General features: G+C 41.6%; 1 protein-coding gene across 1 annotated transcript; it reads right to left on the bottom strand.

Annotated features, from left to right (window-relative positions):
• Nucleotides 1-5,630: 5,630 nt before the first annotated feature.
• CCND2 (cyclin D2) lies at nt 5,631-84,136 on the bottom strand. Its single transcript, XM_082254129.1, has 5 exons — nt 83,616-84,136; nt 80,801-81,016; nt 69,684-69,843; nt 43,324-43,472; nt 5,631-6,820 (listed from the first exon to the last, which is right to left on the bottom strand). Exons 1-5 carry the CDS (start codon nt 83,808-83,810, stop codon nt 6,665-6,667), a joined length of 876 nt encoding a protein of 291 aa, XP_082110255.1. The 5' UTR covers nt 83,811-84,136; the 3' UTR covers nt 5,631-6,664.
• Between the last annotated feature and the right edge of the window lie 60,043 nt (nt 84,137-144,179).

Below are 144,179 nucleotides of genomic sequence, written 5' to 3' on the forward strand. Positions count from 1 at the left end.
CTACACAATCACTAGCCCTTATTATGTAACTTTCTAAGCTACGCTGCAGCCAGCTGTGCCTATCCAGCTGTTACTGCCAACTGGTGAATCTTGAAGCTCACTTAACAGCCAGCGGGTCCCTGTCTCTGCCTTTAATGCACTTAACGTTTCCTAACTCTTTACAGCCAAACCTACAAGGTTATCTTGCTGGTGACATTACACTAAACCAACCCCCTGCACGCTGCTCTGGCAGTCATCCTCAGCCTTCTTTATTCCTTTCCTAAATAAATACCTGTCATGCCCTTTTTTAAAATGCTTATACTCTGTCCATCTCTGGGTCTGGTACTTTCTAAACTACTAGGCTTGAATAGGTATGCAGCAAGTGAAGTCAGAACCTTTTACCCTATTTGTTCCAGAACAGGGGTTTAGAAAGCACTGAAGTTGATCAGTATGACATCCAACAGAATGAACTTTATCACAAGGAAGGGTCAGCAATGGCATTCCCCATAGTACTTTCATGACAGGTTTACTTTAAGAAGGAACTGTTCCTTGCTGCCTGCAGCTACCAAATGCTCTCATTCTATGGGAAAATAGATGGGAACATTTGATTGGTCACTATTGGCAACAAAAACAAGTATTTCCTTCAGACAACTGATGCCCTTTGTGAGCCAGGCTAGCCTTCAGTCTTGTTGATAGTCACCAGGAACTAGTATTACGGACTAACACCACTAGAACAACATCTTGGCTGCCAGAATGAACAGGTGTGGTCTAACAGAACAAACTAAAATTACCCACGTTACTTCTTTCACGTAAATAACCATAAATTCATAAAGCTTACACATTTTATGTCACTTTAATATAATACCCTTTAAGTCCCATATTATTATTATTATTATAATAATGAATGACTGGTAATTTTTAAAAAGTCTCTGTGTCCAGGGACTGAGTATAAGGGGGATGGGGGGCATACAAAATTGATTAGAACCAGTCTGTTCCAACTACAAGGCTTTTTCTGTGCCTTAAACCAACTTGCTAGCATATCTTTAGAGTTCACGTTTACATTGCAAGACTGGATTCTGGGTTGTTTAGCAGCTGTATGATGGCTACATACTATTAAACAAGTATATAACTAAACCTCTTGCAATCCAGAAATGCACAAATGTAAATTAATCATCATCTGTACGTTTTCAATCTTGATTATTAAAAAAAAAAAAATCAGATACTATGCTCACCAAAGCGCTTTGTGAAAATGCCATATATACCCATCATAGCGTGAGATTTTGAGTATCTTCACATGCTTTAAATACATGCTATGTCGTTCCCTTAACTCCTACATCTAAAATCTAGAAACTTTTTTTTTCTTTTCTAAAGGTGATAATGACCATTTTTACGGAAGGTCAAACTCTAAAAAATGGTAAGAGAATAAATGAACAATTCTGGAAAGCTTATGCTGCTCTCAGATCGTTAACTTCTATCTCAAATGTGGGATACACATCCGCCTTTTCCGCAAGTTTGTTAATGCAAAGCAGGCAAGTGAAATAGCCATCTTTTTGCCTGTCATGTTCCTTTACACTTCTACAGATCCAATGAGTATCCATTGTGTCCTGTGGTATATGTTAAGCATCTGTGAATTGTCAAAAGTTCTGTGTATGCAAACATTCCACAGATGACTGTTGATTGCTGTGGACAGGCTATGAACATTCAAATATTTACAAATTCTTTATAAGCAGCAAATGAGCTTTAAAACAAAAGCTGACTCTGTAGCTGTAGATGCTGTGGAGCAATTCATCTTCAAGGTTCAGAAGCAGCAAAGTTATTTAAGTGGGATCTTGGCACTCTGCTCACCTCTTCTTCCAGAGCACCTGCTCTCTATTTACATTAGAGATTAGAAGGCTGGCAGGGGTAACACAGGCTGCTGAGAGAAAGTCAAACTGAAATGCTTCTGAAGTCAACTTTGAGGATGATAGGCTTCATAATGCCTCCTGCTACAGAGGTCAATGAGGGTTTGTTTAAAAGTCTATTAGGGAAAAAGAAAATATTTGGGCATCTAAAGCCTGGCCACAGTTCTACCTTAAACAGGTAAGTGCCGGTTCACACTACCGCGGCATGACTTCGGGGGCGACCTGTGAAGTCGCGTGCACCGCAACTTCGGCGCGACTTGCACGGACTTCATATAATGAATGTCAATGCAAGTCGCTCCGATGTTGCCCCGAAGTAGTACAGGAACTATTTTCTAAGTCGGAGCAAACGGTTCCCATAGCACTGCATGGACCGCGACTTGTCAGGCTGACCAGTCGCCTGACAAGTCGCGGTAGTGTGAATGGGCACTTAGAGAGCAAAACAGACAATGCATAGTATTTGCAAAGGTTCTGGCTTTTCTGCACTGCCTTACATAATCCAATTTGCGGCCTTATTCTGTAATGATGATCTACATAACTAGATTCCTTTTCCACTGATGGAAAGTGGGTAGACTACTCAAACAGATCAGGTCAGCAAAGATACACTTAAAGTTTTTGTAAAGGTTTATTTTCCAAAATAATAAACATGTAGTACTTACCTGCTCTGTGCCATGGTTTTGCACAGAGCAGCCTGAGCCTCCTTTTCTAGGGTCCCCCGCTGGCGTTCCTGGCTCCTCCTGCCCTCCAAGTGCCCCCATAGCAAGTGGTTTGCTATGGGGTCACTCGTGCGGGCTTGATACCAAGTCGGGCTATGTACGTCTATTGACACACACAATGTGGCTCAGCCCCACCCCCTGCTCTCTGCTTACAGGATTTGATTGACAGCAGCAGGAGCCAATGGCTGCCGCTGCTGCGGAGCCTCCTGTGAGAAGAGGGGAGAGAAGAACAGCGCTGCTGCAGATGGGCAAGGCACTGTATAGAGATCAGGCTCATGTAGGTATTTAAAGGAGAGGCTGGGGGGAGCTGACATGGAAAGATATTTTACCATAATGCAGAGAATGCATTCATGTAAAAAATCTTTTACCTTTACAAGCACTTTAAAAATGAACATGCTACAATTTATTACATAATCATTGCACCTTGTCAAACAAAACAGTTTGTACAGTAAGGCAGACAACAATGCAAACTACCCTAACTACTAGTAGCCAGCTGAAATTAACCTTCTTATGGATCTAACTTTAGAAAAGGAAACTGGTTGCTTGGAGGTAATCCAATTTGCTAATTTTATTCTTGCAATGCATTGCTTACATTTTGGATTTCTTTTTTTTTTTTTTTATAGGCCTTTTTTTTGGTCCTATAAAATATACACGTTCCTCACACAACAGTAGGATAAAGTCATTTTGAAGGCACTACATCAGTATTCACAAAATTCACAATATCAAGTTAAAACTGATATAAGATGGCTACCTGTCATTTTCCATTGTTAAAGTGGACCTAGTCCTAGTAGAGTCTGCTATGTTTTGGCCAGAGCCATTATTCTTTTGATAGTTCTTTTGATGTTACTAGTTTCTAGTAACATTCCATAGATCTTTTTCTGAAAATATTGATTGTATTGGTGGAAGAATAACAGATACACTTTTTGGTTTCTCCAGAGTATTCTAGGCTTAAAATTGGCAGTCTATGCTTCCAAAGATGTGGAGGATATGCGTTAAATTGCCTTAGAATATCTAACTTCCTATAATTCCTGCCCCAAACATTTTTATTTTGTTTTTGGATGGAAGGATCAATGCTATTATTGTGGCATGTTCATTTTTTCACAACACAGGACAACTGCCTGAGCCTTAAGTAAAAACTGTACAAACTGAAAAGGGAATGAATAGCAAGATCTCCAGTACAAATGCAGTTTCCAGCTGCTTTGCACCATGGCACGAAGCTCCCAGAGGAAAACTGTAAAAGTGTGAGGTATTGAAGGTGTATGAACCATACTGAATCCAGTGAACCTGAGGTAACTCTACCAATTTTTTGGGGTGAGATCAGAAAAAAAAGTCATTAACGCTCTTAGAAGCAATTTTTAAAAAACTATACAAGGGCATTTCCAGTAATCAAAAATCCTTATATGTCCACTTAACCATCTACTAACTTCAGGATTGGAAAATTTTTAAGCAGTAAAATAATATATTATAAAAATGTTTATAAAATAGCAGCACACTCAGTGAAACAATACAGCTAAGTACTGTTAATGTGAATAAGAATGAAACAAATTTTAGCTCCATAGCAGCGCAAAACAAAACAAAACAAAAAAAATATATATTTTCTCCTCGTATCAGCCTTTATAGCCGATGCGTGGTGAACCCCATTTTCAATTGTGTTTCGATTTTTGACTTTTGTTTCAAATTGCAAACAACAGCTTAACAAATGTGTCAACTGTGTCAGAACATTGTGCAACAGCAATGAAAAAAGTTGCAACAGCATTAAAAAATACATATATAAAATTAAAATAAAATGATGCCAAATTGCTGTAGCAACCACAAGAAAAAAAATAAAATAAAAAAAACAAAAACGAATTCAAGTACACTGGCACAAATTTTTTTCATGCAACAAAATTTCTTGATGTTTACCGTTTTGTCACCAGCAATTTCATCACAATTATCTAAAATAAAATGAATTGAACCCTGCAGGGCATACGACACTAGCAATAAGGTCAACCAAAGGGGTTAACATCCTACAGGGTCATAATAGAACAAAAGAAAACAATACTTTAGTTTCTGATACATCCGGAATGTTCTTAAAGGAATGTCATCCGACTGCAGGTGTTGAAAAATCCAGCAACACCAAAATGCCTTCAGGCTGTCGTGGGGGTCACAGAGGCTGAATAAAATGTAGGGGGGTCAGCAAAAATTTTCATAAACCATCCCATTTATCCCTTAGGAACTATTTTCAAAGTGCTTTTTCGAATGAAATGGTTTACAATAATGACAACTGCGGACCGGCCATGGAATACAACAGTGGAATTGGGGAAAGAAAATTATATATTTAAAGGGGAATATCTCCACAAAATCAGCTATAAATAACATTTAGCAATTTAAAAAAATGCTGTCTGAAGGTCAGGGCTTATCAAAGAGAGGATTGGACCAACCAGCTCCTGTTACATCATGGTGCATTTTCACCATTTATTTTTTTAATAGCTAAATGTTTTTAAACTTGTGATATTCCCTTAGCAGTGTTGGAAAAGGCTCCCATAATGCAAAGGAACCGTGTTTTCTTTCAGAATGACAAGGAGTACCTTATATTTTTTGTTTCAGCTTGCTCGGACCATATATTGCTTGCCTTGCAAGGCATTTTACTTTACATTTCCAACCATTTTTACACTGTAAGGCAGGGCAATAAAAATCAACTTCATTGGATTTGGAGATAGATACTTTGAAGATCAATCGGACCTTAAGTTTAAATTCACTAAATACATTTCAGGCACATCGCAAAAAAAGGTGCACTAAGTTCTGGGCCTCATGCACACTGGATGTTTTTGATACTGCTCTTGCCTCTTAATGCCCCTATATGTTGGCCTAGTGTACATTCACACACAGGCATTTAGAGGCAATATGAAAAAAATCCACTGCCGGCGCATCCAGGAGCAGCAGCGCTTTGGCAGAAAAATCGCTTGATAAATGTTTAGTGTTTGAATGTTAACTCATTCCAATGGCCATTAATCTTTGGGCTTGCTGGTGAAATGGCTTCTACAAGTAGCATTTTGTACCAAAGACTTCTAAGTATGTGCTGTGGCCAGTGTTCCATCTGGTTATTTATCTATACCTTTGGGAAACCCCGGCCTAAACCAAGCACACTTCTCTTAGCTTCTTGCCAATATAAACATCTCATTCCATAGACACAGCTGTGCCTTTGGTTGTCTCTTTGCCAAAAATACAACCTGAATAGTTTTCACTGGACACAGCTGATACTCTAAAGGCCTAAAGACTAAAACAAGGTGAGTTCACTGCGCTGCCTTACAGTCTCAAAGGTGGAGTTGGACTTGACCAATTTTGTGATCCACAGTAGGCTGTAAACCCCCTCTCTATGTCTACATATTCTCTAAAGAAGGAAAATAAAAGTGAAAGGGGTAAAACAATAGTTTCAAAAAACAACTGCCTTAGGCTTGCAAAAAATAAAGCATCTTTTTTTTTCGGTAGCAGCTACCATAGATAGCAAAAGTAAACAAAAACTAAACAGGAGATTGAGAAAGCACCTCTCATTAGATAACAATGAAAACAGAACAGATCCCAATTTATCAACGCTCCAAAAATAGGAAAACTGTTTCAATCTCTTTAGGGATCGTTCTGATTTTCGGCCTCTAGAATCCATTAGTCTTTTGCTTTGCAATCTACACATGAAAAACACACCACAAATACCTGCTCACTCCCTCTGCGACGTCTAGCGAGAGAGGTGTAAGCAACTACAACATAAAAAAAAAAAAAAAAAAAGGAACATCTAAAGTTTTATCCCACAAATGCAGACTTACAATTTTCTAGCTAGGTTTTATGCTTACATAAGCACTTAATTTTAAACAATATAATAATAAAGAACAGCAATTATCAAATATATTGTGGGATTCCCTTCTAAATGGACACGACAGGCACCAAACACTTAATAATTCATTTTTTTTCTTTTTTTTTTGTATTTAAAATAGTTTTTAAATATTTTTTTTCCTAAGTGGGAGCAGATATAAACGGGTTGTTCTAAAAATACAGAACAAGGGAGAAAACAAGAAAGACTCTTTCGCTTGGCGGGAGTCCTCACAGGTTGATGTCTCGCACGTCTGTAGGGGTGCTGGCCTGATCCAGTTCGTCCATGGTCTTAGACGTGTTTCTTTGCTGTGCCTGCTGTCTGTTTTGTCTGAGACTGCTGACCAGCACAGATTCGATCTGTTCTTGACAAGCTTTAAGGCAATCCTGTTAATAAAAAAAAAACAAAAACATATATATATGTATTAAAATAAGTTCATTAAAAATGAACACCGGGCAAACAGCTAAATACACAGATGACATACACACACAACATTTTTTTATCAGCCAACAGATATGTTGATCCATTTCTGAAATTTACACAGCCCGACGCACACCACAGGTGGATGACATCCCAGGCCTACTGACTGGACAGTAAAAGAGCAGCACACTGCTGAAGTCATCCCTCTGTACACAGGCCTTTTAGGCATGTTTCTTGTCCACATACTTGTATGCAGAACACCTGATTGACTCCCAGTGCTGCTGCATAGGGGACTGCAAGAGACTGAAATCGGGTCAAATTCGGGTGCTTACACTGGCTTTATTAAAAAAAATACATGTAATGACTTCTGAAAACCTTTTAGCCTGTTTTTAGGGTGACAAAGCTAATGCTCAAGGACTCGCTGCCTTTCATGTCTCCAAAATTAAGCGATTTAGCCCTGCTTGAAACCAAGCAGCTCCCAGAGTTTTAGTAGCCTTTGAGCAACGAACAACTGGATAGTGGGTACTTAAGAGTGAAAGAGATTGTGGAGGGTATATTGGCACATGGTGAGTGAAAGAGATTGTGGAGGGTATATTGGTACATGGTGAGTGGAAAAGGTATCTACTTTCTTAATGAAAACAGAAAAAAAAAACCTTAAAGTGGATCTGAACTTAAAAAATTAAGATTTGCTTTTGCTATTATTATTATATAAGGAGCATATGTTAATTGTACCAAACCAGTACCTAAAAGATATATGTTGTTTTACCCAAATTTACCCCGAAACTAGCAGTGCACTTCGAGCGGCTAGACAGTTCTTTGAGCCTCCTAGGTGTACAGTATATCTGCAGTGTTAGATCATCTAATATACTGCTGCCTCTGACTGCTAATCTCACAATATTTGTTATGTTGCTACTGTGCTGCTTACTGTTCTCCTTGCTGGAGAGGAAGCTGTACCCAAAAAACAGCAGTGCAAAGATCTCCCTGCATCTGCTTTATTCATTCTGTGGATCTGAGCTTCCTCCACCTCTCCTGACTCCTGCTGCTCCTTAAATATTCCCCCACCGGTCCATCAGATCCCTAGTCATCAAAGTGCAGCTCTAACATGAGGAAGCAAAGCCTTCCCCTCTAATAAAATGGTCCCCATGACAGTGTGACACAAACAGTGCAGAACACATAAGCCAATACTGGAAAAACTATCAGAAAAGTGAGCTTAATGGCAGAACTGATAACTAGTCCTTTGTCTTCTGCTTGCCTATGTGGGCACAGCTTCATACTTCAGGTTCTCAGGTTACAGGTTAGGTTAAGGTTACAGGAACTCACGCATAAAAAGTCTCAAAACAGGTTTTAGATTTAACATTTCTATTTTGTTTTATTTTTAAAGAGGATGCACTGGCTGACTCCTGAGATTTGGTCAGACTGAATATAAAAGCGTACTTAAATACTTAATATTCTATCGAGATGCCACATAAGCAAGCCCCCTCCTGAGGAATATCTTTCCTACAGGACAATGTACATTTTACTGAGTCACAAACCTTTGATACCTTTAGTCCACTCTGCTAAGACCTTAACTTAACCTGTATTTCATTATCTGCTCTTTAGGTAACAGTTCTACCTGCCAATTGTCTGTTTCTTAGAAGTGTTTTTTTCAGGTGTCTTTGCTGTACATGTCAATCTGTTTAAGTTTCTAGTGGCTTTCAAATCTGCTTTCACCCATCTCTGGGGTTGCTTGTCCTCTTAACCCCTAAGGTGCTGGCAGCATCCCCAATGCATTGTGCTCCTGGGCCTAGAGGATTCTGGGTGCTCCAGGGGTTAAGCAGCTGACATGTTCTGCATCAACTTTCATGGTACAAGATAAATGGAATTCCACAGATTCTTCAGCATTATTTGAAACTAGAATGGATCTTGTGAACTAGCGTGGGAACAGTACTGTGTGCACTGCTCCCCAGACTGCTAGTTTAACAAAGATTAGGAACCAAGGGGACGGAAAGCTCTGAAACCCGGTGGTGTCTTGTGTTTCTTAAATATTTAAAGGGCAACTTCAGGCAACAGGTAGAAATCAATCACTGAGCATTTGATGCTAGACTGGAATTACTGCTAATTTTCTTCACAAGATATAAACCCTAACTGAATGACGTTTAGTTTGCTAAATTACTGTATCATAAACAATTGCCGTTTGCGCTTCTTTTCTTCTATTGTTGCAGCTGATCTTTTGAAACTTTTTTTGCAGCACTTTCCTGTCAACATGCACTCCAGTGATCACTGCATGCCATTTCTCAGGGTAGGATTTGACAATGCCCGTGTAATGTATGTTGAAATGCAGTCTCCACTAGAAGCTGGTGTGGTGACAATACAGGACCCAAGTCAGGAATCTGGAACACAGTATTGGTACCCTTTAAAAGGAAGCACTTAAACAGGGCTCCCTTATTGTAGAATGGCCAGGTATTATTTAAAAAAAAAAAAAAAACTGCAGACTTACGAATATGGAACAAAATTTTCGCAATGACATTAACATGTAAAGCTTATATGAGATTTTAGCAATTAGGTTTACATGTGCTTTAGGGCAGAAATTCCACCTGCTTTACCTCGGTATGAATTTTGTTCAAGCCCACACTGCAAATTCGTTAATGCTCATTTACACCATTTGTAACATAAATCAGTGCACCGCAAAAACCAGCCAATCAATAAAACCAGTCCATTAAAGCAATATATTGTGGAGACATCAGGATGACAGCCACTGTGGGAAAGGGTGTGTCCAATAAGGACATGAACATGTAGAGTGAGTACAGCCCATCCACCACAGACAATAGCAGCCTCTCACCTCCTTAATTCGACCTGAAAGGCCAACAAGCACTTTCCCACGTCAAGAGGATAAATCCTCCAGCAATCAGCCCACTAACTTCACATGGTAGGTATATGTGAATAGGAACAGAACAATCTAGTGCTCTTTGAATAAACACTATTTATTTATTTTTAAATTGATAAAAACTCACAAGTGAAGCACTTTAACCAAGTGCCTGTGTATAAGCGTTTCTGTATAACAGACAGTCAAACCATAGAGATGGCCGTGGATGAAGTCACATGTAGCTCCTCCCCTGTTAGGTCTGTAGGCGGGACTTCATCAGCGGGATCGGAGCCATTCTTATAGTTTGACTGTCTGTTATACAGAAACGCTTAAACACAGGCACTTGGTTTAGGTGCTTTACTTGTAGTTGAGTTTTTAAATCTTTTTAAAAATGAATAGTGTTTATTCAAAGAGCACTAGATTGCTCTGTTCTTATTTACATATACATACCATGCGGAGTTATTGATATCTGAATCGTGGTCTGATCGTTGGAGGATTTAACCCCCTGATGTGGGAAAGTGCTTGTTGACCATCCAGGTTGAATTAAGGAGGTGAGAGGCTGCTATTGTCTGTGGTTGATGGGCTGGACTCACTCTTTACATGTGCATGTCCTTATTGGACACACCCTTTCCCACAGTGGCTGATATCCTGATATCTCCACCATATATTGCTTTCATGGACTGGTTTTATTGATTGTCTGTTTTTTGCGCTGCACTGACTTATGTTACATATTCTAATCGGGGGATTTTATTTTGTCCTTGTAGTATTCATCTGGCAATTTTTTATATGCATGTTACATTACTTTGTGCATCTATGCTGAATATCTTTTTTCACTGGAACTTTATTCACACTATTGTACTGCATTAGCATGCCTCACATTAAGGCAGCCCATTTGAATAGGCTGCTAAAATACCAAAATGCACAGAAATGACACGTATACTGTTTCTGGCAGGGCACCTCTGTCAGCAAGGTGCACTGGAGTGCCATTCACAGTGAATATCATTCTGATGCTATAATTATGACAAAATCTTTAGTGTCTCAGAGAGACACCAACATTTTACAGTGACCCTGTTGTTGTAGTATAGAGCTCAAAGGAAGGCATACTAGTAAAATAAGTCATTAACTACCTACCTTTCTTGCTGACCACACTGCCAAATGCCCTTCTAATCCTCGGAAATCTAAAGATGCTGAAACCAACATTTAAATGGGGGTTGATTTCATATTTCATATTTAGGCCTCTCAAACTATAAAGCGGGGCAAAAAAAAAATGGTACATCTCTGCACCACATGCACATTTTCTCATGGTTTATCCCTTTGAATACATTGCAACTACAGAAAAAATACCTGTTGATAGGCCACAAATCAACTGTGCTCCTAACTTGGGCTGGACGCCAGAACTTCAGCTATCCCTTGACTCTTCTCTTTCTTCCACCACATGCTTAACATATTTGGATTTGTTCCCAGCAAAACAATACTGCTGCTTTCACTGACAAGCATCTGAGCACACATTGTCTGTAGTGAAAGGGCTCATGGGAGATGTAGTTCTGGTGTAGCCGCGCCTACTCCAATAGGATTTAAACTTTCAGCAGCTGCAAGAATTTTGACGATGCCACGAAGCATCATAAATGCTGTTTCTTACTACATTAACAAAATAAGGGAAAAGAAAGAAATGCTGGGGCATGATCTAGAGAAGGAGAGGGAGGTGTAGGGGTAAATTTGGGTAATGCCTAGACATACACTTTGAGAGATGTGGGTGATGGGCACCATTGGGATTTTTCTGGTTGGGTAGATAGGTACAAAATACAAATGAAGGTTATATGTGTGCAGACTGTATCCTATGACTCAGTGTACATGGAAAATGTTGATGTTTGATTCGAGCATATACTCAAAAAACAAGTTATACAAACCATTTCAGAAGACTCAAAACAAATAGTATTTTTTTTTCAAACACACTAAAAGCTACTATAAAATGTAAAAAAATATTAATGCAGCTACTTAAAGCGGAGTTCCACCCTAGTTATACATTTTTTTATAAAAATACCCCCAGGACAGTCAGGGCTAGCACATTCCACAATGGCTAGCCTCTGATCTGTCCCGGGTTGCACTTACCTTTCAGGAGAAATACTTACCTTGAAATTGTCTTCTCCAGCGCTGCCATCTCGGGTGTGGGCAGCTTGAAGCCAGCGCGATCCTCTTCCGCGTCCTCTTCGGTCCTCTTCCTCCTTCTTCGGTCCCACGATGCACTGCACCGGCCCCGACGTCACTTCCGGGTCGCGCGCGTCATCCCTCCACAGCTTCTGGGCATGCCCAGAAGCTGTTTAGAAGGGAATGACGCACGCGCCCCGAAACTGACGTCGGGGCCGGTGCAGGCGCAATGATTCCTGGGAGCGATGACGTTCAGCTCCCAGGAATCATTGCAAAAGCCAGGAAGTGACGAATCGCCGTGGCCGCCGAGGGGAGGAAGAAGGAAGTAAGGTGAGTATATTTTCTCTAAAAGGTAAGTGAAAAAAAAAAAATTGCGATTATCCATTTGTTTTTCAGGTGACCGGGAGCGAGAAGATGGAGGTAAGTATAAATTTCGGGTGGAACTCCGCTTTAAGTATATTGTAGTGCAATATGGTAGAGTGAAAGTGCAAACTGAAATTTATAGTTGAGGAAATGTGAAGTTCTTTCTTTAGACTCTTTGACAAATAAGGGCTTTGACAGAAGCACAATGAAGCTATTTGTGAGAATGGAGAACAACCTGCCAGCAGAGGAATCGCTAAAAAGTGCAGTGAAAATACCTGTTTCCACGGTTTTCTCTGAAGCTGGCTGGATGAGAAAGCCGTTGCTACCCCGTTGTTGAACATGCTGCAGAATGTAATTCACCAGCAAGAGAACAATGCCTCGCTCATCCAGCCAGCGTGGAAGTGACCTGTACAAATAGGTAAGTATTTATCTGCCTTGCCCTATATAGTGATCCAAACATTTCATATTTCTGATATGTGTCTGTTGTACCATATACTTATATGAAAAAGTATCATGTTCTCTTTGTGTGAAATACCCGTTGGTTCTGCCAGTCCCTTTGCTTTCCTATTTCAAACTGAGAATGCAAGACATGGAAGCAAATGCATCCCAGCATGGTCAGTTTTCTTCTTTGCATTCTACTTGGGAGTACAGCCTGCCTATAATCCAGTGGTTAGACTTATGCTAACATGTCCCCAAGGCTATAATCCAGTGGTTAGACTTATGCTAACATGTCCCCAAGCACAGCTCTTCAATGGAAAAATCAGTGTACTGCTGTTTCTCTGCCTCCTGCTGACACGCCCACTGCAGACCTGGGATCAGCCTCTGGCAGTCCCTGTGCAGTAAGGCTGGAGTATGAAAGTAAGAAGCAGTAAAATGACCCAATCAGTTTATGTGGTGACAAGAAGAATGCTGATAAGAAAAACAGGGTGACAGAGAGATGAGGTCATCACTGTGCTGCTTCTCCTTTCACTTCCACAATCAGAGGCTAGGAAGGAACCAGGAAGCTAGAGGAAGTGGACTAATTGATGCTTGCCATCAAACTGAGGACATCTAAGAGTGGGAAACGATACTGTGGGGTTAATCTTTGGATTGGGGATGAATACTGTAGCAAACAGTTGGTTTTGTTATTTTATTTTTTAATGGGCTTTCCATTTTCACTTGTTATTTTTGGCTAGAGTTAAGCTTTAAAGGCCTACAATCTAGCTGCCATGTTTCATGAAAGCACTGTTCATTCCCTAACTTTGCAAAAAGGTCCATACTTTCTTAATGTAAATTAATTTTTTTGAAAGATATATATATATATATATATATATATATATATATATATATAAATATATATAATTTTCACAACTTACAATGGCACTAAATCATTTGTTGTACAGAATGCTGATTTATTCTAACAGAAATGAAAAAATAAATAAAGTATGACAAATTCTTTCTGTGGTGAAAAAAAAAAACAATTCCTCAGTTCCATCAGGAATTTCCTCTAGGACAGGAAATGATCAGCATGAGCTGTATCTGAATTAAAAGTCTTCAATGCCTTTGCCAGCTTTTAATTGCTAAGCGCACACGGTTGTCATCAGAGTCGCTGAACTCTGGTTAAATGGTTGGGTCCTGAGTCTGCCCAGCACATTCTCTGTGTGCCAAAGGTTTATTTTAAACCACATGTGTTAATCAGAGTGATCAGCCGTGTCCACAAGCTGAATTGTAGCACATACACCGCCGGTGGCTCACACTGTAAACGCCTTTCCCCGCTGACTTTTTTCCTTGTCGGATGACGCGTCTTATGTGGTTTTAGTAGAATCTTCCAAAAACACCCATATGTTGTGTAGAGTTGTATAAGTTTCTAAGTTACGTTTGTAGCACCCATGATGAGGGAATTGTAGTGGAGAGGCCAATAATGCTTTATCATTAGATGTTCTTGAAATTTACAGTATGTAAAGCTCAAACTTTTTTTTTCCTTTTTTTTGGATAGAATGGGAAAGTGTTAAAACTTTTTTTTATTGTGTTTTGTGTCTCCTCTTTCTTTTTCTGCCCTATGACCACTCTCACCAAGACAAAAGGTGATGGAAAATTTAAAATGCTATGGTTGGCACCTGAACAAGAAAGGAGGGGTAGGGACACCTGTTTTGGTGACAACTGTCAAGGAGTTTCCCTCACTTTGGAGAGATCTCCTCTCACTTCCTGCTGTATGCCCAAGACAGAAAGCAAAAAAAATAAAATAACCAATCTTTCAATGCAAAAGTGAAAAACTATTTTTAGCTTTGGATATAATTCACTTATTTTCCTCAACACAGCTACTTAAAGGCTCATTCTATCAAAATATAGTTTTTAACTTGTATAGATATTAGAGGTTTTATACACATATGGGCTTCTTAACCATGTCAGGTATGCCTTTGGCAAGATTTCTGTACCTGATTTTTTCACATCATATTTTTAGAAGTTGAAAACTCCACCCACGTATTGTAGTCATGACAGGGAGTTCTGACTTCCATACACCTTTTATAGCCACTAGAAGGAATTCAGACTATCCATGCTATCTGTTCCTTAACTGTGAAGAATTCAGCAGTAAAAGGAGGGTAGAATAGAGATTTCAGCAGGAATATCTTACAAAATTGGACTTTCTGAAAGAATATAACAAGTTGATCATTCTGTGAACCAGGGCACCTCCTGCCTGCAGTGCCTGGGCAAAGATAACTTCATAATCATTCCAGCTAGATCCTAGAAAATACAGAGCAGCCAAAATCTTGCGAGAACATGCTCAAACAAGGGACTGTCTTTTCTGAGATATTTCATCTGCTTGTTTTTCTTTACAGGTACATTTTACACCAGCCATTCTCAACCAAGGTTCTGTGGAACCCTAGGGTTCTTCTAGGGGTGGCTAGGGGTTCCTTGAGCTCACTGACATTCTCTCTGATGGTTTCTGCATAGTTGCAGGTCCAATGCAATTTCACAGAGTCTGCAGAAAAACTGCAAGGGTGTCATTCTGGCCACCCCTGTAATGGGGTCGTTCTTCCCACTTACCACCACCAATTTAAAGATCTTTTTCCCAATGATCCCCTGATGAGGAGTGCTGCTGAACTTCAGTGAAAATAAGCTTCACACAAGTTAAACCAGACACCAATTTGTTTATAGTCCCGAAAAAAAAAGCGACCCATGCAACCCATGTTAACTTCACCCAATCATGTAAAAGTAAAAGCCTTTTTTTTTAATTCTCTTGTTGATGATTGGATATTCAGTGTGAACACAGCTTCACCTACTAAACTCAATGAACTCTTACAAAGCTAAGTGAACAGTTTTTACTACTTTAGTAATACAAGCAAAATATTAGCGGGCCAATTAAACCAGAACTTTAGGTTTCCTTTCACTTTTAAACAGTTAGTTTGGGCCAGCTTGACTCAAATAAATTCTTTCCAATGCAGAACGGGGTGGCTGGTAGGCATACTGTAACAGACTGTAGTAGCTTGTGCTACATTGAAATAATCACTGCTGTCTTCCTGCATAGTTACCAGCCCATGTCTGTTGCTGGAAAGAGAGAGTCGCTTGTAGGGCATGTCAGTCATTGCGGGATAGCCTTGTATTTTTCCCAATGATCCCCTGATGGGCTAATCTTACCAGGAGTTCCCTGAGACCTGACAATTATTTCAAGGGTTCCTCTGGGGTAAAAACTTTGAGAAAGACTGATTTGTACCTACATTAGCTTATTTGAAAGGGGTGGGGACCCAGGCAAGTTGAGCAGACCTTGCATTTTACTGCAAGGTCCACTTTAAATAAGTGCTTTAAGGAAATGTAAAGTGCACATATGTAGGGAGATAGATAAGAGAAATATTAACCAATTGGTAATATTATTTTCAGTCTGTGTTTTAATCATTTAACCATTTACTTGCATATCTTTATCATAAACTCCTTACATCATCTGAAGTCAGGCTGACAGTAGAAGTGTCTGCACTAACTGCGGAAATGTTAGTGGTGTTGGACTAGGTTGGTGTTAAAGTATATCAAAAGACGAAACTTTATGTTAGTTTTCAATTTTTTCAAAAGATTTAACTTTTTTTTTTTGTTGTGTCCCAATGGAGAGATTTGCCTTTACTTTGGAGACCCAGTAGGAAATGGGAAGAAGGCTCAACAAATCGAGGAGAAAATCCCCTCTTATTTGCCCCAATAGAAGATCTCCCATCACTTCTTGACAAAAAAAGAAGAGGTTAAATATCCCAAGTGGGGACACAGACAGCAATAAAAGACCTTAACATTATTGCGATGGTGAGGAGTGCTGCTGAACTTCAGTGAAAATAAGCTTCACACAAGTTAAACCAGACACCAATTTGTTTATAGTCCCGAAAAAAAAAGCGACCCATGCAACCCCTTAAAAGGCACTGGCTTTCTTGGTGACTTAAAATAAAATCTTATTCTGGACTTTAAAAAGTGGGACGCTACTTTTATTCTCTGCCTTGTCAGCAACTAAACCTGACACTTGGTCTTAGCCTTTCACATTCTGTTTCAAGACCAAAAAAAAAAAGCTTTGACTTGGATCAGTGGTCTTCAAACCCTTTGCTTACCTTTAGCCAGCCCTTGGGGTACCTTTCCTCCCACTGACACCAACAATGGGGCATAATTCCTGCTACTGACATCAACAATGGGGCACTACTCCCATTGACACCAAAGATGGGGCACTATTTTTCCCACTGACATCAACAATTGAGCACTATTCCTCCTCCTAGCACGTTTACATATACTGAGGGAGGAATTGTTTACTCCCACCTGCTCTCCAAATGTCTGAAGGACAGTAAACTGGCCCATGTTTAGAAAGTATGGAGACCTCTGCCTTAGATTACCTTTAAGGGCCTATGTCAATGGACTTATGCAGGCTATACATGGGTCGAATTCTGAACAAATTTTCTTTAAAGAAAATCAGAAATTTAGTGGGTTTTGTGATCCAATGGTGCCACCATTGATATAGAAATTCAACCACCAAGCCTTCAATTTCACCTCATGTTGCTACAGAAAAGAATTTTTGTGGTCGTGAATCTTTTTTTCTTTCCAAGTTACTCTTCATTTATTATATCTTTAAGAGGACTCCAGTGGCAATATGTGAAGCTCTGGTGAACTCCATGCATAAGAGGGTTAAGGCAGTGCTGGAAAATAATGATGGCCACACAAAATATTGACACTTTGGGCCCAATTTGGACATTTTCACTTAGGAGTTTACTCACTTTTGTTGCCAGTGGTTTAGACATTAATGGCTTTTTGTTAAGTTATTTTGAGGGGACAGAAAATTTACACTGTTATACAAGCTGTACACTCACTAATTTACATTGTCATTTCTTCAGTGTTGTCACATGAAAAGATAAAAAACAATATTTATAAAAATGTGAGGGGTGTACTCACTTTTGTGAGATACTGTATATATATATATTAAAAAAAAAAAACCTGCCTTACAATATGTCAGAAAAACATAATGATGCTGTATAGTGGGTGGAGCCCAGTGTTGCGGCTATTTAACCTGCCAAGCAAAGGCAGGAGTGCAGCTCTTGGCTTTCCCCAGGGACCACAAGAGGGTTAAACAAAGTGCATGGGAAATGCTATGAGACTTCAATATCCTTTTCCAAGATCACACGGAAAGCATGCGGCAGGGCCTGTGAAGTCGTGAATGTGATTTGCTTTCTCCTGACATTCTCAAATTACTGCTAAGTGCTTCATTATTTCACCGTATCACAGAGGCTCTGAAGTGCCGTGTTAACACAATTCACTTTTTTTTTTTCTTTAAAGTTTATTAAGGTCAGCGCCACTATACAGACTGAACAAATTCATTCATTCGCATCAGTCAAGCCTAGTCCTTTTGTGGGGACATTTAATTATTTTGTAGGGACATTTACTGCTTTATGTTACAGCAGAAGGCTCAGGCCCCATAAAATGCATAAAAAAGAACCTGTCTTCTGTCAGCGAAGAGGGCAGCCATTTTGTCTGCGGGAAAACTTGAACTTATGCTTAAGTAGATAAGTAGTTGAAGAAAAGCTGTGGGATAAACCATAGTAACCAATCAGAAGCTGGCTTGTGCTTAAAGTGGTTCTAAAGCAGAAGGTTTTTTTTAATCTTAATGCATTCTATGTATTAGGATAAAAAATCTTCTGTGTGCAGCAGCCCCCCTAATATTTACCTGAGCCCCATCTCAATCTGGCGATGTTGCACAAAAGGCTCAGCTGCCTGGGACTCTCCTTCCTCATTGGCTGAGAGCAATCAGAGTTTAGCGAGCCAATGAAGAGAGAGAGGGGGGGGCCGAGCCACAGCTCCATGGCTGAATGGACACACAGAGCAGTGGCTTGGCTCGGGTGCCCGCACAGCAAGCTGCTAGCTGTGATATAACCCCCAGGCATGTGCATCAGAATTTATTCATCCTGGCACTGTCATGCTGAGAATGTACACTGAGCTGCTCATGCACAGCTCAGTGCACATTCTAAAGAAGCTTGAGATTAGACAGGTAAGTTTGTTTTTTTTTTTGCAGGAGAGACATAGCCTGCCTGCTTACAATTTTTTACTTTACTTTGATTCTGCTTTAAACCTTACCATATTTTTTAAAACATGACTCTTAACCATGGGTTGCAGGAAATAAATTACCACGATTCACCCATCAACTCAGTCAGTGCTGACAGCAAGACATTGCCGGGGGGGTAAGCCATCCCCGCCGGGAGAAGACAGTGATTATTGCTATAGGCTACAGTAGCCGCTAGAGATAATCCGCAAGTAAATCTGCCAGGCTGCCCATAGATGATTCGAACCGTCAACGGCTGGCCTTAGGCTGTGTTGCTTGTTCCTTCCTTTAGGCTCAGTTCACACTGGGGTGGCTTCAAAATCGCCCGACTCTGAAGCCACCCCGTGCAGCACAACTTCAGCGTGGCTTGCAAACGACTTCTCTAATAGAAGTCAATGCAAGCCGCTCCAAAGTCGCCCCCAAGTAGTGCAGGAACCTTTTTCTAAGATTAGAATGGTTCAATTGCACTGAATGGTTGAGTGGCTAAGTCGCCTGACAAGTTGCCCCAGTATGAACGGGGACTTAGTCTATGTTGTTCTGTACAAGGACTGCAACAATCTGCTGCTAAGTCAAATTCAGCTACTTGCTCGGAATGCATAAATAATACATTTGATACTGTATTAATAATTTAAGAGCTTCATCAATTTGTGTCTTTTATTTCTGCCTAGAGTTCAGCTTTAATGTCCAGTGTTTCCCAGCTCAGATAAACAAAACAATACAAATATATCCAAACGACTTTCTTTAACATAACCCCCTTTTTTCACAATTATGTTTCTCAGGCTAAAATAACTCCCAGCTGGAGTCTGCTACGATATATTTTTATCTTCCCAAAAATGGCAAATGGGGGGACTTTTGTCATTGATATAGCATGGGAATATAAGGCAATATACTAGAAAAGAATAATTTAGAAAAACTCTAGCGCTAATGGCCAACAATAATAACAACTGTAAATGTTCATCAATGCCCTGGAGTAAAGACTGTTCACTTCACCCAATCATGTAAAAGTAAAAGCCTTTTTTTTAATTCTCTTGTTGATGATTGGATATTCAGTGTGAACACAGCTTCACCTACTAAACTCAATGAACTCTTACAAAGCTAAGTGAACAGTTTTTACTACTTTAGTAATACAAGCAAAATATTAGCGGGCCGATTAAACCAGAACTTTAGGTTTCCTTTCACTTTTAAACAGTTAGTTTGGGCCAGCTTGACTCAAATAAATTCTTTCCATTGCAGAACAGGGTGGCTGGTAGGCATACTGTAACAGACTGTAGTAGCTTGTGCTACATTGAAATAATCACTGCTGTCTTCCTGCATAGTTACCAGCCCATGTCTGTTGCTGGAAAGAGAGAGTCGCTTGTAGGGCATGTCAGTCATTGCGGGATAGCCTTGTATTTTTTTCAATGAATATAAGACATTCTCTGATTGGCCATGGTGGAGAGGGGAGCAGCAGCACATGATGTCACATAGGAATAATAGAGCTATCACAGGGAAGATGCTTTTCCCATATCTGGAGGTCCCATTTACACTTGCGTGTTTTGAAATCAATGGAAATCCATACATTTTAGATTGCATGTCAACTCTCCTTATGAAGCACATCAGAGTGCACTGACATGCATTTCCACTGATTTCAATGTAAATGCATCAGATAAAGACGCTTAAGTGTGAAAGGGCCAGATGCAAAATTGAGGAAAAAAAAAAAAAAAAACAAGGTCTGTTCTGTCTTATGCCTTATTCCCACTTTTGTGCATGCAGCAATAAACATCATTGCAAGGTATAAAAAGCCAGCTGCTTTTTTGCAAGCATACCAACTAGCAGGCTGTGAGGATCTGTCCCAGACTGGGCTGCGTGTTACATATATAATTTGCCTTTTGTGTGCTTTTTGATTATTATGAGTGAATGATGTGTGCCCTGTGTTTATATATAGACTTCTTAGCAATAGCCAGTTCCAAGGAGCCCTGTTTATATGTATATGGGCTTCAAATGTTTGTGTTTATGAAAAGCAAGGCTTTTTTGGACCTACAAGTCTGAATGCATTTTTTTTTTTTTTGAGTTGATAAATTCAACACTCCGCTTTCTTGAACTGAGCCATCTGGGGCCCTGTATTTAGCCTTTGCCAAAAAGCTAATTATGCTAAAAATAAACTAAATTTATCTTGATACAAATCTCTGTAGCCGGAAATAAATGCTCTTTGTCCGTTAAGAGAGAAGGCATCTGCTGTGCTTGTCATAGGGACAAGCATCAAACCCGATGATTGTAGCTCGCTAGTAGATCATGGGGCGGAAACAAAAGTATGTATACTGACGCTCATTAGATGGGGCCCTTTACTTCCTCTGCTAGTTGGCTCTCTCACAAGCACTGCACCCTTCTCTAGACTTATGAATGGGACAACGGAACTCTAGCATCAGCCTGCAGTGTATCTGCATCACCCCATTGTAACCACACACGCAAAACACTCACTGGGGAACAAAAAGCTGAATGAACTTGCAGCAGCTGCCAAAGCAGGCAAAAATAACTTAGGAAACTATCTCATTATCCCTTTCTCTCTCCGGGCTATTCTGTCTGCTGTTTCCTTGCATACAAAATACGACCTGACACCAGCGATGAAGAAGAGCGCACACAGAGCAAGTCTGGGCTTTAAAGGGCAACCCTGGCCAAATACACAGATGAAACATATATAGTCTTGGTTGATCTGCCAAAAGATGTTAGGGTATTTTGCATACTTTTGGGATCTGGCCCTCCTTGGTGTGCTTCATGTCCCCAGAGGATAAAGCTGGAGGAACAAATGTATACAGCCAGCAAACAATGTGCCATCACTCAGCCTCTTGCAGCTTTTTGGACTTCCAATAAATATTGCCAAATCAACAACCTTCTATCTTGAGCCCTGATCCACCATGTCTACCTAAGCACCACCCTCTGCTATTAGTTTATGAAGAAGGAACTTCTATCGCAGTCCTAATATCAACCCTTTACCTTCAGATTAGAGTAATTTTGCTGGTGGAACTGTTAATGATTTAGAACTTTTGTCTCAAGTTCTCCAAAAAAGGCAGTATGGTGATTGATGTGTTCATAACCATGGAAAAACTATCCAAATACTTATGTGTTCTTAAAAAGTTGTAAATGAGCTTTAAAACACGCCTGCACTATGCTCTGTAGCTGCAGGTACTGTGGATCAATTCACCAACAAAGTTTTAAAAGCTGTTTACATTTTCTCAGCAACTCAATTAATCCTGCTTCCCTTTCCCAGCAGTGATTCAGCAGCCTGGCAGCCTTTAATGCTTTAATCTAAATACAGGGTGTACATTCACACAACATCCATTGGACTGCATTGTTCAATGCACTCCTAATACATGGACAAGGTGTAAAACCATGTTTTCTATTGTTCAGCATTGGTGTGCACTGAAAAAAATTAGGCTGACAACATGTTATTGCACGCATTTCAGCTCATGTTAGGTAAAAGAAAAAAATATTTTAAAAAATGCAACATGCATGAAAAATGTTATGCAAGGTAGGAAAAAATGCACATCATCCATGCATCAATGGATATTTGCTGTGATGGAAATTGACCGAAAGCTGAAACACTGGGAAAGGAAAGCAGGGCGAGCTAAGCTTTTGAGAAAATGACTTGGATTACTTTAGTGCTTCTGCTGTGATCTTCGAAGATGGATTGCTCCACAGTTCTTGCAGCTACAGAGGTAAGTCAGGGGTGGTCCCAAAGCTAATTTATTGATTAAGAATATGCTATTATTTGAATGATCATAGTCTGGTCACAGTTTCACTTTATGTATGTATGTATGCCGACTTGTAAATAGAACGACACCAAGTGATAAAAAATAAATCAAAATTTTGCTGGAAACCTGCAGGGGCACTGCAAATGTCAGCATGTCCCTTTGAACATGTAGGCAGTGACCTTCAACATTCACAGCATTGCACTTTCAGAACACCCAAAGACCAAATACTGTAACTGCCAATAGGAGACGATGCTTATTAAGTCATTTCCTTTTTTCTGCTGACTACTGGGAGAGATTCCGCATCAGAGCCAGGCAATGACACAGTTAATCTGGCTGCTCTTTTCTTATTTTCTTGCAGAACGGAAAGGAGTCTCTTGAAAGATCTGCAGCTGACTTTATTTAAGAATCCTATGAGTCAGTAATACAGAATGCTGTTGTGTTCCAACAAAATAAAGCCTGCTGAGCAACATAAATACAGCTCTGCATGTGAAGCCTGATAGGCTCTGGCTTGGCAAGGAGAAATAGGTGAGGTAGGCCCAAAGCCCTGTCTTAACAGCTGATTCCTCGATCACATAACCTTCCCTTTGCCAGCAAGTCAGGAGTTAAGTGCTAGGCAGCTGATCACTCAGCTTAATGCTGACTGTAACCTTAACTTGTCCATTTTTTAATGAGTCACTGACAGGAAGACACGGCCCACACACTGATCGCTCTGTGGCTGTTCTTCTTGAAAAAAAAAAAAAAAACTGTTAACATAGCGGCCTGTTCGAAAGGCCAGAATTTCCAGGAGTTGGGGACCCCCCCAATGCGGTCATGCTTCCTTTTTGCAAATGACAGATGTTACTTAAAGGCATAGTCCACCTTTTGCAAAAGTTTATTTATTTATTTATTTTTTTGCATTGGAACCTGCAACAAAAATGTACAGGCGCCTGCAGACTCCACCCCCAGCTCCAGATCCATACAGAGGTACAGACCTACCATTATGGGGCAGGAAGTAAATACCTGCCTGCCAAAAAAAGGGGGGGGGGTAATGTGACCATGTTCTATTCTATTTCGAGTGTAATATGAAACACTGACTGAAAGGTGAACTTAAGCGTTTCATTCACAAAGAAATTTAACAGCCAAATGTTTGACATACACTATATTACAAAAAGTATTGGCATCCCAGTCTTAGTCTGTAAGGTTCAATATTGAGTTGGCCCACCCTTAACAGCTATAACAGCTTCAACTCTTCTGGGAAGGCTGTCCAAAAGGTTTAGGAGTGTATTTATTGGAATGTTTGACCATTCTTTCAGAAGCGCATTTGTGATGTCAGGCACTTATGTTGGACGAGAAGGCCTGGCTCGCAGTCTCCACTCTAATTCATCCCAAAGGTGTTCTATTGGGTTGAGGTGTAGGTCAGTAAAGTTCCTCCACCTTAAACTCCCTCATCCATGTCTTTATGGACCTTGATTTGTGCACTGGTGTGCAGTCATGTTGGAAAGGGAAGGGGCCATTCCCAAACTGTTCCCACAAAGTTGGGATAATGAAATTATCCAAAATGTCTTGGAATGCTGATGCCTTAAGAGTTCCCTTCACTGGAACTAAGCAGCCAAGCCCAACCCCTGAAAAATAACCCCACACCATAATCCCCCCTCCACCATATGATTTGGACCAATGCACCAAGCAAGGTCCATAAAGACATGGATGAGCGAATTTGGGGTGGAGGAACGTGACTGGCCTGCACAAAGTCCTGACCTCAACCCGATATAACACCTTTGGATGAAAGCGGAGACTGTGGGCCAGGCCTTGTCCTCTACATCTACATCAATGCCTGGCCTTACAAATGCGCTTCTGGAAGAATGGTCAAACATTCCTATAGACACACTCTTAAACCTTGTGGACAGCCTTCTCAGAAGATTTGAAGCGGTTAACACTGCAAAGGATGGGCCAACTCAATATTGAACCCTGCGGACTAAGACTGAGATGCCATTAAAGTTCATGTACGTGTAAAGGAACAGGCGTCCCAATACTTTTGGTAATATAGTGTATTTTTAAACTAAAATTTTCCAAAGGAAACAGGAAATTTTAAATTCAAAGCCGGGGAACCCAACAATGCATCATGCATATCAGGCATCAACTAATCGTCAGCTTAACAAAGATGGCAATGTGCAACAGATTTTTTGCTGGTTGTGAGACGAGATCTACTGGCTGATTGCTGAATTATTTTTACAGAGAAATTCTATAGTGCCATAGCTTATTTACATGTAGCTACACCTATTTTAATGACATCAAAAATAGGGATGAGCAAGTTTGCAGGCGTTCTGTTCTCGGGGGTGTGGTCATCGAATCCAGCATGAAATCTGTGAAACTAAAGATTTTCAAATCTCGATGGGAGGCAAATCCTGATACTACATTCTAGCCATTTTGAAAGCTAATAGGTAGGGTATTAGTTATAATAAAGAAAAGAGCATGGAGAGCTGGGCATTGCCATGGGAGACATGTACCAGGGCAATTCCATACAGCTTGGGAGAGGATGTTTTCATGTGGCTTCAAGGGCAACATTAAAAATACACAAATACTTTAAATAGCATGCTTGAGGGATGCCATAAACTGCACGTAGTGTTATAGAACAGTATGTTTTTTCAGGACAATTTTAGCGGCATCTTAAAATGGCAGCACACATTATGCCCCCCCCCCCCATCCCCAAATAACCACCACTTCAGTCCTAGGTCATCTGAGGTGGAGAAGAGATCTTGTCCCTTAACGTTGAGAAGCACTTTGCAAGGGGGGAAGCTCAGTTTTTGCTGCAAAACCATTCTGCCACTAGACCACAGATGACACAGCAGTGTAAAACTGGCCAGCATTAGGACACTTTTAATGAGCAAGGCTAGGCAAAAAATTACTAGAGAAAAAGCACAGGCCAGGGCTTTAATACACAAATTAGGATACTGCAGAGGATACAGCAGTGTTAAATTGGCCAGGGCGAGGTCAGGGATAATAGGCCTAACCAGTGTATGCCTAACTTTTATGTTAACTATAGGAATGGGGGTGAAGTGATTCTGATGCAGAATAATTTTGCTCAGTTTTTGTTTCTATAAAATACAGCAGTGTGCTGCTAACAAAACGCTACCAGAACAGATTGACAACAAAAATGATGCTAAGCTTTAAGCACCCCAAACTTAAAAAGGTCAGACCATCATAAAACAACAAACAAATCCCCCTAAAAGAAGTGAAGACCTACTACTACCTTGAAACAAAAGCCCACTTTTTTTTTTTTTTTTTTTTTAAGTGAAGCCTATCACTATCAACAAAAACAAAAGAAGCCAGGGGAGGAACAAATGGGAATACTATAGATTATCAGTTGAGGGACAATTTTGAGACTGGTGGGGTTGCTGACATCACATCCTAGAGGACCGTACCCAGCAGAAATCTCAGGCCATTTGGATGGCTACACAAGAGAAGCTTTAGACTAGGTTCACACTATTGCATATGATTTGCTCTGCACTGCTGTGCACGTCACATGTTTACAGTTTCTATGGCTGAATTCACATCGCATTTAGACCAAAAAAATCCTCCAGGATGGGGGAACTCTTAGATTGGGACAATCTCCAGTGTATTACTACAAGAAAAATACAAAAGGTTTTTCAGTATCACCACAGAACCCCTCTAATTTGTTCACCAGAGCACCTACCTATAATACTCCTTTATAAATGTTGGCATCTACAATATTTACCAACATCAATCGGCATTTGGAAACTGAAGGACTTTTCAAAAGTCAGCAGAACTGTGATAACACAAGCCAGGCTAGCGACAATCCTTCATTAGCTGCCAGTCTCGGTCATACCAATATAGACATTTTACCTCATATGAACTGCTCTGTCTTCACAGTCCTGTGACAGACGCAGTATTCAAAAAAGGAATACAGACATTTTGCCAATTAAAAATTCAGCCCGTTCCAAGAATGATCAGAATTTAACATCTTGCAGCCCTCGACTGCTGAGATAAAAGTTTAACGTGGATCTATTTGCTGTATTTTTTTCCTGAAACCTCTCCCTACGCCAGTCCCTGCTGCTGTAAAGACCTAATCTGTTTCCTGCTAATTTTTCTGAGCAGTAATGCCGAAACACATAACATTTTCATCTGAGATACTTTACTTGATTAGCTACACCTTCCTATAAGACAGACAGTTTTATACTAGTATTAAAAGTGGAACTTTAATTTAACAAAAAAAAAATGTTAACAGGCAGATTTTTATTTACTGCAGAAGGGAGATACTATTTAGAATACCATTTCAAATTCAATTTCAGCATCTGCTGAGATGAATGAACTCGTAGGTCTGGGAGTAACTCATCTTGGTCCAGCCAACCAAAATTCAAAGAACGGATCCTGGAAGAAGACTGGCTGAAGATGTCAGAGGCCAATGAGGCAGCTCTGGGACACCGCAATCCAAAAATTGAAAATGGCTCTCTTAAAGCGGAGGTTAAATCCCATGAAGCCGCACATCAATGCAGAGCCACTGGTATTGGAATAAATGGCACGCTCAGCCTTGGCTCCCGCCAGGCCACGTACTCCCTCTATTAAAGCGGAACTATACTCACCTCGGCTCCAGTGATGTGGCGTCCAGGAGCTCCCCGTCCAGCCACTAACCTTTTTGGGCAGCCAACTTCCAGCTCTCGATCACCGGCTGGGGATGATGTATGCGCAGGAGTTCAGTCAGATTTGGCATTGCTGAATTTGTACAGTGAGCTGTGCGTTCACGACTTAGTTTAAGTGTACAAGGGCAAAAAAATGTAAAATATCAAATTTCTTCATCAATTTAGGCCAATATGTATTCTGCAGCATATTTTTGGTAATTTTTGGCACGTAAAAACTTTGGGATATATTTATATACTTTATTATTTTTTTTTATTTTTTACTAGTAATGGCGGCGATCAGCGATTTTTAGAAGGACTGCCACATTGCGGCGGACAAATCTGACACTAAGTGACACTTTTTGGGGACCAGTGACACTAATACAGTGATCAGTGCTAAAAAAAAAAATGCAAAAAATCAAAGGGTTAAATGTGCTCCTAGGGAGTGATTTCTAACTATGTGGGGGAAGACAGAGAACACAAGATCTCTATCTTCTACTCTCACAGAATGGCGGTCCACCTTGATAACATAGGCAGACTACTGTTCTGCCACTCCTGAGAATGATCGGGGTGTTCCAGCAGACATTCTGTCTGCCGGACCCGCTGATTACCTCCTGCTGTGTCCAGGTACAAGTATGTGATTTCACGCAGGAGGGCTGCCCTGCCACATTATATGTGCGTGGGGCGGTCCATAAAAGGTTAAAGTAGTTGTAAAGGTAGGTTTTTATCTTAATGCAGTTTATGCATTAGGATAAAAAACCTTCTGTGTGCAGCAGCCCCCCTCAGCCTCCTAATACTTACCTGAGACCCATCTCGATCCAGCGATGTTGCACGAGAGACTCGACTACCCACTACCCTATCCCTCCTCATTGGCTGAGACAGCAGCAAAGCGCCATTGCTCCTGCTGCTGTCAATCAAAGTCAGTGAAACAATGAGTAGAGAGGGGGGCAGGGCCAGGCCAGGATACAGCTCCGTGTCTGAATGGACACAGGAAGCTGCTGTTTGGCTCGGGTGCCCCAATAGCAAACTGCTTGCTGTGGGGGCACTTAACAGGAGGGAGGGGCAAGGAGAGGCAAAGAGGGACATGAGAAGAGGAGGATCTGGGCCGCTCTGTGCAAAATCAACTGCACAGAGGAGGTAAATAGGACGTTTGCTAATTTTAACAAAAAAAAAAAAAAAAAATGAGGCTTTAGTATCACTTTAAGTAAAAACTGTGTTTATGCTAAGTCCGTTTTTCATGTTTTGTTCTCAGGATGCACACTAATCTACAGGGAATGTCCAGAAAATGAATCATCTTGTTCTCAATAGTTTGTTAGGCTTTTCTTTTTCTGAATCAGAAGCTTCTAAACAAATTTCTTCTCAATTTCCCCATTCATGACCTCATGGGTGTAGCTCTCTGCAGCAATCTGAGAATGAATGATAAGTATAGATCTTGAAACAGTGTAGGTGTACAAAAAAATTCCTCAGGTTTACAGTAAAACACTCTCACGATTGGTTAAAGCCCCCATGTGACATTCCTGACACGGTTTCTTTGTCACCAAAATTATTATTTATTTTTTTAAACAGGAAACACTTGTCTTGCAAGTTAATGGCCCATTTCCATTTATTTGAACTCTTCTGAAAGAACTGTTTGCCTATTCAGCGAGAAAGGGTCATCTAAAATTAGGAGCGACTGTAAACAAACTGCATTGTGGGAATCGGAGGTTACTGTTCAAGGGTCGTCAAGGAGTTAGCAGGCAAATGGTTGGGGGGAGGGGTAGTGGGGAGGTCATGTGAGCAGCAGACTTATTCCTATAGCACTGAAATGAAGCTTTTAAAGGTAAATCCCTTTAAGTGCCTAAGTAGTTAGCACTAGGGTTGCAGGTTCAAATCCCAACCATGGCACTCTACCTGCATGGAGTTTGCATGTTCTCCCTGTGTTCCTCCCATACTCCAAAGACATGCTGGTAGGTTAATCGGATCCTGTCTAAATTGGCCCTAGTATGTGTAAGAATGTGAGTTAGGGACCTTCGATTGTAAGCTCCTTGAGGGCAGGGACTGATGTGAATATACTATATATATATATATATACACACACACACACAGTATCTCACAAAAGTGAGTACACCCCTCACATTTTTGTAAATATTTTATTATATCTTTTCATGTGACAACACTGAAGAAATTACACTTTGCTACAATGTAAAGTAGTGAGTGCACAGCTTGTAAAACTTGCTGTCCCCTCAAAATAACTCAACACACAGCCATTATTGTCTACACCGCTGGCAACAAAAGTGAGTACACCACTAGGTCATGATGTCCAAACTGGGCCCAAAGTGTCACAATTGTGTGTGGCTACCATTATTTTTCAGCACTGCCTTAACCCTCTTGGGCATGGAGTTCACCAGAGCTTCACAGGTTGCCACTGGATTCCTCTTCCACTCCTCCATGACGACATCATGGAGCTGGTGGATGTTAGAGACCTTGCGCTCCTCCACCTTCCATTTGAGGATGCCCCACAGATGCTCAATAGGGTTTAGGTCTGGAGACATGCGTGACCAGTCCATCACCCTGACCCTCAGCTTCTTTAGCAAGGAAGTGGTCCTCTTGGAGGTGTGTTTTGGGTCCTTATCATGTTGGAATACTACCCTGCAGCCCTGTCCCTGAAAGGAAGGATCATGCTCTGCTTCAGTATGTCACAGTACATGTTGGCATTCATGGTTCCCTCAATGAACTGTAGCTTCCCAGTGCTGGAAGCACTCATACAGCCCCAGACCACTTCCACCGCCATGCTTAACTGTAGGCAAGACACACTTGTCTTTGTACTCCTCACCTGGTTGCCCCCACACACGCTTGACACATCTGAACCAAATAAGTTTATCTTGGTCTCATCAGACCACAGGACATGGTTCCAGTAATCTATGTCCTTAGTCTGCTTGTCTTCAGCAAACTGTTTGCGGGCTTTCTTGTGCATCATCTTAAGAAGAGGCTTCCTTCTGGGACGACAGCCATGTAGACCAATTTGATGCAGTGTGCGGTGTATGGTCTGAGCACTGACAGGCTGACCTCCACCCCCCACCCCTTCAACCTCTGCAGCAATGCTGGCTGCAGTCCTATGTCTAATTTCCAAAGACAACCTCTGGATATGACGCTGAGCACGTGCACTCAACTTCTTTGGTCGACCATGGCCAGGCCATGGAGTGGAACCTGTCCAGTTTAACTGCTGTATAGTCTTGACCACTGTGCTGCAGCTCAGTTTCAGGGTCTTGGTAATCTTCTTATAGTCTAGGCCATCTTTATTTACAGCAACAATTATTTTTTTCAGATCCTCAGAGAGGTCTTTGCCATGAGGTGCCATGTTGAACTTCCAGTGACCAGTATGAGAGAGTGAGAGCGATAACACCAAATTTAACACACCTGCTCCCCATTCACACCTGAGACCTTGTAACAATAATGGGTCACATAACACCAGGGAGGGAAAATGGCTAATTAGGTCCAATTTAGACATTTTAAATTAGGGGTGTACTCACTTTGTTGCCAGCGGTTTAGACATTAATGGCTGTGTGTTAAGTTATTTTGAGGGGACAGAAAATTTACACTGTTATACAAGCTGTACACTCACTACTTTACATTGTAGCCAAGAGTCATTTCTTCAGTGTTGTCACATGAAAAGATATAATAAAATATTTACAAAAATGTGAGGGTTGCACTCACTTTTGTGAGATACTGTGTGTGTGTATATATATATAGAACTACCTGTAATAAATAAAGACAAAGTGTCCCTCTGACCTAAATTAACTCACTCCACAGATGTGTACTTACCTCAATCCAATGTGTACAGCCTTTGGTGATTGTTTACATTCAGTGCTGCAAGTCTCCCTCTCCTGGCCGAGTCTGCATATTACAACCTCATAGACTCCTAGGGGTTGGGTCCTGGGGTCAGAGATGGTGGGTGACAGCCCCATAGGAAGTCTATTGGGCTGTAATGTGCAGGCAGGGCCAGGATGTAAACAATCAATGAAGGCCTTGACTATCAAATTGAAGCAAGTATGCATATTTGGAGAGGGAGGGTAGGTTGGCTTAGGTAAGGGCTAAGGGGCAGGGATGATCGAACGGTTCGGGTCGACCATCGGTTCGACCCGAACATTGACTGTTCGAAATTCGGCCGAATTCCGAACTTTTTGCGGAAAAAGTTCGGAATTCGGCAACCAGAACCGACCAAAATGCAATGGGACAGGAACTGGGCTTTAAAAGCCCGTGATTGTACCAGAAACATTAGTAAAAGCTAATTGAGGGGGCAGGAGGATGCTAGGAATGTGATTGGAGTGACTAGGGGGTCCAGAGGCCAATCAGTAGTGAATACACCCCCCAGTATATAACATAGCCCCGCCAAATCTCTAGCACTGTAATACAGGGGCTGTGGAAGAGAGTGGAAGCAGTTCTGTTACTCCTGCTTCAAAAGTGTCATTTAGCAATTATTAGTGTGAGGAAAGGGATATCTAGTGTAGTTAGGGTACTATATACCACTATAGTTAGATTCAATAATCTAGTTTCTGTAGGGAAAGTGTTAAGTGTCAGGGTGACCGTAGTGTAGTGTAGGGTGAACTGACTCTGACTGCTATGGCAGGGTGACCAAACTCTTCCATGTCAGGGTGACTGCCATAGAAAAAAGAATGTTTGTCTTAGAATTGCAGTAGAGCAGGGATAGGGCTCCGCTACTTTCACACTTGGCCGTTTTTGTTGCAGGCGTTTATTGGGCTTTTTTGTGGACGTCTTTGGAGGCAGGCATGACATCTGAACTTCTGTGTAGGGGTATATATACACACACACATATATGTATATATACACATACACTACACACATATAGGTGTGAAAGTAGCGGAACCCTATGCCTGCGCTAATGAAATTATTTGCAGGGATGTGGCTCCGCTCCTATCACACCTATATGTGTGTATGTGTATATATACATATATGTGTGTGTGTGTGTATATATACCCCTATACAGAAGTTCAGATGTTATGCCTGCCTCCAAAGACGCCCAAAAAATGCCCAATAAACGCCTGCAACAACACACCTGGGCGTTTTTGTTGCAGGCGTTTATTGTGCATTTTTTGGGCGTCTTTGGAGGCAGGCATGACATCTGAACTTCTGTGTAGGGGTATATATATATATATATATACACACACACATATGTGTATATATACACATACACACATATAGGTGTGAAAGTAGCGGAACACTATGCCTGCGCTAATGAAATTATTTGCAGGGATAGGGTTCCGCTCCTATCACACCTGTATGTGTGTATGTGTATATATACATATATGTGTGTGTGTGTGTGTATATATACACAGAAGTTCAGATGTCATGCCTGCCTCCAAAGACGCCCAAAAAATGCACAATAAACGCCTGCAACAAAAACGCTCAGGTGTGTATAAAATAAGATATAGAACGGCATTATTTTAATAAATCACATACACTGGGGCACCTAACATTATGAGACACAGAAGATTGAATGAAGACAGTACAGTGGCTTAACAACCACTTTAAAGCAGTTCTAAACCATTGCACATTTTTTTTTTCTTTCCTGCAAGGCAAAGGCATAATGTGCTAGTATGCATCATATACTAGCACATTATGTGAAACTTACCTAAAATGAAGCCTTCCACCGACAGCTTCCATCTTCCATCTGTCTTGCTTACAAGTTTCGATGACGTCACTCCTGCACATGCGCGCAAGAGCAGCCAGGCACGGCACAGGGCTCTGAAGGAACAGCATGGGCGGCCGTTCCTTCAGAGTTCATGCGCCAGTGATGTATACTGGCTGCATGTACAGTAAATATTTCCTAACGGTACATGTTTAGGAGATATTTACACTATCTATAGGTAAGCCTTATTATAAAAATTTTAAATTTAAAGATGGAAGTTTACTTCCTCTTTAACTCTTCACATACTATATGTACATGGTGTGACACGCACAGAGTTCCAGCACAGAAAACAAAGTATCACTTACAGTGCAAGCCCATCAATGGGACAAGCAGCTTTACTAACCAACAGTAAGGCTTATGAAATTGGAATCAAGCAGATAACACTGTACAGTATATTGAGCAAACATAGCACCTTGGATTTTAAGGGTACTGTGTTGCTATAAAGCAGATTCAAAGCAGTGTGCAGACACATGAAGGTGCCTGTCATGCTAATCTTCCCTGTTCAATCACCCTGACAGTCTACAGCCAATGAAATCACACTCCCAACTTGTTTCAGAACAGAATCACTACATTGTGAATTTGAAGAGTCAGCTTGACATTCAAGCAAACTACTTCAAAAAGGGGCTCTGAAATGGATTTTGAATGTTTCTGTATCCCTTGGTCAGATCTTCCTTCACTTCCTGCATGGTTGCCATGACAGGAAGTGCACACAATCTCTCCAAGGGAGGGTACAGATAATAGAAACACATTTCTGGAAACAAAGCACAAAAGGGTGGGCATTTTTGTCCTCATTGGAGAGATCTCTTTACTGCCTGTGTGTTAACCAGGGCAGGAAGTGAGAGAAAATCTCCCCGACAAAGAACACAAATGGCAAAAAAAAAAAAGCCAGAAGTTACTACTCTTCCCTGCTCTAACCAAAGGGATAAATAAATAAAAATACATTTTGTTTGATGTAATCACTGGGTATCTGTGCTTCTTTATGTAATGCAGGCAGATCATGGCTGGTGGGAGGGGCTAGCAGAGGGGGATTCCTCTGAGGAAGACACGTGACCCCGTGTCGACACTCGTAGGGGAGGGGGGGGGGGGGCAAGGACGGTAAAGGCAGATGGACTCGTATGAGGTTAAGGAGTCTGATAATCCTAACGGTTGTGCGGCTTTGGAGTTTTTTAACATTTGTTTGGCAAAGTCTGGTGCGCTGGAAGCACCATGAGCACATGAGTAATTGTTTGAACAGTGAAGGCAGATTTTTAAACGATATAAGCACTATTGCAGCCCTCTCATTTTTATGTATCATCACATCTGACTGGGAGATCGGTGCATGTGTGAGCAGAGCGGCCATGAGATCTACATCATATTGATTGAACCCAGGGAGGTTCGCAGTTGCATTCTGACCAAGCTTAATTGTGGGGTCACATCTCTTGAGGAGAGACTTAAATTAGGAGGGGGGAGCACAAGTGAGGTGGCAGATCACTTTATTACTGGAACACAATATTGATTGGATTACCAAATTGCATTAAAGACTTTGATCACGTTTACGTTGGAATTATCACCGCATACGGGAATATGTATACTCTGGATTACATCACATTTGAATTGCATGTTTAATATACACAATTTAAGTTACGTTATATTATTTTATGCACAATTTTATGTTGTATTATTGTTGTTTATGTTTGCATATCATTGGGAATGAAGCACTTATATGGATTCTGATTGAGCAAGCACATACAGTGGGTACGGAAAGTATTCAGACCCCCTTAAATTTTTCACTCTTTGTCATATTGCAGCCATTTGCTTAAATCATTTAAGTTCATTCTTCTTCCTCATGAATGTACACACAGCTCCCCATATTGACAGAAAAACACAGAATTGTTGACATTGTTGCAGATTTATTAAAAAAGAAAAACTGAAATATCACATGGTCCTAAGTATTCAGACCCTTTGCTGTGACACTCATATATTTAACTCAGGTGCTTTCCATTTCTTCTGATCATCCTTGAGATGGTTCTACACCTTCATTTGAGTCCAGCTGTATTTGATTATACTGATTGGACTTGATTAGGAAAGCCACACACCTGTCTATATAAGACCTTCCAGATCACAATGCATGTCAGAGCAAATGAGAATCATGAGGTCAAAGGAACTGCCTGAAGAGCTCAGAGACAGAATTGTGGCAAGGCACAGATCTGGCCAAGGTTACAAAAAGATTTCTGCTGCACTTAAGGTTCCTAAGAGCACAGTGGCCTCCATAATCCTCAAATGGAAGACGTTTGGGACGACCAGAACCCTTCCTAGAGCTGGCCGTCCGGCCAAACTGAGCTATCGGGGGAGAAGAGCCTTGGTGAGAGAGGTAAAGAAGAACCCAAAGATCACTGTGGATGAGCTCCAGAGATGCAGTCAGGAGATGGGAGAAAGTTGTAGAAAGTCAACCATCACTGCAGCCCTCCACCAGTCGGGGCTTTATGGCAGAGTGGCCCGACGGAAGCCTCTCCTCAGTGTAAGACACATGAAAGCCCGCATGGAGTTTGCTAAAAAACACCTGAAGGACTCCAAGATGGTGAGAAATAAGATTCTCTGGTCTGATAAGACCAAAATAGAACTTTTTGGCCTTAATTCTAAGCGGTATGTGTGGAGAAAACCAGGCACTGCTCATCACCTGTCCAATACAGTCCCAACAGTGAAGCATAGTGGTGGCAGCATCATGCTGTGGGGGTGTTTTTCAGCTGCAGGGACAGGACGACTGGTTGCAATCGAGGGAAAGATGAATGCAGCCAAGTAGAGGGATATCCTGGACAAAAACCTTCTCCAGAGTGCTCTGGACCTCAGACTGGGCCGAAGGTTTACCTTCCAACAAGACAATGACCCTAAGCACACAGCTAAAATAACAACTCGGTGACTGTTCTTGAATGGCCCAGCCAGAGCCCTGACTTAAACCCAATTGAGCATCTCTGGAGAGACCTAAAAATGGCTGTCCACCAACGTTTACCATCCAACCTGACAGAACTGGAGAGGATCTGCAAGGAGGAATGGCAGAGGATCCCCAAATCCAGGTGTGAAAGACTTGTTGCATCTTTCCCAAAAAGACTCCTGGCTGTATTAGATCAAAAGGGGGCTTCTACTAAATACTGAGCAAAGGGTCTGAATACTTCGGACCATGTGATATTTCAGTTTTTCTTTTTTAATAAATCTGCAACAATGTCAACAATTCTGTGTTTTTCTGTCAGTATGGGGTGCTATGTGTACATTCATGAGGAAGAAGAATGAACCTAAATGATTTTAGCAAATGGCTGCAATATAACAAAGAGTGAAAAATTTAAGAGGGTCTGAATACTTTCCGTACCCACTGTATAATGGGAGTGTGTCAGCAGCTGGTTTCGTAGCTTACTACCACTTTTACTATTAGTGGACTCACATGGTAGCTCGCGAGACTCTCTTTGTATAATTGCCAGCAGTGTCACACCACCTCATTGTTGCAGCTTCCGGCTTCAATCAAACTACTCACAAAGCTGTGGAAGGGTATGAACACATACTAATGCTGGCCATACACGTATAGATTTTTGGACGAGAATATTCTTTGAACATTCGTACGAACATTCTTTGAACATTCGTTGAATAGACGAATGTCGTTCGAAAATTGTCTTTTGCTTTTAACATTTAATTTTAAAATGAATGTAATTTCTGAACGATTACCACATACACTGCCCGAAAATTTGTTGATCGAGAAAAGTTTTCCCTTCTGCCCCTACGAATTTTCCGGTCGCTGCAGTCAAAAAGGGACATCGATTTAACCCCACTAACGATTAGAAAATCAAACTAATTTTCTTGAAACGAAAATTTCAGGATGAAAATCTATACGTGTATGGCCAGCATAAGGCTCTGAGTGTTCTCTTCCTCCTGTTTTAATCTGCCTAAACACCTCCCCTTCCGGTGCATGACAACAAGTAAAATTGATAGTCCTGTGCAGCGCTGGACTGCAAATGACAAAAAAGCTGCTGCGCATAATTATAAATGAATCTGCAGTCACAGTTTTCTGTAATTGCAAAGTCCTACAAATACCTGTTGGCCCAGCCAATGAAGTTCACCTAATTCAGCATCCTGGGATGGAAGCTCTACTGTTCCTGAATTCAGAGCAGAGTTGCCACTCTCATGTAGGCTGCATGCACTACAGTGGGATGAGAAGAGGATTCGCAAGCCTGTAGCTTGTCAATCAGGCCCTGGCCACACCTAGTCCTGCTCATTGCTTTCTGGATTGACAGCACCGCCTCTGCTACTGAAACTCTCCCAGTGTGAGCTGCAGTGTCTGGGAGGGAGAGCGTGTGTAACACTAATGAAGGAGAATTAGGTTCAGATGGGGAAGGTAAAGGTTTTTTTGTTTTATTATTTAAAACTTGTGCATCAAATTGTAACTGGATTTGGTACTTGTTTAGACTTGTTTTGTCATACAGGAGCCTTTAGTTGTACATTAAAGTGGTTCCAAAGGCAGAAGGTTTTTTATCATAATGCATTCTATGCCACACTTCACCCCTGTACCCCTGTCCACAGCTCACCTCACCTCTGCATCCTCGTCCACAGCTCACCTCTGCGTCCCTGTTTACAGCTCACCTCTGTTTTCCCATATACAGCTTATCTCTGCTTTCTCGTTCACAGCTCACCTCTGTTTTCCCATATACAGCTTATCTCTGCTTTCTCGTTCACAGCTCACCTCTGATTTCCCATCCACAGCTCACCTCTGATTTCCCGTCCACAGCTCACCTCTGATTTCCCGTCCACAGCTCACCTCTGCAACTCTGTCCACAGCTCACCTCTGCGACCCTGTCCACAGCTCACCTCTGCGACCCTGTCCACAGCTCACCTCTGCGTCCCTGTCCACAGCTCACCTCTGCGTCCCTGTCCACAGCTCACCTCTGCGTCCCTGTCCACAGCTCACCTCTGCGTCCCTGTCCACAGCTCACCTCTGCGTCCCTGTCCACAGCTCACCTCTGCGTCCCTGTCCACAGCTCACCTCTGCGTCCCTGTCCACAGCTCACCTCTGCGTCCCTGTCAACAGCTCACCTCTGCGTCCCTGTCCACAGCTCACCTCTGCGTCCCTGTCAACAGCTCACCTCTGTGTCCCTGTCAACAGCTCACCTCTGCTTTCCAATCCACAGCTCACCTTTGCGTCCCCGTCCAAAGCTCACCTCTGCATCCCCGTCCACAGCTCACCTCTGCATCCCCGTCCACAGCTCACCTCTGCTTTCCCGTCCACAGCTCGTCTCTGCTTTCCCGTCCACAGCTCACCTCTATGTCCCTGTTCACAGCTCACCTCTGCTTTCCTGTTCGCAGCTCACCTCTGCTTTCCTGTTCGCAGCTCACCTCTGCTTTCCTGTTCGCAGCTCACCTCTGCTTTCCTGTTCGCAGCTCACCTCTGCATCCCTGTCCGCAGCTCACCTCTGCATCCCTGTCCGCAGCTCACCTCTGCATCCCTGTCCGCAGCTCACCTCTGCATCCCTGTCCGCAGCTCACCTCTGCATCCTTGTCCGCAGCTCACCTCTGCATCCTTGTCCGCAGCTCACCTCTGCATCCCTGTCCGCAGCTCACCTCTGCCTCTCTGTCCGCAGCTCACCTCTGCATCCCTGTCCCCAGCTCACCTCTTCGTCCAAGTCCACAGTTCACCTCTTCGTCCATGTCCACAGCTTACCTCTGCTTTCCTATCCACAGCTTACCTCTGCTTTCCAATCCACAGCTCACCTCTGCTTTCCAATCCACAGCTCACCTCTGCTTTCCAATTCACAGCTCACCTCTGCTTTCCCATTCACAGCTCACCCCTGCTTTCCCATCCACAGCTCACCTCTGCATCCTTGTCTGCAGTTCACCTTTGCCTCCCTGTCTGCAGCTCACCTCTTCGTCCATGTCCACAGCTCACCTCTGCTTTCCTATCCACAGCTTACCTCTGCATCCCTGTTCACAGCTCACCTCTGCTTTCCAATCCACAGCTCACCTCTAGGTCCCTGTTCACAGCACACCATTGCTTTCCTGTTCACAGCTCACCTCTGCTTTCCTGTTCACAGCTCACCTCTGCTTTCCTGTTCACAGCTCACCTCTGCTTTCCTGTTCACAGCTCACCTCTGCTTTCCTGTTCACAGCTCACCTCTGTTTTCCCATCCACAGCTCACCTCTGTTTTCCCATCCACAGCTCACCTCTGTTTTCCCATCCACAGCTCATCTCTGCTTTCCCATCCACAGCTCATCTCTGCTTTCCCATCCACAGCTCATCTTTACATCCCCGTCCACAGCTCACCTCTGTGTCCCCGTCCACGGCTCACCTCTGCGTCCCCATACTCGGCTCACTTCTGCTTTCCGATATACAGCTAACCTCTGCTTTCCCATCCACAGCTCACCTCTGCTTTCCCATCCACAGCTCACCTCTGCTTTCCCATCCACAGCTCACCTCTGCATCCTTGTCCGCAGCTCACCTCTGCATCCTTGTCCGCAGCTCACCTCTGCATCCTTGTCCGCAGCTCACCTCTGCATCCTTGTCCGCAGCTCACCTCTGCATCCTTGTCCGCAGCTCACCTCTGCATCCCTGTCCGCAGCTCACCTCTGCATCCCTGTCCGCAGCTCACCTCTGCATCCCTGTCCGCAGCTCACCTCTGCATCCCTGTCCACAGCTCACCTCTGCATCCCTGTCCACAGCTCACCTCTGCATCCCTGTCCACAGCTCACCTCTGCATCCTTGTCCGCAGCTCACCTCTGCATCCTGGCCCGCAGCTCACCTCTGCATCCTTGCCCGCAGTTCCCCTCTGCATCCTTGCCCGCAGTTCCCCTCTGCATCCTTGCCCGCAGTTCACCTCTGCTTTCCTATCCACAGCTTACCTCTGCATCCCTGTTCACAACTCACCTCTGTTTTCCAATCCACAGCTCACCTCTACGTCCCTGTTCACAGCTCACCTCTGCTTTCCTGTTCACAGCTCACCTCTGAATCCCATCCACAGCTCACCTCTGAATCCCATCCACAGCTCATCTCTGAATCCCATCCACAGCTCATCTCTGAATCCCATCCACAGCTCACCTCTGCTTTCCCATCCACAGCTCATCTCTGCTTTCCCATCCACAGCTCACTTTTGCATCCCCGTCCACAGCTCACCTTTGCGTCCCTGTCCACAGCTCACCTTTGCGTCCCCGTCCACAGCTCACCTTTGCGTCCCCGTCCACAGCTCACCTCTGCGTCCCCGTCCACAGCTCATCTATGTGTCCCTGTCCACAGCTTACTTCTGTGTCCCCGTCCAGAGCTCACCTCTGCGTCCCCGTCCACAGCTCACCTCTGCGTCCCCGTCCACAGCTCATCTATGTGTCCCTGTCCACAGCTTACTTCTGTGTCCCCGTCCAGAGCTCACCTCTGCGTCCCCGTTCATAGCAAACCCCATAGTTTCCCCATCCACAGCTCACCTCTGCTTCCCTGTCCACAGATCACCTCTGCTTCCCCATTCATAGCACACCTCTGCTTCCCCATTCATAGCACACCTCTGCGTCCCAGTCCACAGATCACCTCTGCGTCTCCGTCCACAGATCACCTCTGCGTCCCCGTCCACAGATCACCTCTGCGTCCCCGTCCACAGATCACCTCTGCGTCCCCGTCCACAGATCACCTCTGCGTCCCCGTCCACAGATCACCTCTGCGTCCCCGTCCACAGATCACCTCTGCGTCCCCGTCCACAGATCACCTCTGCGTCCCCGTTCATAGCACACCTCTGCGTCCCCGTTCATAGCACACCTCTGCATCCCCGTCCACAGATCACCTCTGCATCCTCGTCCACAGGCCACCTCTGCGTCCCCCGTCCACAGGCCACCTCTGCGTCCCCCGTCCACAGGCCACCTCTGCGTCCCCCGTCCACCTCTGCGTCCCCCGTCCACCTCTGCGTCCCTCGTCCACAGATCACCTCTGCGTCCCTCGTTCACAGATCAACTCTGCGTCCCTCGTCCACAGATCACCTCTGCGTCCCTCGTCCACAGATCACCTCTGCGTCCCTCGTCCACAGATCACCTCTGCGTCCCTCGTCCACAGATCACCTCTGCGTCCCTCCTCCACAGATCACCTCTGCGTCCCAGTCCACAGATCACACTTTTGTACCTAGAACCTCTTCTTCCTTCACAGCTATTACCTCTACACCCAGTCCCCACCCATCCATAGCTGTCCCATCGGCACCTAGAATCATCCCTAATACACATGTATGACTTTTACACCCAGCCTTCAACCGTCTACAGTTCTCATCTCTGATCTCACCAGCTCTCACTTTTGGCGCTGCACAACAAATCCTCTTCCTTTTATTCTGAGAACCCTATGCTGGCTATACACTTCAAAACAATACATTTTTTAAATTCCTTATTTAATAAATCCTGTACAACAGACATTGCTGTACATTAATATGAAGGTACTATCATAAATACAAGAATAATTAGTTTGAACCTAATGGACAGTCAAGATACACACAAAGTAAATATATAAGAATACCAATAATAAAGTGTACTTGGCATACCATAGCAGGCATATCCTGGATAAATTGTCACATTCCTTAAAGTGTTACTAAACCCAGGACCCTGCATTCACTATATCTGGTCTTCCACAGTACACAGAACATAGAAATGCTTAAAAAGACCTTATGTTCACTACAATATATATATATATATATATATATATATATATATACAGTGGGTACGGAAAGTATTCAGACCCTCTTAAATTTTTCACTCTTTGTTATATTGCAGCCATTTGCTAAAATCATTTAGGTTCATTCTTCTTCCTCATGAATGTACACATAGCACCCCATACTGACAGAAAAACACAGAATTGTTGACATTGTTGCAGATTTATTAAAAAAGAAAAACTGAAATATCACATGGTCCGAAGTATTCAGACCCTTTGCTCAGTATTTAGTAGAAGCCCCCTTTTGATCTAATACAGCCAGGAGTCTTTTTGGGAAAGATGCAACAAGTCTTTCACACCTGGATTTGGGGATCCTCTGCCATTCCTCCTTGCAGATCCTCTCCAGTTCTGTCAGGTTGGATGGTAAACGTTGGTGGACAGCCATTTTTAGGTCTCTCCAGAGATGCTCAATTGGGTTTAAGTCAGGGCTCTGGCTGGGCCATTCAAGAACAGTCACCGAGTTGTTATTTTAGCTGTGTGCTTAGGGTCATTGTCTTGTTGGAAGGTAAACCTTCGGCCCAGTCTGAGGTCCAGAGCACTCTGGAGAAGGTTTTTGTCCAGGATATCCCTCTACTTGGCTGCATTCATCTTTCCCTCGATTGCAACCAGTCGTCCTGTCCCTGCAGCTGAAAAACACCCCCACAGCATGATGCTGCCACCACTATGCTTCACTGTTGGGACTGTATTGGACAGGTGATGAGCAGTGCCTGGTTTTCTCCACACATACCGCTTAGAATTAAGGCCAAAAAGTTCTATTTTGGTCTTATCAGACCAGAGAATCTTATTTCTCACCATCTTGGAGTCCTTCAGGTGTTTTTTAGCAAACTCCATGCGGGCTTTCATGTGTCTTACACTGAGGAGAGGCTTCCGTCGGGCCACTCTGCCATAAAGCCCCGACTGGTGGAGGGCTGCAGTGATGGTTGACTTTCTACAACTTTCTCCCATCTCCTGACTGCATCTCTGGAGCTCATCCACAGTGATCTTTGGGTTCTTCTTTACCTCTCTCACCAAGGCTCTTCTCCCCCGATAGCTCAGTTTGGCCGGACGGCCAGCTCTAGGAAGGGTTCTGGTCGTCCCAAACGTCTTCCATTTGAGGATTATGGAGGCCACTGTGCTCTTAGGAACCTTAAGTGCAGCAGAAATCTTTTTGTAACCTTGGCCAGATCTGTGCCTTGCCACAATTCTGTCTCTGAGCTCTTCAGGCAGTTCCTTTGACCTCATGATTCTCATTTGCTCTGACATGCATTGTGATCTGGAAGGTCTTATATAGACAGGTGTGTGGCTTTCCTAATCAAGTCCAATCAGTATAATCAAATACAGCTGGACTCAAATGAAGGTGTAGAACCATCTCAAGGATGATCAGAAGAAATGGAAAGCACCTGAGTTAAATATATGAGTGTCACAGCAAAGGGTCTGAATACTTAGGACCATGTGATATTTCAGTTTTTCTTTTTTAATAAATCTGCAACAATGTCAACAATTCTGTGTTTTTCTGTCAATATGGGGAGCTGTGTGTACATTCATGAGGAAGAAGAATGAACTTAAATGATTTAAGCAAATGGCTGCAATATGACAAAGAGTGAAAAATTTAAGGGGGTCTGAATACTTTCCGTACCCACTGTATATATACCATCTCTTGTGCATTCAATACTTCCCCTCACCCTACCCACTACAAGTGCAGTTATTTTATTTTTTGTAACTATCAAACAGTTTCAGTGATCTCGACAAAACCACATCTGCAAATATAATATGTAGATCCAAAACTTCGGGGGAATTCCAAAGCTTTTTTTTCACAGAGATGCTTGTGTTACCTTCTTTTTCCAAAGATGCTGTACACACTTAAAAATTATCAAGGGGGGGGGGGATATGGAGATGAACAAAATCCTCACCACATCTGTGTTAGTAATCTTGGCCAAGTGCTCCGTCAGACTATCGCCAGAGAGTTCGTTTTCCGTGTCGTCCAACTGCAGCCCACAGATTGCGGCTCCCACACTTCCAGTCGCTATCATAGATGGTGGGTATAGGGCAAAGTTAAAGTCTGCAAGAGAACAGGTCATACAGTCAGAAGCAGGCAGGACTGTGCCAAAGCATGCATTAATTGTGGTGACACTGAGATGACATTGTCTTATGGATACATATATGTACTTTTATTTCCCCCTGGCTTATATGGATGTGCTTGTTCTAGAAGTTTGTGCTGTTGTGTCATTTGCAAAAGTCAAGCATTTTGTGTGCTCTACGTACATTTATAGGATGAAGCCAATTCTCATCCCACATAAAGAGTCACAGAAACTATGCCAGCTCGCACTGCTGTAGATCCAGCTCTACGTGTGGCCACAGGAGACCACTGCAACGCCCAATAACCTCGTTAGCGGCCTTAATGTCATTCAAAATGCAAATGAGACAGCCAGCAAATGGCGGGAGGCCCAGAGTGACTAGGGGAATCAGCATCAAAAAAAAAAAAAAACCTCACTCTCTTCTCTCTTTCTGTAACCTCCAGAGCAAGCACCATAAACTTGGCCATCAAATGCCGCTCTGGCCTAGGCTTTTGTTGGGCGACAGGCTGCAATTTGTATTAGTGGCTCCTATTTTTAGCATGTTAATTAAAGGCAGCGATTGGTGCGGCAAGTGTCTCCTAAGGGGAGAGTGTGGCTCCTATTGTGCAGAGATCCCTTCTCATCTCCGGCTATTGAGAGTCATGTGAGCGACTTTCACGCTGAAAAAAAATTCGGCCTGATGTACCAAAAAAAAAAGACGGGGGGGGGGGGGGGTTAGTGGGCCTATTCTGTGCACATGAGTTAGCGGATCAGCAGAGATTCTATTTATGTGTAAAATGAGCGAAATGGAGGAAAGTGGGGGAAGAGTAACATTATAAAAGGCCACCTAGGAGTCTGAAAAGGAACAAAACCCATTACCATATATCCATATTCAGTGACTGCAATCGCTATTTTAAACAGATCCGTAGCCAATCAGCCATATATAGAGTTAAAATACATACATTTTAACTGTTTTACCTGACAATATACAATACATATATTTCTGTTCAGACAGTCATGTGATTCAAACACCTTTGCCAAACTGTATAGCCTGAAGAGTAACACCACAATTTCCAATGGAACTTTACTTTGTCATATGCCTGCTCATTGGACTATAAAAGAGCATTTACCCTGTCTTCTCCACCTCCTGAAATCCCTTAAACACCTCCCCTCAAGCTCCCAGTGCGATAAAACACATTAGACCAACATCACTGTGCAGTATATAAGCGTATGAAGGCAAAACCTCTGTGCTGTGGCCAAATAATCTCAGGAAAAGCAGTTAGCAGCATTTTTATATCCATTTTAAGCAGACCTGTCTTTACAAAAAATATATAGTAGTGCAGGCATTATAAAAAGTTAAAACCAGCAGTAGCAGTCTCCTACCACCATTCGCATCATTTTAACCTTCAGTTTTGGGTATAATGAACAATAATGCAAAGCCGAACCAATAGTCTGAACTTTATTATGCTTAATATTAATTGTGGACCAAAGAAGGTCCTTAAAGAGGAAGTAAAGCTTTTAATAAGGTTTACCTGTAGGTACTGTGAATATCTCCTAAAGTTGCACAATCATTGGCGCATGCGCTCTGAAGGTCTGGCTTACCTTCAGAGCCCATGCTGCAAACAGGCAGGTCCTGCGCATACGCTGGAGCGACACGGGAGTGACCCGGAAGAAACACCAGGGAAGATGTCATCCATCTTAGTGGTGTGTGGGTACCACTCAGACAGCTTTGTTCTAAGGTAAGTATTTCATAATGAGCTAGTATGTGATGCATACTAGCTCATTATGCACCCCCCCCCGGCTTTACAACCTTTTTAAGTACATAAATAAACACCTGGTGCTAGGAATACAGAAATACTAGGTACTACAGTTAATGAATCAGTTAAGGACATAAAGAAATGTCCTCTGCTGGTCACAATGTTAGTGTAGAGCTAGCTGGTAAAAACTGCAAGGGAGCTGATAGGACCAGGGGTTAATTAACTGATCTGCCAATCTGAGTGCTGATGTGTGACTGAGAGGCTCAGGGAGATAACTGGCAGAGCTGCAAGTACCGGAAGGAGAGAGCCTGACATTGGTACAGCTGGGATTTCTGCAGATCCTGACCTGGAGTGATGAACAGGTGCATGTCTCCTGAGGTTTGCAGCATGCAGGTTTGGTTCTGGCACTAACAGGAAGAACTTGGACATGTAGCAGAGTGGCGGGAGAGTGTCAGGACGTCTCCTTGGCAATGCAATTGCCTAGGAGACATACTGACACTACTGCCAAAATCTAGCCTCCCTGCTGTACCCGATCAACTTCTCAGGCTCTCTCCTTCCAGTGCTTGCAGCCCTGCTAGTTATCTCCCTGAGCCTGTCTGTCCAGGTTACGCAAGCACACAGGGCTGGTACAAGGGGTGGGCAAGAGGGTCCGCTGCCCTTGGCGCAATGGTTTACTGTAGGGATGGGGATGGGGGGCGCCTTCCTTCTGTTACAAGGCTAACAGAAGTAGTGACAGCAACATAACTACTCCTGTCAGCCTAGCACTGGGAGTGGCGAGGAGATAGCTGGGGAATGGTGTGGGCTGTGTTCTGGTTTTCCCCACCCAATACAGTCCTACTGCACCTGGTGTGAATCTACCCTCACAAATTGTTGTAAATAGCTAACTTTTTAAATTTAAATAGACAACACAAGCATGTGCCCAGTATTAAAAGTAAGCACTTCCAGGTCAATGCAAAACCTGAATAATCAGGAGCTGCACAGTGATTTTGACAAGCAAGTGACTGCTAGGCGTAGGATCCCCTAAGCTTGCGCATCATGAATGGGGTGGGGGTGCATTTTGGCATCCTTGCTCTGGGCACCAGATGAACTTGTCCTGGCACTGCTCTCCACGTTAACATCTGTCAGCATGCCTCTCTGAGCCTGTCAGCTTCCTCAGTGAGGAAGCTGACAGTGGAGGCTTTGCAGGCTGGACAGGGACAGCCAAAGGACCAGATGTGGCCTGGGGCAGTATAAGGCCCAGGCATACTCTACAGGTTAAACCTATTGGGCATGGCATGGGATGGGATATCTATACACTAAGCCATGCATAAACCCAACTTGGGCTTATTCACACAGGCGTCAAAAACACAGCATACAGTATATCGTTTTATATGCATATGTATGCAGCAGCAAAGGGGTCAGCAATGCCGCTTGGAACATGCTGTTGATATATCAGCCTAAAGCAGTAGTGGCGGCCAATAGATGCTGCATGTATATAAATGTTAGCACAAATGTTACATGCATACAGCATACGGACAAGTTCTTAGAAAGGATTTTGGTGTAGCACCCCCCTTTAAATTTATGGATGAATTTTATAGTTTTTTTTTTTCCTGAGCGTTTTTCAGCCCATAAAACGCTCATCTGTGAAAATCCAAAACGCCCAACAATCAAAATCACATTCATTTCAATGGCCCCTGTATACATCTGAGCGTTTTGTCCCCTGAAGCAAAACACCTGTAGCTCAAAAAAGTATAGGAGCTTCTTTTTGGGCTGATCAAGAGCTGTTCTGGTCCCATAGGAATGCATTAAAACGCCGTTATGGGTGTTTCACAGGCGTTTTTCAAACGCACAGGTGGTCTCCACCCCTTTTAACACACCCATTTTTTAAAAAACACCCAAAAAACGCTCATAAAAACGTCCTAAAAACACTCATAAAATGCCCAACAAACGCCAGAGAAACGCCCAAAAAAAATTACTGTGAAAAAGTAGCAGTGACATCATCACTGTGCTGTACATAGACTGTGCAGAAAGCAGAGATGTGGGAGGGGCCCAGAAGCTCCACCCACTACAGGCTGCCTGCAGAAAACTACAGGGGGCGGATTGAAGACCAGTACCCACACAAGAAGAGGGCAGCAGTGACCGCTCCTTTTTTTATGGGAAATTCCTTAACAGAGGCAATGCAGGTGTTGTTTCATGCTGCATTACTGCCCATATATGAAGAAGACACACAAAGGACACCAAGATTCAGCTAACAATACACATGCCTCTTTTGTATGTAGACAATATTAGTTTTGCTTGGTGTTCCGATTTAAATATATTTATACAATAAGTTATACACACAAGACAGTATGTTCTCCTTATGCCTAAGGCTTCCTTGCACAGGGTCAACTTTAAAAAAAGGCATATTTTTCCAAATTCTTTTTTAATATTATTACTTTAGGCTGATGCCCATGTTAAATACATGAATATTTCAGACTTTCTCAGATGACAAACACTGGCCGTCTATTGCTATTTATTTGTGGTTTGCAATGCTAAGTTCAAATTTCTGCTAAGCAAACGCTTCAAATTAAAGTTTCAAAACTGGTACATTTCAAGCAGGCCATCCAAGTAGCAAAATTGGAGACTGGTAAAATCTGTGACTACTTCTGGGTAAAAATTCCCACATCCATAAAAACATTACCGAAAGAACCAGTGTTTAACCCCTTCCCGTCGGCCATACGTATACTTGTGGCAGCACGGGGTGAGCCTTAATTTACGCTGCCACATATATGAACCATTGTTTTGTATTGGAAGCGCGCTGGATTGTGCGTGCCCAGCACTGTTATCATGCGGTCACCGACTGTTCCCTATCACAGAGTGATGATCGAGGGCCAGTGGGGTGGGTTCCCCCGTCACATGATCAGTGTGACAAATTGACCTCTCTGAAGGCAAAATGCACACTATTGCAGGTCCAACAATCAGTAGAAACAAGAAATAATGCCCACAAATGTACTAACCTTTTGCATGTCAGTAGTAGGGGAATTTATATTGGGTCTTTTCAGTGAAGGGTCAGTAATGGTAAGAAATATACAGGTAATGGTTAAAAAAAATATTTTCTATCTTATGGCTAGTTTGCCTGGGATAATAAAAAACAGAAAATATCCATTAAAGTGATCCAGTTTTTAAAAATAAAAAAAACAGGGTATACTTACCTGCTCTGTGTAATGGTTTTGCACAGAGAAGACTTCTTGGGTCCCCTGCCTGGCTCCTACTTTCTGCCAAGAGCCCCCATTGCTATGGGGGCACTTGTGCATGCTCACTCCTGAGCTCCACTGTGTGTCTGTTTAAACACAAAGCAGGGATCGGCCCTGCCCCTGCTCCCTCCCCATTGGCTGTGATTGCATCCGCTGCTGTGCCTGAGCCAATGAGGAGGGAGAGAGCTGCTGCTCTTGTGCATGGTGGAGGTTGTGTGTGGATGGAGATCGGGCTCACGTAAGTATAGGAGGGGGGGGGGGTTGCATGCACATGCTTTTTTTTTACTTTAATGCAGAGAATTTTGCATTAAAATGATTGTAAATTTAGACTTTTTTTTTTTATCTTAACCACTTGACGACCAGATGCCCCAGTTATACGGTCTGGCAAATCACCGTACCTGTGCGAGTCAGCGGGGAAGCCGATCCACGGGGCCGGCGGCCACGATTGCACCCGCGATCGCTCCCTGTGGAGAGAGAACGGCGGTCTGCTGGTGTAGGAACAGCAGACCGTTGTTCTCGCAGAAATCAATGCAGAGCTGCTGTGTTCCTTCTATTTAGGAACACAGGTCTCTGTATTGATTTCACAAGCCCATCCCCCCCACAGTAAGAAAACACCCCCTAGGCTCACACTTAACCCTTTGATCGCACCTGGGTTAACCCCTTCCATGCCAGTGTCTTTATTTCAGTAACCGTGCAAATTTTTAGCACTGATTACTGTAGTAATGTCACTGGTCCCCACAAAAGTGTCAAAAATGTCAGTTAGGGGTCCGATTTGTCCGCCGCAACCCCGCTAAAAATCCCTGATAGCCGCTATTACTAGTAAAAAATAAATAAAAATGACCTAAATCTTTTCCCTAGTTTGTAGATGCGATAACTTTTGTGCAAACCAAACAAAATACACTCATTGGGATTTTTTTAAACAAAAATATGTAGCAGAATACAAATTGGCCTAAAATGATGAAAACATTTCATTTTTTTGGGGGAATGTTATATAGCAGAAAGTTTTTTTTTCCAGAATTGTCACTCTTTTTTTGTTTGCAGTGCACAGGTGATCAAAAACCACCAAAAGAAAGCTCTGTTTGTGGGAAAAGAAGGACATCAATTTTCATTTGGGTACAGGGTCGCACGACCGCGCAATTGTCCGTTAAAGTAACGCAGTGCCGAAATCGCAAAAAATGACCTGGTCATCTTCCGGTCCAGAAGTTGTTAATGCATTCTGTGCATTAAGATAAAAAAAACCTGTGTGCAGCAGCCCCCCCTCGGCGCCAGTAATATTTACTTCAGCTGTCTGGGGCTCTCTCTCCTGAATTGCTGACACACAGCAGCAGCTCTTGCTGCTTTCAAAGTCAGTTAGCCAATGAGGAGAGAGATGGGGCGGGGCCGAACCACAGCTCTGTGTCTAAATGGACATACGGAGCTGCAGCTCAGCTCGGGTGTCTCCCCATAGCAAGCTGCTTGCTGTAGGGGCACTCGGCAGGAGGAAGGGACCAGGAGCAACGAATAGGGGCCGAGAAGAGGAGGATCTGGACTGCTCTGTGCAAAACCACTTCACAGAGCAGGTAAGTATGTTTGTTATTTTTAAATAAAAAAAATAATAGAATTTACAATCACTTTAAACAACCACTTTAATATTCAACACTTTAACATCTACCACTGCCTTTACAACCAGTTTACTATTTACCACCAATTTGTTCTGGAAAAAAAAAAGGTGTAATTCACATGGAAACACTAAGGGGTCTATTTATAAATCTGCATGGATATTCGTCCAGTGAATCTGCATGTACATTTGTTCTGTGCAAGTTTGGTAAAAAATGTTCTTTAGGCTATTTCCACTTGTAAACGAATATCATTTTATTATGGTCAGTAGTAAAATGTGGTCACTAGATGGAGCTGAGGTGCATAGGATATACATACAATACAACTTTTTTTTTTTTTTTTTAAAAAGATTTTTATTGAAGTCCAGCACAATCACACAGTTCAACACAATACATTACAGTATCAACAGCTCTCAGCATCCTCCAAGGGGCGAGTGACAAAAACAATCAGACAGTCCACAACAGACAGGATAAAAAGCACCACCCCTTAGATAATATACAGCCATATTGCACGAACCATGCGACCAGCAGGACCACATTTTTAAATTTTAATGAAAACAACAACCAAGAACACCCCCCTCCCCCCTGCAACAAACCAATAACCTGGCCTCCCCAGCAGCACCCCCATAGGAAGAGCAGGCGAGGTGGTCAGCCGGGCAAACCCAGCCCTTCCCCCCTTTCCCCACAGGTGACTACCCAGAGAAACCCCCCATGCAGTACCACCAGGACCGTGGTAGAGCGCGTCAATAGCTCAATAGGCCTATTCCAGGGGAATGATGTGAGACCCAATCCACCTCCCATGCAGCTCCAGACCCACCCAATCAGTCAGCTGGCGTATCCACTAAGGTAGCAGTGGAGTCCACCCATCTGTGCCATACCTTCCGAAATTTCTTAGGGGACCCCCTAGCCTCATAAGTCATCCTGTATAGTACAATGTCGGCATTCACCACCCTAATCCACATCTTGAGTGTCAGTACCTCAGTAAAGATCCACCTCCTGGCAATCAACTTCCGTACACAGAAGAAAAGAATGCGGAGGAACAGCTTAGTGGCCATATCCAGACCATCCACCTCCAAAACCCCCAGGAGACACACCAGAGGAGAACAGATATTCGGGAGCCCAAAATTATCCTCAATAAATTTCGTGACCTGAGACCACGAGGGCCGTACCTTAGGGCAGTCCCAAACCATATGCAAGAGTGAGCCCCGTCCCCCCGCACATTTGTGGCACAGATCAGAATCCCTCTTACGCATAGAGAACAGGCGGACCGGGGTATAGTAGGCCTGATGTAGATATCTCAACTGTATCATCTTATCGGTTGAAGAGATAACCGTGCCCAGATAAGTCTCCAAAACCTCCTCCCACTGCTCATCAGTCAAGTCCGGTATAAAGGTCAGCCACCTGGCCCTATCCACTGCCACAGGACCCCCAGGACACAGCGCCCCATAATACCTAGAGATCCGTTTTAGCGGCTCCGGATCCAGCAACAGAGTTTCGAGCGAGGGGTTAGTCAGAACCACTTCCCCCCCCCCCCAAACTGCACTCTCACCGCATGCTGGAGTTGCAAATACCGGAAGCGCCACGTCCCGGGGATCCCGAAGTTCTCCCTCAGCTGTGTGAAGGACACCAACCTACCCTGATAGACAATACAACTTTAAAGGAAGAGATTTTTCCTTCTTTTCTTGGCCCAGAGGCCAGCAGATAGTGAATGGAAAGCACTTCAACATGAGGGGACATTTTTTTTTTAGACAGTTGTTACTTTAAAGTGGTTGTATCCTCACCGAAAAAAAACCCCCAAAAAAACCCTGCAGGATAAAGGCATAATGAGCTAGTATGCATCGCATACTAGCTCAATATGAAATACTTACCTTAAAATGAAGCCCGACACAGTCGCCCAGACACTGCTGAGGGAGCTGTCATGTTCCCTCGGTGTCTCTTCCGGGTTCGGCGGCTCCGGCGCTGTGATTGGCCAGAGCCGCAATGACGTCACTTTCCGGCAAGAAGCCGGCAAAGAGCTCTGCCGCTGGTTTGACCCTGCACGCCGCTGCATTCAGGGTGAATATCTCCTAAACCTTGCAGGTTTAGGAGATATTAAATATACCTACAGGTAAGCCTTATTATAGGCTTACCTGTAGGTAAAAGGTAAAAAAGCGACGATACTTCCACTTTAACTGGTGTCTCAGAAGATTTTGACTTTTTGGAATTCTCATTTAAATGATTGTGTCATTTCTGAGCCATCATCTCAGTCCAGGAAGTAGATAGTGACACTGGATGATGCCTGAACAGAGATGGCTCTGTCCTTCTGGAGGGAACAGCAGATGAAGGCATTCTCAAGGGGAGTACTGTGAGCTCTGTGAGTGAGAGATAATAAATACCTGGAAGTGTGGCACATTGATTGGCATGCATATATTTGACATAAAAAATGATCTGATGCTAGATCTGCTTTAGGGCTTAAACAATCTATTTGAGCAGACATAGGCAGCATATGCACATCACACCTTCTATTACATGTTCAGGTTGCATAACTGGGCATTTCACAATCATCATATTTGGTAAATCTGATTGAGTGCACAGTAGCAGCACACAGGAATACACTTTTGGTTAACACTTTGATGCTGAATTTGAGATATTTCACAGTACTCCAGGAAAAGGACAAAGGCCTGACTAATGTAGGTCCTAGTTTGGCAGGCTGCGTGAAAAAGAAAAAAAAAAACTAAAAATCTGCAGAGCAAGTTGCAAGTTTTGGTTAACACCGTGCCACACCTTTCCTTCTAGAGGAAACGAATGAAACGGCACTGCAAAAAACATGACACCGGAGGATCTGATCAATGCAACCTTGCACTGATCACACAGAACTCCACTGAGTGACATTTTAATACAGTTCTATCCACCGCAGTGGCAATGCAGTGAGGTGGTTGGCATTGCAACCTGTTGCATTGAAAAAAGTAGTGCGTGGTGTGAAGTGACACAGACACATGGAAACAAGCCATGTGTCTTGCCTATGCATTGAACCCACGCTGGATATAGCTTACAGTGTAGCCCCAACGCACCTTGCGTGAGGAGCTCTAAAGACAAATAGATGACCCCCATATTACATCATCATGCTCAAAATTACTCCAACTAGCTTATCAAAGACCTACTGTGTTTAGCTAGGGAAGTCCAGGCTGATGAAGACACAAATGAATGCAGCCCTTTATCTATTAATAAATCATTAAATTTATTTTGTAAAATGCAAGCAGTGTAAGTACCTACATTTGACCAGGTATCACCATATTGCAATCCCTGTACAGCAGAGCTCAGACTGGGAGGAGAAGCAGCACAAGGAACCAATGAGTTGTTTATCAGTTATCATGTGCTAACAAGGAACATGCATGACAATGAGTTGAGTTCAGTCTTCTGCTTCTACCATCACTGTCCAATCACAGGCTGTCTGTTAAAGAGGTTGTAAACCCCTTTTTTTTTTCACCCTGAAAGACAAACACATAATGAGCTAGTATGCATCTCATACTAGCTCATTATGAAATACTTACCTTAGAACGAGCCCCCGCTGTGCCGCCACCCTTAGCTTAGCTACATGTCGCCCGTCTTCCGGGATCGCGGCATCCGGCCATCTGATTGGCCGAAGCCGCGGTGACGTCACTCTCACACACGCGCGCGGGAGCCGACAGTCACGGCACGGAGTTCTGAAGGCCGTTCCTTCAGAGCGCATGCGCCAGTGATGTCACTGGATGCATGTAAGGTAAACATCTCCTAAACGGTACATGTTTAGGAGATATTATAGGCTTACCTATAGGTACAAGTGTCAGAGGTGGGTTTACTTCCTCTTTAAGTCACAAGATGGAGGACAAATGGACACCTGCAATCCCTATGGGTGGCCTTGACATGCTTCTGCCTATATCCGCCCGCATCTGGTTAGGTCCGCAAAGCCATACCTGGGAGTTTATGCGTTTTCATCTGGCCACTCACAGGGATACATTGCAGTCCGCTTTTGGTCCATCTAATCACAAGTCAAAAACAAATTGTCCGAACACCTGTGTGAAAATGGCCTTAAAGTGGATGTAAACCCTCACATATACCCTGGTGATCCTGCCAGTAACACACTTCCTGTCCTAGGGTGACAAAGCTTACTATATTGTATTTATGGAGAAGTGTTGTTACCCCAAGGACAGGAAGTGTGTTTATCACTAGGGTCACCGGTTCTAATCCCAACCACGACACTACCTGCCTGGAGTTTGCATGTTCTCCCTGTGCCTGGGTGGGTTTCCTCTGGGTACTCAAGTTTCCTCCCACACCCTGAAGACATGCTAGTAGGTTAATTGGCTCCTGTCTATATTAGCTATAGTATGTGTATGTATGAATGTAAGTTAGGGTCCTTAGACCTTTGTAAGGTTATGGACCTTAGACCTTGATGGCACTATATAGGTACCTGTATTAAATAAATAAATAGGTATAACTGAAGGCAGAACGTTTTTCTTTATTTTTGATAGAGTAAGGGAAGTTTTTTTTTTTTTTTTCCTTGGCTACTGTGTCCCATTGGGGAGATTTCCCTTCACTTCTTGTCCCATAGCCACAACAGAAAGTCAGAAGAAATTCCTTCAAAGTGAGGGAAATTTCGAGTAGTCCCCAGGGTCACCAGAACACGTGTGCCCATGGGAAGATTTCTCCTCTGTGGGCTTTCCTTTACGTTCAGTGAAAAAGGTCACCAGGACAAATAGAGAGAGTGAAGCTCCCTAATGGGGACCAATTTTGCTGATTGAATTTTCTACCTAATGAAAACCTCAAGCTGTATGCATTAAATACATATTTGCTGCCCATGGCAACCACTACCGTGAAACACCAACTGGTTGCTTTGGGCAACAAGGACACTCTATAATAGATGTAAAAAGAGTTTCATTAAGACTTGGACATTGACTTTGGCATACCTGTATGCAGTTCTGAGTGTCATTTAAAGCCTCCCCCCATGGTGTTGTGGGTTGACCTTTTAAGAGTGCTATATGACATCCTTTTTATAATGCAGGCTTGTCTCATGCAAGAACTATTTATCATTTTACATTTAGCTATAGAAAAATCCCAGTGGTTAAAAAACATGAACTGATGAGTCATGATATCCAGATGAAACCATCTCTGTTCTTGGCTACGGGCACAGTAATTGTGTCTTTAGTGCAGTAATATTGTAGAGATCAATCTGAGCTGCAGAATATTTCACAATACCTGTGCAGCTGATTTTGAGGACCTGTTGTACCCTCCTCAAGCCCAAAATTAAAGTCCATCTAAACACAAAAACAGAAATAAGATTGCAGACTGCCAGTCCTTAGATGTGGTGGCTGCATCATCTTAGGCTTTTTTCTTCGCCTGGTGATCTGGCCAGTAACACACTTCCTGTCCTACGGTGACAACACTTATCCACAGTATCTATGGAGGACCAATGTAGCCACCCCTGCAACTGAACAGTGGGAATTAGACAAATTTTACACAGCAGGTCAGCTGCTTGGCAAGGGCACCATTCAGGGAATGATTTGCAGTGATTTCCAGCTTCCAAAGGGATTGTACAGGTATGGTATACTGGTCCAAGCTGGACCAATGTAACTATATAAAACAAATGTCATACTTGGAATCCTTCTTTAAATATGGAATTCTAGCTAAATCTTTTTTTTTTTGTTTATGTCCTGGATAGAGCAGGGAAGTGTTAGAACCCCTGACAGATTTTTTTTACTGTGTCCCTGTTGGGGAGAAGCCTCTCTTTACCTAAAAAACATCTCTTACAAATCCAGGCCCAAATATTGCCCACAGAGACACCGGCCAACCTAGAGGCCAACATTACTGCCACATAGTATTCACATGCATATAAGGTAGCCTTGTTTCTTATGAAGATGATGGAGAAAGCTATATGCCTGCATATAGGTAAAACCTTGAAGTGTATGTAAACACTAAAAATGAGCTTCTCTTATTTACTCATTTAAGTCTGTTTAACCACTTGACCTCCAGAAGATTTACCCTCCTTCATAACCTGGCAATTTTTTGCGATACGGCACTTTAACTGACAATTGCGCGGTCATGCAGCACTGTACCCAAATAAAATGTATGTATTTTTCCTCCACAAATAGAGCTTTATCTTGGTGGTATTTGATCACCTCTGGGCTTTATATTTTTTGCACTTATAACAAAAAAAATATTTTGAGAAAAAAAAAAAACAATATTTTTTACTTTCTATTTCTAATATAAAACATATCCAATAAAAAAAAGAAAAAATCCAATTTCTTCTTAAATTGAGGCCAATATGTAATCTGCTACATATTTTTGGTAAAAAAAAATCCCAATAGGTGTATATAGATTGGTTTGCGCAAAAGTTATAGTGTCTACAAACTATGTGATATATACTAGAATTATTATTTTTTATATATACTGTATACTAATAATGGCAGCGATCAGTGATTTACATAGGCAGAGCTCTGTTCTGTATCTCTCCTCTCCTTTCAGCGGGTACCAGCGCATATCCATTGGCCGGCACCCGCTGATTGGCTTGTGCTGTGTCTAATCACAGCATAGTTGCAGCGCCTTGTGCGCCTCCTCCCATAAGTGCTTGATCACATACTAGTTACATGATCCAGCACAGGAGAGCCGCCTTACCATTATACATCTAAGTGATACGGTCAGCAAGCGGTTAATGTACCATTTTGTTGTATCTGTTTGATAAGTGCAGAAAAAGAAAAACCCGTTGATCTGTCCGGTGTCCTCTCCACTACCTGTTTTTTCTGGCCCTCCTAGTTTTTTTTATCTTGGACTATAGAATAACTAGACTTCATGCTGTAGAGATCTGAGAATAGGAGTGGGAAAGTAATTTTGCAAAGGAGAACTGGGCAGGGCTGACAACACTCAGTCCACAAAAAGCTGTGTGTTGTCAGCCTGCAACAGGACTTAAGGCCCGTACATACAAGTGGAAATTCGTCCGACGACCGATCTGCCGATTTTCGGCTTGTTAGTATGATGCTTCCGACAACCGAATCCGACTTTTCGGCCGAAAAAATCCTGGTGTGCAGGCTATAAAATTTTTGTTCTCTGTCAAAACACGTCCGATTTTCGTGCAGTCAGTACAGATTTCGATGGGGTAAAATCTTATGAGCAAGACTGGGCATGCTCAGAGATGAAAGAACACATACAAAGCAATCCAACAAATGACATCACTTCTGAAGTAGAATTCTGTCATACGGGAAAATTCGTGTGCAGTCTAGAGCACATTCCAACCAACAGACACCACTCTGGACAAAAGACGGACGACCGGTCAGCGGAAATTCGTTGCGTGTGTACGTGGCTTTAGGGACTGTGTACATTTCTGGATTTTTCGATATACCACGTGTTTTATTTTCCACATACACTTTAAGGGCCTGTGTCAATGGGCTTTGGGAGTTTAGAATGCTTCTGACATATTTCAGAATTTATTCACAGGTACATTTGACCTGCAGTTGACCCATTGCTAACCTGTTTAAGACTTGTATGGGTATGCAAAAGCCATTTAAAAGTGAACACAACCTGTTGACACAGGTCCTAAAATGGACTTATCAGACCTTTCTGCTTACCAAAATAGAGGCAAACTTTTGTTTTTTTTAGGTAATGCAGTAATGAGAGTTATACAGTGGCCTCCACTGCTGACCCCAGCAATAACTGGGTATACTTGGAGCAAAGTTACATCTTACATTCTGTATAGTCTTTCTGGGTCAATGATGGAATGCCTAATCCCCCCCCCCCCCCCCGCGATAAATAATATTACACTTATTTTATATTCTGGGTTTTTTTTTTTTTTTTTTAGAATAAGAGTTGTTTTAAAGCAAAATGCCATTGCGCGTACAACAAATTAATGAAACAGCCAGCCTACAGCTATTACATGTAAAGCACATGGGTCAAACACATGGCCCTCCAGGACATTTCATGTGGCCCTCGCACCTTTCCTGTAGCTGGGGTATCCCCTTCATCTCCGTCTGCACCTTTTCACAACAGTCGTCAGCAGAGAGGAGGACAGAACTCCTGCGTTAGATCCTGCTCTTCTCAATGCAGAGGCTAGTCTCTGCAGCCCCCCTCCCTCCCATATCAGCAGTCAGCAGCACAGATGAGGACATAACTCCTCTGTTAGATCCTGCTCTTCTCAATGCAGAGGCTAGTCTCTGCAACCCCCCCTCCAGTATCAGCAGTCAGCAGCAGAGAGGAGGACAGAACTCTTCCTACAGATCCTGCACCTCTCTGTGCAACTGCAGCACCCCCTACTCTCCACCTCTCCTAGTCTCCAGCAGCTGACTCTATCCCTCCCCTGCTTCACCTCCAGACCTTGCACTTTCTGCTTCCCAGCTCCACCCCCAGCCTCTTCTCCCCCCAGCTCAAGGTAAAAGGGGTGCACTGTGATGTAAAGGAGGGTGGAGGACTCGTGACCTCTGATAATGGGGAGCTCTTAACAAATGATGTAATGGGGGGGGGGGGGTGCTCTGAACATCTGCTTATAATTAAGAGAATAATACAATTCCATGCCAGTTGAAAAGGAGGGTCACAAACTGCTGGTATCATCCAAAAGAAACTTTAATAATGACTGCTCAGGCAGAACACCATGGCAGAACCATGTTCTATCTAAGCAGTCTCCAATAACGCTTTTTGTGGATGATACCAGTGGTGTGCAACCCTCTTTTCATACTTGCATCATTTGCCACAAGAGTGTGAGTGTGCCCCCTGCCGCTCTGCACCTGCCTTTCACAGTTAAGTCTTAGGTTATTACTAAAACCAGTAATAATCGAGTGCAGAGACAATTATTTAATATTGCCAAAACCAATAATAATTGAGTGCAGAGGCAATTATTTAATATAGCTAAAACCAGTAATAATCGAGTTAAGAGGCAATTATTTAATATTGCTAAAACCAGTAATAATTGAGTGCAGAGGCAATTATTTAATATTGCTAAAACCAGTAATAATTGAGTGCAGAGGCAATTATTTAATATTGCTAAAACCAGTAATAATCGAGTACAGAGGCAATTATTTAATATGATAAAAAGTAGATACATTTTATGTAGTCATACAGATACAACCGGCCATTTGAGGGCAACCATAATGCTGATGCGGCCCGTGATGAAATTGAGTTTGACACCCCCGATCTAGAGAATGACGGTTTGCTAAAATATTACGTCTGCTCTCAATGCAACAACACATTATCTGCCTTATCCATTATCTACTGAGCCTGCCATAAAATGACAACAGAAAGAGATAAGGATGAAGCAGAGTATGCTACGCTTTTGTAGATGCTTCTCTGACGTCTATTTATGTCAGGCCCAGAGGACACAGAATGCATTTCTGCATAAAAAAAAACGCTGTCCTTCACTGTTCTGTCTCCATTTTTACCCAGTGTTTTTAACATTTGCTGATGAAGGAAGGACAGGGCTGCAATCTAGCTGAATTAAATGCATCTTTGCCTAGTCATTGCTGGCTTCTCTTCTAAAAACAGGACCCAACATGGGCAAAATACTTGCAAGTTTTTCTTAAATGAGAAGACCCTTTCAGCATCTACAGAGAATCCCTTCAAGTGTACAAGCAACACACTGATCGCATTCAATAAACATCAAGGGGCTCTCCAGACCATTGGCTCAAGTGACGTGACTGCATGTCACACAGGCACTGAAGCGGTTAACGCTCTTAGTGTCTATAATGTTACCTTAATAGCGGCCTTGTCAGGAGATATTCTCCTGGAAGGCTATACTCATTTCCAGTGGGCAAATTTCCTAGTAGAAGACAAACCTCCCAGTCCATATTTGTTTTTATGAAACCACGAAAGCCATACGTGGAAAAAAACACAGCTTGTTGACAGTAAATCAGCTGATGTGGGAATGTTAAGCACATTTATACAGTTTAACAATCACAAAGAATGCACAGGGATTGATGGTAACCCTTTAGAATGCCCATATACAGGATTGAGACATATCTTATATTTCACATTTTCTTGGACAGTTGAGTATCTGTTTCTGCCCTATTCAATAAACAGCAATCAAAATAGTTAATTTACACTGATATTATATGTAAAGCTAAAACCTTTTTATTTCCAGTTTTGGATAGAATATTGATTGGCTAAACCCCCCTACATTTTTTAGTTTTTTTATTGTGTGTGTACTGTTGAGGATATTGTTCTTCAATTCCAGTCTCAAAATAAAACAGGAAGTGAGAGGAGATCTTTCCAAAGTAAGGCCCCTTTCACACGGGCTGTCAGTTTTTCAGGCGTATCTGATGCTTCATGCACCCCTATGGAGCGGCGGATGTCAGTGGCGATATCTCCGCTGACACCCACAGCTATGCGAACCGATCCTGTCCGTGAAACCTGGACGGATGGAAACCCTATTTTCCATCTGTCTGGAGGATCGGATCAGATGAAAACAGACAGGCGGTCCGTTTTCATCCGATCTCCCATAGAGGAGAGCGGGGATCTGACAGGTCTGTCTCAGCACAGTGAGCAGAGATGGAGCTGTCAACCGCCTGATCAGCAAGGATCAGCGGATCGATCCCCGCTAAGCAAAACAGAGTCCGTCGGGTGCACCGCCCGTGTAAAAGGGGGCTAAGAGAAATTATCTCTTAGACCTTTGGCCACCAATTTAAGGTTTCACCTCTATCCCTGTTCCAGTGTCAATGCAGAAACACATTTAAGAGCCTCTGGAATTTCAAAGCTTGTGTAAACAGACTGTAAGCTCATTGGCTTTGCAAAGGCAGCTCTTAAAGAAACAGACCTCTTTCAATGAGTGCTTGGAAAGAAAAATTACAATACCAAACCAAAAGGCGAAAGAGTCTAAACATACTTTTATATATACCGTATTTTCCGGCATATAAGACGACTTTTTAACCCCTGGAAATCTTCTCAAAAGTCGGGGGTAGTCTTATACGCCGGGTATCGTCTTATAGGCCGAAACTGGAGAATATGCGGTGGAGGGGGGGGGGGGGCTCAAAAACATCCACGGAATGCCCGGGGTATGGAAAAAAGAGAGAGAGAGAGCGGCGATGTGACCAGATGTGTCGGGAAAACATGCCTCTTTCACCCGTCTGTCCCGCCCGCCCTTGTATTCTATTACTCTACCTTCTTCTCGGCATCCCTGGGGCCTGCTAGGTCTCCCTGTGAGAGTTGGTATCCCTGCCGCAAATGCGCCGGATTTCAGCAGAACAAGCCGAGCCGATACAGCCGCATATTAACCCTTAGATGACGGAGCTGCATGGATAGATGGCTACAGCGGGTGGAGAGGAGAGGAAGGTGAGCGGTGTGGAGTGTGGGGAGAGGGACACTGGATCAGCATGCAGGGTTAGCAGCTTTCAGATAGCAGCTTTCATGGGGATACAGAGCTTCATGGCTACAGCAGGGCAGAGAGGAAAGAAAGATGAGCTGTATCGGCTCGGCTTGTAGTCTTATACGGCGAGTATATCCCAAACTCTATATTTTAACTGGAAAAGTTGGGGGTCGTCTTATACGCCCAGTCGTCTTATACGCCGGAAAATACGGTACATATTTCAATCAAACAAAAACAGCCAACAAGTTTCAGGGGCAACAAACTCCCTCTTCTTCATGGTCTAAAATGGCATAAGGACTTGAATAGACACTTGAAGACACTATAATCAAATGGATCTATGTATAATTCAGTATAAACTCTACTTTAGGTTCGGAATTCGAATTATGTACTTAGCTACATCTTTGGATACTTTCACTTTTGGTTTGACACCCGCTATTTTAATACCTAGTGTCAACAGGCATTATTATACCTGTAGTTAATTTTCTTCAGAAAGCAGCCAGAGCCTTTGTAGAAAAACCTGGCCCCTGCCAGAGATAGACCACTGCTTTTTGTGTGGAAGCATTGGTTTTTGCTGAGATCGGACTCAGCAGGGTGAGTAGGAGCTAAAATTCTCCAATCAGCAAGGAACATGTGCTTCTCTGATTGCAGAGCTATTAGTCTAAGCCCTACGTACTATGAGAGAATTAAGCAAACAATCTGTTTGGTTTTCTTCAATGTTTTACAGAAAGTCGGAACCGAGGATAGAAATAATGTATGAAAATTCGCGTACAACAAAGGCTTTTTTTTTTTTTTTTTTTCTGATCATGCACAGTGCTTTGTATCTGATATTTCTCGTATGAACATCGTACGAAAAATGGTACACATTAAAAAAAAATAATTTCTTCTGTTCCCGTACGAGAAAAATTTTGGAGTTTGTCCCTTTGGAAATTTTCATTTCGAAGGTCAGAATTGGCTGTTGAAAGTTGTGTACACATTTTTCAGAAAATCGTATGATCATTCCTTGGATGAAAATGTTTGCCCAATTTTCCTATAGTGTGTACTAGCCTAACTCAGCAGAGGGGGGTGGTATCTGAGACCACTGATTCCACACAGTGACCAGGGGTGAAGAATGCTTCAGGGGACAGGCTTTTCTACTCAGACTGTGGTTGTTTTCCAAAGAAAACAAATTGTAAGGTATTGCTCTTCTATTGTTTTGATGCACCTGGAATGTTTAGCTAAAACTGAAAATACAGTATAGGCCCCTTTCACATGGGAGCTCGCTGATCCACGCTGAGCAGGCGGATGGCATGTCCATGTCCTGCAGAATGGACACAGACTTCTATGGGCAATCAGATGTAAAAGGACCGCCTGTCCGTTTACGCCCAACGGCCATTCGATCCGCTCTGCTAGACCCCCATCCGTCTGATTTTAGCGAACAGGAGCAGATCGGATGTCAACACCATGGAGGTCAATGGATTGTCCAATCAGGTCCCTCTAAAAAGCTGACAGGCAGGCCCGATCAGTCTGCCCGTGTAAAATGGGGCTTAATGCAAGTGAGCTTAAACATTGCAATGCGTTGGAAAAGTGTGGGTCCTAAAGGTAATTAATCACTGTTGATTAAAACATTTTCCTCACTACTTTTCAGATTGGAATCAATCTTTACAGATTAGTATAAATTGTCAAAGGTAAATTGAAAAAAGGCACAAAATATAAATAAAAAATGCAAAGCATCTCACAAATTCATATGAATGCACAAAGCTAAGTAAGTGCATACATTTTGCAAACACACCCACCTAATGTAAATAAACTGAAGATTTATACTGCTTTTACTACTATGAATAGACAGCAGCAATAAAAATAACTGTTTTGAAAAATACGGTTCAAATTCCAGTTAGATTGGATGAGCTTTCTTAGAAAGTTAGGCTCACCTGGAAATAAAGTACCTAAAATAGAGCATTTTCTTACTCTGCTGAACTAGAAGTATAACATTTTGAGGGACTGTGTGGTACAACATACTCAGTATGGCCTGCAGACCTGCAAATGTGGTCTGTGTTTCTCTGAACTTAGATAGCAAGCGTTCATATTTAGACTTTGACTTTAACCAAAGTGTAACATTCATCCTGCACTTTACACATACATCAATGCGTCTTTACAGTCTCGTGGCAATTGCAGCACCTTTTCATGAGCTCTACTGGCTTACCATAAAAAGGCAAACCACTATCTACATAAAACTATAGAATGAAGGGGAGAGAACAGACTTTCTGCTGTTTTGTAAGTGCACCTTGCAATATTATAATTAAAAAAAGCTCTAAATTGCAGTTAAAAAAATAGTTCTTGAGGGATAATGATATCATCAGTCTGCTGCAGGCAGCAAGAAGCAGCTCCTCCATATCAAACAGGCAAAGTAGCTCAGCCATGCTAATATAATCACTAGTGAATAAAGTGTCTCCAAACCCACAAAAAAAAAATGTAATATATTGCAGCTCACTAGTCTTTAGATGTAGTGGCTCTATTCATTTCCGTTTTCTAATTTGTTTTCCTTTTTATTTTCACCTGCTGATTCTGCCATTAACACACATTCTATCCTAGAGTTAAAATGCTGAGTCACTGTGCACTGTATCTATAGAGAAGCAGTTTTTTTACCCGAGGCTGCCCTCTTGATTTAGACCAGTGGTCTTCAAACTGCAGCCCGGGGGCCAGATGCAGTTCACTGCTTGCTTTTATTTTTATCTGGCCCCTGGGGCACTATTTTCATCCACTGATATCAACAATGAGGCTTAATTCCCCCCTCCCCCCATAAAGGGGCAGAATTCCTCCCAATTCCACCAACTTTGGTGCACAATTCCTCCCAATGACAGCAAAGATGGGTACAATTCCTCCCAATGACACCAATAATGGGGAACAATTGCTTCCAATGATACCAAAGATGGGGCACCCTCCCAATGACACCAATGATAGGGCACAATGTCTCCCAATGACACCAGTAATGGGGAATAATTGCTTCCAATGATACCAAAGATGGGGCACAATTCCTCCCAATGACACAGATGATGGGGCACCATTCCTCCCAATGACAACAATGATGGGGCACAATTCCTTCCAATGACACCAAAGATGGGGCACAATTCCTGCCAAATACACCAAAGATGGGGCACAATTCCTCCCAATGAAAACAAAGATGGGGCACAATTCCTCCCAATGACACTAATGATAGGGCACAATTCCTCCCAATGACACTAATGTTAGGGCACAATGTCTCCCAATGACACCAATAATGGGGAACAATTGCTTCCAATGATACCAAAGATGGGGCACAATTCCTCCCAATGACACAGATGATGGGGCACCATTCCTCCCAATGACCACAATGATGGGGCACAATTCCTGCCAAATACACCAAAGATGGGGCACAATTCCTCCCAATGAAAACAAAGATGGGGCACAATTCCTCTCAATGACACCAATGATGGGGCACATTTCCTCCTACTGACAGAAACAATGGGGCGCTATTCCTCCTACTGACACCAAGGATGAGGCGTTGTTTAATCTCATTGATATCTGTACCTTTCTTAGTCCCACTGGCCACAGTCCGGCCCTCCTCAGTCTGGAGGACAGTAAACTGGCCCTTTGTGCAAGATATCAATTTAGTGCATAGAAAGATACAAGTACACTGGAATACTGGCAAGATCGACAGGTATTTTCTGTAGTTGCAGAAATTATACTTATCCCAAAAAAAGAAAAACAAATGTAGCCACAAAATCTTTGGACTGGTTAGCTGCAATATAATATGTTTTAAAGTATAGATTTAAATACACTTTATTGGCTAATGTGGTGATTGATTGCTAAACAAATGGAACAAATGGCTTCTTTCAATGTAAATTACATAAGTAGCATGTAGTAGCGATGAGTCTTGTGTGATCGAAAAATGTTTAAATTTTATGTGAGTGATCACTACCACTTGCAACTCATGTAACCACACTTTAGTACAGCATTGTATTAACAAATGTGCCTTGATCTTTTTAGCAATCCTTAAGAGGGCATTCATCCCACTGACCCACGAATATAAGGCACATTCTTTTCCCAGACCACCAATGTCAGTGGCATTCTTCCCAACTATGAATGTTAGGAGCTTTCTTCCTACTGACCACAAATGTAAGGAGCATTCTTCTCAGTGACCACCAATGTAAGGGGCGTTCGTTTCACTGACAAGCAATGTGAGAAGCATTCTTCCCAACCACTAAGATGCATTTTTCCCACTGACCACAAATGTGAAGAGCATTCTCCCAACTGACCCCTTTCATAAAATACATTCTTCCCACTGACCACCAATGAACAGGCCATCCTTCCCACTGACCATACACATGGGGAGCATTCTTCCAGCTGAGCCCTTATGCAAGGGACATTATCCCTACTGACCACAGTTGTATAGGGCAGGGGTCTCCAAACTTTCTAATGAAAGGGCCAGTTTACTGTCCTTCAGACTTTAGGGGGGCCAGACTGTGCCCAGTGGGAGTAGGGAGTAAACAATACCTGATCTTTGGTATGGGGGGGGGGAGTTAGTGTCAGTGGGAAGAATCGTGCCCCATTTTTGTTGTCAGTGGAAGGCATTATGCCCTATCGGTGGTGTTAGTGGAAGGGATAGTGTCCCACTGTCGGTGTCAGTGGCAGGAATAATGCCTCAAGGGCCAGATAAAGGCAAGCAAAGGGCTGCATCCAGCCCCAGGGCCAGGGCCACAGTTTGGAAACCACTAGTAAAGGGCATTCTTCAAACTGACCACCAATTTGGGGGGGCATTCTTCCCAGTGATCACCATTTTGATTATTGCCGAAAACAAATTTGCAGAGCAAAGCAAACTTACAGAGCAGACTGGGTGTCAATAAATGCTTATCAAGTTTGACATATTTCTTATTCTTTTAGTTAGGCTTGTAGCTCAACATACCTTTCACACTAATGTACAGTAAGCTGTAGATACGGTAATTATCAGCAGGGTTACCCCAAGACCTAAAAGTTGTTTTGAGGGTTCCTCAGAGTTAAAAATGTTAAGGAAGGATTCCTAAAGTTAGCCATAAACTAATAGTTTTTGTTTAGCTTGCTATACGGCATGGATTAACAAATCTCTCTCTGCAGCTATTGTATTCTGACAGCCGGCCCCACCAGCTGTCAAAATGCCCAAACAGCAGCTGCATCGGATTGGATGCAGCTGCTGTTTGTTTGCAAATTTTCCAGCAGGCTGTTTCGACAAAAGTCGATCGGTCATTTGACTTTTGGCAAACTAAGCATAGCCGGCAAGGCCACTCAGTGAGTGAAAGATGGCTAGTTCCTAAACTAGCCAAACAGTGTATGGCCAGCTTTAGAAGGTACTAATTACACATCTGTTTATTGTTTGCACTAGCTTTGTATCCATTGTTCCCAATAGAGATTTGCTAACAAAACAGAGCCCACTAGGTAATGATTCTTAATTCTGGAGTTCTAGCTAGTTACCCCACTCCTTCGAAGGCAATATAGTTTCCTCTGTTTAAGAACAGAAGAGTTAAAGTGTGTGGAGCAATCCGGAGCTTCTATGTGGATTAAAACTCTAGGTGTGGTACAGAAAAATGCACAGTTTGACTGCCACACCTATCCATTCTCATAAACTATCACTAAGCAGATCTTATGTATCTGTTGTCTTAAGGCACTGGGGCTTTTCTTAAGGTGCCCATGGACATTAAAGTCTGGAAAGCCAAAACCTTTTTTTCAGCATAGTAGGAGTATTGAATATGGACAATTTTAGAACCCCTGTCTATTTTTTTATTGCTGTTTTGAACCCAACTTGTAGGATCCACCCCCCTATTTATCCTGGTGACCATTTTCAGAGAGAGTAAGGGGAAATCAGAAATTTTACAGTTGTTACTGCAACAGAAGAAGGTGAGGATAAATCTTCCAAATGGGATACCTGTACTGGGGACAACTGTCTAGGAGGGGAAATTTCCAAATTTGAAGAGATTTTATTCCCATTTTCAATAGTTTCTAAGGGACAATAAGTAAAAGGAAATCTCTTCACAGACAGCAAAACATAAACTGAAAGGGGTTTTAATCCTACTCTATCTAAAACTTAAAAAAAAAACTCTTGGGGAACAAAATCATACGGCATGTTTGAAGACCTATCAGGTCGCTATTATGTTCCCCAATTCCAAGAGTATAAGTACACACCCCATAACTCACTTCATCGCCCTAAACAGGAGCCCCCATGTGACCAGATTGTGAACTGACTAAGGAGGTATTGTAGTTGATCTGAACATGTAATAGATCGCAGCTTGAGATTTTTTGGATGTGGTGGGTGCATTGGTTTCATTTTATTTTGGCTTTTTTCCCTTTATTTTTACCTAGTGATCCTGCCAACAACACACTATCTGTCATAGGCCAACAATGCTCACTCACTGTACTGTATCTATAAAGGAATGCCATCCTAGGCTGTTTGCTCCTGATTTCCTGAACCTCTTTCCCTCTCCCCATCACCATGTTGTAGGGGAAAATGTTCTGTAGTTCACAGAGGTGACGTATAAAGGGCTGAGAACATTGCTTGGGATTTCAGTTGTGCACCAGGAGAGTGCACAGAAACTTGCAAGTTCGCTGGATTTCTAGCGGGATTAACAGGTATCGATGCACTTATCAAACAGATATAACGCTTTCAGTTGTACATTTAAAAAACCAGAAGGTAGCAAATAAGAGAATATCATTGTTAGGATTTACATAAACATTTATGCATATGGCTTGCTTCATTATATCCCTATGCAAACTGTTGGCGCTATATAAATCCTGTATAGTAATAATATAATAATAATGTAACCTTGCAGCCAAAAGCATCACAGATTAAAGCAGACATTTGTCGACCTCATTGTTCATGTGCTTCATTTTGGCTATGAAACAATGTTATTAACATTATTGTTGCAGGGATAGGCTTTTTGCATATAATCTCACCAATGTGTCTTTTAAAAACCTTGCTCCTACTACCAGACTTTTTTGCTCAATATGCACGTTCTGCTTTCTGATGAATAATATGACTCAACAACTATATTATGACACCATACCTATGGCTTTGCTCTAATTTTCAATATGAATGCAATTTGGGTAGGGTCAGTCTGATAAAGAAACTACAGACATTTTGTATGTCTAATTGATCTTATCATGTCAGTCTTTTAGCAGGAATGCTGACCACATTCCATAATATACAGATAGCCAATAGAGATATAATCTGCAAGTTTGTAAATGAAACACAGTCATGAACTATCCAGCAGCGAACATAAAAAAATGACTCCCAAGTGACATTACTACTAAAACTCAAGATGTGTACTAAAAATACATGAGTCTGGGTATACATTATACAATCTTATTGCACAATTTTCCTTTAGATTTAATAAAACCATATATGAGGTCAAACCTAAGCACTTTCAGTTTGTATGCAATCAGGCAGGCCCTTGCACTACATAGTTGAAGGTAAATCTAAAAGGAAATTGAAAGGGGAAAATTGAATAATGTTTGGCCAGTTTAACAGTGAATGATTCCTTTTAAAGTATAATTTATTTATTTTTTGGATTTGGATAGAGTGTTGAGGGGATAGAACATCTGACAGTTTTTTTTTTTTTTTATTGCGGTCCTTTTGTTGCTTTTTCCTTGTTAGGGACTTTCACTCTAATTGTCCTTATCACCAGTGTCACAGAAAATGAAGGGTAATCCTTAAAATTTGCGTTGCCATCAGAACAGGAATAGAGGGTAAACCTTCAAATGGTGACACTTGTTACCATGACAACTGTCTAAAAGGGGAATTCCCTTACAATGGAACGATATCCTCTCACTTCCCGTTAAGTATATAGGACAGGAAGTAAAGGGAAATCTCCCCAATGACACACAGATCGCTTTAAATATACTTTAAAGATTATCTTTTTACAAGCAGTGCTAAACAGAACATACTGGAACCAGGCCCTGGACTTCCACTGCAGAAGTTCAGCTTGGTCAGGAATAACACCTCAGCCTGATTTGCCAATGGTGGAGAAGCCCTCTCTGTCCAGCTTATACCACATGTGCAATGCAGCAATGAATGAAATGCCCTTGTAATGTCCTTCTGCCTCTATGATTTAGTCCTGATGTGTAGGGGAATGCAGGAGGCCAAAAAAATCACATTCAGGTACTTATGCAATTTGCATATAAAATTACATACAATTTTTTTTTAAATAATTGTGCATGCCTGGTAGTTACAGTTGGGCTTGAAAATAAACAATGATCAAAAGAAGTAAAAAAAAGAAATAGAATTATAATAAAAAATATTATGTATAGCAAATATATTATGTTGTAGCAAAAAGAAATCAGAAGAAACCAATGCCATATATAAAGGGATGGGACCCACCTGTGGCACAGAGTGCAATAAAGGTCTGTGCATGTTTTCGGACCATAAGCAACTTTTCTTTAGGTAAAGGCAGCTTCCGTAATATGTGTTCAAGAAAGTCATGTGGTGTCACAGCAGCAAGGTTCCACTTCAATTTTCCTAGGACCACCAGTTCCCATTCCTGGAAACAAAGCCAACACAAAGCTGAGTCTTTTCCAGTCATAAGTAACATGCATGTCAATAGTCATTATTGAGTATTAGTGATTATTAACTGGTACAAAGCAGCTGGACTTCTCTTAAAAAAAAAAAAAAGGTAATTCAACTGAAGACAGTTACCATATGCTAGATTTTCTCAATTTCTTTTGGGACTAATATATTAGTTTAAGACCCCGTTCACACTGGGGCGACGCTACTTGCCGGGGCGACCTCACAGATCGGAGCGGCCGCCACGGACTTCATAACATTGAAGTCAATGCAGGTCATCCCAAAGAAGCTCCGGACCCTTCTTCTAGGTCGGAGCGACTTGTGTCGCTCCTATTAGAACAGGTCCACAGCTTCTCTATGGCAGGCGACCTACGGTGACCTGTCAGGCGACCAAGTCGCCTGACAGGTCGCCCCAGTGTGAACCGGCTCTTAAAGTTTGTAAAGGCAAAATTTTGTTTTACAAAAAGTAAATGCTAGGATAACATTCATCATCTTTATGGAAGTCTCCCATGGCTTTACTTGCCTTCAAAGTACTTAACCTGCAAGCTGTAGCCCCATCACCAGCACAAGATGATATTGGGATGTGAACGAAAGTCTTTCAGGAAGTATCCAAGGCTATACTGCCCTTCAGAGTCCTTAACCTGAAAGTTTTAGCCCTTTACCAATGAGGGACAACATTGGCATTATAACCCATATCTTTGAGGAGGTTTTCCATGGCTATAATGGCCTTACGTGTCCTTCATCTGCAAGTTGCAGCCCCATTTAACATTTTAAAACCCATGCCTTTGAAGACGTCCGCCATTGCTGTACTGGCCATCAGGGGGAATACTTACAAGTTGTGGCCCTTTCACCAGCAAAAACCAACATTGAGATTAGAACCCATGCCTGTCGGAAGCTTTCCTATGGTTATACTGTTTTTCTTTCAGAGTAGATAGAGTGTATCTTTATCAGATACACCAAAAACTTTTTCCTTAGATTTGGATTAACAGAGGAAAGCTCATGTTCACAGAACTCGTCACGATTCCTGCTTTCAGGGCCTCTGTTAGAGAGTTTTCGCCTCCCTTTCTGTTCTACGGACAAACTTTTACAAGACTGGAAGCTAGGGAAAAACTGCAACACGGAAAAAGATGGCAATAAAAAGCTGACAGAGGTTCTAGAACTCCCCTATTTAACTTCTTTACTTCTGTGTGTGTTGATGTTGGGAGATTTCCCCTCATTCCTGTATTGGGGAGAACTATTTTTATTTTACCAGACAGGAGGGGAAGGAATGTCTCCAACAGAGCCTCATTTGGCAGTAAAACCTGTCTAATCCTACCCCATTCCATTTAAAACTAAAAAGGTTGGGTATAGATACATTTTACCCTGCAAAGTGTGGCCCCTTCACAACCTATGTCTTTCAGGAAGTCTCACATGGCTGCATTGGCACTGGTACTTGATACGTAGCCTGCGGCTGTTTTACCAAACCTAATTTTTTTAAGCCTTGGATAAAGTAGGGCAGGGATCCTCAAACTACGGCCCTCCAGCTGTTGAGGAACTACACATCCCATGAGGCATTGTAAAACTCTGACATTCACAGACATGACTAGGCATGATGGGAATTGTAGTTCCTGAACAACTGGGGGGCCATAGTTTGAAGACCCCTGGAGTAGGGGATGCGTAAGACTCTTGTAACTTTACCCCTCATCACTTTGTTCCTGTGACAACTTAAAAATTTTGGATTTCCCATCACTTTTTTGTGCCAATGACAATGGTCCCTAGGACAAAAGAGAGGGTAATTCTGCCCAGCAGGAAAACAAAAAGCAATAAAAAGGGGTTCTAACACTTCTTCGCCTAATTTAAAACCTAAAAATAAATTGTCTTTACACATGATTTTTAGGCCCCTTTCACACGGGGCGCATCAGTTTTCATGCTCAGCAAGGATCGCTCCATTGATCCCCGCTGAGCAGGCAGATGACAGGTCCATCTCCACTCACTGTCCAGAGACGGAGCTGTCAGAGTCCAGCTCTCCTCTATGGGGAGATCGGATGAAAACGGAGAGCCTGTCTGTTTTCATCCGATCGCATGCAAACCGACCCACTGGACGGATGGCGACTGTATCAGTGGATTCAGTGGATCTTTTCGGATCGGAGACCAGGTGGGTGTCAGTGGACCCGCCTCCCCCTAGAGGAGAATAGGTGGCCTGATCAGGTCTGCCTGATAAACAGAGGGACCTGATCAGTCCAATCGTGTGAAAGGGGCCTTAGAGATTCTGTCACAAACCTAAACACTTCAACCTGAATATGAATATCCACATCAACACAACCAATAGACTAACCTATGCAGGCAGCTGTAATTATAGGAAAATATCAACTTTTTCTGTAAAAGTTCAACTTGGTCTTGCAGCCTTTCACTGAGTCTCCAATCACATGAAAGTACTAAAAGGCTAGGAAGGGAACTTTTACTGGAAAAATCAAGATCTATGTATACTGTAATTTCAGCTGCCTCTCTCTTTTGACCTACTGACCTAGGTAACTACTGCAGGTAACCTCTGTACATGCATTTTTTATATCGAATGTTCAGTTTGAAATTCCCAGGTTTGTGACTGGATAAAGAGACCCTGTGATCAACTTCAAAAAATATGCAGGTAAATGCACAGAAAAATCAAGTAAATTAAATGCTTACTTGTAGCAATAAATTATTATTTTTTCACTTGCAATGTGCCTTCAAACTTGTTAGCAAATTTGACTACTTCAGGAAAGTTTATTCCCTAGAACTGTACCTTCCCTCTTTGCTCATCATAGCCCTCTCCTCTTCTGGGGGTGTATACTGCCTGGCCCATCTTCTCTGCCCCACCCTGTGAGACCTTTTATGTAGCTGCCGAGGGAAAAGTGAATGGGAATACTATTAAGTGTCACTTGAGTGACAGCTCTGAGTCTGCTGACATCACATCCAAGATGGCGGCACCCAGCAGTCTTGGAGCTTTTAGTATTTATAGTTGAAAAACATGTATAAAATACATTACATTTACATATAGAAAAAATGTTGTTAAAATGAATAGTCTGGCAACAAGGTCTGTTCAACTTTTGCATATGCTTCCAGGTGCCCACTGGTTTCCAGTGAACAATACAAAAGCAGAAAAATACAGATTTTAACATGTGTGCAAAAATGAAAAATTTGCCCGGTAGACAAGTGATTAGGGATTGTCTGTTATACCCGGATATGGATTTCTTCTCCCATTGCAGCTTGGGAAACTAAAAAGGAGGGCTTTTATATGTTGCTATAGGAAACAGACTTTTTTTTAACAGACTGATAAATGAGGTCTAATCAGCTTACAGCTGATATAGCAACAGTAGATGGAGTTAAGTTGCCACAGGATACTGCACTTTTCACATCCTCATTTCTATTTGCATTGCAATCTTCTTTGTGCAGGTGTGAAAACGAAAGGAAACATCTGATTGGTTGCTATGGGCAACAACAACACATTTTCTCTAAAACTTGAGGCTGGATTCACACTACTGCCTTTTATTAATGTATGTGTATTGTGGCACATGCAAACAAGCGTTGCATTAAAGCAGCCCAATATATTTAATTTGGCTGCCTTAATGCACCAATGAACCAACCAATGAATGAACCAAAAAACAGACATGCAGCATTTTCTATGAAACAACGCACCACATTGTATGATAATGCACTACAGTGTGTTGTAAAACATTGTAATTAACCTGCGTAATCATGCATTTCAGTAACCAATGGGTGTGTTTGAACCCTGAATTACATAGTTACATAGTTTGTGAGGTTGAAAAGAGACATCAGTCCATCCAGTTCAACCTATGATGTGTGTGTGTGTTTGCTGTTAACCGTACATTGTATACCCCTGTAGTATGAATGTTTAACCACATCCCGCCCGCCCTATAGCAGAATGACTGCGGGAATGTGGTTGCATTATCCTGACCGGACGTCATATGACGGCGGCAGGATAATGCGCTCTGCGTGGTGTCACACTGCGTGGTGTCACACTGACTCCCTGCATCTCCAATCTCGGTAAAGAGCCTACTGACGTAGGCTCTTTACCATGTGACCAGCCGTGTCCAATCACGCCTGGTCACATAGTAAACAGGAAGAGCCGTTGATTGGCTTTCCTCAGTACGTGCCTGACAGGCACGAGTAAAGGAGCGCCGATCGGCGGCTCCTCTGACAGTCTGACAGGGGGGGTCGGCACTGGTAATCAGATAATTGATTACCAGTGCAGACCCTCAGGGGGGGGGGGTGCCTCTAGAACCACCAGGGATGCCCACCCATGATCCCAGGGATGCCCACCCATGACCCAAGGGATGCCCACTATGGCCACCAGGGATGGCAATCAGGGCTCAGGGAGCCCCCCATTGCCCTCCCCATCAGTGCTGCCCGCCAGTGCCCTCCCCATCAGTGCTGCCCACCAGTGCCCATCATTGTCATCTATCAGTGCCGCCACTAGTGCCCATTATTGCCCACCAGTGCCGCCTATCAGTGCCCATTAGTGCCGCCCATCAGTGCCCATTAGTGCCCATTAATGCCGTCTATCAGTGCCCAGCAGTGCTGCCTATCAGTGCCCACCAATGCTGTATATCAGTGCTACCTATCAGTGCCACCCCATCAGTGCTTATCAGTGCAGGAAAAAAACGTATTTATTTACAAAATTGTATAACAAACAAAAAAACTTTTTTTTTTTTCAAACTTTTCGGTCTTTTTTTTATTTGTTTAGCAAAAAAGAAAAAACCTTGCGGTGATCAAATACCACCAAAAGAAAGCTCTATATGTGGGGGGAAAATGACATAAATTTGGTTTAGGTATAGTGTTGCATGACCGCGCAATTGTCATTCAAAATGCAACAGCGCTAAAATCTGAAAATTGGCCTGGGCAGGAAGGGGGTGAAAGCGCCCTGTATTTGAAGTGGTTAAGATTAGGTTTATACTGCTGCAGTGCGGTAACGACATTACCTTTAAAAAAAAAGAAAAAAAAGTGATTTGCATTGCACATTGGTGAGCTATGGTGCCATTCATTCTTAAAGACACCCTAATGCACCTTGCCAACAGACATGCTTGCACTGCACCACAATGCACTACAGTGCATTGTAGCATACTGCATTTGTGCCTTGTGTTGCAGCAGTGCCATTTATTTTTAATGGTATCCCATTTCACTATGCCAATGGATGTGCATTGCAGCATACCACAACACATTACTGTGCATTGTGGTGCAGTGCATTACAAAATGTATATGCACTTTTTTTTGGAGCGCTAAGGCAGCCTGTTAAAATTAGTCTCAACACAATGGACGTTAACGTGTGGCAGTTTTTCTTCCCCTACCCAGAATTCCCTGGGTAGGCGATATTTAACTGAGCTCAGGCCCAACCCCGTGCCCAAAATCCATCCAATCAGTTCTCCCACATAGCCTCCTGCTATAAACAAGCCCCCTGACCATGCCCCCATCAGTCAAGGCTCTCTTTCCCTATAGGGATCAAGAGGCCTTCATGTGTGTTAAGGCACAGCAACAGTGTGCACCCAGCTTAAAGGAAGACTCCAGAACTATCATCCTGATCCTGCTTTTAGTGAGTCATCAACCTTAAACAAGCATGCCAGACATAGGTTTTAAGACATCACTGGCTACTCACTTGTTCCTCAACAGCAATTTTAGTTCCTGACCAACTTTTACTACGTAGTAAAAATTAGAATGACAACCTGTTATGGGACTTGTAGTGCAACAATAGTAGTTGAAGACAATTTTATGAGACAGTAAATAGACCAGAGATAGTAGGCCTAAAGTGGGAGAAATAGTGGTTCATGACAAGCAAACACATTCTTTGTAGTACATATCAACCAATCAGAGTTCATCTTTCACTATTCTGACTGCACAGAACTGAAACTGCTTGCTATGGTTTGCTGCACCTTGTACATTTACATAATATAGTATATATATATATATATATATATATATATATATATAATGATCAAATAAGCTCACTCTAGAACATCAATCGGGTTGCCAGAAAAAAACTGAGCAGATGTGCATATACTCATAAGGGACCCCGTCCCCCAGAACAGACAACAGCACTAAAAGTGGATTTTACAAGTGAGAATGCACTCTGTACATATATGAGTAGCTGTTGTTACACATACAATAAACTTCACAGTAAACACAAAATTGCTCTCTTGCGCACAACAAAAGATAGCACAAAATTATCACTCTGTTGGGTGTTATTTACTAAGGCAGTTCAAAGAGCAAAGATGGTGTGCAGATTCCAGTAACCCATGCAGCAAGTGTGGACAATGACTCTGGAATTCAAAAGCCAGTCAATTCAATCTATGCGTCAACAGGTACTTTTAAAGGGAACCAGTTATGTTCTCACTACCCTGTTGAGTACACAGCGCCTAGTGTGCAACGCTCTAGCGAATTCCAGTCTGCATTCATGACTTGCTCTAGTGGTAACTGGCCTGCATGTGTGCAAATTACTATACAAAACAAGAACAGAGGGTGCACATTACTTTTATAATAGCTTTATTTAACCACTTCCCGCCCGCCCTATTACAGATTGACGGCGGGAATGTGGTTGAGTTATCCTGACCGGACGTCATATGACGGCGGCAGGATAACTCCGCTCTGGGCGCCCCCCGGGGGCGCGCAGAGCAGCGATCGGTGATGCGAGGTGTCAGTCTGACACCCTGCATCTCCGATCTCGGTAAAGAGCCTCTGACGGAGGCTCTTTACCATGTGATCAGCCGTGTCCAATCACGGCTGGTCACATAGTAAATAGGAACAGCCGTTGATCGGCTTTCCTTAGTTCGTGCCTGACAGGCACGAGTAAAGGAGCGCCGATCGGCGGCTCCCCTGACAGGGGGGGGGGGTCGGCACTGGTAATCAGATCATTGATTACCAGTGCAGACCCTCGGGGGGGGGGATGCCACTAGATCCACCAGGGATGCCCACTATGACCCCAGGGATGCCCACTATGACCCCAGGGATGCCCACTATGGCCACCAGGGATGGCAATCAGGGCTCAGGGAGCCCCCCATTGCCCTCCCCATCAGTGATGCCCACCAGTGTCCTCCCTATCAGTGCTGCCCACAAGTGCCCATCACTGCCATCCTTTAGTGTCGCCCACCAGTGCCCATTATTGCCCACCAGTGCCGCCTATCAGTGCCCATTAGTGCCCATCAGTGCCGCCTGTCAGTGCCGATCAGTGCCGCCCATCAGTGCCCATCAGTGCCCACCAGTGCCGCCTATCAGTGCCCATTAGTGCCCGTCAGTGCCACCTATCAATGCCCGTCAGTGCCACCTATCAGTGTCCATCAATGCCGCCTATCAGTGCCCAGCAGTGCCGCCTATCAGTGCCCACCAATGCTGCATATCTGTGCTACCTATCAGTGCCACATATCAGTGCCTATCAGTGCCGCATATCAGTGCCGCCTATCAGTGCCACCTATCAGTGCCACCCCATCAGTGCCACCCCATCAGTGCCACCCCATCAGTGCCTCCTCATCAGTGCCTGTCAGTGCAGTCTCATCAGTGCTCATCAGTGCAGGAAAAAAATTATTTATTTACAAAATTGTATAACATAAACAAAATTTTTTTTTTTTTTTTTTAAACTTTTCGGTCTTTTTTTATTTGTTTAGCAAAAAGTAAAAATCGCAGAGGTGATCAAATACCACCAAAAGAAAGCTCTATTTGTGGGGGGAAAATGACATAAATTTGGTGAAGGTACAGTGTTGCATGACCGCGCAATTGTCATTCAAAATGCAACAGCGCTAAAAGGGGAAAATTGGCCTGGGCGGGAAGGGAGGGAAGTGCCCTGTATTAAAGTGGTTAAATAGTGAAATAGATGTATGCTCACAAAACAGCATAAAAGTCAAGATCATTAGTATACAAGTGTCTTGGACCACATGGTCCACTGAGCGAGTCTCAACCACAAGAGGACACTCAGAAATGGCTGACGGTTTTTTAGGGGAGATCCATCCTTTCACAGTGACGGGTCTGAGGAAGGGGGGATCTCTCTTCTAAACGCATCAGCCACTTCTGAAGGGGTCTTTTTGTGGCTGAGACTCACTCAGTGGACCATGTGGTCCAAGACACTTGGATATTATTGAGGTTGACTGCTATGCTGGTTTTTGAGTATACATCTGTTTCACTATTTAAAAAGGTAATGCCCAAAGCTGGTGCTCCTTCTGTTCTTGTTTTGTAGAGTGTCTTCTGGGATTCCCCAGCCCTTGGGGGCTGCAAGGTTTTGCCAAGATTTCAGTACCTAAAGATCTGTGGCCAACCATTGCCGGAATACCTCTCATGAGAGCAGAAGATTGTTTTGTCTTTAATGTGTGCAAATTAGCATGACTTCATGTGTGTTGGTCCTACGCTCTTTCCAAAACTGTAAAGTTGAATGCATGCAGCTTCACTGGCAATGGGCACTGGGTCTCACCATCCCAGAAGAAAGAGAAGAATGATTTGCGTACATGCAGATAAGACTTTACAGCTCCCAAAGCAGGTAAAGGGGGGCACAAGCATGGAGCTTTGCCAAAGTTCACAGTGTACTAAATGCTGTATGTTTCACAGGTTAGTGAGAATGTGACCAGTTCTCTTTAAGAAGCCAAGAAAGCTACTCTTTCATTAAATTGTATTTGCACTTTGCAAATGACTTTTTGCCTTAATGAATAATCCTTTTAATACAGTTTATGTATAATTAGAAAAGTTCTCCCTACCCGCACTGTGAATATTTCATGCTGCACAGTTCCTCTCCCATATCAGCCCCCACTGCCTCCTTGGTGCAAAGGTCTGTCTGAAACAGCTCTGTCCAAAAAAGGCTGCTCCATTTTAAAGTGAAGGTAGAGGCCTTCTTTAAAGTACAATTGCCATCAGGTGTAAGTAGCCATCATGCTACAACAGGAGTAACTGGCCTCATCAGCAGTGCTGTATCTTAGCCTAGGCCTACAAGGCCCAGGCCTAGGGCGGCACTTTGCAGGGGGGCAGCAAAAAAGCTGCACCCCGCACTGAAAAAAAATCTGCCTCTTCCCGGCTCCTACACAAAAAAGGTCCCCACCGGCTTGCGCTACACTTTTAGTATAGTGCCAGTCTTATGGGGCGAATTGGGCCGGAGGGCAGGGTCCAGGAGGCAAATCAGTCTGGCACCCCCATAAAGCGATTACATTGCTTACCTGCCGCTTTATTTAAATTGGGGGGTGCACAAGTTTAGTCAGGCCTAGGGCAGCACAAAACCTAAATACACCACTGCTCATCAGCACAATGGGCTCCACAAATCCATGGGTACATGCAATGATATATAAATCATGACTTTTTCAGTAGTATGAGTCGAGGGATGGCCCACCCCTCACGCCTCCCCCTAGTAATTATTAGTAGTAGCCTCAGTGAGGCTTCTTTGGACCTTTGCTAAGAGATTTGCACAATAGGATGCCATGACATTTTGTGGCCCCTGAGAAGCTATGGGGGGAATACACATGGATGCTGGCTTTGTATGAATTAGGTCAGTTTAGCTACTTGTGCCTGATGACAAGTACACTTTAAGCACTGCATTACAATCATAAGGCAAATAATGGAAGCACCGTGTATTATATATAACCAGGGGTTAAAGGCATAGCAGGGCCCCAAGCAGATCTTATGAAAATTGGATCTTCGTCCATATAAAGCCTAATATTAGATCCAGCAACACTACATATCAGGTTGGCTATTTTTGTTTCAAGCATTTGATGCAAAAATTGCTAGGTATCTAAAATATATAAAACACACACACATAGCCTTATTAAAGCGGCACCAATGGATGTGCAGCATCTCATAACAGCCATTTAAAAACATATTTGTTGTAGGAAAACTCTGATATTATCAGTTTGCGCCTGACTGGCTGCTTACTGCTTTTAGCACTTCAGCATAATTCCAACATAATATATAGACCTCCCAATGTCTCTAAAATTTGCACAAACCTAAAAATATTTGGATCCATGTGTGACCACTCCTCATTATGTCAAAGTCATGAACCACAAAACCCAAATACTAGATATACACCAGCTCATCTCTCATCAGTGCAAGTTAATAAAGTCATTTTTTCTTCATAAAAATTATAGTTGTATTTGTGTAGGGGATAGTTATTAGGCAGATCCTGAAACCTGCTAAGCTGTGCTGCATAGTTACTGTACTGTTACTGCATATGTACTGTTGCTGATCCAGTTATAGCATTTAAAATGTTTCAGAAAGTGGCTGTCAGATTATTAAAAAAAAAAAAAAAAAAAAAGCTGTGCAGCCCCTAATACCATGAAACCACCACAATGCTCCTGGTGACCAGAGACCATGTGACCTGGGATGCTTATATTTTAGGTGGAGAGCTTAGAGAGCTAAGGAGCAGGGTTGCTTTTGTTCATGTCCCAAAATGAAAGGGATTTTCTTTTTAAATAAATGCTTTGGTGGAGTCTTACATAAATTAATTAACATACATATCCCCACTAGGTTCTGAATACCTGCCATCCAGTCTCTGCCACTAGGTGGCAGGAGATACCACAGAAGCGTCAGAGGAGCCCAACACCATATGAAATTAAACTGCTTTCACCTCCAAGTTTTATCTATATAAACACATATCAAAGTGGTATATAGAAAGAACTTAAAAAGTTTGCATGTTAAAAAAAATAATGTATGTAAAAAAGTCAATCTTTTTCCCCCAAGAATAATAAAAAAATATACTGTATACATATTATCTATTATAAATACATACCTAAAAAAGATACATATGAACATATGTTTTGTGCTAAAATATTTAGGGAAAAAAAAATCACAATCCCAAGCAATCAAGGCTTTAAAAAATAATGTTTAAAGGGCTGACCCTGAGAATGATAAGAAAGCTTCCTAGGGAGTTAAACCAGAAATACCTTTCCCATGGAAGGACAAAAAAATGTTGTACATATTTATTTTAGGTAATAGGGGCTGCTTACCAGCAGCTCTTGGGGTTTGATGGAATTGTCAGTATATATGCAAAGTTTTTCTGCAGTTAAAGGGATAGTCTCTTTCAGCTTGGAGGCGAGGAACATGCAGACCGCCCCCAGAAGCTGCAAATGGCACTTTCTGGTGGGAATCACAGCTAAAAATCTATCCAAATAGTTCATTGCCAAGGGGAAAACTTCTTCTTCGCACTTCTGTTCTTCGCAGACCTATGGAAAAAATGAACAGAAGGGGGCCGGGCAGTATAGATGAGGGGGGGGGAGAAAGGGGGGTACAAGAAAGGCAAAGAAAGTATTGAAAGGGGCAAATTGCATGCCAAGAATATGAGGGGTGAAGAAGATAACATAAAAAACAATTTGCACAGAAAACAGTGTATAAGCATGCAGAAATAAAGAGGAAACATAAAGCAAAACATGGAATAATAATAACAAAACAATATGGAGAGGTGGTATGAAAGAGTCAAAAAGTAATTTGATTGTGTTGCAATAGATACAAGTAGAGGTTAAAAGAATAATTATATAATTTAAAGCCATGGAGGTTAGAAAAGGTGAGATATTAAAGAAAGATATTAAAGTAAGACCATATGTTAAAGAATAATAACAGAATATTATATAAATAAAAAAAGAACAATATAATAAAAGCAACAAAAAAGTGACAACATGGAGGCAAGGATGCAAAGCATGAGCAGACATGTGAGTTAAAATAAAGTTAATCAATATGGAAATATGTGAAGGTGTTATGGAGAAAGCATTGGGGAGATTAGAGGCAAGATATTATAGAATTAAATGGTAAAGGAAAAAAGCAAACAGGAAAAAGTATCCAAATAGCAAAGTATGCAGGTAGAGAAGCAAGATGGAGGCAAACATGCAGAAGCACGAGAAGAAAAGTATAAAGTTAATATGGGCAAAGGTGAAACAGCAATGGGGTAACATATTAGGGAAGAAGAAAGCAAACATGTAAAAGTTTATAAAAATAAAGCAGAAAAGTAAGTGTAAAGGTAAGAAAATGAAGTAACCAGGTCAAAAAGGACAGACAAGGAACATGAAGTATAAAGAGACAACATGGAGGCAAGCACAGAAAAGGCATCAGGGAAAGTAAAAAAAGAATATAAAATAAATATACAGAAGGCAGTGGAAGTATGACAAAATAAGGGAGGAAAATTAGTTTTAAAGGGTCAAAATGACAAAATATGGAGAAGAAAGTGGAAGGAATGGGGGGTAAAAGAAGAGCAAGGAAGGGAAAGAGGGAGAGAGAAAGGGAGGGGACATGGTTAAATAATGCATTGAACACGGCAGAAAATTAAACAAATCTTTAATATAAAAGTTTCTAGCAGGTTATATTATGATGTGTACAGGCTGGATTTCACCTTCACAGCCCCCCTTTGCTCCATAGGAAAAGGCGAAAGAGAGAGAGAGACACATTTCAGGTCACACTCCACCCCAGCCATTGGGACAAATTCTGAGTTCGTCATTTTTTCAAAAAATATTTAAAAATACTTAAAAAATGCCTAGACGGCCGCTTTTTGCGGGAGAGGGGAGATCAGAGTGCCCTGCATCTTTCCCGACAATTGTGGGGACTGGGGGAGCAGGTTTTGGGGGGTAAAAGCCTCGATGAATGCAAGGGGGGCAGGAGGTCCCAGGGTTGCAGGAGAGCATGGCTGCTATGGAAGGAAGGAAGGAGGAGGAGGAGGGGGGGTGAGCTTGGGATGGGGCTGGGGTGCTGCATGGGGGTCTGCTACTATATCAGGGGTGCCCCCTCTTTTTTAATTAAGGGGTTCAATTCAAGATCACCCCAAAACCAGCTGGATTCATTAACTCGCGGCTGTACACCAGCAATGCACGCTATTCACAGACCAGATGCCATCTAATGAAGGATCGGGCCACCCACAATCTCAGGCACCCCAATCTACACCGATCAAATTCACAGCTCCCCCATTCCCCAATATGCATTGATATTTATTAAAGCTCCCCCCCCCCCCCCCCCCCCGTGGCCCTTTAATTAGAAGAGGAGCATGAACTCTCAAGGGTGATCTGGCTGATCTTACACACTTCACCCCCCCCCCCCCCAAAAAAAAGAGGTGAGCCTAAGAAAATCAGCACCCCTAAACACACACATGTGATGGAAGGGTTAAAAGTCACATTAGCAAAGGAAGTCGGCCCCCCTTTACCTGTTCCCGACCCCCCCCTTTCAGGGGGACAAGGAGTGACCCCCCCCCCCCCATGTAGGGAGACATCTCCCACGTTGTGCCCAGGAGCACTTAAGAGCTGGGGGGGTGAAACTTGTCACAAAGAAGGCAATGCATGGGGAAGCCTGTGTTGTGCATACGTGGACTAAATAGAAGGGGGACCTCTCTTGTCCCCTTCTCTTCTCCCCTAGCACCCCTTAGTCCCTTTCCTGAACCCCCCAACAAGCTCGATCAGCTCCAGCCGATCCCTGCCAACAAAACTTTTTTTTTCCTGCTGCTGCAAAGAGTTTCATTAAACTCTGCAACACGTGTCCATGTCACCCTCCTGATTCCCAGCACAATATAAAGGCTTCCAGGCACCCTACAAAGGAGCACCCCCCGATCACAAGCCCACAACACAGCCATTGATCCAAGCCTATCCTTCCATCCTGCACAGAATGCCTTCCTTGTGTATGACAGCCCAGATCTGTATGCAGGGATCGCCATGTGGATGGATCCTGGGGACGATCCTGCATGCCACATACACATTGCAATCCTTCCATACAGATGTCTGCATCAGGCTGTCAAGCTGCAAACTTTTCTTATTCTTATTTTTTGAGATCCCAAAATGGAAATGCACCCACCTCCAGCATCCAGGTGGCCACCATCCTCCGCATGAAGGGCTGGATGTCCTTCTGGACACACTTGAAGTAGGAGCATTGGGGCAGATACCTCTCCTCCACGGTCAGCAGGTTGTGCAGGACCCGATCGTCAAAGAGCAGCGTGGGGTCAGTCTGAGCTCTACGGACAGTCTCCAGCTCACAGCACAGCAGCTCCATGCTGGCCGCCTCCTCCACGGCTTCTCACTAGCTGACAGTATTGGATCCACTTCCACGGGTGCAGATCAAGCCCAAGGGGGGGACCAGAGAGAAGCTCTATTGTTTCCAGTGCACACCAGGCTCACACCAGTCTCCCCACTTTGCTCCCTGGCTGCACAGTGACGCAGCTTGCACTAGGGCTGGCCCAAGCACTTGGTGTTATTATGTAGAACAGCAGCTGGCCAGACTTTTTTAAGTTTTTTTTTTTTTCCTCCTCTCTCTCTCTCTCTCTCTCTCTCTGTCTCTCTCTCACTCCCCACTCAGCAAGCAGGAGGCCCTAGTATAAGGGCACACATGACAGCTCTTACACTTTTTTTTTTCCATTTTAAACTCCACCCCCATCTGCCTTATAAAGAAAAAAAAAATAATTAAGTCACTTTGTAGGTGATATCAATTGCAAGCAGGAAAAGAAGTCTTTTTGGGAGTTGCTTTGCCTTGCGAGGGGCAGGCTAGGTGGGAGGTAGAGGAAAAAAAAACGTTTTAGAAAGAAAAACATAAGGTGAGGGGTTTGGAGAAGTCTAGATGTAATCGGGGGTTCTTACTTTTGCTGCATATTGCCTGGAACATACGATGAGATTATCGTCCAATTTTTATTTTTTTTGCATGATAGTCTCATGTCGAAAATGAAGAGTTTACTAAAGTTATAAAAATTGGGAAGTGATGTAATGTGTTGTATTATTATTATTATTATTATACAGGATTTATATAGCGCCGACAGTTTGCGCAGCGCTTTACAATATGAAGGAAGACAATACAGTTACAATACAATTCAATACAGGAGGATTGAGAGGGCCCTGCTCGTTATATATTATATTATTATACAAGATTTATATAGCGCCGACAGTTTGCGCAGCGCTTTACAATATGAGGGAAGACAATACAGTTACAATACAATTCAATACAGGAGGATTTAGAGGGCCCTGCTCATTAGAGCTTACAATCTAGAAGTGTATTTTTAAAGGACAGCTGTACTGATGAAACGAAGATCGTACGATCTGGTATCGTACGAGAAGAATTTTCGCGCTTGTCCCATTGGATGATTTTGCATGGATTGTCATAATCGGCTCTAGAAAACTACTAACAATCAGATTATCATACGATCGCCTTCAAAGGCGGTATTTTTCATACAATTTTCTAATTGTGTGTATGGGCCTTACAGTGATTGTAAACGATCACCTTGTAAAACAACTTATTAAGTTTAAAATAGAAATTAAATTGGGAAGTGATGTCATGTGTTACATTGTATTTTCAAACAACTGTACTGATAAAACGAAGATCGTACGATCTGGTATTGTACGAGAAGAATTTTCGCGCTTGTCTCATCGGATAATTTCACATGAATTGTCATGATCGGCTCTCAAAAACTGTACTAATGATCAGATTATCGTACGATCGCCTTTAAAGGTGGTATTTTTCATACAATTTTCTAATTGTGTGTATGGGCCTTACAGTGATTGTAAACGATCACCTTGTAAAACAACCCATTCAGTTTAAAATAGAAATTAAATTGGGAAGTGATGTCATGTGTTATATTGTATTTTCAAACGACAACTGTACTGATGAAACGAAGATCGTACAATCTGTTATCATACGAGAAGAATTTCCGCGCTTGTCTCATCAGATATTTTTGCATGAATTGTCATGATTGGCTCTCAAAAACTGTACTAACGATCAGATTATCGTACGATCGCCTTCAAAGGCAGTCGTTTTCATACAATTTTCTAATTGTGTGTATGGGCTTTACAGTGATTGTAAACGATCACCTTGTAAAACAACCCATTCAGTTTAAAATAGAAATGAAATTGGGAAGTGATGCCAGGTGTATTATTATATTTTCAAATGGCAACTGTACTGATGAAACGAAGATCGTACGATCTGTTATCATACGAGAAGAATTTTCGTGCTTGTCCCATCGGATAAATTCGCATGAATTGTCATGATTGGCTCTCGAAAGCTGTATAGTAACGATCAGATTATCGTACAATTGTTTCAAAAGCAGTATTTTTCAAACAATTGTTTGTGTGTATGGGCCTTAAAGTGATTGTAAACAATCACCTTGTAAAACAATCTATTCTGTTTAAAATAGAAATGAAAGGCGAAACATATCATTTACGTTGCTAACTACTTATGAATATACGTGAAATACAAAACCAAATGTATGTAATGTTTATTAAATTGCCTTAAAACTTCAATAAAAATCTATTGAAATAAAAAAAAAGAATTAAGTCACTTTGTAGGTGCTATCAATTGCAAGCAGGAAAAGAAGTCTTTTTGGGAGTTGCTTTGCCGTGCGAGGGGCAGGCTAGGTGGGAGGTAGAGAAAAAAAAAAGTTTTGGAAAGAAAAACATAAGGTGAGGGGTTTGGAAAAGTCTGGATGTAATCGGGGGTTCTTACTTTTGCTGCATAATGCCTAGTACACACAATGAGAATATCAGACATTTTATTTTTTTTTTTGCATGCTAGTCTCATGTCGAAAATGAAGAATATAAATTGGGAAGTGATGTTATGTGTTGTATTGGTATTGTATTTTCAAACGACAACTGTACCGATGAAACAATGATCGTACAATCTGGTATAATACGAGAAGAATTTTCGCGCTTGTGGCGATAATTTCGCATGAATTGTCGTGATCGGCTCTCGAAAGCTGTGTACTAACGATCAGATTATCGTAAGATCGATTTAAAAGCAGTATTTTTCTATCAATTGATCGTGTGTATGGGCTTTAAAGTGATTGTAAACGATCCCCTTGTAAAACAACCCATTCAGTTTAAAATAGAAATGAAAGGAAAAACATATAATTTATGTTGCTAACCACCTATGATTATATATTAAATACAAAACCAAATGTATGTAATGTTTCTTATTGTGCCTTAAAACTTCAATAAAAATCTATAAAAAATAATATATATATATATATATATATATATATATATATATATATATATATATATATATATATATATATATATATATATATATATATATATATATATGTATATATATATATATAAATCTATATATATATTTATATATATATATATTATATATATATAGATCTATATATATATTATATATATATATATATATATATATTATATATATATAGATCTATATATATATATATATATATATATATATATATAGATAGATAGATAGATATATATCTATCTATATAGTTCTATATATATATAAGATTACAAATACCTTTTTTCCCTTTTTTATAAGTGATCACATTCCTTCTGTTCTCAGCTGCATAAGAGCTGGGGGAGGAGAAGCAGCAGCACACTAAGTTTTCTAGTGAATGGCTGTGCAGCGGGCACGTATCAGGAAAAGTCTGTTCATTGAAGGAGAGTACACTTAAGTTTCCAGCACAGCTAGAGAACTAACCATTTTTTGCTCTCTTGCTTAGTGTGGTCAGTTTTTTAAAGGAACGCAGGGGGACTGGCAGGAACACCAGAGATTTTACCTAAAGGAACCAATACAAGGAGAACAAGGATACTTTCTCATACAAGTACATGGTACAGCAGGCACAGATCAGAAATATGAAGTGTTGGGGTAACAAACAATTTAGGTATAAGGATCCAACCCCCCTCTCTAAATGTTGATAGGTATGCTTAAAAATAAATTAGTTTTAAAATCTGTTATGCGTTTAGTTAGTTATGGACAAGCAATATGATTCTAGAGGATAACAACTGGTTCACACCATGCCTATAGAGCTACATAGGTTCAACACAAGGGGGATTATTTACTAAAACTGGAGAGTGCAAAACCTGGTGCAGCTATGCATGGTAGCCAATCAGCTTCTTACTTCAGCTTGTTCAATTAAGCTTTGACAATAAAACCTGGAAGCCAATTGGTTTCTATGCAGAGCTGCACCCGATTTTGCTCTCTCCAGTTTTAGTAAATCAACCCTACGGCACATAGAAAACAGCTGTTTTCTAGGTGCCCCGTTTGCACCATACAGGTAAATTGCATAAAAATGCAGCGTGTCTGCATGCAGTGTGTCGCAACAGGCTACAGTCCAGAGGGTTGAATGCAACGTCGTTTTGTAACAAATCAATAAAGTTGAAAAAAAAAAAGCAGTGCAGTGCATTGTAACAAACATTGCAACACCCCTACACAATGTACACCAGTGCACATGTGTTTTAGCATGCTGGCTGACATCAATGAGCTCTGGATGTCATTTATCAATCATATAAATTTTCATTAAACAGTACATAGATGTTACTTGTAGACAAGCTGGTTTATTTAGTGGTGACACTGAGAGCAGTGAGTACAAAGCAACAGAATGAGTGAGAAATGAAATCATCTGACAATGTATTAATCTGGTTACTAAGGGTTTCCAAAATTTGCTCTCATTCCTATAATATATCTGAAGCCTCAACTTTATTTTTGTTTTGCTGTGTGGGTCCCATTGGAGAGAATGGGGGGATTTACTAAAATTGGAGCATGCAAAATCTGGTGCAGCTCTACATAGAAACCAATCAGTTTCTAGGTTTTATTGTCAATGCTTAATTGAACAAGTTAAAGTTAGAAGCTGATTGGTTACTATGCACAGCTGAACCAGATTCTAAGTGCTCCCGGTTTGGTAAATCTTCACCAATATTCCTGTGGTGCCACTGGTACAAATATTACCATTGGAAGATTCCCCCTGTGTCCCTGACCACAAACAAATCAACATTTTAGATTGATATTTTCCTCTCTATCAGTTTAGGTTCCAATGCTGATCAGGGCATAAGGGGGGGGGGGGGGGATTTACTAAAACTGGAGCGTTCGGAAACTGTTGCAGCTGTGCATGGTAGCCAATCAGCTTCTATCTTCAGTTTGTTCAATTAAGCTTTGACAATAAAACCTGTAAGCTGATTCAATGCAGAGCTGCACCAGATTTTGCATGTTCCAGGTTTCGTAAATAGGGTCAGTGTCCCCAGTGGGAATACAGACAGCAATAAAAACATGACAAGGGTTCTATCACTTCCGTACTATATCCAGAACAAGAAAAATACCTTTAGATTAAGCTTTTCTTTTTGTTATAAATCAAATTTATAATCAATTGTTTATCATTACATGTATTTCCAGAATAAGGCTACCGATCAACAAAAAAAGTCCATCCCATCTGAACAAATGTATATCATTAAATACAATCACACTCTCGTCCTATTGTAAAACAGAGAAAGGATATGCCTGTGCTCATAGCCCAATAGTTTGTACATGTATTTAAACTATCAGGTGCTAAAGGAGTGTGATCACATTCAGAATTTATTGTAAAACAAGTGAACGTCTTGATCCAAAAATGATCAAAATTGTTTGTATTTTATGAAAATGTGTTCCCTTCTGTATGGCCCCCTATGTACTGGGAAGGTAAAATGTGTAGACCAATGAACTGTAACCTCTGCGGTTAGAAAATGGGTTGGGTTTCAATCCTCATGATTCCCAGAAGAGTGAACTGTCTTGGCATTATTGGGTTTAATATCAAAATTATTAAAATTGGACTATCAAGCTGTACAATCAAACATCTGAAACATTGGTGGCCAATGGAATCCATGTTGAGCTTATCTGTTTACCTCATAGGTGTGGAGTACAGGCGATGTCTCCCCTATGAGCCAAATGTACTTGCTTCCACCCACTCTTTAAAGGTTGCACCCCCCAGAGTTCGTGGTCACATGTAAATTACTCATCTGACCTTTTTTTTACCTTTAAGCTTTTTACCCTATTTGTGAAGCTGAAGGTTCTGCTTCCGCTGTACCTCACTGCAGTGAGGTATGTAATTTCCTCGCACTTATTGGCTCTTGGGATATGTGTCATCAATCCTAGGAGTCAATGAGCATCCTCCTCTTAAATGAGTGCGCTGCGCTTTGTACGCCTCGATCGGGAGGTTCATGCTGGGTAGCCGGCATCATATCCTGGAAGGAGCAATGAGTGGTCTTCAAATGTCCACACTGAAGATGGGAGCATGCTCAATGAGAAGAGAAGAGTGGGTTTTTAAAATAGAAAAGGAATTAGAAAAACTACTATTACTATTTATTCCATAATGTATTGGATTAGTTGCGACCATTGCGGGGGTGTTTAAAAAAAAAAAAAAAAAAAGGCTGAAACTCCGCTTTAAACATTACTTTCTTAAAATTCCTATCATGCCTTTAACTTTTATTGTAAAGTCCTTCATCAACATTCTCCACCATGATAGTATCTACTCTCTTATTTAGTGAGAACAATGCACAAAATGCACTGACCCGGTGCAACGAATCAGTGAGCATCTTGCTTTGATTTGTGTGCTCTAAACTGATGAAAGCTAAAAGTTGATTAGTCTCTGCATATTTCACATTATCAGTGCTCTTGATTGGTCTTTACTTGGAGAAGACTTTTTTTTTAACAAATAAAGAACTGATATGAGGTTACGCTAAAAACATTATGAATTGAGGCTTTGTGGGTTTTTAGTACAAAACATTGAACTTTATAGGAGGATGATGACTCAAAGGTGTTTTACCCATCTTTTGCTCCAACCACCCAATGCCCACTTGTGTAGTTTATTGTTAGCATATGTCAGTAAATTTCCCCTAGAAGGTCTTATCTTAGTTCTTCTTGGTATTAGTAGGGCTCTATTCACAAAATAGTCAAATTTAGTTCAAAATTGATGTCATATTGCTATGGATTCCTACATAACAGTTTACTATTCTGACCTTGAAAGGTTCTAACTACCTGTAAGCCAATCAGGGAAAAGAAAAACAAGAATAACATTTGAACTTTCCCAAAAGACATGTGCAAAGTTGCCAATGTGTGTTGAAACATGCGCTAACAATGCTTCACAAAATAGTCAAATTTAGTTCAAAATGAATGTCAATCTGCTATGGATTCCTACATAACAGTTTACTATTTTGACCTTGAAAGGTTCAAACTACCTGTAAGCCAATCAGGGAAAAGAAAAACAAGAATAACATTTGAACCTTCCCAAAAGACACATGCAAAGTTGGCCAATGTGTGTTTAAACATGCGCCAACAATGGTTCACAAAATAGTCGAATTTAGTTCAAAATTAATGTCAATCTGCTATGGATTCCTACATAACAGTTTACTATTTTGACCTTGAAAGGTTCTAACTACCTGTAAGCCAATCAGGGAAAAGAAAAACAAGAATAACATTTGAACTTTCCCAAAAGACACATGCGAAGTTGGCCAATGTGTGTTGAAACATGCACTAACAATGGTTCACAAAATAGTCAAATTTAGTTCAAAATTAATGTCAATCTGCTATGGATTCCTACATAACAGTTTACTATTCTGACCTTGAAAGGTTCTAACTACCTGTAAGCCAATCAGGGAAAAGAAAAACAAGAATAACATTTGAACTTTCCCAAAAGACACATGCGAAGTTGGCCAATGTGTGTTGAAACATGCACTAACAATGGTTCACAAAATAGTCAAATTTAGTTCGAAATTGATGTCAATCTGCTATGGATTCCTACATCACAGTTTACTATTTTGACCTTGAAATGTTCAAACTACCTGTAAGCCAATCAGGGAAAAGAAAAACAACCAAACTATTTGAACTTTCCCAAAAGTGCCAAGTTGGTTAATGCGTGTTGAAACATGCGCTTACAATAGTTAGCGTATATAGTTGGCATTGGGGATCCTTTGATATTTTTTTCCCTATGGCCATGAGACTGAAATTGCAAATATAGAGTATGTTTTGTGGCTGCAAATGACAATTCCTGGAAAATTTCACTGTCACTGTCAGTAGCTGCTATTATCTATTCCGAGCGTGGTGGGGATGATAGTGACTTCGAGGAAATTTGGCCCATTTTTTACCACGATATTACTATCACTTTTTTTGTCTATACTATTTGCACTATACCATTAAAAAAAATAAATGATATAAAATATACAAAATATATTTAAATAAAGTGAGGAAAATATACATATGCTCTAACGAGCAGGGCCCTCTGCTTCTCCCTGTATTGATATGTACTGTAACTGTACTGTTTGCCCACATGTTATAAAGCGATGCGCAAACTGTTGGCGCTATATCAATTCTGTATAATAATAAAAATCTATATATATATATAAAATGACTGGCCGCACATTCTTCCATTTTGAACCTTCCTGGCTTTTAATTGAAAAAATATTAATTTCACTGATAAGATTTCATGAATGAAAACAGTGACACCCTGAATTACCCATGCTAACTGCATATTTGTACAGCGGGTGTGTATAATTTGTTAGGTCTAAACACGTTCCGTTTAATACCTGTTCAGCCCAACCTGCATGTCGTAAGTAAAAAAAAAAAAAAAACACTAGTTAATTGAAAGTCCAGCTACATTTTTTTCTAAGAACAAAAGTAACTTATTAAAACCAGTGAAAATATTCAACTTCTGGTTTTGCTCTGCACTCCCTAATACTGGAGAGCAAAAGTGAAAATACCACTTTAAGTGTGAGAATCCGTTTAGGCAGCCGTGTGACTCCCCCCTTCTGTATTTGCATAGCCAATAGTTGTACTGAGCTTGCTACTGCGCGATGTTTGTTACTGGGCAGACTCAATTTTTTTTTTTTTTTTGGGAGAAAGCTTTCTCTCTATATCAGTAACTAAGACGGGAAAAAAAAAAAAGAAAACACTTGCTATCAGTTAGGTACAACATTTTTATTCTCTTAACAGGTTGAGAAAAAAAAAGCAAAAAAAAAATTAAGAAGATAAAAGGCTAAGCGTTGCAAAACAAAAGTTTGTCGCGAATGTCCGGCGACGCGGCATGCTTGACATTCGCAACCAAAAAAATGTTGTTGAAAAAAAAGTAGGAACTGTGGGAATTCCTTTTATGTTGATTTTTCACAGTATTTAATTGACATCTACCATCTGTTATGGAATGAACTGCATTTATGTAACGTCACAGACTCACACGTGCAACGATATAATATATATTTAAAGTTATTACTCTGTGCCTGGGAAAAAAATCTGTTGAAAGAACATAAAATAAATGAAACGTTGATAGCATTTTGTACTTTTTGCTGTACAACACTCATTGTAAAGGTTTTCCCCTTGCATCATGTGGTTTACAAGAGCTGGAACATATAAGTCTGACAGCACAATCTAATCTGAGCTATGTGTTAACCCTCTCCTGCCCTGCCAGCAACCCATTGATAAATGCATGTCATCATTGAGAAAATGGAACATACCATCCTCTGCCCCCCTCCCTTCCCATAGGCTGCATTTATGAACAAAATGCAATGAACTTAGACCTATTCAAACAGCATGCTCCTTTTTTTTTTTTTTTTTCTAAAATACTCTCAAGTTCCCATTTCATTTCCTTTTTCCTATTGCCTCACTGATCCTATATACAGGGAGTGGGTTGTTTAACACTTCAGAGACACTATTGTATTGCATTTCAGCTTGAAAGCTGTTTGTGTGTGTTTTTTTCTCTTATTTTTTTTTTTTTTTTTAATTAATACTTTTACACATGTTAAATACATGTAGGGCGTTCCATATAATTTGCAATGTTAGATTTTATTAGAAACAAATAAAATAAATAATTAATTAGATTATGTATAAACAATAAAAAAAAAAGCCTTCGTGTTTGGCTATTGGTCTTACTACTGTTAAAGTTTAAAAAAAAAAAAATAGAATCCTTAGTAGTTTTGCTGCATAAACAAATTAATTTTAAATGACTACCCATGGGGTAGTGTCGTGTTTGCCTATTGGTCTTGCTACTGTTAAAGTTTGTAAAAAAAAATAGAATCCTTAGTAGTTTTGCTGCATAAACAAATGACTTTTAAATGACTACCCATGGGGTAGTGTCGTGTTTGCCTATTGGTCTTGCTACTGTTAAAGTTTGTAAAAAAAAAATAGAATCCTTAGTAATTTTGCTGCATAAACAAATGACTACCCATGGTGTAGTGTCGTGTTTGCCTATTGGTCTTGCTACTGTTAAAGTTTGTAAAAAAAAAAATAGAATCCTTAGTAGTTTTGCTGCATAAACAAATGACTTTTAAATGACTACCCATGGGGTAGTGTCTAAGTATAGCTAAACGGACATTAACAGGGCCTACAAATGGGTTATAAATGATATATACATCCCCCATAGGCAACCTGTAAAGAAGTCTGATGATTAATAGTTTTGTAGGCAGCAGATGTGGTATCAGTTTTGTCCAGTGTTTCATCCCCCAGATGTTAAAAAAAAGAGAGAAAATCCCTTAAAGATTAATTTATTCACTCCTGAAGCTAATGCATTATGTGGAAAATTCACACAAAAATACTACCTCCTTATTTTATTATGTAAGCATTGATATTTTTACTAAGGGAAGCTTTGTGCATCTCCGCAGTGACAATTTTATATATTGTTTTATATAACAAAGGGTGATAGTCATCTTTTTTTTTTTTTCTTCTTCTTCTTTAAGCAAAGCCCATTCACAAGCTTCTCTTTCCGGGGTGTGATTAGCATGCTGTCTGGGTGGCAGAAGGTTTGATCTCTCAACGGATATCTAGAACCAAATCCTTAGCCAAATTAACAACATGTCTAGTGACCCTGAATACCAGTCAGATTCCATATTATCTAAATGCACCAGTTGGATAAACATACTTACTTTGCTTTCCACACCCTCCTTAAGGCCTTATTTATCAATGAAATCTTGTGCCATTAAAACAATCTAAAATGTTTTTGAAGACTATTATACGTTGCTACCGAATTTTGCCTTTTTTAAGGCAGATTTTCACCAGTTTTAAGTTTACCGAGCTGAAGTTTTGTATAAATTCTGATATTTTTTATTTACTTGTTTATTTCATTTTGTCCATTAACAACTACATTATGCATACAATGTGCATTTTATTATATAAATATTTTAATAATAATATTATAATATTTAATTACTGCTCAATATTAATTAGAAGCTCTGCTATTATTAAAAATCTAAACAAGGTGTTAATAGCATTGCTTTTGAATTTAATTTAAATAAGTTTAAACAGCAGTTGCGTGGTAGAAAAATAAATGAAAATAAGTTCTTGTGTGAGGGCACATTATTTTTATAGGTTTTTTACCTTTGGGAAGGAAAAAAAATGACAAACAAACATAAAGAGGCAGGCACTTTAATGAGGTCTGTTTTGAAGGCTAATCAACTCTGGTAAAGCAGAGTGCTGCAAGTCTTTTATTTCCTTCCTTTAATTGCAAACTTTCACTTTGTGCAACTTCCCCCCACAATTTAACTCTTAACATGCCACATCACCAGGCTCTTCCTGCACAGTTGTATTAAAATATTTTTATTCAATTGAGTTAAATAAGCAAGAAGATTTTGTTCCTGCTACCTTCCTCCACTTCCTGTGCTGTGGTGTTTCTTTTTATTCAACACACAGAGATAAATGTACATTATGAAATGGTAAGTAGGGTCATTTACTGACACATGCATATGGAAAACCCCTGGTTTTGACTTGATCTATCATAGCAGTATCTTTAAATCTCTCCTCCATTTCTTCTTTAAATGTTGCTCAAAGTAGGAGAAAAATGAATATGTTTGATTACTCTAACTGCTACTCATGATTAAGAAACTAAACTTTTTTTTTTTTTTTTTAGTAGTTTGATGTACAGTAGCCTTTTACTTGTAAGAATTTTTTGTGTATCTCATAAATTACTACTTGTTTTCTTAAAATTGTTATTGTTTTATCTTCATCCTCAAACCAATTTCCTTTTAAATGCTTAATGACCTTACAGTCTTCTAAACTGCTTGCAATGAGTTTCTAAAACAATCCTTATGATTTTAGTTAGAAAACATTAAACAATTTGGCTTTTAATTATATATATATATATATATATATATATATATATATATATATATATATATATACACACACACACACACACACATCTTTTAAATCTTTTAAGTAAAATACCTTTAATGCAGCAGGCAATTCAATAATTATTTTTTTACACATAGGTATTTTTTCACTGATGAAGATATTTCATTTTTGTTTATTTTTAACAAAAAAATCAAAGCCCTTTAATGTGTATAAAAGGATAACCACAAAAATGCTGAATTTTCCACTTCAAGACACAGTGTGTGCTAAAGTGTAATAAATAACAACTCTTTACATAATTTGTTAAAGACTAAGGCAAAGAAAAAAAAAAGAAACATTTTTATTTTGTAAAAACTCACCAAATTAAGCATATTATGTAATTATTGCTGAAAGTTCAACTAAAATATACCTGTTTTACAAAAATAGCAAAATAAAGGTTTCTGAATTAATTGTTTATGGCACGTTTTTAATACATGCATGTTTATAGCAAAAATTAGCTTACAAAATGCACAATTTAAATTTCATTGTGTAGAAAAATGGTAATCATATAGGCTGCAAAGCAATTCATATTTATTATATTATTGGAAATGTCCTCATATTTAGCATGTTTTCTGTTTTGCTTCGAAACCAGACCTGAAATCATGTTTTGTATTAAGATTTTTTAGGCATTTCATTGGCCATTCCTTAAGGCCCCATGTGAGCAAAGGTCACTGGGACTGCTCTGTAAACTTCCTGGGAAGGAACTTGAAAAATGAACTTTTAACCTTACAAACTGTTCCCCCCCCCCCCCCCCCTTTTACCTGTAATTTAGATGTTTGCCTGTCTAGAAAATGCTGGTAAAAAATGTAAACTAAAAACACATTTTCACATTTCTAAAGGCTGCAATCTAGGCATATAGAAAGTATAGTGTAGAAAACAAATAAATGGTGGGAAATGTAATTATATAAATATTTTATTATATATATATATATATATATATATATATATATATATATATATATATATATATATATATATATATATATATGTTTTTACAAGCTTGAAAAAAATATGAATGTTTTAAACTCATATAATAAATTGTTAAAAAATATTTAAAAGTAGGTGCAATTGTGTAAAAATGTTCTAAACATTTTGCTTGTCTGCTTTCAAAAGATTTGTATCATCTGAATGCACATTATATGATATTAACATCTTAATAATTACTTTAGCATTGACCTTTTTGGTACTTTAATGCCACACACACATGTCTAAATTATTAAAAGAGTACCCTAATATCTAAAATCAAATGCAGCTTTTTAAGGAATATTCATGTATAGCATAGTTGCATTATTTTACCCTTTTTCTAACTTTTTATATCATATATCACTACATTATATCTACACAATTTTTTTTTTAATTTCTTCGATTTGATGTATTGCTTCCATATATATATATATATATTTATGTTTCACATACAGATCTTTATGGGTTTTTTTAAAAAAGAAGAGTTAGCATAAAATAAAAAAGATTGATTCAGGCTTTTGTTTAAAATAAAGCAGTTTAAACAACTGACAAAAGTTTAGTTAACAATACAAACATTTCAGCTTTCGTTTTTCCAGTTCAAATGTTTTTTTTTTTTTTAGGAAAAAAAAATATTCTGTTGCATGTTTCTCTGAAAACAGATACATTTTAGTAGATAAGTTCATCCTTAACCTTTTCCTACATAAAAAGTGCATCTTTCTAGTACACAAAGTAGGGAAAGAGTGTTAATTTGTTTCCACCTCTAGGGGGCGTCTTTAGGAGGATTGACATTGGGGTGTCAGTCCCCCTAAATACAAGCTATATAACAATATGATACATAAAACTTGCTTTGCATCACAAACAAACAAAAGTGGCTGCCTAATGTAGACATTGAAAAGCAAATCCCATAATCAATACAATGCATGTCTTATACCTTTTGCAAACATATTTAACAATATTTTAAAAGTGGAATGTAAACATGAACATGTCATTAAACATATACCACAATACTGGTATTAGGATGCTTTTAAATACACCATTATTAACTAAACATCTAAAAGTCTGCACTGACTCCAAAATCATGGTGCTTTACATAAGTCAGCTGTCGTATATTTTAAGATGAATGTTTTTTTTTTTTATTTTCTTTTCTCCTAATAGTATAGTTGCCAAGTGTGCAATACACACCACAAAAAAATATACAAGAAAGAGTGATGCAAGAGGCCATTTAAGCATTTGTTTTTAAACAGCTAGACAACCATCTTGGGAGCATATTCAGTTATCATTTTATTATCACTGTGCTGTCATTAAAAAAAATAGTCTAGAATCCAGCTATCAATGCCAAATTACTAAAACATGTTAACCCGTTATTTATGCTAGTGTGTAAACAACAGAAATATACAACATTAATGTCTTCTTTTTGAAGAGACCACAATGTTGCTACATTTTAAAGAGTAAAAATAACAAACATCTACGTTTTTCCTAACTGAGATTGCAATTTCATAACTACTATTAAAAAGTCATAGGATCGATCTTGCTTGTGTTATGGAAGGTCAGGATGGGTGATAAACACTCACACAAGGTCACATATTTGTTTTGTTTCTACCCTAAGGAACTACAGTAGGAAGATACCTGTCTCAATTTTAGCCACACAATAACGTTAATGCTTAGGACGTAAATAAAGTTCCTAAATTATTATTTTTTTGCCTAACTCTTTTATTAAAAAAGTAATCAATGGTTTGAGTAAATGTGATGGCTAGCTCAATATGCATCAAAATGTGGGGTATACGAAAACCAGAAAAGATTTATAGGTAAATCTCAATTGTTAAAACATAGCTGGAAATATCTAGCCGTTAAATTGTATCATACAAATACACTTTTTTGGGAGCTTATTACAAAGAATTGGTATCTACCAGGTAGGACACTACTCTCAATTTGCTTAAGAAATCTTTCAACAAAAGTCCATAATGAATAAATATATGTATAGGTAAAAAGCTAAGGAAGGAAGTTATTTTTACAAGTCAAAATGATTCTCCTCTGTTAAGTACATTCTCCTAAGATCCTAGAGATACTCCCTTACTCCTACTAGATAAGTGTTCTTTTACAAAAAATACAAAGTTTAGATGTGTGAAATAGTAGGCAACCACTCATCCAAGAAATGGTGAGCTATACCTTTTCCTTTTATTTGTATAAACTTTAGAACATAATTTATGTCAATTTAATAAAGAGAACTTCTTGCTTGTTACTTTCAGGTTATTTGTATGTTGGGTGGACTGTAATCAATGTGGTTACTTGTCAGTAGATGCAGTTATCTATAAAATGCATTGTTAAGTTATATCCAGCATGTGTGGAAACCTATATCAACCAGTTGTGTATGACTATCCTATGATGGTGGAAGCTATCACTTACTAAAAGCATCCAAACAAGAGGTAAAGGTGCTACTACCCTACAATCCCATATGAATAAGATGAGATCCAGACACCTGTGCCCAGACTCACGTGGCACTTGTCGTTTGTTAGTTCAGTGAAAAAGTGACAGCCCGGCACCAAAGCATCTTGAATTTACAGGAATCATTTTATTTCTCCAATAAGACATAAAAAGGAATCAATTCCTTGGAAAAGATTACAATATTTTCCAAGGAATTAATTCCTTTTTATGTCTTGTTGGAGAAACAAAATGATTCCTTTATATTCAAGATGCTTTGGTGCCGGACTCTCACTTCTTCACTATCACTTACTAAAAGCTTTTCCGGTGGGTAAGAAATAATCACCACCCTCTGTGGCAGTATACCAAGCAGCCCCCCAACCAGTAATGTAATTATCACTTATGTCATCATAAGGGTTCATAATGAGCATTCTTATTTGGGGTAATTGCAGAAAGTTTGGAGTGTAGGTGATACTCTTTATTGACTAACTTACTTTGTTTGTTAAAGATACAAGATTTTGGGATTCCTTAGGTCCCTTTGTCGGGCTTTATACATTTCTCAATGAACTGGATAAAGCCCGATAGAGGGATCTAAGGAATCCCAAAAGCTTACAACTTTAACAACATAAGTTCATCAATAAAGCGTCCTTTTAAACGTCCATTTAAGGTATAAGTTAAATTCCTAACTTTCTGCATTAATTGATGGCTACAACACGGTACAATACTTGACTATTGGTTTGTGGTCATTGATAACGCACTGTTCTGATCACACAATGTGGTATAGAATCATCTTGAATTAAAGGGAGGAGAGTTCAAATTTCTTCAGAAACTTGAAGTATGTTCCATATTAGAGTATTAAACATTAGTATCATTAGCCACTAAAATATTTTATGTTTACTCTTTTTATTATTTATTATCAAGATGTATGAGGTTTGTGTAGTGGCTAAATTGGTGTTTTGCAAAACTGACCCTAGTGTGTGCATAGGTATTCATGTATGAGTATGGTAGGGCACTAGATTGTAAGTTTTGTTAGTGTCAGGAACTGATATTAGGGGTATGTATACCCTAACAATGATCTTTGGTTTTTAGTCCTATCCTAAGGTCCTAGGGTCCTAGGGTGCTGCATCTTAGAGTCAGCATTGTTACCCTGTGACACTGGGAGGGGCGAAAACGCCCACTGGGAGGAGCGAAATGCGTCAACATACTTCTGGTCTTGTCAGCAACATCATACGTAATTTCCGGTAATGTGGAACGCAAACGGAAGCAAGGTGGAACGCACGCCGCTTGTAACTGCACAGACCGCAGCAGCAGTGTGCTTTACCGCTTCCTGGACACCTGGAGGTGAATATAATAATGACCCTATGAACATTTTGGAAAATGTAAGTGTTTATCTGCACTTTTTTATTATCAATAACATTCTTGGAACGTATTACACTATTTGGAGTGTTTCTGTCTTCCCATATCAAGGAGTGATTTCTGAAAGAGGATCTCTACCTGCAACCGCTTACCAGTATCAAGCTCTATAGACCCCTATGCTGTATAGCCTAGGGGTCCACGCCATCTGGTAAGTGGATTCACGGTTGGGGGAGGAGTGAATACGGGATCCACAATCCACAATTCACAAAGAAGTCACTTGGATGTTCCTGATTTCTCAGCACCAGTCACTTTTCACACTGGATATTCACTGGACACTTGTTATTTGTTTGATTTATTGTAATATATATTTTTTAGGGGAGTTTATTCATGTATATACACCTATCTAACAGCATTGGGAGTGTACAATCAATTTATTGATTTGGTTCACTGCTACATAATTAGTATTATTGGAGCACATTTATATCCACTTATTCAGTAGCACTGGGAGTGCAAAATGAATCTATTCACTATTGTTCACATTGTCTGCACTTACTCACGAGAAGTAAGACACATTATTTGGAGTTTCACTTGATTACGTTTATTTCTGATATATGCACTGTCTTTAGCGCTGTGTTTCTTTTGTTATAATATTTTTTCACTGTGTGATGAGCAGCAGCGGCAGTATTGTTTTTTGCATTATTTATTCCTAAGCGCAGGGTGTACTTTGTATTTGGATTTTTTTTCACAATACTGTAAATAAGTTACTGGCAGAATCATTAGTTAAAAATAAAAGAAAAGCCTGAAAAAGGAAAAAGAATGCAGCCACCACATCTAAGGACTGGTTATCTGCAAAACATCACATTTTTGTTCTTGGGTTTAGATACGCTTTAATGGTTCTGTGTACTCTGAAAAATGTGGAATACTATGTTGGCTCGGGCATGACAATGAGAAATAACCCAGGGAAAGTGCAGTAACAGAATTTATATTTCAGTGGTGTGACTGTAGAATACTGGAATATGACCTGCTTTTAAGTTTTCTATGAAGAAAATTAAGGAAAATAAATGTATATTTTATAGTAATTGTAATCTAAGAATAAGAAATTTAAAGTTTTTTGCTTTTTGATAGAGCAAGGAAGGGCTATAACCCCTGACAAGATTTTTCATCACCATCAGTGTTCCATTATAGAGATTTCCCTTCACTTCCTGTCTCATAGACAAACAGGAAGTGAGAGGAAATACCTGCAAATTAAGGGAATCTTTTGGGGATCCCCTGGTCCTGATTGGAAGATTTCCCCTCTATTACTTTTCTAAGGACAACCCAAAGTGTAGGAATTTTACTTTACTCACATTCAATGATAATGGTAAACAACACAAATAGAGAGGGTGAATTTCCCTAACGGTGGCAAAGAAAGCAAAACGAAACAAAACTGACAGATGTTCTAATCTCTCTCCCCTCTATCCAAAACTAAAAAAAAAAGTTTTGCCTTTAGTCATACTTTAAGGATGTCACATTATATGCCAAACATACAGAAGATTTTAAGCAGGGTTACTAATTAAGGTGTCATTACTTTAAAAATATTAAAAGGGTTCAATAAAGTAAAAAAAAAAAGCAAAAACAAAAAAAAAAAATAACAAACTTGTTATTGGGTTTAATATTCTGCATATAATGCAAAAATGCAAAGGTAATAATATCATTGCTGATTTTTTTAAGAAGTTTATAGGCTTTTTAATGGTTTTACATGTGAAAAAAATCCATGTAATTTAAATAACCTTACCTACAGTGGGTACGGAAAGTATTCAGACCCCCTTAAATTTTTCACTCTTTGTTATATTGCAGCCATTTGCTAAAATCATTTAAGTTCATTCTTCTTCCTCATGAATGTACACATAGCACCCCATACTGACAGAAAAACACAGAATTGTTGACATTGTTGCAGATTTATTAAAAAAGAAAAACTGAAATATCACATGGTCCTAAGTATTCAGACCCTTTGCTGTGACACTCATATATTTAACTCAGGTGCTTTCCATTTCTTCTGATCATCCTTGAGATGGTTCTACACCTTCATTTGAGTCCAGCTGTGTTTGATTATACTGATTGGACTTGATTAGGAAAGCCACACACCTGTCTATATAAGACCTTCCAGATCACAATGCATGTCAGAGAAAATGAGAATCATGAGGTCAAAGGAACTGCCTGAAGAGCTCAGAGACAGAATTGTGGCAAGGCACAGATCTGGCCAAGGTTACAAAAAGATTTCTGCTGCACTTAAGGTTCCTAAGAGCACAGTGGCCTCCATAATCCTCAAATGGAACACGTTTGGGACGACCAGAACCCTTCCTAGAGCTGGCTGTCCGGCCAAACTGAGCTATTGGGGGAGAAGAGCCTTGGTCAGAGAGGTAAAGAAGAACCCAAAGATCACTGTGGCTGAGCTCCAGAGATGCAGTCAGGAGATGGGAGAAAGTTGTAGAAAGTCAACCATCACTGCAGCCCTCCACCAGTCGGGGCTTTATGGCAGAGTGGCCCGACGGAAGCCTCTCCTCAGTGTAAGACACATGAAAGCCCGCATGGAGTTTGCTAAAAAAACACCTGAAGGACTCCAAGATGGTGAGAAATAAGATTCTCTGGTCTGATGAGACCAAAATATAACTTTTTGGCCTTAATTCTAAGCGGTATGTGTGGAGAAAACCAGGCACTGCTCATCACCTGTCCAATACAGTCCCAACAGTGAAGCATGGTGGTGGCAGCATCATGCTGTGGGGGTGTTTTTCAGCTGCAGGGACAGGACAACTGGTTGCAATCGAGGGAAAGATGAATGCGGCCAAGTAGAGGGATATCCTGGACAAAAACCTTCTCCAGAGTGCTCTGGACCTCAGACTGGGCCGAAGGTTTACCTTCCAACAAGACAATGACCCTAAGCACACAGCTAAAATAATGAAGGAGTGGCTTCACAACAACTCCGTGACTGTTCTTGAATGGCCCAGCCAGAGCCCTGACTTAAACCCAATTGAGCATCTCTGGAGAGACCTAAAAATGGCTGTCCACCAACGTTTACCATCCAACCTGACAGAACTGGAGAGGATCTGCAAGGAGGAATGGCAGAGGATCCCCAAATCCAGGTGTGAAAGACTTGTTGCATCTTTCCCAAAAAGACTCCTGGCTGTATTAGATCAAAAGGGGGCTTCTACTAAATACTGAGCAAAGGGTCTGAATACTTCGGACCATGTGATATTTCAGTTTTTCTTTTTTAATAAATCTGCAACAATGTCAACAATTCTGTGTTTTTCTGTCAGTATGGGGTGCTATGTGTACATTCAACTTAAATGATTTTAGCAAATGGCTGCAATATAACAAAGAGTAAAAAATTTAAGGGGGTCTGAATACTTTCCGTACCCACTGTATATATTTTTTTCAACCAGTAGTTGATTCCTGCACATTTTAGATGAACATTTTAGATGAATATGGTGCACATTGTAAGAGATATCCAACAAGTAAAAATGAAGCTTAGCTCGCTCGCAGGTATTTGTAAAGTGCTGCACAAACTGTTGGCGCTATATAAATCCTGTATAATAATAATAATATTAATATTTGAAAGAGGATAAAGGCTTTAGTCACCGATGTTTCAGGAGGTCCCAGACCACCTTTATCAAGGCTTGTGACCCTTCGAAACATTGGTGAGAAAAGCCATGGATTATTTGCACTATTTTAACCTCCTTAGCGGTATTTCCGAGTGTGGCTCGGGGTGAAATTTTAGTGCCATTAGCGGTAACCCCAAGCCATACTAGGGGTACTGTTGGGGAGCATCGCTGGATCCTGGTATAGGGTACTTACCTTGTCCCCGGGATCCCACGATGTGTCCCTGCACCATACAGCGGCCAGATCTTCCGCCCGATGCTGTGAACCCCGGCTTCCGTCTCCTGCGATGTGACGCTCGCAGGGGGGTAGAACCGGCGGCAAATTTGAAAAGTAAAACACACAAACACACTGATATATTGTATTCCTATTGGATTACATTACAAAATAAAATACATTTACATTAGTTTGCCCCCCAGTGGCCTTTCCTGCAGTTTTACTGTACTTTTTATATATATATATATATATATATATATATATATATATATACATACGGTATATATATATATATATGTATACACATATATATATATAATATAATATATATATATATATATATATAGATATAGATATATATACACACACATATATATATATATACTTTAACTTATTTATAGTTATTTATTATATTATAGTAAATAAATAAAAAAGACCGCGCTCGGTCACACTCTGGATATATGAATGAATATAGCAAAAAGGAAGCCAGTACAAAAACAACTAACCAGAAATACAAAATACAAAGTACGGCGCCAATAAACTCAAATGCTGGAAAAATCACTATGAGGAAAAGTCCAACAGATGCAAGTGATGATCCACAATTGAAGATGAAAGTCCAGCCACCAGGGAGTAGAATCAATAAGGTAGAAAATATCAACACAGCGTGCACCAGAATGTAAAAGATGTCTGCTTACCAGAACCTCATGACCCCCTGTTAGGGTGGGTCAAATGAGCGTGTAGTAGAGAAATCCAAGGAGGGGGTCCTCTGGGTTGAGGGAACCAATCCAATAAGATCGCTCCAAAACAAGCAGGTTTCCGGTTGACCTGAAAATGTCCTGAGTGGGACGAAACGTCAGGCACACCCGCATGTCGACACGCTTCTCCAGGCTACTATTTCCATGCGCATTAATTTGTTTGGATTGTGAGTTGCCATTTTTTATTTCCCTATACATTAAAGATTTAAGTTTACTATGCCATTGGAGTATCCCTTTTCATTTTGAGGTATGGTATTGTCATCTGCTGCATTGATTTGTCTGGGCACCGGAAACCTGCTTGTTTTGTCAATCACACCGCCAGGGAGGTTAAATTCCTGTATATGCCATGCGCTTTATTTTTAAAATGTATACGTACAACCGTATTTGTTCATTACATATGCAAGCTGTGCTTCCCACTTTTTAGTTATGTATAGTTGTGTCTTGCTGATCTTCTTATTTCACCCCAAGACAGGTGGTCTGATTTACTAAAGGAGTTAAGAATATTTTCACAGTAAATTGTCGAATGTTTACTTTATTTAGCAAATCTTGTGCAGTTAACAGTGAACACTGACACAATTTATTGTGTGAAGATTCTTAAAGTGGTCCTTCACTCGTGAAATGGACTTTCACCTTCTCCTTCTAAAACATTTGCAGACAGTTGTTTTCTGTGCAGCACTTCCTGATTCTTCGCCTAGGTCAGGATGACATAGATTGGCCACCCACTGCCTCCTTAGATGTCCACCTCACACATCACAGGAAGCAGTTTTCTCAGGAGGTAGAAGTACCATACAATTTAGATCCCGACATGGACAGACACACCATTGGTCTCTGCTAGTTCCCAATTACATAGCAGAAACTATGCACATTCGCAGGAATCAGAATGCAACAGGCACAGGAGTTTCAAGATGGCAGTGCAGAAGAAGAGTGGCACAAGGAGAACATCAACAGTAAGGATGTCAATGCCGGACTAAACAGACTAGTAAGAGGTTTATTTTACATGGGTAGAGCTCCTGTAGTAAATCAGCCCCATTGTCTGCCTGATTGAAAACAATAGACACCCTGCAGTTTCCAATGGCATGGAATATCCACAGTGATTATTAGATGGTTTAATCCACCCAAAGTGTTAATCAACCAGATCATACCATATAAAAAGGTTACGTATGCAAAGGTAATATGCCCTTAAAATCCATAAAGTTTGGGATTGATGGCATGGATCTAGAAATTAATATTATACAGGATTTATATAGCGCCAACAGTTTGTGCAGCGCTTTACAATGTGAGGGAAGACATTACAGTTACAATACAATTCAATACAGGAGGAATTAGAGGGCCCTGCTCGTTAGAGAAATACATTAGACATGGTGTGAGCAGATCTAGTCTGTATAATACACTAGTTTTAGATCATAGCACATATCCTTTTTTATTCTTGTAATAACATTACATAAACTAAACCACAGTTTAAAGTGACACTAAACTCTGGTTAAAAAAAAATTATATTCAAGGTTGTGTTCCTAACTCAAAAAAATGCCTTCTCTTGCTCTCATCCACCTCTAAATCCCTGATTTATTGTTATTTTTTGTTCTGCTGTGATCAGATCTGTTAAGAGGATGACTAGGTTCATTCACTATGACTTCTCTGTATGTAGGAACAAAGCCACCCTCTTCTGTTTGCTTCTGAAATGGACTATGGATATGGGATTTGTAGTACATAGAGCAGTGCACATGACTGCAAATAATGTGCACTGCTTGCTACAAAGGGAAGTGCGGGGGAAAAGGAGAGGTTCTACAGCTCATGGAGGACGTTACAAGAAAGCAGAAAAACACAGTAAGAAATAATTTCATCAAAAATAAATAAATAGAGGGCCATTAAGTAGTGGAAGTGTATGGATTGTTTTGAGGGAATGAGGATATTATTTAGTGTCACTTTAATTGAGTCTATCATAGTTTTATTTTTTCTCTATATTTTATTAACCAGTTCTGGACCGGAAGGATTTGCCCCCTTTATGACCAGGCCATTTTTTGCAATTCGGCACTGCGTATTTTAATGGAAAATTGCGCAGTCGTGTGACACTGTACTGAAATAAAATTTATGTCTTTTTTTCCCCACAAATAGAGCTTTCTTTTGGTGGTATTTGATCACCTCCTTGATCACCAAACAAAAAAAATAGCGACAATTTTGGGGGAAAAAAACAATATTTTTCACATTCTGCTATATAACATTCCCAAAAAAAAAATTTGAAATCAAAATTTTTCATCATTTTAGCCTAATTTGTATTCTGCTACATATTTTTGGTGAAAAAAATCACAACAAGCGTATTTTGATTGGTTTGTGCAACAGTTATAGCGTCTACAAACTAGAGGAAAGATTTATGTCATTTTTATTTATTTATTTTTTTACTAGTAATCTGCAATTTTTGCGGGACTGCAACATTTCGGCGGACAGATCGGACCCCTAACTGACACTTTTGGAGGGACATTACTACAGTAATCAGTACTAAAAATATGCACTGTTACTGTAATAATGACATTGGCAGGGAAGGGGTTAAGTGTGAGTCTAGGGAGTGTTTACTAACTGTATGGGGGAGGGGTTTGTGAAATGACCACATAGACCTGTGATCCTATATAGAAGGATCACAGGTGTTCTGTGATCATTTCAGAGAGAAGAATGGTTGGCTGTGTTTACAACAGCTGACCGTCTTTCTCTCTTAGCGGGGAGCGATCACGGGTGCACGGTGGCAATGGCAGCCACCAGCCATGTGCATTGGCATCCCTGCTGCCTAGTAGAGCGCAGCCGAGCCAGCTTGCCACAGTAAAACTGCGGCGGGTGATCGGCAAGTGGTTAAATAGGCTGAATGCCCAATATACAAGCTATATTTTGAATGATTTGAATTCTACTATTGGAATATTGAACCTGTACCTTCTTTTACAATATTTTGGCCAAGTTTTAGTTCACGAGGAGTGCTATGGGGCAGCATTTTACCTAAAAAAGGATTATTTGTTTTATGGCAAAAAATATAGCAATTTGGTAAGTCTGTCAGATTGAACTTTAATGAAATGTACACTTTAAAGTTTGTAAAATGTATGCAATCACTTGGGTAGCTACTAACAGTTTGTGAAAACATTTCTTGTATTTTCTTGTAGAAAGGACCAGTAAACCAGAAAAGAGGAAGAACTCCAGAAGGTGAGTATTTATTTTAAAGCACGTTTCCTGCTGTAAGTACCACACATAGAAATGCATATAGGAAAATAAAACATCGGTGAGAAGCTGGGTTCAACATAAATGGATTTTAAAGTCTAAATCTTGGCTGATTCCATCTTTCATTAAAATAGCTGGTGATCCTGCCATGAAGCTCCTAGTTAAGGCACTTCCTGTTATATGGTGACAATGCTGTGTCTCCATCTTCCAACTGTCTCCCCCGTGTCATCACCTCTCACAAAGCTTATGATGGGGACATATTACATACAACACACAAATTACACTGACATGATCCACTATTGTCACCATTAGGGAACCTGTCCTGAGAAATGCCATGCAGCCATTGCTGGAATGCATGTAGGAAGAAAGTGGCAACATAGAGGCTACAGGAGATCAGCAACACTGCGATTCAACGAAGGATTAAAACAATAGAAAGCACTATATTTTGTTTTTACCCACTTTCTGTCTGCGCTATAGCTGATAGACGGGTACAGCGCAGCTCTCCAGGTCAAGTAGCGCTCTGTGACCACTGTGTGCCTTGGACACAGTTGATCACAGATCAGGCTAAAGGGCCAACTTTAGCGGCCCTGTATCATGTGATTATCTGTGTCCAATCACAGCTGTTACAATGTAAACAGACTTGCCGGTTATCGGCTCTCAATTCCTCACACAGAGATAGCATGTGAGGAAAGGAGAGCCGATCTGTGGGGGCACAGTATGTACATTGTTTACACTTAAAATCAGTGCCCTGATTATCAGTACAGCTCCATCAGTACCCATCAGTGCAGCTTATCAGTGCCCATCAGTGCCACCTCGTCAGTGCCTCCTCATCAGTGCCCACCTGTGCAGCATATCAGTGGCCATCAGTGCCACCTCATCAGTGCAGCCCCATCAGTTCATATCAGTACAGCCTCATCAGTGCACATCAGTGCAGCCTCATCGGGGGACATCAGTGAAGAAGAAAAATTGTTTATTTGCTAAATTTTATAACAGAAACTTTTCAAAGTTTTCTGCATGATCTGTTTTAAAACAACGATACAAATTTATTTTGGGTTCAGCGTTGTATGACTGAGTAATTGTCATTCAAAATGTCACAGCACTGAAAGCTGAAAATTGGCCTGGGCAGGAATAGTGTGAAAGTGCCCAGTATTGAAGTGGTTAAACATGGCAATAGTGTATGACGCACTGGGGTTGATTTACTAAAACTGGAGAGTACAAAATCGTGTGCAGCTCTGCATCGAAACCAATCAGCTTCCAGGTTTTTGCCAAAGCTTAACTGAACAAGCTAAGGTTAGAAACTGATTGGCTACCATGCACAGCTGCACCAGATTTTACACTCTTCAGTTTTAGTAAATCAACCCCACAGTGTTTTAGCATATCAAATCCAAATAAATTGTAGCTTACGTCTGTGATTTGCCAATCCAAGGCAAAGCAACAAGCTTGCTTTAATCCCAAAATGCCTACCACATATACTTAGGTTTTCTTCACTCCTCTGCTGATCCGTTCAGCAACAGGAGCTAAAAGAAATACCCAGTACTTCTGAGTAAGAGGGAGTATGTGACTTACGCCATGTAATAGCGGTGGGCCAATCAACACTGTCAGGCGGTGAGCCATATAGATCTGTTTAAGCTACAACTCTACAAACTCACTTACACAAGATGTCTTTTCACTGAACAGAGTGAAAAGAAGATAAGTATACATTACGATGCTGAGTAGGGCAGGATTAAAGCTGAACTCCAGATACAATATAATCAATATATTTCCCAGTATAAAAAAATGAAGGCCTCTTGAACCTCCTTTAGGGAAAGGGAGCCTTGACTGCTAGAAGCATGGCATCACTGTGGGTGTGAACCTAAAAGAAAAGTTAAGTAGCTCCCTTAGGATTGGCTACAAAGACCTGAGCTGACTGGGTGGAGCCTGAACTCTAGGTTAAGGCTATGCTGGGGCACATCTAACTGCTCTAAGAAGCTGTCACAAGAGTTGCCCACCCTCCCGTACGTTGTGATGTTTTGTCACAGCTTTATTGGTGGTTTTGACCTTGCCAGCAATTGATGTTGCTTTATGGGCTATGCCCTCAAGTTAAATTCTGGGGTCAGTCTAATGTCTGTCTGGCACTGATGGTAAGGACAGGCCTCTTAGACTATGTGAGTTTATGTTTAATGGGTGCTCACGGTAAAACTGTGACTGGCATTGTTGTTTGGTAAATTCTTGGGTCAGTCTAATGCCTGTCTGACACTGATGGTAAGGACTGCCTCTTAGACTATGTGAGTTTATGTTTTATGGGTGCTTTTGGTATAACCGTGACTGGCATTGCTATTTGGTACATTTGAAAAGTTGTTACTTTTGAAAAGTTCAATAAAGCTGTGGCCTTGCCCTATCTCCAACTTAATCAGCTTCTGTGTCTTTTTGAGGGGCAAGGTATTGGTTTATTAGTTGGTTATAAATAAGCCTAAGCTTCTCAGAAGTCAAGATATAGATCTACTTCAAATACCCTTGCAAACCTAGTTATTTCTACAGACAAGTAACGTGAATTCATCACTGGGCTGCATAAAGCCTGTGCAGAAAACAGAGCTGTGGTATGGACCTTCCAGGTCAACCCACTACAGGCTGTCTGCAGAAAGTATAAGGAGGGGGATACAAGACCAGTCACCCTGCACAAGTAGAGTGTAGCAGTGACGGGTCTTAATTGCAGGAAACACTTGTACAAAAGCAAAGTGCAGGAGTTGTAATGACCTCCTATGTCATATATTTTAAATAACCTCAAAACACTTTGCTTTTTGTTGGATTTAGAGCTGTAACATGTAGGAATACTTACTTATCAGTCACTGCACTGCATGATTATGACATGATTATAGATGACATTTTGACACTCTTTACTTCCATAGTGGCTTGTCACTTGAGCTCTGAGGGGTGTGGGAACAGTGCTAGGGTCATAGGATGTGTTCAGATTCTCACAGGATTGGAAAATTGGTGTATATACTCCATTAGCAGTACCGTGCTGGATATACAAGGCCCACAATAACTCAAGCTTTAAAGCAGGGGTGGGGAACCTTTTTTCTGCCAAGGGCCATTTGGGTATTTATAAAATCATTCGGGGGCCTTACAAAATTATCAACTTAAAAATGTGCCTGTTATATTTGGTCAAAAATTTAATTAACTCACCCCTAATGTGATGGCTGCAACTGCTTCTCTTTGGTGAGGTGTGTGATGTTAGCTGGTATTGATGATGTTGCTACTCGCAACTGGTTTTCCAGGTTTGCGTCGGTCAGTCTGGAGCGCAGTCGACTTTGTGGTGGTAAGTTTTGAAAAGAACTGCTGGCGGGTAATGCTGGTGGGTATAGCTGGCTGGTACTGCTGTGGGTACTGCTGGCTCAGGCTGGTACTGCTGGCTTGTACTGTGCTGTGGGTACTGCTGGCTCAGGCTTGTACTGCTGACTTGTACTGTGCTGTGGGTACTGCGGGCTGGTACTGCTGGCTCAGGCTGGTACTGCTGTGGGTATTGCTGATTTAGGCTGGTACTGTGCTGTAGGTACTGCCTTGGGTACTGCTGGCTCAGGCTGGTACTGCTGGCTGGTACTCTGTTGTGGGTACTGCTGGCTGGTACTGCTGTGGGTACTGCTGGCTGGTACTGCTGGCTGGTATTGCTGTGGGTACTGCTGGCTGTTACTGTGCTGTAGGTACTGCTGGCTGGTACTGTTGTGGGTACTGCTGACTCTGGCTGGTACTGCTGTGGGTACTACTGGCTCTGGCTGGTACTGCTGTGGGTACTGCTGGTTCTGCTGTGGGTACTGCTGGCTCTGGCTTATACTGCTGTGAGTACTGCTGGCTCTGGCTGGTACTGCTGTGAGTACTGCTGGCTCTGGCTGGTACTGCTGTGAGTACTGCTGGCTCTGGCTGGTACTGCTGTGTGTGCTGCTGGCGGGACATGTTGGCTAACAGCGGTGCCACGCTGGAGGAAAAGGCGATGTTTCCTGTATTGGTCACAGGCGGAGAGCATTTGATATCACTCCACCTGTGACTCACTCGGACTGTCGGAGCCGGAACTATACAGGAAGCATTGGCTCCGTTCTGACAGATCAGCTGAGAGACAGCTCAGGGGGGCCGGACCAAATGACTTCGAGGGCCGCATACGGCCCCCGGGATGTAGGTTCCCCACCCCTGCTTTAAAGGATAAGCATAAAATCAAGTTATGTGTAGTGTGCAAAACGGAATTTTAAATCATAAACCATGTCTAGCATGTGCTTGTTTATGCTTTTAGATTACAGTATCTGAAGTTAGTAAAAACATGTTTTGTAGATTTGACTTGTGCCAGATATGTTATATCAGCCATAAAGCATCAAGGTTAACCACAAATATTGACACCAGACACATAAACATCAAGGATAACATGTTTTAAAACATTACCAGGATCTTTGTTTTCTTGAATTTATTGTGTTCCCTAGAAGAGATGCTTAGTCATAGAGGCCTGAACTCCATCTTTGTCATTGGGGTCTGATAGGTTTGATGGGCAGCCAGTATTACTCATTGGTCTTTCCAAAGATATGGGATGGGCTTACTGGTGGTTGTCAGCAGGGTTTGGCACCTAAGCTTAACAAAGAATTACATAGCTTCCTCTACTTCCTTAGCTGTGCAACCCCAATCTATAGAGGCCCAAGCCCCACCTTTGTCAGCAGAATCTGATGAGATTCAATGGCCAATCCAGTACTTGCCTTTCCAAATGTATGGGATGTAGTTACTGGTGGTAGTCATTCCATATATGGGTGATGTACAGCAGGGCTTTGCATTTAAGACGACTGAATGGAGCTTAAAGAAGAGGATATTTTATGCTCCCAGAATGTCAAAGCTTGCTCTTCTGCCTTAGCTTGTTACCACCAACCTACTGAGGCCCAAGCCTCACCTTTGTCAGCAGCATCTGATAAGTCAATGGTGAGTCCAGTATTCATCTTTCCAAGGGTATGGGATGTGGTAGCTGGTGGTAGCCATTCCAAATATGGGTAATGTACAGCAGGGCTTGCAAACTTAGAAGACTGAATGGAGCTTAAGGTCAGATCCACACCTGGGAATGGGCTGGACACTGATTACATGCAAGAACCCCAGCGGGAGTGCTTGGTGATTAGCTGCAGGAGGCAATTCTATTGAAAGCTATGGGAGACTGCCAGCTCCCACAACTAATTGAGGCCATTCTCATGTGATCACCAGTGCTGGATTAAATTCTGTGGAGGCCCCTAGGCAGTTGAAAACTTGGGGCGCCCCTCGCAGGTTTCTAGAGATTTCTTGTGCGTGGGCTCCCATAGCTTTTCATGAGGCTGCCTCCGGCAACTAATTGCTGAGAACCCCTACTGGTGTTCTCACATGTAGTCAGGGTCCAGCTCATTCACACAAATGTAGCCTAAAGAAGAGAATATTTCAAGCCAGAACTCCCAGAATGCCTCCTTCCATTGCCATAGCTGTGTTTAAATATGTGCTTTTGATAGCTACCTGCCACTAAACGATGTTGTGCTACACTGAACTCCCAAGCAGTTTTATTAGCCCTGCCCAGCTCTATGTAACTATAGGACACCTCCATTCTTTTGTTATAGAGATGAGGAAATCGAGTGCTCTTCTGTTGTCCTTTCCTAGGTCAACAATGCTGCTTCTAAACAGATACAGTACAGTGAGTATGTGGTGTCCCCCTAGGACAGGATGTGTGTTAATGACAGGATCATTAGGTAATAATGAAAAAAAAAAAAGCAAATTAATTCAACATCTAAAGACTGGTAGGCTGCAGTATATTACATTTTTTCTCTTGAGTTTAGAAACACTTTAAAGTGGACCTTCACTCCATAGATCTGCGTAGCTACCTTTTACCCCCCCCCCCTCCCCTTCAACAATATAAACCTCTTTTTTTTTTTTTTCAGCACCTCACTCACTGCCTAGGTGAAAATGTCATGTGCCTGCTTCCTCAGCCTCCGGAGATACCATGTCACATATCCTAGGAGGCTGCAGAAGCAGGTACATGTTTTATAGACTGACTGTTGTGTGTTTATTTTCTAATATGATTATATCTCTTCATATAACTGTACTGTAGCACTTTAATACTTCCTGAAGAAGCCAATGTGGTGAAACATGTAGAAGACAAAAAAATGCTTGGGGCTCAGTATACTATATAAAACGTATTGTACATGTTTATTATTTGTTTGTCGATTTTAATGTTTGTATAAATAAAATATATATGTTGTAATACTTACCTTTTTGGTGGACTTAAATGGCACCTGCAAAATCCCATTGTCAAAACAAGGTACACACCACAGAAAGTGGGCAGAGCTGGTGCACATAATTGGGGTATGGCTATCAGGTGACAGTTGTGACAATTGAGGACAATCTAGCCTAAAATGTAAGGAGGATTTAAAAAACAGAGAGCGTAGTGAAGTTTCTTTTTATTCCCATTAGTCCTGCACTAAGAGGAGCTTACATTCTATTGTTCCTTTCTCAGTCATACTCAAACACACTTTTGCAGAGCCATTTTGGGTGGAAGCTGACTGACCTCTCAGTATATTTTAGAAATATGAGAGAAAGTTAGAAACATTACAGGAAACATATGCAACCTCAAACATAATACACAAACTCCATGCAGACAACGTCCTTTGATGGATAAAGCTCAGGAGGACCAATTCTACAAGGCAGGAGTACTACTCTCTTAGCCACTATGCAAATCTTTTGGCACTGGTGATAACTCAGCAGATGTAATCTCTTCTGTTGTAGTGAATGAATATCGATGGCAAAATTGAAAACCAAAAATAACCCCATTGTATTGGCCAGTTGTGACACAAATGGCTAGCTCAAGCAATCATATGGCTTGCAGCACAATGGAAGTGATTATCTATGTGTACATATCAATAAAATTCCCCAATGATCATCCATCCCAATTACATCATATCTATGTGGATGTCTCTCAGCCTTGACCAGAAGACCAGATTACCAGCAACAACAAAACTTCAAGAAAAAGGCGGCTTGTAGCCCAAAGTCTTGTCACTAACTTGGTATGGCGTTTATGTTTAGTGAATTCGTCCTTATAAGAAGTAACAAAAAAAAGGAAACATTCAAGTAAATGCCACCATGAAACTTCCTCAAACACATTTTTTTCATTGTTTGTATTTCATGCTGAATTTTCATCAATGATATTTAATCCCATTCACCAGAGCTGAGTTATAAGCAGGCAAACATCTCTTCCTTTATATAGCAAGTTAGCTCTTGACAAGCACATTTTTTAGAAAATACTAATAGCATTTTTTTTGTGAACATGCAAATACTGATTGTGAGTCATCTAATTAGTCATCAAAGCCTCCACCTGTTCCATGAGCATATATCTCGCTCTCGTTTGTTGGCCACTGGAAACATGGCACTTCTCAGTGCCGAATTTCTTTCTCTATGCTCGTGTTTTTTTTTTTCCTTTCACAGCACATTCTTGTCAAGCATTCGTCTGTGTGTCTTCATATTCTCTCATGTTCGTACTGATAGTGTTTGAGTTTTTGTGTCAGAGAACAGCTGCTAGCTGATACCACAGTTGAATTTTTCTGTCCTCACCCATCAGAATGCTTGTGGACTTTTTTTTTTTTTTTTTTAAATTCTGATAAATGAGTAAGCCTTAGTAAAAATAAATGCAACTTGCTATGGTTTGAGGGCAGAATGAACTGAAAATAAACTAGAAAGCTCTTGTGTTGATAAGTCAAACTATCCATTGGTGGGCATGCAAATTATATTTTCTGGGGAAGGGTTTTTCCCACCAGACAATGTGGCTTATAGATGAAAGGCTTTTGAATGACAATTCTACTAGTAAATTTGCAGTTGGCGTTATGTTTTTACCCTGGACTGGGAAGAGCATGGTGAGTGAGCTTCACCACAGGGTAGTCACAGCACAGGCACTAACTACAGGCGGTCCCCAGGTTACGAACATGATAGGGTCTGTAGGTTTGTTCTTAAGTTGAATTTGTAAGTCTGAACAGGTACTATTTTTAAGTATAGCTCCAGCCAAAATAATATTTTTTAAGTTTTTTTGATAGCATAGGGAAGGGTTACCACCCCTGTAACATTTGTTTTGCTGTCTGTGCCCCTGTTCAGAAGATGCCCCCTCACTTTCTGTCCCTATGACAATTGGATTTTGAAAAATGTGGGTTGTTGTGGAAACAAGGATTGGTGTTAAAGCTTCAGTGGAGACACCTTTTTCCCATTAGAACCCTTCCAGGACTGAATTTCCCTTCCTAGGGGGAGATTTTCCCCAAGGATACACACCAGGATAAACACAAGGATTTAAGGATTTAACACCAAGGATTGGTGTTATAGCTTCAGTGGAGACACCTTTTTCCCATGAGAACCCTTCCAGGAGTGAATTTCCATTCCTAGGGGGAGATTTTACCTCACTTCCTGTTGTCTCCCTCCGTTTGTAAGTAGGAGTCGTTTGTAGGTCGGATGTTTGTAACCTGGGGACTGCCTGTACACCTGAAGGTGGCATGAAGGAGCAGTGCATGGTCCTTTAGTATCCAAGGTGAAAAGGCCAAAGGCTACCTCCATTAGCTATGAACTGTATCAGGTCCTACCTTCTTTGTTCCCCTCTCAGCTGAAGTGCCTTGTCCTGAGAACATGAGTCACCTGATGCTGACACGTGACCTGACACATCTTCGGTGGACTAACCACAAGCAAAAGCGCTTTCCTGCATGCCTTGAATAAAGAGGCATGTAACAGCTTTAAATAGGTTGTAAACCTCAGGAAAAAAAAATTAAAAAAATAAAAACCTGAAAGACAAAAGGCATAATGAGCTAGTATGCATCGCATACTAGCTCATTATGAAATACTTACCTTAGAACGAAGCCCCCGCATTGCCGCCCACTCACTGATAACACGGCAGACATGTTCGGCCGTCCTACTTCCTGGTTCACGCCCTCCGGCCTGCGCGCGGGAGCCGCCGTTCACGACACAGGGCTCTGAAGGAACGATGCGGGTGGCCGTTCCTTCAGAGCACATGCGCTGATGACGTCATCGGCTGCATGCAATGTAAATATACATAAACGGTGCAAAATTAGGAGATATTTACAGTACCTATAGGTAAGCCTTATTATAGGCTTACCTATAGGCAAAAGTCATTGCTCATTACATAGGCAAGCTTAGCTTCCTGCTTTCTCACAATGCAAGTCTATGAGTTGGCTGAGTAACATAGAAACATAGAAACATAGAATGTGTCGGCAGATAAGAACCATTTGGCCCATCTAGTCTGCCCAATATATCTGAATCCTATGAATAGTCCTTGGCCCTATCTTATATGAAGGATAGCCTTATGCCTATCCCATGCATGCTTAAACTCCTTCACTGTATTTGCAGCTACCACTTCTGCAGGAAGGTTATTCCATGCATCCACTACTCTCTCAGTAAAGTAATACTTCCTCATATTACTTTTAAACCTTTGCCCCTCTAGTTTAAAACGGTGTCCTCTTGTGGTAGTATTTCTTCTTTTAAATATGCTCTCCTCCTTTACCGAGTTGATTCCCTTTATGTATTTAAAGGTTTCTATCATATCCCCTCTGTCTCTTCTTTCTTCCAAGCTATACATGTTAAGGTCCTTTAACCTTTCCTGGTAAGTTTTTTCCTGTAATCCATGTACTAGTTTAGTAGCTCTTCTCTGAACTCTCTCTAGAGTATCTATATCCTTCTGGAGATATGGCCTCCAGTACTGCGCACAATACTCCAAGTGAGGTCTCACCAGTGTTCTGTACAGCGGCATAAGCACTTCCCTCTTTCTACTGCTTATACCTCTCCCTATACATCCAAGCATTCTGCTGGCATTTCGTGCTGCTCTATTACATTGTCCTCCCACCTTTAAGTCTTCTGAAATAATTACTCCTAAATCCCTTTCCTCAGATACTGAGGTCAGGACTGTGTCAAATATTCTATATTCTGCCCTTGGGTTTTTACGCCCCAGGTGCATTATCTTGCACTTATCCACATTAAATCTCAGTTGCCAGAGTTCTGACCATTCTTCTAGTTTTCCTAAATCCTTTTCCATTTGGCATTTCCCTCCAGGAACATCAACCCTGTTACATATCTTTGTGTCATCAGCAAAAAGACAAACCTTACCATCGAGGTCTTTTGCAGTATCACTTATGAAGATATTAAACAAAATTGGTCCCAGTACAGATCCCTGAGGTACCCCACTGGTAACATGACCTTGTTCTGAATGTTCTCCATTGACCACAACCCTCTGTTGTCTGTCACTCAGCCACTGCCTAATCCACTCAACAATATGGGAGTCCATGTTCAATGACTGTAGTTTATTGATAAGTCTTCTATGTGGGACAGTGTCAAAAGCCTTACTAAAATCTAGATATGCAATGTCTACTGCACCTCCACCGTCTATTATTTTAGTCACCCAGTCAAAAAAATCTATAAGATTTGTTTGACATGATCTCCCTGAAGTAAACCCATGTTGTTTTTCATCTTGCAATCCATGGGATTTAAGATGTTCCACAATTCTATCCTTTAATAGGGTTTCCATTAATTTGCCTACTATTGATGTCAGACTCACTGGTCTATAGTTGCTCGATTCCTCCCTACTACCTTTTTTGTGAATGGGCACGACATTTGCCAATTTCCAATCTTCCGGGACGACTCCTGTTACTAATGATTGGTTAAATAAATCTGTTAATGGTTTTGCCAGCTCACTACTAAGCTCTTTTAATAATTTTGGGTGTATCTCATCAGGACCCTGTGACTTATTTGTCTTCACTTTAGACAGCAATCTTAGAACGTCTTCCTCTGACACATGCATCAAACGATTCATTAGTCATCCTTTCAAGTGGAGGTCCTTCTCCTTCTTTTTCTTCTGTAAAAACTGAGCAGAAGTATTCATTAAGGCAGTCGGCTAGCCCTTTATTCTCTTCTACATACCTTCCGTCCTTTGTTTTTAATTTAGTTATTCCTTGTTTTAATTTCCTTTTTTCATTTATATATCTGAAGAATGTCTTATCCCCCTTTTTCATAGACTGAGCTAGTTTTTCTTCTGCCTGCGCTTTAGAAGTTCTTATAACTTGCTTGGCCTTTTTCTGCCTAATCTTGTAGATTTCCTTATCTTCATTGCTCTGGGTTTTTTTATAATTACAAAATGCTAGCTTTTTATTTTTAATGATTTGGGCCACTTCTGCTGAGTACCACAGTGGTCTTTTCCTTTTTTTGCTTTTACTGACAAGTCTAATGCAATTTTCTGTTGCCTTCAATAGTGCACCTTTTAAGTAGTCCCATTTCTCCTGGACTCCATGTAATCCGTTCCAGTCTGATAAGGACTCATTTATGACTAATTTCATTTTTGAAAAGTCTGTTTTTCTAAAATCTAAAACTTTTGTTTTTGTGTGGTGTGATTCTTTCACAGTTCTTATATTAAACCACACTGACTGGTGATCACTAGATCCCAAGGTTTCGCCTACAATGACATCATATACCGAATCCCCATTTGTGAATACCAAATCCAAAATGGCCTCCCTCCGGGTTGGCTCCTCAACCACTTGTTGCAGAGACAACCCCAGTAGGGAATTTAGAATATCTGTACTCCTGGTAGAACTTGCTATTTTGGTTTTCCAGTTTATATCTGAAAGATTGAAATCTCCCATAATGATAACTTCTCCTTTCATTGTCATTTTAGCTATTTCTTCAACTAGTAGATCATCTAGTTCTTTAACTTGACCAGGTGGTCTATATATCACACCTACACGAGTTACTGCATGATTAGCAAACTGCAACGTAACCCAAACTGACTCTATGTTGGCCTCACCAACTTGTATTAGGTTAGATTTAATGCTATCTTTCACATACAGGGCCACTCCTCCTCCTTTCTTGCCTTCTCTGTCTCTTCTGTATAAAGAGTATCCTGGTATGGTTATGTCCCAGTCATTTCTTTCATTAAACCATGTTTCCGTAACAGCCACTAAATCTACATTCTCAGATGCCATTATTGACCCAAGTTCATTGATTTTTTTACCTAAACTGCGAGCATTTGTAGACAGGACTCTGAGCTTATCATTTCTTAACCTCTGTGCTTCTGACCTGTTCTGGCATTGTTTCGGGGGGCAATTGGACTCTTGTATTTTCACTCTTTTGCCCCCCCTTCCTAGTTTAAATACTCTTTCGCAAATTCTTGGAGTTGTTCACTAAGTATATTTGTTCCTTTGAGAGAAAGATGCAAACCATCTTTTTTGTACAGTTCCTTTCTATTCCAAGTAGAGCTATCATGAGAAACAAAGCCAAATCCTTGCTCTTGACACCATTTACTAAGCCATATGTTGAACTCCTTTATGCGCCTCTGCCTATCATTCTGAACATTATGCACAGGCAGAACTTCAGAAAATGAGATGGTGGATGCAAAATCCTGTATGTCATTTCCAAGTGTGATAAAAGATTTTTTCACCTCTGACACTTCATTGCAAGCCAGGTCATTTGTCCCTAGATGGACAAGAACGTCCACGTCCCCTTCCTGCTTTGCTTGCTTAACAATATTAATAATACGTCTTCTATCTCGCCTAGCAGTAGCACCAGGGAGACATCTCACAAAACCATTTTCTTTAAGCTCCACACTTCTTATGATTGAATCACCCAGCAACAGCTGCTTCCTTTGAGACTTCACTTTATCTTTTTTGTCCTTGGCTGCAGTCTTGCTACTTCAAACTTCCTACAAGATTGATACAGTGCTTTGCGAAAGTATTCACCCCCTTGAACTTTGCGACCTTTTGCCACATTTCAGGCTTCAAACATAAAGATATAAAACTGTAATTTTTTGTGAAGAATCAACAACAAGTGGGACACAATCATGAAGTGGAACGAAATTTATTGGATATTTCAAACTTTCTTAACAAATAAAAAACTGAAAAATTGGGCGTGCAAAATTATTCAGCCCCTTTACTTTCAGTGCAACAAACTCTCCAGAAGTTCAGTGAGGATCTCTGAATGTTCCAATGTTGACCTAAATGACTAATGATGATAAATAGAATCCACCTGTGTGTAATCCAGTCTCCGTATAAATGCACCTGAACTGTGATTGTCTCAGAGGTCAGTTTAAAGCGCAGAGAGCATCATGAAGAACAAGAAACACACCAGGCAGGTCCGAGATACTGTTGTGGAGAAGTTTAGAGCCGGATTTGGATACAAAAAGATTTCCCAAGCTTTAAACATCCCAAGGAGCACTGTGAAAGTGATAATATTGAAATGGAAGGAGTATCAGACCACTGCAAATCTACGAAGACCAGGCTGTCCCTCTAAACTTTCAGCTCATACAAGGAGAAGACTGATCAGAGATGCAGCCAAGAGGCCCATGATCACTCTGGATGAACTGCAGAGATCTACAGCTGAGGTGGGAGACTCTGTCCATAGGACAACAATCAGTCATATACTGCACAAATCTGGTCTTTATGGAAGAGTGGCAAGAAGAAAGCCATTTCTTAAAGATATCCATAAAAAGTGTTGTTTAAAGTTTGCCACAAGCCACCTGGGAGACACACCAAACATGTGGAAGAAGGTGCTCTGGTCAGATGAAACCAAAATCGAACTTTTTGGCAACAATGCAAAACGTTATGTTTGGCGTAAAAGCAACACAGCTCATCACCCTGAACACACCATCCCCACTGTCAAACATGGTGGTGGCAGCATCATGGTTTGGGCCTGCTTTTCTTCAGCAGGGACAGGGAAGATGGTAAAATTGATGGGAAGATGGATGGAGCCAAATACAGGACCATTCTGGAAGAAAACCTGATGGAGTCTGCAAAAGACCTGAGACTGGGACGGAGCTTTGTCTTCCAACAAGACAATGATCCAAAACATAAAGCAAAATCTACAATGGAATGGTTCACAAATAAACATATCCAGGTGTTAGAATGGCCAAGTCAAAGTCCAGACCTGAATCCAATCAAGAATCTGTGGAAAGAACTGAAAACTGCTGTTCACAAACGCTCTCCATCCAACCTCACTGAGCTCGAGCTGTTATGCAAGGAGGAATTCGCAAAAATTTCAGTCTCTCGATGTGCAAAACTGATAGAGACATACCCCAAGCAACTTTCAGCTGTAATCGCAGCAAAAGGTGGCGCTACAAAGTATTAACTTAAAGGGGCTGAAAAATTTTGCACGCCCAATTTTTCAGTTTTTTATTTGTTAAAAAAGCTTGAAATATTCAATAAATTTCATTCCACTTCATGATTGTGTCCCACTTGTTGTTGATTCGTCACAAAAAATTACAGTTTTATATCTTTATGTTTGAAGCCTGAAATGTGGCAAAAGGTCGCAAAGTTCAAGGGGGCCGAATACTTTCGCAAGACACTGTATCTGTTGAAGTGATTGTAAAGGTACATTTAAAAAAAAATAATAATAAACATGCCTATACTTACTTGCTCTGTGCAATGGCTTTGCACAGAGCGGCCACAATCCTCCTCTTCTGGGGTCCTCTGATGGCACTCTTGGCTCCTTCTCCTGTCTGAGTGCCCCCAGAGCATGCCGCTTGCTATGGAGGCACTCATGCAGACCCAGTCCAAAGCCGGGGTGTGTGCATCTACTAAGGCACACAGCGTGGCTCAGCCCCACCCCCTCGCTTCCTCCTCACAGGATTTGACTGACAGCAGCAGAAGCCGATGGCTCCCACTGCTCCAAGTCTCCTGTGGGAAGAGATAGAGGGGAAAAGATCATGCTCAGGTAAGTATTTTGGGGGGCTGATCACAGAAGGTTTTTTTTGTAGAATCTCCCCACTGTTTAAAAAAGAACAGTTGTAAAGCTCAAGCATCCCAAGAATCATTCTAATACATCTTGTGGGATACATTTGTCAATGACACACCTTCTGTCCTAGAGTCATCATGTAGCCAGGGTTCACATGCTGCATAGAGTGGTGCTCATAGGTCACAGTGGGAGTGTCATTCTGTTCAGCAGTAGGGACTGCCCAATGCCACTGCTGAATAAAAAGCCATGACTGGCAAGATGATACTCTACGGGTAAAGGAATAAGGTATAATACTTACCTTTAATACTTGTTCCAACAGGTTCCCTCCATCTGTGTGACCAGTTCCCCAAAACCCCTTTTCTAAGGTACTGCAGACCAATAGAATGCCGAGGGCCCATCCACAACCCAAAGCATCAGAGAGAAGAGCAGAGTGCGGGTACCCAGGGGGAGAGAGGAATATTTTAAGTACTACAGTGTGCAGTGATCCAGTGTGACACTTTACTGTGCCTTTGCTTCCTGAAATAAATATCAGTCACTGCTGCTTTATCTTCTTGTACAGAGTAACTGGTCTTGTATCTGCCCCTCCTGTAGTGGGTGGGGCCTGCTAGATCCCTCCCATAACTCTGCTCTCTAAACAGGCTATGTGCAGCACAGTGATGACGTTATTGCTACTTTTACATTGTAATAACTATGGGGCATACTGTGCATTTGTGTGTAGTGCATGTGCCAGGAATTCAGCTTTAATTAGCATTTATCTCTTGCAGTGTAGGAAACCTCTATTGCAAGGGGGTTTTTTTTATCCCGGAGTTCAGTTTTAAAATTAAATAAAAGCAGTGGTAGGGGACTAGGAGGAGGGAGTTAAAGCAGAGTCCCACCCGCACTTTAAACTTTGCTGCCCACTCCCCCTTTTTTTTACAGGAATCCATGTACCTTGTTTGCACGGAAAATCCTCAGTTTCCGCTGCAATATCCCGCTTTACTTACTTAATTTAATGCCACATATCAAATGCATATGCATCATATTAAGTTCCAGATCTAATAGTTATTGTCTGGCACTAAAGATTGATGTGTTTCTGATACCCTTTTTCTAGGATGGACACACACATGCTGATGTACAGAGTCTGTAGGGTACTTTTCCTTTCTGGGCACAGCGAGGTACGTCATATCCAGCTACGCATTGGCTCCTGGGATATGAGTTTCATCAATCCTAGGAGTCAATAGGCATCCTCCACACACAATTCATGTGCTGCAATTCCTACAAGCGCAAGATCAAGAGGTGCATGCTGGGTAGCCAGCAGTGCCGTATCCTGGAAGAAGAAATTAGTGGGCTTTAGAAGATGGGAGGGTGCCCACTCGGGAGAGCTGAGTATGTTTTTAAAAAAGAATGATAACACATGCATTTAATATTTAAACTGCTATGTAAATGATTAGGTGCAACCATCATATGGGTGTTTTAAAACAAAAAAAAAAAGCTGAAACTCCGCTTTAGGCAGAGATTACAAAGCTCCCTCTAGTGGCTAGTGCAGCCACAACAGAAATAAAAACCCTTGTACCCTGCCAGCAAGCTTTCTTTCCAAGCAGTGATCTCTCTGTAGAGGTCCAATACACCCTCTTCTGAGTCAAAGCTAATGCTAAACACATAATCCCAAACAGCTAAACACACAGATGAAATACATAAAATAAGTTGTTCCACCTTCCAAAGTATTTCTATTTCTGTCCATCCAGTCCAGAGATCTGTCTAAGGACAGAAGATGGGAATTTTTCTCTGCTGCAGATAAGTAACACATGCTAGTATTGTCCCTCCCACAGCCTGTGACTGCACACTGAAATAAGTAGCAGCAAGACTGGTGAGCTAATTTCTCTGTCCTCCTATCAGCATGTTCCTTGTTAGCACATAAGCACTATAGTACAAATGAATGGTACCTTGTGCTGCATTGTCCTTTCGCATTATGAGCTCTGCTGTACATTGAAAGACGCTTAAAGTGGAGTTCCAGCCTTTTCTGTGTTTATTAAAAGTCAGCAGCTACAAAAAGTGTAGCTGCTGACTTTTAATAAACACACACTCACCTGTCCCACGGTCCAGCGATGCGGCCGCCCGAAGCCTTGATCCTCTCCCTCTGGTCTCGGCGGCGCCGGCATCACTGGTGTGGGCACCCGGCTGTGACAGCTTGCGGCTTCACAGCCGAGTACACACTGCGCATGCGCGAGTTGCGCTGCTCGTCTTGATTGGCTAGAAATCTTCTGGGACCTCTGACATGTCCCAGAAGATTGCAGGGAGAGAGGGGGAGAGGAGAACTTCTGCTCAGGGCGCCGCGGCGCTCCGAGCGGAAGTGGGAGCGGGTACCTGTCAAAACTAGGTACCCGCTCCCCCCCAAAAAATGACATGCCAAATGTGGCATGTCAGGGGGTTAGGACTGTACCACTTTTGGGTGGAACTCCGCTTTAAGTTTTAAAGTGGTTCTAAAGTCAAAACATTTTTTACCGTAATGCATTCCCTGCATTAAAGTAAACCACATTTTACAGCTTGCTGTCCTGCCCCACCTCCCTAAATACTTACCTGAGTCCTCAATCGATCCAGCACTGTGCATGGCTGGATCTCTCTTCTCCTCTATTCCTCTTCACACAGGGAGTCCTGCTGCTGTCAATCAAATGCTGTAAGGAGGAAGCGAGGGGGGGGGGGCGGTGGGGGTCACAAGCGAGGCTCCATAGACACGCAAGCATCTTGCTATGGAGGCATATGGAGAAGAGGAGGAACCAAGATCACTGGTGGGGTAACCCCAGAACAGGAGGATTGGGGTCGCTCTGTGCAAAACCATTTTGGTGAGTATACCATGTATATTTTTTGTAATTTAAAAATTGCCTTTAGTAACATTTTACCTGCTGTCTGCAGTGTTAAAATACATACAAGACGCAAGCTTTTGCACAATGACCATATTTTCCTTTTAAACAAATATTCAGCTGTGAATTCACAATATAGCTGCCTGTAAACCACAGTCCTTACAGGTTAACCACTTGCCGACCGCCGCACGACTATCTACGTCGGCAATCAGCCCCTCACAGGCAAACTATTGTAGGGCTACGTTGCTTGCTTGTGAGGGTCTAGGGAGCGAGCGCGCGCCCCCGGAGGCGCGCTCCCGCTCCCGCGTGGTCACGGACCCCCCCGCGCGTGTGACCAGCGGACCCGATGTCCGCCGGCCACTCGGCGATCGGCGGGGGAGAGGGAGAATGTCAGGCAGCTTGTGTAAACAAACTGCCTGTCATTCTCCTCGCTGCAAAGACACTGATAAAACGGATCTGGTATGTAGATCCGTTGATCAGTGTCCTTACAGCTAGAGCCACAGCCAATCACAGTAGAAACCACGCCCCTAGGGACACACACAGCCCCTCCCTTCCAAATAAAGTTAACCCCTTCACTACCAGTGTATTTTTACAGTAACAGTGCATATGTATAGCACTGATTACTGTAGAAATGTCACTGGTAACCCCAAAAGTGTCAAAAATGTCAGTCAAGGGTCCGATCTGTCCGCCGCAATGTCGCAGTACCGCAAAAAAAATCGCAGATCGCCGCCATTACGCGTTAAAAAAAAAAACAACAAAAATGACAAAAATCTTTCCCTTTGTTAGTAAACGCGATAACTTTTGCGCAAACCAATCAAAATACGCTTTTTGCGATTTTTTTTACCAAACATAGGTAGCATAAAACAAATTGGCCGAAAATTTTTAAAAATTTTGATTTTTACATTTTTTTTTGGGGGAATTTCATATAAAAAAATGTGAAAAATATTGCTATTTTTGCAAAATTGACGCTCTTTTTTTGTTTATAGCGCGTGATCAAAAAATCGCACAGGTGATCAAATACCACTAAAAGAAAGCTCTGTTTGTGGGAAAAAAAGGACGTCAAATTCGTTTAGGTACAGCGTCGCACGACCGCGCAATCGTGCGTTAAATTCACGCAGTGCCGAATCGCAAAATACCCCCTGGTCGGAATGGGGGTAAAATCTTCCGGGGCTTAAGTGGTTAAAGTTTATAAGGAATGTTACACCTAAACATCTCTAAGATATGCTGCATTAAAGAATAGCAAAGGTAACCGAGACAGCTAATAAATGGCATCAGCAAAAAAAAAAAAAAGGGGTTAAATAAACCGCATGTATATGGCACAGTCATGTATTCAAGTGGAGGTGTTCAATTTGCGCTGAAAAAGCACATTTTCATTACGAGAGCACACTTAACCCTACAGACAATAAAAATACAAACGTATATTTCCTCTGACAGGCTCACATGATTTACACAGCCAGCACATATGTACCCAATCATTGAAAATGTTACTCACCTTTGTAAAGTTTAGCGTATTGGGGTCACATTTTTTTTTTACCTAAACACAAAGAAGCTATTATTGAGTACATTTATGAAAGATTATTTTTTTTTTTTGAATTAGTCACAGTTTTTCAGAAGCCACCCTTTAAGAGACCTAAATTTACTAGAAGCAGAGACAATAGGTTGAGCATCATTGGAGGTAACAACAGTTATAACATTTCAAGGCTGCCATCCTGTTTGATATTTTGAAAGATTAAAGTAGATGTAAGCCCCAAAAACATTTCGTTTGATAAGGTACAGAGCTATTGCCATCTTTTTTAACTTAAGAAAATATTGTTTTCAACTTATTTAAGAATTTTTTTTTTTTTTTTTTTGCATCTAACATTGCTGATCTTTAGCTGGCTTCCTAATGGTGACTATGGCAGAACATGCCTAACAAGTGTAATCATTGAAGTCCCATGTGACAGGCAGACAATGCAAGAAAGCAACTAGGAGACAGGCTGTTGCCTCCCCATAATTGGATGGCAGGATGACCAAATATTTTAAAACGAAAGCTGCAGATTTAAAGCAAAATTAAATATCCTAAGCACATTATCAACTTTGCCAGTTATCACTACAGGCATGCCCTGAATGAAACTGTTTTGGGAAATAGTTAAAGCGGTGGGTTTAGCTACACTTTAAAAAAAATTGAAATTAATTTGAAATTACAATAATTTATTATTACATGTTATGGATTGTATACAATTTTAATTATTACGTTTATATCTACATGAACATTTTATTTTTGGACAAAAACTGAAGTAACTCCCCCAACATTGGGAAGCAAAAAGTGGGACTTTAAATGTACCTCAAAGAAAAAATCGAATGCATAGATAAGTTAAAAACACATTTTAATACTTAATTTAATGGCACATATCAAATGCATATGCATCATATCAAGTTCCAGATTTAATAGTTACTGTCTGGCACTAAAGATCGATGTGTTTCTGATGACCTTTTTCTAGGATGGACACACACATGCTGATGTACAGAGTGTGGAGGGTACTTTTCCTTTGTGGGCACAAGCATATACAGTACATTGGTATTATCTTCCACGTACCTGGATGTGTACCTTGTTACATCTAGGGGCTTTGGTCCACTGCTTTGGTCCACTGGACTGGACCTATAAGTACAATTTACATTTAAATATGCTCATTTAAAGCGATAGTATACTCCACTTTTTAACTTTTACCTACAGATACTGTAAGCCTATAATAAGGCTTAACTGTAGGTAAATTTAATATCTCCAAAGCCTGCACGGTTTAGGAGATATTCACTTTCAGAGCTCCTTGCCGGCTCCTTGTCGGAAAGTGAACTCCCGCGCATGTCATCGTGACTCCGGCCACTCACAGCGCCGGAGCCGCTGAACTCGAAGAGGCGCTGAGGGAACATGACAGCTCCCTTAGCGGTATCCGGGCGACCGTGTGGGGGCTTCGTTCTAAGGTAGGTATTTCATACTGAGCTATTATGCAATGCATACTAGCACATTATACCATTGGCAGGGCTTTTTTTTTTTTGTACTCAGGGGATACTACCGCTTTAAAGGATAAATAGGAGATGCACCGGTTGGGCTTTTAACTAACATTGCAGTTTCAGTCTGGATATGATGATCAAACTTTTGTGTCAAACCTCGTACACGCGGTCAGATTATCGGACTCATTTTCATCCATTTCTTGTTGCACGCTAGTCTCATATCGAAAGTGAAGAGGTTACTCAACATACAAAAATTCTTGTATGACAGAATACAACGAATACAACTTCGGAAGTGATGTAATGTGTTGAATTGTTTTGTATGTGTTCTTTTATTTCCGAGCATGCGTAGTCTTGGTCTTACGATTTAAAACTTACGATGAAAACTGTACTAATTAAAAGGAAAATCTGACGTTGTGTTAACCTACGATGAAAATTTTATAGCCTGCACATCCAGTTTTTGTCGTTCGAAAATTCAGAATCTGCTGTCTAAAGCACTATACTAACAATCCGAAACCGACAGATCGTTAGTCGGAAGAAATTTTACTTCCGATTTTCTTATTGTGTATACAAGCCTTTAGTGTGGATCCTGAAGAATCCTAATCATGGAATTTGATTTGATGAGCAGGTTAAAGGCCCGTACACGCAATAAGAAAATCGTAAGTAAAATTTCTTCCAAAGAAACGATCTGCCGATTTTCGTATGTTGAGTAACCTCTTCACTTTTGATATGAGACTAGTATGCAACAAAAAAACGGACGAAAATTCGTCCGATAATCGGATCGCGTGTACGAGGCTTTAGGAAGCTTTATACCAAGGTCTAACATGAACTCACCTTTTGGTTTGTGAACCTTTTTTCCCCACTTAAAGGCATTTTAGTTCTTCCACCAATGAAACAGGGAATATAACTACACACTGCACTAATACTTAGTTAAAACCAGGGCTCGAGTCCTGCAGGAAGGCATGGGAATGGCGTTCCTGTACTTTTTCCACAGCAGGAACGCCGTTCCCTTTAGCAGCCGCGTCCTGCAGGACTGCCCTTTGAAAAAGGAAAAACTATGCTACCCCCCCCCCCCCAAGCCCCTGCTGTCAGAAGAGGGCTCTGTTTCCCGCCCATTCCCGCTGTTCTAGCAAATGCCGCTCCCGAGAACACAGCAGCACGAGGAGGAGGAGAAGTTCTCCCCCCCCTCTCCTCCTCCTCATGCTGCTGTGTTCTCGGGATCGGCGCTTGCTAGAACAGCCACCCACTATATGTCTTTCCTCTCCTTCCTATCCTATTGGCAAGAGAGGAAAAAAAAAGAAGCAGAGAGGATCATGGGACATGTAGTCTCGAGGACTGGGGGAAACTGCAGCCCCCAGCATGCCTAGCTGAAGAGAGGAGACAGAGAGGATGGCAAGTAGCACAATGCAGGTTGCAAGTGACACGCTGCATCTGGTGGCAGGCTGAGGGTGGCAAGTGGCCCACGGCACCTGGTGGCAGGCTTCAGGTGGCAAGTGACACACTGCATCTGGTGGCCAACTGCGGGTGCTAAGTGACACGCTGCATTTGGCAGAAGGCGACGGTGGCAAGTGACACACTGCATCTGGCAGAAGGTGACTGTGGCAAGTGACAAGCTGCATTTGGGGACAGGCAATAGTGGCAAGTAACACGCTGCATCTGGCAAAAGGCAACAGTGGCGAATGACACGCTGCATCTGGCAGAAGGCAGCAGTGTCAAGTGACACTCTGCCTCTGATGGCAGGCGACGGTGGCAAGTGACATGCTGCATCTGGCAGAAGCGACAGTGGCAAGTGACACGCTGCATCTGATGGCAGGCGATGGTGGCAAGTGACACGCTGTCTCTGGTGGCAGGTGATGGTGGCACGCTGTATCTGGTGGCAAGTGACAAGCTGCATCTGGTGGCAGGCGACAGTGGCACACTGCATCTGGTGGCAAGTGACAAGCTCAGGGTTCCCACTGATTCTGCATTATGGTGAGTTGAACTATTTTATTATATATTATAATGTATTAATATAAATAACGTGCTTCAATCATCCTAACACCATATCAAGCATGGTGTCAGGATGATTTAGGTGCTAACACCAGCCAATTGCTCGACAAATCACAGCCACCGAATTCCCCGTCAACCTTGAAACTACATTCCCCCCTCCAGTCCTTGGAAAATTTTTCTTCTACGAAATCAGTCCCCCGTGTCAAAAAGATTGGGGACTGCTGCTCTAAAGTGACATCACTTCCTCCTAGCGCTCTATGATAGAGATAGCCACACAGGAGGGAAAGGGGTGACGGATTCCATCGTTTGCTAGGGTTTTGAAATCATCTTTTTTGGGAAGAGGGGGCGGGGTGTGTGTCCCTGATCGGCAGTTTGGAAATGTGGTCACCTTAAGCTAATGGGCATGTCTAGGTTTTTTGCTATATACATGGGCAGGGCAAAATGAGGTTTCGCCTATGGTTTCAAAAATTCTTGCACTAGCCCTGGTGGCAGGCACTTACTGCGCCTGCTCTTTTCTGAAGCCTTCCGGGCTCGTACATGCTGACCCATTTTTGGCCAGGTGGGCACATGCGCAGTTATTCAATGGCGCCGTCTGGCCTGATTTTTAAATGGAAGGCAGTGAAACTCCGTCTTGACGGCAGCGCCTTGGCACAGCAGAGACAGAGAGGAGGACACTAATGTGAGGGTCTTGGTGGCGGCGCCTTGCCACAGCAGAGAGGAGGTCACTGTGAGGGGCTAATATAAAAGGAGGCAGCCGCAGAGGAGGACACTACTGTGGAGGGGGGGTTAAGGGGGCAGAGGAGGACATTACTGGGGGGGGGGGTGAAGGGGGCAGAGAAGGACATTACTGTACTGTGCGGGGAGGGGGTGAAGGGTGCAGAGGAGGACATTACTGTGGGGGGAGGGGGGTGAATGGGGCAGAGGAGGACATTACTGTGCAGGGAGCGGGTGAGGGGGGCAGAGGAGGACATTAATGTACGGGGAGGGGGTGAAGGGGGCAGAGGAGGATATTACTGTGCAGGGAGCGGGTGAAGGGGGCAGAGGAGGACACTGATGTGGAGAGATGAAAAGGGCACAGCAGGCCACTGCAGTGGGGGGTCATGATATGAAGCGGGGCATAGAAGGACACTACTTGAGGGGGCAGAGGAGGACATTACTGTAAGGGAGGGTGAAGGAAGAAGGCAGAGGAGGACACTATTGTGTGGGGCATGTTGCCAACCACCCGTTAATTTACAGGCTTCCCGTAAATGTCTGTTACCGGCAGCGGCGCCCATAAAAATATGGCTGTCCACAGCCTCTAACCATCTCTTGTACCATGTCCGCATCCTGTAGCCATCTCCTGTACCATTTATGCAGCTTCTGACCATCTCCTGTACCATATCTGCAGCCTCTGACAATCTCTTGTATCATGTCTTTGGACTGTGACCATCTCTTGTATCATGTCTGCAGCCTTCAACCATCTCCTGTACCATGTCCACAGCTTCTGACCATCTCCTGTACCATTTTCGCAGCTTCTGACCATCTCCTGTATCATGTCCGCAGCTTCTGACCACCTCCTGTACCATGTCCGCAGCCACTAACCATCTCTTGTATCATGTCCGCAACCTCTGACCATCTCCTGTACCATGTCAGCAGCTTCTGACTACTTCATGTACCATGTCCGCATCCTCTGAACACCTCCTGTATGTAAAGGGCAATGCTGCAGACCCTGATGTAAGTGGGAACTCTGATGAAAAGGGGAATGCAGTGGACTCTGATATAAGGGGGTCTCAGGTCACCAGAGCCCCCCTTATATCAGAGTTCCCCTTTAGATCATAATCTGCAGCATTCCCCTTCCCTTGTACTGTAAGGGGGAATTCTGCAGACTCTAATGTAAGGAGGAACTCTGTGCTGGCTAGGTTATATTAACCTGACTTTCGTGTAAATGGAAAAATATGTTTTTTGACTTTTATTAACGTAGTCTAAATATTGATATTTGTACTGTATAGCACAGAAAACGGCCATTTTAGGTACTTTCTTGGGTGAGTTCCTACACTTTTTTTCCCCAGGACTTGACCCCTGGTTAAAACAATTCAAACAGTTGAAATTGTATAATACCTATAACCAAGAATTTGATCTCCCATCTTTATGGACCTGTTTTTGGGTATAAACATCAAAGTGGGCTTCACATATGAAATGTCTCTAAAGGAAAGTATCCACGTAGTTTATAGCAACTCAACATAGTTTCAAACCTGTGGAAAACGGCAGCTGCAATCACATTGGTTCTGGTGGGTAAAGCAAACATTTCTTAGTATTATAGTTGAATCTGGCTCTTTTTTTTGCAGTTTTCAACCCTAGATATGCTGTCCACACATGACCTCAAATTTGAGGTGGGGATGGTCCTGTAGACATCACCCAGCTCAACAAACTTCGATCTGAAAATCAAAGGACTTGGGGTGTAAAATTGTTAGTGATTTATTTAGATGCAGTGACTGTTCAGCTATCAGGCATTCTGAAAGCTGCACGAGCAGCGGCTGTCAGAATACAACAGCTGTTAAACAGTGTGGATGGGGGAATCTACTGATTTCTCTCATTTAGCTGGGGCTGAATGAGAGAAATCCTAAAGTGATTGTAAAATCTCGTTTAAAAAAAAAAAATAACAAACATGTTATACTTACCTCCTCTGTGCAGTTGGTTTTGCACAGAGCAGCCCGGATCCTCCTCTTCTGGGGTCCAACCTCGGTGCACCTGGCCCCTCCCTCCCTTTAAGTGCCCCCAGAGTAAGCAGCTTGCTATAGGGGCACCTGAGCCGAGTCACAGCTCTGTGTATCTATTCAGAAACGGAGCAGTGGTTTGTCCCCACCCCCTCTCTCTCCTCATTGGCTAACTTGAATTGACAGTTTCGAATACCAATGACACCGCTGCTGTGTCTTAGCCAATGAGGAAGGGAGTCCCAGGCGGCTGAGATAGTCGTAGAAATCGCTGGATCGAGATGGGGATTGGGTAAGCATTAGGGGGGCTGAGGGGAACTGCTACACACAGAAGGTTTTTTATCTTAATGCATAGAATACATTAAGATAAAAAAAAAAAAAACTTCTGACTTTACAAACCCTTTAATGTGTATGGATAGCCTAATGCTAAGTTTAGATGTGCAGCAGACCTTGCCACCCCCCTAAAATGCAGTTCACGGTGGATCACTTTTCAGCATCGTTTGACAGATGGTGAAGAGGCAATATGTTGGGAAATCCCAATACCTTTATTTATGCTTTTTATTAAGTGGTGTTAAACCCAAAAATGTAATAATATAATAGTAATAATCCTGCAGCTTACCAATAATTAGATGTCGTGGCTGTAAAAGTTTCACTTTTTTAGACTTTTTTCCCTCCGTTTTCCTAGGTGATAAGGTCAGCAACAGACCTCATGTATTTTACAGACGCCACTCTGGATGAACGGGCACAGGGGGGAGATTTGGACAACAGCATCGTCAGTCTGGGGCAAGGGGAGTGTTAGAAATACTAGCAGATTTAGATACACTAACAAATTGGAACTCCAGCTAATACTTTACAATAATTTACAGTAAACATTTTTTTTCCTTTTGGGATAAAGGTTTTACATAAATAAATAAAAGCTGATTATTTTAAGCACCCCTGCAAGTGTTAAATCGTCTGTTTCAACTCTGTATCTGCAAGAGGGCTTTTCTGTTAAACAAAAACAATAGACTTAATGGCCAGATCACTAGATGAAAATTAAGGAAAGAAAGCCTAAAAAAGGAAACTAATATAGCCATCACATCTAATAAATGGTAAGCTGCAATATAATAAATGTGTGCTTTTGGGTTCAATACTGCTTTAAGTATACATACCTAATTTTTTCTGGGTTGTTTTGTCTGGTCACATGACGGCTCTCTTCTTCTTCCTAAAGTGTTGGGTCTTTCTCAGTGCTGCAGAGAAGGACTGGGATATTAGGCAGTGGCGTGAGGTAAGTGCTGTTCTCTGCATTTTCCTGTGAGCCCAGGCTGACATTAATACCTATTCCCAGGAGGGTACATCCATGACACCCTCCACTTCCAGTAACTTGGCTGGATAATGTTGGGAGTCATTCAACCCAGAGGAGGAGAGGCGCTTGACCTCAGAGTGGTGAGTTTGCATGGAACAGCCCCAGAGTCTGCCAGCAAGACCTTCTTTTTTATTTTCACCAGTGCTGTGGATTTTTTAAAATTTTTTATATATTTAGTCTTACAGAAATTACTGCAGTTACTGACACAGATAGGAACAGGAACCCCTGAGGGGAGATAACTCGGTCATGCAGTAGACATCAGTGCTCAGTAGTCAAATCAACAAAATCAAGTTTTATGAAACAATTCCTCCTTTTTGTTAGCAGACACCATAATTTCCTCCATAAGTGCAATTTCATTGACCTTACTCAACCAGAGGGTGATTGGTGACACATCAGCTTGCTTCTAGAATAAATATACACGTTTTGGCTGCTTTCAAATGCGAGACTCCCTGAGAAGACATTGGGGTTGAACACTGAAGAGTGCAAACTCTGGTTCAGCTGTGCATGATAGCCAATCAGCTTCTAACTTTAGCTTGTTCAGTAAGGCCCCTTTGACATGGACGGACCAATCGAGTTTGCCTGTCAGTTTTTCAGGCGGAGCCAATCAGACCATCCATTGCTCTCTATGATATGTGTCTGTTAACACTCGCCAACTTCTGGTTCAATCCTGTCTGCTTCCAGATTCGTTCCCCATTCGTTGATCGAATCGGATCGAGTGGCAGTCAAATGGAAACAGACAGGCAGTCCATTTCCATCTGACAGCCCATAGAGGAAAGCGGGCTGTGTCTGTGTCCGCTCTGCATCAGCAGAGCAGACACAGACCTGTCATACATCTGCTTAGATTGCAAACTGTGCCAGTGAGAAAGGGGCTGTAAGCTTTGACAATAAAAGCTGGACGCTGATTTGGTTTCTGTGCACAGCTGCACCAGATTTTGCACTCTCAAGTCTAAAGGCCCGTACACACGTACCGATTGTCGGCCGTAAAGATTCGGCCGGCGACCGATCGGCCAATTGTAGGCTTGTTAGTATGATGCTTCCGACAGCCGACAGCGCATTTTCGGCCGAACAGAATCTGTCATGCAAGCATTAAAATTTTTGTTGACCAACACCAAAACGGCCAATTGTTCGCCAGTCAGTACAGATTTCGGCCGACAGGCAGCAGATTTGCAAGACTGGGCATGCTCAGAGAAGAAAAAACACAGTTAACCATCACATGACATCACTTCTGCAGTCGGCTGTTGTTGGCCGACAAAATTCGTGTGCAGTCTTTTGCACTTTTCAACAGACAAGACAGCCCTCGGACAAAAGACGGCCGATCGTTCGGCCGACGATCGGTACGTGTGTACGGGGCTTTATGCCTCGTACACACGCATCGATAGTTGGCCGTGAATTTTCGGCCAACATCCGATCGGCCGATTTTCGGCTTGTTAGTATGATGCTTTCAACAACCGACTCCGACTTTTCGGCCGAACAAAATCTGGTGTGCAGGCTATAAAATTTTTGTTGGCCGTCAACAGAACGGCCGATTTTCGGTCAGTCAGTACAGATTTCGGCAGACAAAAATCTGATGAGCAAGACTGGGCATGCTCAGAGAAGAAAAAACACACGGAAAGTAAACCAGCACATGACATCACTTCTGAAGTTGGTTTTTGTTGGCCGAGAAAATTTGTGTGCAGTCTAGAGCACATTCCCACCAACACAACAACACTGGACCAAAGACGGCTGATCGGTCGGCCGATAATCGTTGCGTGTGTACGAGGCATTAGTAAATGAACCCCATTGTTTTACTTTGAACCTGTGGGATGAGAGTAAATGGCAGCAATCAAAATTTTCATATGTACGCTAAGATCAGTGTGTTGGCATACCGGTTTCATAAATCTCTAATACACCCTATCAATAGCCTTTTTCAGCATCTGTTGATAGGAGGAGGGTGGGAACATTCTTGTGATGCGCACAATGTATGGCGTTAAGGGCTCGGGTGGCGTAGACTTTGGCCTCTCTGTAACAAAACTCACCTTTTAATTATGTATAAATTGACCAAAGACAACAGTCTGTTGACCAAGATTCTCTTAAGAAGTTTAAGATTAGCATTAAGGAGGGAGGTAGGCCTAAAACTGAACATTATGTGCAGGCTTTCCTGTGTTTAGGGAAAATCTTGATTGTGGCAGTGAAAGTATATTTTTTTTATTTTTTTTAACTGGAATTGACCTATTATTTGTAATATTAACAGGACAACAGATCAGTATGTACACCAAAGTTGGAGCGGAATGATATGCACATTCCCTAATATGCAGATCACATGTAGAGGTTAAATTTACACAACAGTATATTAAATACAGGCACAAAAATATAGAATAGTAAGTATGCAAGAACATGAAATTCACATAAAAAAAATATTTTTTAGAAAATGTTACAAAACTGGTAAAGTATTAACTCAGAAACTACTCACTGAAAATATTTTTTTTGGTCTGATATCCTTGCAATGTCACCGGTGCCACTATGTCAGGAATGTGCAGCACATAAAAGAACTTTGATTGTCACCAGAATGTGACCACTCTGTAAGTTTTGGGCCAGGAGGTACTCTGATTAGTTGGCGCCTGATGCTGACACTGACTGTGTGGGAGAGACAGTTCAAATTGCAAAATTAGGTAAGCATGGGATGTTTTTTTTTCTTTTAAAAGAAACATTTCTGGCATCATGCAGGGTATAAATTCCATTACCTGAGCATTGTATTGAGATGATTTGAGGGTCCCCTGCCACTATCTACTTGAAGTAGGTCCCACCAATGAGACCTATGACCCCCCTTATTCAAGAAATTGTACAATGTGCTGTAACCCTTTTTTAGATTATTTTAAATAGATTATGTTAAACAGATAAACAGACTTATTGCATTTTTTAAAAAAGTTGTTTTTAAAAAAAAAAATTCTTTACATCAACTGAAGTTACAGAATATGTTACCCCCAATATTTCATATTCCTGACATGTCTGTTGTACCATGTACTTGTTTTAAAAAGTATCCCATTCTCTTTGTTTTGCTCCCCTTTTGTGAAATACCTGGTGTTCTTGCCAGTCTTCCTGCATTCCTATTTTAAACTGACCATGCTATGCATGAGAGCACATTCATCTCAGTATGGTCGGTTTTCTGGCTGTGCTGGAACAACAGCCTGCCTGTCCTACATTGATCAGACTTGTGCTGACACGGCCCCCCCCCCCCCCCCCGCCCCAGCACATCCTTTGACTGGCAATGCACTGCTGCTTCTCCACCCCTACCTGCCTAAGTTAAGAACAGAAACTATGTGATCACTCATAAAAAAAAGTATTTAGAATTGTTTTTTTATAGGTATAATTACTGTACGTATAAAAAAAAATTATAAATACTTTTTTTTATGAGGGATCACATAGTTTCTGTTTTACATTTTATTTTTATTTGTGACTGAATGGGTTGTTTTACAAGGTAAGGGTGCATATGAGGAAAGTGATCGTATAGCGCTGCTGCACACTGACTGGCGGGCGTCATGACGTCACTGGCCAGGCTTCACCAGTAACGGAGCGGAGTCTTGGTAGTGAAGGCATCACACCTGCAAGTCGTTGTGCGGCGGCACTATAGAATTATGCTTGTGAGTGTCACTTTTATTAATAAATTTCTGCTGTCTTATACTTTATCACACAATGCGGATTTGTCCTTGTGTTCTTCCCATGATGTTTATGAGCTCTGCGGGCTATCCTGGTGGATCACTGATGATCGTTCTTACCTGTGGCTTGTGGAATCTTTTACTCCTTATGTGCTAAAGTTCTCTTATAATTTAGAGATCCCTCCTATCCAGTATAGAGTTTGGGCACCTTGGTGGTCTGGTACACTGAAGCTGGCACTTTGAATGGACTTCTGGCACATCACATTTAAGATATCAAGATTTGCTCACCTAGGATATTTTTCGATTAATATTTTTATTGTTTCACTAATACTTCAATAAAGTTGTGGAGTATTTTAATTGAGTCATATTGAATTTAGAAAATCTGTCACTATTTAAAGAGAAAGCATGCTTATTTTGTGTATTGGTGATCAACAATGGGGAGGGGGTTAACACTTTTGTACTTCCATGAGACCACCAATACACTAGGGGAGGGGGGGGGGGGTTAGATTTGACTACATGACCACCAATGTGAGAGGAGGGGATGGGAATGGGGGGGGGGGTAACTTTTGCTGCCATACAGGTGACTATTATTCTGGTCACTGACACCAGTTTTGGGGGGTATTATTATGTCCAATCCATTGACACCATTTGGGGGTTATGGTTGCACTCTTTGACACCAATGTTGGGTGTTATTATTGTACGCAGTGACAGGGTTATTGTAGTCAACGGTTTTCGACATTGAAGCCTGAAAATGCTCTGCTATTGTGCAGCCCTCTTGAGGCCCTTTATAACTTTCAAATTGAGCACCCCCAACTTAGATAGTCTAAATTGAATGGCAACACATATCAGAAATGCCCTGTAAAGCAATGTGTCTCTCACTTATATTCAACCAAAGTCTTTTTTCAAAGATTTTAACCTAACTAGACGAAACAGATTTTTTTTTTTTTGCTGGCCAGTTAGAAAGTGTGGCAGGGACCTTAGTAGGAACCAGAACCAGGATGGAGGGGGCGGGAGGGGGGGGGGGGGGGTATTCCAATGGGGATACTTTTTACAGTGACAACTGTGGGGATTACCCTCACTTTGGAGAGATGTCCATGTTTTAGCTACAGGAGAGAAATTGAAGATCTACACAATGAGCTGCAGATGGAAAAAAATGACATGGGTTTAACCCTTTTCTATTGTAAATGAAGATATACAGTATGTTATTAACCACTTGCCGACCGCCGCAAGTAGATTTACTGCGGCGGTCAGCCCCTCACAGGCAAAGTGACGTAAATAAACGTCACTAGCCTGTGAGGCTCTGGGGAGCGAGCGCGAGCGCGCCGCCGGCGGCGCGCTCCCGCTCCCGCACGGTCACGGACCCCCCCCCACGTGTGACCGGCGAACCCGATGTCCGCCGCTCACTCTGCGATCGTCGGGGGAGAGGGAGAAAGGCAGGCAGCTTTTGTAAACAAGCTGCCTGTCATTCTCCCCTGTGTAGAAACACCGATCATACGGTTCTACTATGTAGGACCGTTGATCAGTGTAACTACAACTCAACAGACAGCCAATCACAGTTAGAATCACGCCCCTAGGGACACACACAGCCCCTCCCTCTCAAATAAAGTTAACCCCTTCACTGCCAGTGTATTTTTACAGTAACAGTGCATATGTATAGCACTGATTACTGTAGAAATGTCACTGGTAACCCCAAAAGTGTCAAAAATGTCAGTCAAGGGTCCGATCTGTCCGCCGCAATGTCGCAGTACCGCAAAAAAAATCGCAGATCGCCACCATTACGCGTTAAAAAAAACAACAAAAATGACAAAAATCTTTCCCTTTGTTAGTAAACGCAATAACTTTTGCGCAAACCAATCAAAATACGCTTTTTGCGATTTTTTTTTTACCAAACATAGGTAGCATAAAACAAATTGGCCAAAAATGTTAAAAAATTTAGATTTTTACATTTTTTTGGGGAATTTCATATAAAAAAATGTGAAAAATATTGTTATTTTTGCAAAATTGACGCTCTTTTTTTGTTTATAGCGCGTGATCAAAAAATTGCACAGGTGATCAAATACCACCAAAAGAAAGCTCTGTTTGTGGGAAAAAAAGGACGTCAAATTAGTTTAGGTACAGCGTCGCACGACCGCGCAATTGTCCATTAAAGTCACGCAGTGCCGAATCGCAAAATACCCCCTGGTCAGGAAGGGGGTAAAATCTTCCGGGGCTTAAGTGGTTAATAAAACTGACATCCTATTGGTTGTTGAAGGCTCCTGTACTTTGCACGTAGTTATTGCAAAGTAAGCATGTTTATTGAATAATCTTGTTAAAGTCCATCCAATTTTTTTAGTTTGGAATAGTGTGCTGAAGGATCTGTTAGTTTGGTTTGCTGTCCTTGCTGCTACAGGAGAACTTTCCCTTCTCTTTTTGTTTGGGTGGTATCCACACTGGAAACAAGGACATATTCTATATTACCAAAAGTATTGGGACTCCTGCCCTTACACGCACATAAACTTTAACCACTTTACAACCGGAGGATTTTGCTGTCTTCCGTCCAGGCCACTTTTTGCGATTCGGCGCTGTGCGACTTCAACTGACAATTGCGCGGTCGTGCGACGCCGTACCCAAACGAAATTTACGTCCTTTTTCTCCCACAAACAGAGCTTTCTTTTGGTGGTATTTGATCACCTGTGCGATTTTTACTTTTTGCGCTATAAACAAAAAAAGAGCGTTTATTTTGAAAAAATAACAATATTTTTCACATTTTTTTATATGAAATTCCCCCCAAAAAAGATGTAAAAACCAATTTTTTTAAAAGTTTTTTGCCAATTTGTTTTATGCTACATATGTTTGGTAAAAAAAATCGCAATAAGCGTATTTTGATTGGTTTGCGCAAAAGTTATTGCGTTTACTAACAAAGGGAAAGATTTCTGTCATTTTTGGTGTTTTTTTTTTAACGCGTAATGGCGGCGATCTGCGATTTTTTTTGCGGGACTGCGACATTGCGGCGGACAGACCGGACCCCTGACTGACATTTTTGACACTTTTGGGGGTACCAGTGACATTACTGCAGTAATCAGTGCTATATATATGCACTGTTACTGTAAAAATGACACTGGCAGGGAAGGGGTTAATTTTATTGGAGAGGGAGGGGTTAATGTATGCCTGGTGCTTACTGACGTGTAGGGGGGGAGGTGACTATGTGATTCATGGACAGATCGGATGTCCAGCTATGCTGAACAGTCCGATCTGTCACTCCCTGTCACTATGGAGATCCGCCCGCTGTGTTTACACACAGCGGGCGGATCTCCAGACTCGATCCCCGACGATCGGGTAAGAGCAGCGGCGATCGCCGCTGCTCCTCCCCTGGCCCGACTCCCGCTGTGAATGAAAACAGCGGGAGCGAGCCTCCGGCGGCGCGCAAGCGCCGCCCAGAAGGGGAGGAGTCCAGTCACGTTAATACTACGTGACTGGACGGGAACGAGCCACTCTGCCGCAGTAGTATTCCCGTAAGCGGTAGTAAAGTGGTTAATAGCATCCCAGTCTTAGGCCGGGTACACATATGTGCGGCCGCGGTTCCCAGCATGGGGTCTGGTGCATTCTTGTTGACGGTTCAGATGCAAACCAGTTCTGATTTTTTTAGTCCATTTTGTCTATAACAGCTTCACCTCTTGTGGGAATGCTGTCCACAAGGTTTAGGAGTGTCTATGGGAATGTTTGACCAGTCTTCCAGAAGCGCAAGCAAGATCCATAAAGCAAGGTCAATAAAGATATAGATGAGCGAGTTTGGGGGGGAGGAACCTGACTGGCTTGCACAAAGTCCTGACCTTAACCTGATAGAACACCTTTGAGATGAGTTAGAGTGGAGATTGGGAGCCAGGCCTTCTCAACCAACATCAGTGCCTGGCCTCACAAATGTGCTTTTGGAAGGATGGTCAAACATTCCCTTAGACACACTCCTAAACCTTGTGGTCAGCCTTCCCAGAAGAGTTGAAGCTGTTATAGCTGCAAAGGGTGGGTCAACTCAACAGTGAATCCTACGGACTAAGACTGGGGTGCCATTATGTTTTATGTGTGTAAAAGCAGATGCCCCAAAACTTTTGACAATATAGTGTATCTCTAAATTGGATTGCAGAGCACAATAAAAATCTAAAAGCGATTCTATCCATTACCCACACTATCCAAAGCTTAAAAAAAAAAAAAAATGGACATTAAAGTAAACCAGTGCTTTGCTCTAGCTGGGTCGTTTGCCCATGGCGGGGTCCTAAAGTGGGGGGTTGGGCATCTGTTAGACTACTTCTTGCTTTAGGGTTTACTCCCTGCTTACTGGCCCCTTTTTCTGCTCTCTGTGCTTTGATCTTTCACTTCTGTCCTGCTACTCACCACGTGTCCAGGTACTTAGATATGCAGCAACAGTGTTATATATTTGTGTGCCCTTAGACGTAGTCAATAATTGATTAGTTATGTCTATAATGGATTTCTTAGTCTGGCTGCCCATCCTAGAGCACAGTTTGGCTCCAGAGTGTGTTTCTCCAGTATTTATATTGACATCTCTATTGCTGACCTAATTTGTCCTCATTTATGCTGACCTCCCTGCTGCTGATCCAATATGTTTCTATCTATACTGACCTCTCTGTTGCTAACCAGGTTCGTACTGACTTTGAGTAAACTCCACCTGACTTTAACCTATGCTTTTATCATGACCCTGTCTCCAGCCCTATGTTTTAGCTTATTCGATTCCTGGTTACAACCCTCTAGTTTGACTGTGTATGTTCTGCCACTGCATGGCAATTTATTGACCCATTATGTTCCCATCTATACTGACCTTTCTGTTGCTGACCAGGTTTGTACTGACTTTGAGTAAACTCCACCTGACTTTGACCTTTGCTTTGACCCTGACCCTGTCTCCAGCCCTATGTTTTAGCTTATTCGAATTCCTGGTGATGACCTCCTAAATTGACCTCATATGTTCTGCCACTGCATGGCACTGTATTGACCCAATATGTTCTCATCTCTACTGACCTTTCTGTTGCTGACCAGGTCTGTACTGACTTTAAGTAAACTCCACCTGACCTTAACTTTTGCTTTGCCCCTGACTCTGTTTTCAGCCCTAAGTTTTAGCTTATCCAATTCCTGGTTACAACCTTCTAGTTTGACCTCTTATGTTCTGCCACCGCATGGCACTGTATTGACCCAATGTGTGCCCATCTATACTGACCTTTCTGTTGCTGACCAGGTTTGTACTGACTTTGAGTAAACTCTACTTGACTTTAACTTTTGCTTTGACCCTGAACCTGACCTTGTCTCCAGCCCTATTTTTTAGCTTATTCAATTCCTGGTTACAATTTTCTAGTTTCATCTCCTATTTTCTGAAACTGCATGGCAGTGTATTGACCCAATATGTCCCCATCTATACTGACCAGGTTTGTGCTGACTTTGAGTAAACTCCACTTGACTTTAACTTTTGCTTTGACCCTGACCATGTCTTCAGTCCTATCATTTAGGTTATTTGATTACTGATGATGACCTTCTAGTTTGACCTTCTATGTTCTGCCACTGCATGGCACTGTATTGCTGCTTGACCCAGACTATCCTTTGTCTGACCCACTTGCCCTTTCTGGTGTATACATCCGGCTGTTTGCCTCATCCTTGTTTTAGAAAAATTATATTGTTTGGATAGTCCAGATCATGGAAACATAGAGCCACTAAAAGTAAAGAGCAAACACATAAAGCTTCCCCAAAAGGTGGCTGCTAAAGTTATGAATCTTAGCAATTGGTCTGCCTATAGATAGTTTTATTTTTTTTGGTGCAATTTTTCAC

The sequence above is a fragment of the Pelophylax lessonae genome (genome assembly GCF_965119305.1).
Source record: "Pelophylax lessonae genome assembly, chromosome: 4".
In the NCBI taxonomy this organism is placed as follows: Eukaryota; Metazoa; Chordata; class Amphibia; order Anura; family Ranidae; genus Pelophylax; species Pelophylax lessonae.

What these genes read in the sequence shown, in the direction of transcription:
- CCND2 (XM_082254129.1), bottom strand. Translation starts at nt 83,810, where the DNA reads ATGGAGCTGCTGTGCTGTGAGCTGGAGACTGTCCGTAGAGCTCAGACT. An exon ending in TCAAACCCCAAGAGCTGCTG is followed by an intron (nt 69,844 to 80,800) that starts GTAAGCAGCCCC and finishes CTTTGTTTCCAG; the next exon opens with GAATGGGAACTGGTGGTCCT. An exon ending in TATTGCACTCTGTGCCACAG is followed by an intron (nt 43,473 to 69,683) that starts GTGGGTCCCATC and finishes GTTCTCTTGCAG; the next exon opens with ACTTTAACTTTGCCCTATAC.